Consider the following 121896-nt stretch of genomic DNA (forward strand, 5'->3'; position numbering starts at 1 on the left):
GTAAGGCTTGGGAATCACCTAACTGGAATGCATAGGAGCAATCACTCGAAGAAGAAAAGACGGTTACTCACCGTAGTAACTGTTGTTCTTCGAGATGTGTTGCTCCTATCCATTCCAGACCCGCCCTCCTTCCCCACTGTCGGAGTAGCCGGCAAGAAGGAACTGAGGAGCAGACGGGCCGGCTGGGGTATATATTTAGCGCCATAGCGGCGCCACTCCAGGGGGCGCCCAGCCGGCCCGCCGGAGTTGCTAGGGTAAAAAAGTTCCGAGATGCCGTGCACGCGCGGCGCGCACACCTAACTGGAATGGATAGGAGCAACACATCTCGAAGAACAACAGTTACTACAGGTGAGTAACCGTCTTTTAGTCCTCCCCCAAATTATCTCCCTCCAAGTCAGCAAAGCATTAGATTGTAAGGTCTTCAGAGCAGGGACTGTCTTCCTGTGTTTTTGTACAGGACCTAGTACAATGGGCCTCTGATCCTGATTGGGGCCTGTGGGTTCTAATTCAGTACAGATAATAATAATAATGAATAATGTTCAACAGCATGAGCTGAAGTGTTGGTCGTTGTCTAACAGAGTCCCGGAGTCCTGAGCAAAGGCTGCAGGTGGAGTTTAATAGATTATACTGCGTGTCCAGATCGGGAATATGTGTGAGCAGCTTGGCTGAGGCTGTTCAGGTCTAGCCAAATCCAGGACAGGACCAGACCACAAGCAATTAAGGGACTGCAGAGCCAACACCGCTGCGATTTGTTACACTACACTGATGCCTATAAAAGGTAAAAAAGGATGCTGGACTTAACCTGCTAAGAGACATTGGTGCCTGCCTATACCCTGACAAGGGGAGGACTTTTGTTTGGGACAAACCCCTGGACAAAGAAGAATGCTTTGCTTTGTGGGCTGGTAAGGGAGAGCCCACCCTGTGACTCTGGCCCTCAGTAGGTGCCTTCTTTTAAAGGTGTCAAGTCAGCATCTGATTTTGCATCTGCAGTTAATTGTGGGTGCAATATTTGAGGCTGTTTTAAAAACATGCTTGTCTCTGCCTGCTGCCCTCATGATGGTCATGACAGCAATGGGGAAAGCAAAGAATCCCTCTCCAGAAATAACTCTCAAATCCTCACTTGCCAGAATCCCAGCTCTATTTGCTCTACTTTCTGGCTTCACAAATGTAATAATCCAAGGGGTTCAGCCCTTGAAGATGGGTGCAGTGTAACAAACCATGGTTTGTAAAGCAACAGGCTTATTGCTAGCCCTTCCTACAAATCAAATTTAAGTAAATCAGATTAAATCAGAGGACTGCTGCCTGATGTGATTTACAACTAATTATTTTTAAACAAAGGCAGAGGTTACAGTGTACAGTCCCCCCCCCTTTTTTTAGGGGTAGGAGAGGAGAAGAGATGCTGTACAATGGCTCAAAAGTATTACTATTTATACCAGCCTATAAATACACTGAGTGCATTAAATGCATTGTAATCTGCACACGCCACCAAAGCTTTGCTCAAGAGGTTTATTATGTCACCAGAATTCCTAGATTTTTTTTTTTTTTTAAGACTAAGGCCTTGTCTACACTGGCAAGTTTCTGCGCAGTAAAGCAGCTTTCTGCAGTGTAACTTCCGAGGTGTACACACTGCCAAGCCACTTAGTGCACAGACACTGCGCAGTTGCAGCACTATTTAAAAAACAAAACAAAAAAACCCACCTGGATGAGAGGCGTACAGCTTTCTGCATCGGGGCTACAGTGCCACAGTGCCAGTGTAGACAACCTGGTCAATTACAGTGCTACAACTGGCCTCCGGGAGATGTCCCACCCCACAATGCCTGTTCTCACCTTTCTGGTCATCAGTTCGAACTCTACTGCCCTGCCCTCAGGTGACCAACCGTCATCCCCGCCCCTTAAATTCCTTGGGAATTTTGAAAGGCCCCTTCCTGTTTGCTCAGTGACGCGTGCAGTGGTCTCAGCTTATCTTTCCAGGTGACCATGCCTCCTCCATGCACCAGGTGATCCCCTGCTTGGAGCAATGCTGAGCTGCTGGACCTCTTCAGCATTTGGGGAGAGGAGGCTGTCCAGTCCCAGCTGTGCTCCAGCCGTAGGAATTATGATACCTCTGGACAGATTTCACGATGCATGACAGAAAGGGGCCATGACAGGGAGACACTTCAGTGCAGGGTCAAAGTGAAGGAGCTGCGGAATGCCTACCACAAGGCACAGGAGGCAAATCGCCGCTCCAGTGCTGCGCCCACAAGCTGCTGGCTCTACAAAGAGCTGGACGCAATACTCAGTGGCAACCCCACCTCCACTGTGAAGGCCACTGTGGATACTTTAGTGGCTCGCATGCCAGTCGAGAGTGGACCAAGCCAGCAGGAGGAAATCTAGGATGAGGATGTGGAGGGGAAGGAGGGACCCAGAGGCAGAGGATGACTTGAAGGTCAGAGATGCATGCAGCCAGGAGCTCTTCTCTGCCCCGGAGGAGGCTAGCCAGTCACAGCGATTGGAGCTTGGCGAAGTGCAAACAGGAGAGGAGGCCCCAGTAAGTAGCTTTGATTTTTGGGAATCGCTGAAGTGAGTTCTTGGGGGTCAGGAGGGTTGTAGAAAGCAGGCTCGTGTCTGTACGATATGCGTACCACCACATGCCTAGTCTGAGCTGTGGAACAGGGTGTTGTTTGACTCCCTCACTTCATGGGAATCTGCCTCAGAGATCTCCACAAAACTCTCATGGAGATACTGGGCAATCTGCTGCTGCAGGTTCTTTGGCAGAGCTGCTTTGTTTCTTGCCCCATTAAGGGTAACTTTCCCGCACCACTGTGCTGTCAGTGGGAGTGTTTGGAGGGGGCGGAGGGAGTGGCATTGCTGCACACGGGTGAGCCGCATAAGGGCCAAAGAAGAAGCCGTAGTCATGGAGAAGACCCTTCCTTGAGTCCCTGCTCACCCTCAGCAGCAAGATATCTTCCATAATGAACATAGCTTGTGGAAAATGTGGGGACAATAATGATTATAAGGGCATCCCTGTAGTGCTGGCTCTCCCCAAGAGCCATGTGCCCAGTGTACAGTATGGTCCTCAACACTGATTTCCCCTGCCCCTGTGGTTACTCACCATTTTGGGGGTCTTGTGGCTTGTGTGCTTGCCTGGGGTCAGCCAGTTAGTGACAGGTATGTGAATAGTGGCTGTGTTTTTAAATCACTGAATCAGTGGTCCGTGTGTTTCAAACAATACTGCTTCTGTAAAGTGTTCCATTTTGGCTTCACAGATATGACCTTGGGAGCCTAACTTCCCTCTTTGTTATCAATGGCTGAATGGCTGCACAGAATTAGAAAGTGGCCACGAAGAACTAAAGAGAACTTTCTGTGTGATATCATGATGCACTCCATGGCCAAAAAACAAAAATTGAAGGAGTGGCGGGACAGCAAGAAGAGGGAGCGAAAGTAGAACGTGGCGTGCCAGAATGAAGCCATGGAGCGGCTCTTAAATGTTATGGAGCGCCAACTGGACACGGTCCAGGCACTACTAGCACTGCAAACTGAGCAGCTTTGTGCCTGTCCTCCCCTGCAGCCAATGTCGCAAACCTCTTTTCCATGCATCCCCCAGACACCATCAACAAACTCTTACCTACCTCCTTGCTCCAGTCTGTACCTGCTGAATTCCACTCCCTGCCCCATCACAGTCCAGCCCTGCAGACTCGCAGTACCCACTGCACTCAACACCTGTTCCTCTGCAGTTTAGCTCTGCTGAAGTACACTACCCACTGCACTGTACTCCAAAGGACAAGGTTGCACATGATACCCGGACATACACAAATCTTTAACTGTCCTGGGACCCCACCTTCTCCTCAGACCCTCCCTTCCTCTCCTCCCGCCCCCCGCTGCTGATGTGTTTTTTTGTTTTTTCTCTCTCCTCCGGTTGTTGTTTTTTCAATAAAAGAATTGTTTTGCTTTGAAAGCACTCTTTATTCCATTAATTTAAAGCAAACAGAGCCCTTCAAAGCAACCGGCAATTTTCTTAAACCTTCATAGTGCATCATCTGCACCAATCACAGTCACCTCCTAGCATTACAAGCACTGCAAGGCCGAGCATAGCAACACATATAGTGGCTTTCAGCTTCAAATTGCTGCCTCAAGGCATCCCTGATCCTTATGGCCCCATGCTGCGCCCCTCTAATAGCCCTGGTCTCTGTCTGTTCAAATTCAGCCTCCAGGTCCTGAGTCTCAGCAGTCCAGCCCTCAGTGAATCTTTCACCCTTCCCTTCCCAAATATTATGGAGCATACAGCATGCGGCTATAAGCATAGGAATATTGTCATTGGTCAGGTCCAGTCTCCCATATAGGCAGTGCCAGCGGGCCTTTAAATGGCCAAAAGCACACTAAACAGTCATTCTGCACTTGCTCAGCATGTTGAACCGCTCCTTGCTGCTGTCAAGGTTCCCCGTGTCTGGCTTCATAAGCCACGGTATTAAGGGGTAGGCAGGGTCTCCCAGTATCACAATGGGCATTTCGACTTCCTCTCCAATGATCTTCTGGTCTGGGAAGAAAGTACCTGCTTGCAGCTTCCTGAACAGGCCGGTGTTCTGAAAGATGCATGCATCATGCACCTTTCCAAACCAGCCTGTGTTAATGTCCGTGAAATGCCCACAGTGATCCACAAGCTCCTGAAGAACCATAGAGAAATACCCCTGGTGATTAATGTACTCAGTGGCTAGGTGGTCTGGTGCCAGAATGGAATATGTATGTCATCTAACGCCCCTCCGCAGTTAGGGAAGCCCATTTGTGCAAAGCCATCCACAATGCCATGCACGTTGCCTAGTGTCATGGTCTTTTGGAGCATGATGCGATTAATGGCCCTGCACACTTCCGTCAACATGAGTCCAACAGTCGACTTTCCCACTCCGAACGAGCGACCGATCGGTAGCAGTCTGGCATAGCTTGCTTCCACAGTGCAATCACCACATGCTTCTCCAATGACAGGGCAGCTCTCATTCTTGTTTCCTTGTGCTGTAAGGCTGGGGCGAGCTCATCACTTTTCCTCATCCAAAAGTACTGCAGCCCCTGCTCGTCATCCCAGACATGCATGATGATGTGATCCTGCCACTCAGTGCTTGTTTCCCAAGCCCAAAAGCAGCGTTCCACTGTGGGCAGCACCTCCGTGAATGCCACAAGCAATCTCGTGTCATAGCTACTATGCGTGGCAAGATCAATGTTGCACTCCTCTTGCCTTTGTAGTTTAAGGAATAACTCCACTGCCACTCGTGACATATTAGTGAGAGCAAGCAGCATATTAGACAACAGTGAGGGATCCATTCCTGCAGCCTGAAGAGGCAGAGCGCGCAGTACACAAACCGTTGAAAGATGGCACCAAATGCGGACAGAAACACAGGGACTTCTGGGGTGCGAAGCAATGCACATGGGGCATAGGGACAGGAGTCAGGATGCCCAGCGACCCCCTCCGCCTTCCCACAACTCTTAGCAGCAAAAGAGGAAGAGATACGCTATGGAATAGCTGCCCAGAATACACTGCTCTGAATACCACTGCAAGTGTGAACATGCTATTGCACAGGCAACTGTCAGTGTGAACACACAACAGTGGTTTCCCATCAGCGCTCTCTAAGCGGCGATGTAACTGTCGGCAATGAGTGTTATTTCACACATGTCTGTTTATTAAGTGACATCTGACTTGTGCACATGAAGGTAGGGTGACCAGACAGCAAATGTGAAAAATCGGGACAGGGGCTAGGGGGGTAATAGGAGCCTATATAAGAAAAAAATCCCAAAAAGGGGACTGTCCCTATAAAATCGGGACATCTGGTCACCTTACATGAAGGTGTGACACTTTAAGAGTCTGGCATGATTACACAATAGTGAATTATAACAGCTTATTGTGTTCTGTGATAAAAAGGAGATAATTTACACTTGCACCTGCCTGCTGTTTTAAAAACTCCTTATTTAATGATTTCAATAAAAAGTAAGGGTTAGAAGTGGTTGCAGTGATCAGCAGACCAACTTGAGAAAGGAGAAGCATGTCTCTCATTGTGAATTTACTCTAGTAGTCAGCCCAGTTTGATTTTCAGCAACTCTGAAGACTTTAGTTTCTGTTTGTTTGGTAGTATGTTGATGTAATTTGTTTGAAGGGGGTTGGCAATTCCTCTCCTCTTGCAGGCAGAATCAAAAATTTAAGATTGAGAGTTTTACTCAGATTATTTTTTAAAGTAGCTAAATCCAATATACCTTGTAGCACTTTGGCCTCTAGTTCCTTTTATTCTTTTTCTGCTTTGCCCTGCCTTCTCTGTTTTTCTGCCTTGTGCTCTGTTTGTGTCTCTCTTTCTCTTTCCTTTTCCTTGTATACATAAGGGGAATTCTGTGGGGGAACAGTCTCTTAGGGCAGGTCTACACTACGTGGTTAAGTTGACCTAAGTTACGCAACTCCAGCTACGTGAATAATGTAGCTGGAGTCGACGTACCTTAGATCGACTTACTGTAGTGTTTACTCTGTGCTGGGTCGACGAGAACATAAAAACATAAGAACGGCCATACTGGGTCAGACCAAGGTCCATCTAGCCCAGTATCCTGTCTTCCGACAGTGGCCAATGCCAGGTTCCCCAGAGGGAAAACTCTCCCATTGACTTACCTTATGCTTCTCGTTCTGGTGGAGTACCGGAATTGATGGGAGAGCGATCGGCGGTTGATTTAGTGAAGACCCACTAAATTGACCCCCGGTGGATCGATCGCTGCAGCGTCGATCCACCAGTAAGTGGAAACAAGCCCTAGTGTAGTTAAATTGCTGGAGCCCTGTCCTATTTTTACTGCATTAATTAAACCTGTCTTCCAGCAGTTTAATATGGTGCTAAAAATGCCAGCAGCCACCAGAGTATCCATCACCATTGAATCTCTATTTCCTTCTCCCCTCTTTTTCTTTCTCACCAAAGCACCAACAACAAATGGGAAAATGAAAGCATATTGCTCTTCTGGATCTGCCCAGGCTGCACGCTAGTGTTTTCCCTATGGCAGTGCCAAAAATAACTCCAAAATTCACAATTAATTGGTGAATAACACAAAACATTTTGAAATAGTTGGACTTAATTATTTACCTGGGAGGAGCAGGTTCAATGCATTTGCACACATAACTATGGGTTTCCTTGATGTATTGCCTTTTATGCCATTCTTCACTTTCTTTACATTGTTTGTTCTACAGAGCAAACAAATGAGGCATTCCTCACATTCCTTTTGAAAGAGTAGAAAGCTGTTCTGTCAAATCTCTGGCACTGAGCAAGTGACACCCACAATTTGAACTCTCACACACTGATTTCAAATAAAAACCCTGTGGACTGGTAGTGAGATCAGTCTAATCTACCTTGGTATTTACATGTGGTATCTGACTTCTCTGAAAAAAATCAGAAAAAAACAAGATGATTTTTCATTTCTTTTGTGCAAAAGCATGTAATATGGAAACTATTTAGAAAGGGAGATGGAGACTTTTAGATTTGATGGTCCTGGTATGAATCCAACCCAATTTGGTAGCGATACCAGTCTGTGACTCTTTCGTGGTTTATGTGAAATGAGTTTGACTGCCTCAGTCCATTCCCAGGGGACAGCGGTCCATATCAGAAAAACTGACACTAATTGAGACCCTTGTTGGTCTTTCCCAGCAGAGATGCTAAGGAGGTCAAGATGGAACTACCATCTAACACTTTTAAAGCTGATCCCTGCATTATAGCTAGAAGCACATCGGTGGGACTATTTGGGGAAATCTTGCACTATGGTTGCCATGCTGTATATGTTTTCTGAATAAATGTAGGATGCCAATTTCCTGGGTTGTCAGTCTGGCACTGAATATTAAATTTGCATACAAAATGGAAAAAAATCATCCAGATGATGCTTTTTTTTTTCCCCACCACTATAAAATGGAAATAAATGGTCTGCATGCTCAAAATGGACTAAGATTAGCTTGTAAACCTGATTATGGTTTTCTGGAGTGAAATACTGATCCAATTGTGTGAATAGGAATTTTGCAAATTACTTCAGCAGGGCCAAGATTTCACCCTTGATGTATTAGTATTTGTATTACTCATGACTTGTTTGAAAGCCAACCTAGCTGCTGTATTTTGTTGTTTTCTAAAACGTTTCTTGTGTGCTAAACTTAATCTAGTCGGTGTTAGATCAGCAATCATTACAATTATTTGATCTACTCAATCTATCAGCCGTTTCCATATGCAGTTTCTTCAGATATATTCAGGGCCTGCATTTTTTTTTTTAAAACACTGGATACATGTAAAAACAAATTATATTTCTGGTTCCAGACCGATGTGTCTTGAGGTGTTTGTAACAAAGCAGGAAACATTTCAGGTATTTATTTAATATTTTGTAGGCTAGTTAACTGTTAGCAGCGTACAAAATCCTAAAATGTCAGGGCACATTTAGAAAAAATCATTAGATAATTGCAAACTTAGAAATCAGACAAATTGAACTTGTGAGATTTAGCAGTTGATCTAACGTGGGAAATAATACATTAGATTTTAAAAAGACTTTCAATATTCTTACTATCAAATAAGAATTATTCAAGATTTTAGAAAAGGGGAAAGAAAAAAAGACAATATTGGATTCAGCCCCCTCCCAAAAATATATTTTCCATTTTCCAACTTTTATAATTATTAATAACATATTAACAAGTTCTAATGTTAAATAGTTATTTTCCTAATCAAGTCATACACAGTTATGTAGAGTCCAAGAATGGGATAAGGAAACCCAAGAAACAAGATCTTTGAGACTGAGTTATCTCAGTAAAGCTCTGTAGCCATCCCACTCTCAAAGGCATGAAGGAATGAAGTTTGTAGTAACAGATGGAGTATTGTTTGTATGTTTGCCTCCGCTAACCCTCTTGACCTTAGAATTAGCCTTTTTTTAAATGGGTTGAAAACCTTATTTTAGAAAGTCTTCAGCACAGCACATTGGTTTGTTTTTATGCTATAATAATTTTAGTTTGTAACGTGCATAAAAATTGTTATAACATTTTCTTTTTTAATTGCTTAAACAATATATTTTGAAGAATGTAATGTAAGAAAATGTATACAGTCTTCACACAATCTTGCTCTTAAAAGAAACAAAGCATCTCAGAGAAGGAAGCTTAGACCTCTCTGGCCAACTCTATGGTTAAGTCAGGTAAATTCAGCTGGCCAAATTAATTCGTCTCTTTATTCACACACTATAGTTTGAACTATAATATCTGAATGAAGATGCAAATTAACATTACTGTACTTGATTCTGCAAATCCTTACACCTATAAATAGTCCCTGCAGTTCAGTGGGACTAGTCACAAGTATAAAGTTACTCACCTGCTGGATTATGTTAAATAGCAGTTCTCAACCAGGGGGCTGTAAGTAGGTTTCAGGGTTCCACCAAGCAGGGCCAGTGTTAGACTTGCTGGGGCCTAGGGCAGAAAGCCATGTCATACAGGGCTGAAGCCCGGGGCCCCAAGCTCTGTCGCCTGGGACTGAAGCCGAAGCCTGAGCAACTTAGCTTTGCAGAGCCCCCTGTGGCTTGAGGCCCAGGCAATTGCCCTGCTTACTACTCCCTAATGCCGGCTCTGGATTTTATATGTAGAAAAACAGTTGTTGTGGCACAGCTGGCCGTGGCGTTTTTATAACATATTGGGAGGGCGGGGGCGGGGGTGGGGGAGGCTCAAGGAAAAAGGTTGAGAAACTCTGTGTTAGAATACTATTATGTACCTTCTAAAATACTTTTATTAGATACTTCTCTAAATTATATATTACATTGCGATAATAGCAGTATAAATTAGTACCACCAGGAAAAAGTTCTACTCGTCCTGTCCTGTATGAGGGCTGATTCCACGTACACTTAAATAAGTGCATAACTTTATACAAGTGAGTCCCCTGGTGTCCGTAGACTGTTTGCCAGCAGGGGCGGCTCTAGGCATTTTGCCGCTCCAAGCACGGCAGGCAGGCTGCCTTCGGTGGCTTGCTTGCGGACGGTCTGCTGGTCCCGCGGCTTCGCATGCCTGCGGGAAGTCTGCCGAAGCCGCGGGACCAGCGGACCCTCCGCAGGCAAGCCGCCAAGGCAGCCTGCCTGCTGCCCTCGTGGCGCCGGCAGAGCGCCCCCCATGGCTTGCCGCCCCTGTTGGCGCTTGGCGTGCTGGGGCCAGGAGCCGCCCCTGTTGGCCAGAAGCTGGGAATGGGTGACAGGGTATGGATCACTTGATGATTACCTGTTCTGTTCATTCCCTCTAGGGCACCTGGCATTGGCCAGTTGGAAGAGAGGATACTGAACTAGATGGACCTTTGGTCTGACCCAGAATAGCCATCCTTATGTTCTTATGAGTAATAAAGTTAAGCATGTTGCAAAAGTGTTAGCAAGGTTGGGGCCTAAGTGAGCCTTATTATAGACTGCGTGCAACATGCAGCTACTATTTATTTATTATTTTGTTATGTTTAAGGTATTGGCTAGTGTAGTATGACAAGATTTGTTATAAAGCAGTGTTTGCATGTGCTGAGGTACACAGGAAGACAAGGTTTTGCCTAACTGGGGCATGATCCTGCAAAAAGCTATGAACGTAACTTTCCTCAGATGAATAGTTCCACCCGTGTAAGTGTTTGAAAGACCAGGCCCTTGTGACAAGAGCTGTGATTACACTCTTTCCACTTTCTGACAATATCAAATGGTGTAGTGACAATGCTCCTTTCTATGGACAAGGTTTCAGACACTGAAGAGCAGTCAGACTCCATCACCTATTAAAAGTAGAGATAGAGTGGAAAAAATACAATTTCAAAGCAACATTAGTGTTTGTACAAACTTCTGTTTATGGGATTTTACTGTCTATATTTACAGAACCCTTCATTTTAATCATCCAATCAATAATCCATCAGATTCTTCCCCTCCCCCCGGTGTGTAACCCCACATTCAGCTTGTTTTGTTTTGCTGGTAGGGTGGGAAAGTTTATCCCGTTTCTTAATGGGCAGGAAACTTTGAAGGGTACAGTACTCCCGTTGCCTCTTGCCTCATGTTGTTGCTGCAGCAAGGAGCAGCAGAAGAGGTGTTCTGGATTGGTGTCCCAGAGCCTCGGGGTCAGATACTAGAGTCAGGAAGGGAGAGGGGGAGGGATCAGGGAGTGATGATGTCAGCCAGGAACGAGAGGGAGGGGGAGAGCGAGTGTTCCGGGTCAGGAAGAGGAATGAAAGGAGGGAGAGAAGAGCAGAGCGCCCAGGGACCCGTGCTAACGAGATACAAGTGATTGCAGAGCAGGGTCCCCACAGGAGGCCATAAGAAGGGCTTCCCCCGCTGCTCCTGCTCCTTGGGCTTTCTGGGACTGGTCTAGGGGGAAGAGTTTCCTCCTTCTCCCGCAGCGTGTTGGATGCTGGTTCCTGTTGCGGTCTTGCTGCCTCTGCTGGGACTCGCAGTGGGAAGAGGAGGAGCAGGCGGGAGGAAGCTTTGGAGCCCGTAGTGGGCTGCTGGCGACGGGGCCGCTTTGGAACCCGGCGGGGGTTGCTAGGAGGGAGGGGGGGCGGACGCTTTGGAACCAGGCGCCGGCGGGGGGTGCTAGGGGGGGCTCGCAGCCCGGCGCGGCTGCTGAGGAAGGAGCGTCGGAGCCGGCCGGGCTGCTGGGTGCGCTCCCAGTCCCGCTCTTGGCGCGGCCGGCAGTAGCCGGGGAAGGCGGCGGCGGCGGCGGCGGCAGGGAGAGGCGATCCTGCCAGCCCTGCAGCGGCCGGACCCCTCGTGGGCGGCGCTGGCTGCTGCTATGTTTCATTGCATCCCCCTGTGGCGGTGCAACCGTCATGTGGAGTCCATCGATAAGCGGCACTGCTCGCTGCTCTCGGTGCCCGAGGAGATCTACCGCTACAGCCGCAGCCTGGAGGAGCTCCTGCTGGACGCCAATCAGCTCCGCGAGCTGCCCAAGGTGAGCGGGGGGGCTCGGGGAGCAAGGCAAGGTCCAGGGATTAAATTGCCCAGCCGGGCTCATCTGCCTGGGCTGGGGCTCCTCCCCCTCCATTGTTACAGCCTGCTCCAGTCTGGGGTTACGGGTGCCGGCTTTGTGGCGTGGCTGTAGCCGCCTCCCCGTGAGGGGCTGCACCAGGTGAGCAGCCCCGGCCGGAGCCCGGGGGCCGGATAACCTCCCTCGGCACCTGCTGAGGCTGAGCGGGGAGAAGTGCTCGTGCTCATGTCTCCATGAGCTGTCACAAGCCAGGCTCCCGGGAGGTGTTTGGGAAGGGGCGTGGGTGGGGGGCGGCAGCTCAAGAAAGGCCAGTTAACCCCCCCCCCTCCTCCCAAGGCTGTGCCCAGGGCCAGCTCCTCTGAAAATCTGCCGCTCCATCCACTCGAGAGCCAGCTGCCTGCTGGAACAAGCAAGCCGTAAGGCAGAAGCGGATGTACTGGACTCCACCTTGAATCCAAAGCCACTCGCACAGCGGGTGTTTCAAGTACAGCGTGTCCCCCCCCAAGGCTTGCAGCAGCTTGCGAGCCATGCGGCTCGGTGGTGGTGGGTGGGTTCCCCTCCCTCCTCACATTAGCGCGATCCACCTGAAACAGTGCAGCGCCTCCCCTACCAGCCCCCCAAGGAGAAACCGCTCGGGGTGGGGAAAGAAGGGTAGCTGCTGCTGCTGCCTTAGCTTGGTGTTCACCCTCGTAGAGTATTTGCTGAGGCTGTTAGTACTAATGACCCAATAAACGTGTTTAACCTCTGGTGTGACTTGGTGCAGTTCACCAATTAAACAAGAACAAACTTGTGATAGCAATGTTTGCCTAGCGAGGGTGTCATCTAAAAAACAAACAACTCCCTTCCCCCTCCATTAAAAATAAAAACGCAAAAGATCATAAGATCCGTTCAACTTTCTTTGGCCTAGAAGAGGAAAGCTTGTCAGAATTAATATAGTCTTAAGTCAACAGCACTGTCTGCAATCAACTATTATTTGTCTAATTAAAGGGACACAATAAAGTTTTATTTTTTAAAAGTTAATTACTATTACTGATAGCACCCTAGATAATTGCAAGTGGAGGGGAAATTAAAAAAATGGATTAGTTTACACCACCAGTGTTTGTTTACTTCTGGTACTTTTCTCAGGTCTGCAGTAAATAAACCAATCAGTTTGGATCTCTGGCTTTCATTCACATTCTGTCACAAATGTCTAAAGGGGCACTCCATTTCAGATCTTGTTAGTGTCAGAACATGAGTTACGTGATTTTCAGATACTACATGCTAATATTGTGGGTTTAAATAACACTCTACTCTATCTAAAAAGAAGTGACAGATCCAAATAAACAAAAGGAGTAACTTGATTTATACTTGAATTACTAAAAGCAGCAGAGAGTCCTGTGGCACCTTATAGACTAACAGACGTATTGGAGCCTGAGCTTTCGTGGGTGAATACCCACTTCGTTGGATGGATGTCTGTGTACACTACAATGTAAACAGACTGCATTTTACAGCTATGAGGAGGTTAGGTGTTACATGTAAAACACTCTTAAATGAGTTGTCACTGTCCATTTATGTTTAAGCCAACTATCTTCGTTTAAGCTTTTTAAACCAATAGCAATATTTTTATTGATGTTGGTTCTAAATTCTGGGCCTAGGCTTGCTTGATAATGCCCATTTAATGTATTATAATGCAATTGGATTATCAAACTATATACTGATTTTGGTAACACTAGTAGCAGAAGAAAATCATAATGTCGGAGTAGTTTTTAGTGTTTCACCATGGCTCAGAGTGGTGTGGCCTTTAAGAAAGAATATTTCAAACTCCTAGTGGTGTGGAAGTAGTACAGTACTTGCTGTGGGAGAACTGGGGGGATTAAAGGCCTGAAGCTTGCTGATGTGAATGTCAATGACAACATCTATTCACATCTGCCTTTGTGCTGCAGAGTTATAAGTACACTTTAGCATATTAAAAAAACCTGGCTAGATACAATCTGTAGGGCTGACAAATTATCTTTTTTTCCCATGATGATGATGATCTTTCCTTTCTTGTATTCTGCTTCTGGAAACTGAATATGCTTGATTCTTATTTTGTTGCACTATAGATTTGCTCTTCCTGTTGGTATGAACTCTGCTAGGTCATCAATGTTCTGCTTTATTTACAGAAAGCATTCACCAGAACTTTCTGTGTAGTACTTTGCTGGCATAGTTTGTCATGTTTGACAACATTTCCTGTACAACTTCTAACAAATTAAAACTTGCTACTAATCTGTTGTGAAACATTAGGTGTTGCTACCATGAGTGTCACAGGAGCATTTTTGTTCAGAGTAATTTAAATGAGTAACTGTAAAAAACCTTTGTGAAAGGTTTAAGGATGGGAAGAGGATTAGCCAGTTGGTAAATTGTGGGTGTGTTTAGTTGTTTGTGGGTGATGGTGTGCTGCTGCCTTTTTTTTTTTTTTTTTTTTAGCATTCTCAGATGCAAACTTTGGATCCTAGTGAATTGCAGTGGTGAAAATCTAACACTGGAAATGAAACATGCTTAACTGGAAACTGAATTTAATAGGTGGCTGAACTTCGGTTAACTCAGAATTCAGTTAAAACAGCCTATGTAGCTGAACAGAAACGGATAAACCAGAAAGGTGGAACTTTCAGAGGTGTCCAGTATTATTTTTCTGGAATCAGAGGAGTATAATTCATTCTCTGAAAAATAAATGATTTTTTTTAAAACAAGTTTTGTTACAGGAGCTATGATTGTTTTTTGACTCTTTTGTAATAAGAGTAATTATGAAATGGTAAGGCGTGACTTTGCATAGTGAAACTAGAAGAAGTGTTTCTAACTGAAGGGAATGCCTTATTGGTCCAAGTATCATCTTTTGAAATAATTAGACTCCCTGGAACAACAGGTTTGAATCTTGGCATGCCTGACTCAACTCTCCATCCTTATGAGGTAGATAAATCTAGTTCCACACAACTCAAGCTTTCAGGTATGCAGTGTTTGTTGTAGCTGTGTCGATCCCAGGATATTAGAAGGACAAGATGGCTGAGGTAATATCTTTTATTGGACCAACTTCTGATGGTGAGAGAGGCAAGCTTTTGAGCTCAGAAGAGCTCTGTTTAGCACGAAAACATGTCTCTCTCACCAACAGAAGTTGGTCCAACAAAACTTTACCTCACTCACCTTGCTTTTTGGATAGGACCTCTCTTAAAGTGTCATCTGCTGTGTGTGGACTGAACACCTTATGACTCTTTGTCAGAGTATGGCTATCTGACCAAAATTTTCTCCCTCTCAACTCCTTCCTTGTGCATTGTACTGTGCTCTCATTGCTTACTGTAACTGCTGTTACTCTGCCTCAGAATGGGCCTTATTTCAGGGATGCAGTGAGAGTGCATGATCGGGTAGTAGATCCTATTGAGACCTAAGGCTCTGTATAAATGTAAAATCGCTCGGTGCTATAAATGATAGAGGCAGAATGATCCATGCACTTCTTGCAATCGTAACTTCTTCTTTCCTGAACAGTATTGTTGATGTCTGTCAGGTGATTGATACAATATTTTTTCTGTCTGTTCCCTATGAGATCTTTTGCATTCAGCCTGCTTAATGATGGCGTATAAATCCTTCTCTACTCAGTATATTGGGAGTCCCCCAGGTATAGAAAATAGCTGATGAATAAGAACAGGTGTGCTGGGGTTGCAATACAGCAAGAATCAGAGTTAAAAATAAATCTTGGTAGGTAAAAAGATGTACTTGAGAAAGGTTGCAATCTTGTCTGAAGTTTGTGCATGGGTTTTTAGAAGTACTGTATGTGTGTCCAATTCATACAGTTTATGGAAACTGTCTGTCATGATATCTATCCTTATGCTGCTTGGCTTATCAGAAGCATATAAACACATTTTATTAGACTGCCTTTTGTAGTGTCCTATAGACTTTTTTTTTCCATTGTTCTACTGTGTGTCATTAACAACTTCTGATAAATGGACTCAGCTAGGGGTAGTGTCTGAATAGATATAAGAAATAACAACAACAACGAAGTGTGTTTTATTGTGCTCTTCTAATCTGTTGAGATCAGAGACCACGTCTCTAAAACTTTCATTACAGCAAATGTTTTTACGGTTGTGCTGTTTGGAATAAAACTGCCTTGGAAGGGTAATGTAAGAACTTAAGAGTGTGTGTGTGTGTGTGTGTGTGTATGTATGTATGTATGTATGTATGTATATATATATATATATATATATATGTATATATATTAGTGGAACTTTACATCGCACACAAGATGCTGTAGTCATCACTTTATATTAAGAGAAGAGCAAGGCACAAATTTTGCAAAGAATTGGTAAAGGGTCATGTTGTAACCATCTCTATGCAGAAGATGTTATTGAAATTATTGGTGAAGTCTGTTTATGAACTGATGGGACAATATGGACCTAAATAGTCACAAATCTTATTTTTATATTGTGCCCTAAACACATTACAATATTTTTATAAACAAATTCTCATTTTAACACACAAAACAAACAACTCTTAAACAAGGCTCCCAAAGACCTGAATTCAGCAAAACCCTCCTTAGTCCACAGTTTGAAACTCCTCTTGCTCAGTTCTTGCGTTCACTATGCCTGCCCAGGAAAAGCTGTGGGAAGTAAGGGGGTCTTGCGACATGCCTTAAAGTTCATTATGTGAAATGTGCAAGTGAAATCATTGCAGACCACAGCATGAACTGATGCTGTGACTTACTCTGCAACAACAACACACAAACATTTATGTCCTGGTTAAAATGTCTGAACTTGGGATTGGTTAAAGGGATTTCTTAAGGCAGTTCTCAAGGAACTAAGTAAATGACATACTTGACAGAAATGTTTTTGATTGTGCTGCTCAGAGTTGTAGAGGTTGTCAGTAGAGTAAGAAGTTACACTTCTGTAGACAGAATCGTCATGCCACCTGCTACTTCCTTATTAGAGGGCAAAGTCTGCACCTTAGCTTTTGAGGCCTTTTGCTGCCATGCATTAGAGCTGATGTAATTCTGTTGTGCTGAAGGACTGACTGTGGAGAGGCTACGAAGAGGGCCTTAAGAAGCAATATAGTCCAGTGGCTATAACACTGGACTGGATGTCCAGCAGTTTTGAGTGAGTGCTATTCCTAGCTCTGCCACGGACCTGTTGTGTGGCTCTGGGCAAGTAATTTCCTGTCTCTCTGTTTACCATCCCACGCATTGCCAGTCCTGTCTGTTTAAATATTCAGTTCTGTGGGACACATTTTGCACGTTACTGTGCTTGTCCAGTGCCTGGAACGATGGGGCCCTGATCTTGGAGCCTGTAGGTGTTTCTGTAACATTGCTATTGATAGTACAGGCGGGAGGGAAGCAGTGTGTAGGGAGTGAGATGTAGCCATAGGCTCATATAAATACGTGGACTCACTGGCCAAAATCTCGGTGTCATGCACTGCTACGGTCTAGAGGCTGTGCTGAAAGGCTGGTCCATGCTTTGGCTGAAGGTTGGTGGAATAATTACACACTCACCGTATACAAACTTTTTGTCATTTTGCTTCCAGCAAGGATGAGAATTTGGCCTCTGTAAGCTTTGCTCTAAGGCGACAGTCACTTTTGTAATCTGCTTAAGTGAAATCACAGTAGGACATTCTTAATTTGAAATGTGTCCACACAGAGACTTACATAGAAATAACAAAAGATGTGAATTAAACTAGATTTTAGTTAATTCAGCTCCAGTTTGTGCGTAGACAAGCTCTGAATGTGTTGCAAGGATTTCTATAGAAAATCATAGACTACGGGGCACACTGTCTCTCTCTCTGTCCTACAGCCCATCATGCTGCATTTCCCCTGCAAAACACCCACCTATTCCTGAGTCAGAGCAGTGTCAGGTGGTGAATGCTAGGAATATAAATCAGTGGTGGCAACTTGATGGTTGGTCGTGGTAGCCTTCCATTACTCCACTGAAATTATTTAAAACACAAAAGTAGTCATGGAATTTATTCCCCAATGGTCACTAGCTTATTTATAGGTTCTTTGTTTCTAACATGCACTCTACTGTATGTTCTGGTAATTGGTCGCCTAAGAAATCCTTATAGTGTTTTATAGCATCTGATCTTGATTGGAGAAGACTTTCTTGAGAACCAGCTGAACAGCATAACTTCCCTGTGTGTAAACGAAGATATCTGCTCTTTGTTCACCCAGTCCTTACGTAGTTCAATCTCCCATAACTCATAGGGTTAAGATTAAAAAGAAAAAGTTGATTTGGTTGATCAAAATCTAAGAGTTAAGAAAAAGAATTTAAAGTCCTCACCGAGTTCCTCTTTTTAACATACAGTATTTGACTGACTATATTTATTTTTGACTGAAAAAGGACACTGCATGGCCACAACAGTGTTCTTAGTCACTTACAACCTTTTCTTTATAAACCAGGTTTCATTAAATGTATCCCTTCTTTCCTCACCTACTGGAGGGAGTGGAAATAGTTCTTTATTCTTTCAACTTAATTTAGAATTAGCTATCACTTGCTGTGGTAAAGAAACTAACCCTCACTGAAGAGGAGGGGCTTTTTAGAATTATTTTCATTTTTTTTCCTTAAATTCCTTTCACTCCAAATCTGAAGATGCTAATGGAATAAGAGACAAATTGAGTAAGCCCTGAAAGCTTTTCTGAAAGGAAGCAAATACACATGCTGTGTGATTCACTTCATAAACATATTTATGTTCCTCAAACATGAAAAGGCACACACCAAAAGTTAAAAGCTTTCAAGTTTGAACAGAAGTCTCCAGTCAACTAATGAGTTGCATTTCCCAATTTTGTGTATTGGCCCTTAACTACCGATACAAATTTTTATGAACTTGTTTACTTTCCAGCACTTGACCTATTACAAAGTTTCATTCAAACCAGTCTGAATGTTTAAGAACACATCCTATCAGTGCTGAACTGGTTGGACAGAAGTGCAGGTCCTTCAGAATTTTAGCAAATTTTCAGTTCAGCAGTCACGTCTTGTCATTTTACTTCCAACATTTAATGCAATGAACTGTGACACAAATGCTTCTGTATAGATTTGGGGTAGAAAACTGGGTCGTCTTTTCTAGCTTTTAAAACTGAAGGAATGAATAGAGGATTACATTTCAGCTTTTCTTCCTGTTTTGCAGACAACCTGTGACCTTTGTATTTGGGATCAGTTATGTTGGCAAGTAACGGAAAGATTCCATAACTTCTCTGTGTGGCTTTTCAGTTTTTATCCTTGTGATGTTCCAATTTTTCATTAGATCAAGAGAGTTTTCCACAGAGACTGGCACAGGCCTTGTTTACACAGAAAATTAGAGTGGCTTAAACCAATGCAAACCTGTGTGTGGATACTCTTCATTCATTTTAGAGTGGCTTATTTCAGTTTAGCCTGTTGAGAGCAGGTTTAAGCTAAATCGAAATAGCCACTCCTAAAATGAAATGTGTATCCGCATAGGTGTGTGCATTACATTAAGTTCGCACCTTTAGTTAAACTGGTGCAATTCTTTGTGTAAACAAATTCAAAGTGGTGTGTGTTCTCCCTTAGTAATCTGTAAAGTCCCACTGAAATGTTTTGTAACTTCTATAGTATATTTAGTACCTCTTTGTAGAGTCCCTTTAAACTGAATGAGTAACTTTTTTTCTTTCCTCCCCCAAAACTCGTGGGTGAACTAAAAACCCCAAACATTCAAATTTCTTGGATCAAATTGAACATTTGCTACAAAATGATTTTTTTTCTTTTAGTTTTGACTTGGTTTTAGACATTTTTACCTTCTTTCTTTTTTAAATTTAAGCTAAATTTAAAAATACTTTGGAATTTCATTTAGAAACCATAATTTATTTCATTTTGAAAGTGTCAACACATTTTGAAACATGTTTTTGGAAAAATGTTTTCTCTTTTGTTTGTGTTGAATTTGGTGAATGGTTTTTGCCAAATATATGAATAGATTTTTGCCAACCCAAAATTGTATTTTTTGGCGAAATAAACTATTTGTCTGAAAAATTTCACCCAGCTCTAGACTCTGTATTTATAAAGTATGTGGCATGTCTTGATCAAAATCCTCCTCATTCAGGATAAAGTGCTATGAAAACTCTTTAAACATAGGTCTTTCCTTCTCTTTAGAATATGAGACACTTGTATACTATTTAGTTATATGGAAGATGAAGCTTAGCTTCTCCCCTTATGTTATGCATTATAATTATCCTCAGTTATGATGACATATATCTAAATAGAATTTTTTTAAATTCGTAGAAAAAATGTGCGGCATTTGAAGTTGTCATATGTGGGGAGGAGAGGAGAGAGATCCAGTGGAACATAGTCCAACATGCTACTGATGGGATTATAGAAACAATTGTGACTAGCAGTGTGGTGATGGCATATACAAGGGTTTAAGGTTAAACTATAACACAAATTACATTTCTCTCAGTAGTGTTTAATGATTCTTGCTGTAAATACTGTTCTAGAACTAGCACCTGGAAACATTCATGTCAAATGCAATTTTAAATTTACTTGTATTTCAGGCTAGAAATATAGATTATACAACAAATTTCAATACATTCTGTGCATTCCCTTACACAAAATTCAAGTAGCATGCATATGCTCTGTGAAGATAATTGAACTGAAAAAATGTTGTTGTTGTGACCTAACTAAAGTTATATATGATACTAAATTTATATTTTATAAATGTCTCCACTCACTCTCCCTCCCTTTTTAAAGTCTGTAATACACACTTGCACTGACAGTTTAAAATAAATGATGCCTTGCAGAGAAATTGTACTGTGTTATTATGTTAACATAATAGTGTAAGTATACAAGAACACTGTGTGCTGATTGCTCCAAATTGCAGTAGGTTACTAGTGCACAATGTTAATTTAAAATGTTGTTTTGTCCTTTTGCTGGTTGAGGCATTAAGAAAATAATTTTGTATTTTTAGTGGATTTATAAACAAACAAATCCCGAAACTGCCAACGAAAGAAGAAAACAAGTTCAGCATAAGTGAATGTTTAGATAGCTTCTGCAGAGCCTGTAAATTCCCTGTTGGTGCCTCTGCGAATGTGGCAGAATACAAATGCTTTCAAAAATCTGGATTTCCTTTGAGGTCCTCTTGATTTAATATTTCTTTCCCTTTTATTTTAATTTGGGAGCCCCCTGCCTACGGTCCTGTAGAGAGGCAGTTGCAGTGGCATTTATCTCGGATGGAGGAAGAAAGAGGGCACATGTCTCAAAACACAGTGTTCATTATGTTTTACTGTAAAACATGGATTGCTTTAGCAGATTGGTGCATGCTACAAATTCATTAGTGAGAAGAGGGGCTGTCTTGCCCTGCTTAAGGTGGGGTAGGGCAGTTTAATTGCAGTCTCAGCAGCACCAGTTGTAATACTTGATCACTGGCCTCCCCTGCAGCAGCTAAAATAAAATTGTTGCTCCCCCCCCACTGTGATCCGATGTCTGTGGCACCAGATGCGCTTTAATCTTTATTTCTGCTGCTTAGTCCACATAAAGGAAAAAGTAAATCCTTGCCTACAGGAAAACAAAACGAAGCAACCTTTTCAACGTGTTGCGTTACAGAGAGGGCATGTGAGCAGAGCTGCAGCAGCATGCGAACTTTTAAGCCTGGATAACCCCTGGTGCTTTTTTTCTCTGTTTTTGCAAAAGTGAGCTGTAGCAGCATAGTCCTGGACTCAAAACTGTCCAGTTACTGATTGTGGGTCAGGGATGGCACGCCTTTTGAGCACAGCTGCCAAAAACTAAATTGGTGGTGGTGGAGTGCCAAACTTAGTGAGGCTTCAGTTATCCCATTCATTCTCTTTCTTCATTGGCCTCTTCTTTTTTTTTTTCCTCCCTCTCTGCCTTGCTGATTTTGTATCTCAGACTTCAGCGCATCCGTTGGAGAGAAGAGGGGGACATGCTGCATTTCTTATGTGTCTTGTCAAGCACGTCATTTAGCGTGCATACCAGTAGAATTTGAATCATGAACTGTAGGTCTGTGTTTTCTCTTGCCCTGAAATTTGGCTCTTCTCCTTCCCTTCCTTTTAGTGTGAGTTGCACATGTATATGAAGCTTAAGGAAAAGATAGAATGCACTGCATGCTGTCGAGAAGCATGACATTCTTTCATGCATTATTCAATGTCTTAAAATTATGCAATGACTCCCAAAAGATGAAAGCACTACTCTAACTCAGCCGTAAAATTTTGGGGTGGATGTTTGGAAACAATCCTTACCCACGCTCTCCCCCCCCCCCCATCCCTCTACCTGGACCGATGCCCTCTCCAAAAGAAACCACTAGCAGGCTCCTTTTCACTGTGATAAATATTGTCAGATGACTCTCTTTTTTTTTTGTGGGGCATCCACAGACTTGATTCATTGTACAAAAAGGCAACTGGTTCTTTTGGCCATCCGCTGATTTCTGCTGCAGAAATGAGGTCATCTGATTATGATGAGGTCCAGTAGTTGTTGGGGTTTTGTATCTCATAGCAGTAGTAGGTAGAGGCCTCAGCTAGATCAAGGCCCTGTTTTGCTAGGCAAACAGTTAAATGACAGTCCATGCCCCCAAAAAGTTACCGTACTATTTTTTTTTTGGTCCAGAATAAATTGAGGGGAGCAGTGTTTGTCAGAGCCTGTTCTGTTCTGCACACTTACTATCCCAGTAAGTAGTGAGAATGCAGGATTTGCTCACTTGCTGATGGTGAGGCCACTGGGTAGCTGAAAGATCCTGGCTTCAGTTATGTAATAGTAACTGGCTTTCTGTTATACACAAAGCTGCTGCTGACTATCCTACAGTTCGTGAGACTCCAACTGAATTTTTTTCATACTTATACCTGTCTGTTAAGCTTCATAGTTATTTCAAATGCATAACTTCCTCCAGATGTTTATACCATGGTTAAAGAGACAGTTGCCTGTCTTCTGGTATTCTCTTGAGCTGTCATTTCTCACTGTTCCCACATAGTCCTGCTCAGAGGTCATTGTCTGGGATCAGTGGAGACTATAAACTCTTAGAGGCTTCATTGCAACAGTTAACTTGAGGTAGTACACTCAAGTTTCTCCACTTGAGCAAGCCTAGTTTTATTGAAAGCTGCCATACTGCAAAACAGCATTCATAATGCACAGTGATTGGATTAGCAGCGCAGTGACTGGGTTAACTGGTGGTGACTTATAACAATGAACTCCTGCATCTCCACTGCATACAAGCTCCAGCCAGCCCTCTGCCTCACACCCCCTCCAACAGACCAGCTAGTTTGAGTTCTAAGTACCACTTGAGCTGGAGACTCTTGTGTGTCTGGATGGGAGTCAAATTATGGGGGCAAAACTTTAGATGTGACTCAGATGGCAACAATTGCTGTTCAATATTAGCAGTATCTCTTACATGTTAATTTAGGTTCTTCCGAAGTTTGGTTGTCTTTCCAGTGTTAACTTTTTTTTTTAAATTTAAACTTAATATAAGCCATCTAGCTATACTTATTCAGATTTACCACCAGATGGTCTACAGAGTTGATTGAAAAGTCTTCTTCAAGACAGAAATAATCTTGGAGCTTGTTTCTTGGGAAACAGTGAAGTCCCATGGTAGTTTAAGAGATGAGGCCTTATCCTTTTCATAGAGGATGCTGGTAATCTATCGGTGGGTGACTACTTTACTGCTTTAGGCCCAACTGCACTCTATGTAGGGAAGGTCAGCCTCTTATCTTTGGTTGTGACGCATCCTACATCCATGAATGCTGGCTTGAGGCTTTCTTGCCTTCCTTTTATTTTGCTCCTGAGATATATATATTGATTGGCTGGAGATTTCCTCCTCCTGGACATATCTTGGAAAAGTGGAGAATTGCCAGGTGTCATTCAGTTGTTCTTTCAGCCGTGCAGATACACAGGTAGTCTGTAAACTGACTTTTAAGAAGAACGAGTCTAACTTTCAGACTGTTGATCCATTTTTATCTGAACTTGAAGAGACTTTTTTCAACAGAATTTAAATTATGCATTAGGCTTTTTACTGGCCTTCAGGGGTTTGGCAGTCTTTTTGCTGTAAAAGTTCTTTTAACGTTTTTCAGTTTAGTTTCTGCTCTTGGAATAAGCTCCAAAACTAGTTTAAAATCCGAGGTTAGGTTGGACATGGTAAGTGCAGTTGGCACAGCTCCCCACACTTTTAGAACTTAAAATTCAAGAATAACTACTCTATCGAGGATTACTAGTTAATATTCATTTTCTTACTAGGACAAATAAGCACTTGAAATGACACTATCTTTGTATATTCTACAGATGAAATTATGCTTTTAGCAAAGCTAATCAATGGCATAGATTGCTTAGTATATTAATATCTACACAAAGAACCAGTCTCACTGTCTGCCATATTTTTAAATGTATGCAGTCCTCTTTGACTTAAAATTGGAGGCCAGTAATCTTGAAAAACATATACCATTTATTAAAACTATATTTAGATGGACTCTCCAGCCCATAATATATGTAGGCTTATAAAGTTAGTCTGAATTTCTGCATGTAGTGTAATTTGTAACTGTATGTGCAGTGTTCTGAAAGAGTCCATGCTGATAATTGTTTTCTTCTGTGAAAATTGTGTCTTAAGGTAAAGATTTATTTAATTAAACTTTACATTTGAGCTGACTGCTGGCATGACATCACTTGTGATGCCAGCAGTAGAGGATTCCAGTGTCGAATAAAAAAAATCGGAAGTAAACCCACTGTAACAGTTATTTCCCTCTTCTGATTATTTTAACATTCTTACCCCAAGGGAGTTCTTTGCCACTGCGCATGCGCAGAATGTATGTCCCCCACAGATTTCTTTGCTTCCCCATAGAAAAATGACTTTCTGACGGAGAAGCAAAGGGAAGCCGTAAGAGCGGTCATATGACCCTCCTCAGCAGTATGTTTCAGGTGCCCAGGGCAGCCAGCAGAGAAGTAAATTACTGTGGAGCAGGGGGCAGGACTGGAGAAGACGTGGCTGTTGGCTCCTATCCTGCACCGGGCTCACCTGCTAGTCCCAGCTGGGCTAGGAAGGACGGGACTTCGTCTTCCCCTACATGGCATCTGGGGCCACGTCAGACACACCACCAGATTTCACTCCTAGCTGTAGGAACCTCTGCAAACTCTCTTCTCTCTCCCCCTCCTCCCCCCATCCCCTTGTGCTTCCTGCACCCATCGCTTCTCAGCTGCAGGGGGAGGGATCACTGTACAGGGAGCTGCTCCTGCATCCACCAAACCCCTGTGCATCCAGACCCCTTCGTACCCAGACCCTCCCGCCGAGCCTCATCCTCTCGTACCCAGAACCCCCCCGACGAGCCCCACTCTCCTTGCATCTGGACCACCCTGACAAGCCACCCGCACCTGTATTCCCACCCTATTGAATCCCAACTATCTATGCTCCCCACACCAAGACACCCTCCTCCCCACTGATCCTCAGCCTCTTTCACCTGGACCACCCTGCAGAGTTCCATTATCATTGCACCCAGAACCCCCCAATAAGTGCCTGTGCATCCAGATCCTGCAATGAGTTGCCCTCACCCAGATTGCCCTACACAGAGCCCTCTCAACCCACACCTGGACACCCCCCCCCAAGCTCCTCGACACTTGGATCCTGCGTTGTTGAGCCTATCTGCCCATATCTGGTGCACCTGGCACAGAGAGGCAGGGCCCTGGGGTGTTTCTGGGGCAGGCCTGGCTCTTGTTCTGTGTCAGGGTTGGGTGCAGCCTCTCCGCTGAGTCCATGTCCGGGGGGGAGCCGCACAGTGATCTCCCATCTCTGTGCAGCCAGTGGCCTGTGCTCCCAAATGCCATGCTGGAACCTCCATATTTATTTGACAAATAAAATTTACAGTATTTTGCAGACTTTTAAAATATTGTGTGCGGAATTTTTAATTTTTTGGTGCAGAATGCCCTTAGGAGTAAATCATTCTGCAGTTTGATTTCCATCATCCACATTCAAAGTGATGCTTGCTCTTTCACACTTTATCCCTTCAATGATATGTTAAAACTGTGCTGCATATCACTGTTTGTTTGGAAGAGGATTTATATCTTTATTCCTCCCCCCCCCCAGCTTCAGCCCCATGGCAAGCTGATGCAATGTTCTTAGTTACAACTGCAAAAAATGTAAACTATGTTAGATGTTTTACCATCCTAGTACAAAGGTGCTCATACGGGTTATACAAAATGTTCATAGCATAGATATGGTATGACAAACATGCATTTAAAGGTATCTGTAATCTCAAAGATTGTGAGATAATTTGAACAAATGCCTTTCCTTTTAGCTGTCTCTTCAGAGAGTTCACCAAAACTTCCTTTGGCTTCTGCCCGTTTGCCCAGAGAAAAATTTGTGGTGTGACAATGAGTTTCAAATCCTCCTTTTTCTGGGGCAGCACAAGAGAAGAATAAAATAGTTTGAAAGAAAATGATTCTAATCAGTGTCCTTATAATTACAGAAACATGAACTGCAAATAGAAGATTACTCAGAACCTGAAGGCTTTTCTCGTTTTAGTGGCTTTCATACTTTGGTGTTAAAAATTGTTGCCTAAAATTAAGCTTCTAAATAAGTGGCCTGAAAATAAGTGTGGGTTTATGAGCGTAACTAAAGGCCCCCATTTAAAAAAAATTCTTGTTCAAATTGTTGCTCAATTTACTGTACATGAGGCTTTTTATTCTCAATCTTTTCTTCCTAAATCTGTAACTCCTAAATGCCTATTTTTCCTTTTTAAAGCTGTAGCTGCCTTAAGACAGGGAAAGTTTGACCTCTGTTCAGTTATTCTGTGCCTTGATACTTTAATTATAGGCACTATATGAAATAGTAAGTAAAATAAAAGTTCCAGTGACTTTCAGATATCCCCAGCAATATGTTTATTTTTTGGATTTGAAATTCCAGGCTTTATTATCTGAAAAAAAGTTGACACCAGAGCTATGTTACGTATAAAATTCTTAAGAGGCTGTTTGAAAATAAACTTTTTAACTGCTTTCCTCCCCTCCTCCCCCCTTCAAATGAGGCTTAAGTTTTCATCAGATACAACACTGAGCTTGCAACTTGTTCATAGCCTCTTCATGGCAACTTACTGTGGATATAACTGGTGGCGTTTCTTGAAAATCAGGCCCTAATGACCTTTCTGAGCTGCATGCTGCTAGTGGTGGCCTTCCTGAAGGAAGATGTTGCTTGTGATGTTAAGCATTTTGGTCAATCTGCTGAGTCAAAGGGAGATTATAAACTGACTTTCACATGGCTTCAGTGTGGTTGTATCATTGAAAAGAACACTTAAAGCAGCCAGCTTCAAGAGTGTTCTTTAGCCTTCCATTATCTATGTTTTGTTACTAGCTCTTGCTTTCATCTGCTCCTTATTGTTGTTCAGGCAAGGGATTGAAATATTCAAGCAGGATTCTAGTGCATTAATGCTCTGTTTTCTTGCAAGAAGGGAGCAGTCAAAGAAATCCAGCTGTGTGTGTCGGGGGGGGGGAGGGGGGGGCAAGTTGCCCAGCAGAGAAGTTGAAGTTTCATCAATCCTTGTTAGAAACTGACTTTATTTATTTGTTGGTTTGCTTGTTTCCAGGTTCAAGAGGACCAATTATAATGTTTGCCATGAAAGATGTCATTAAGGAGGGAATGTTTGGTGTATAATTTTTTTTGTCATGAACATAAGGATAAAAATTGATTTACAAGGTCTTAAGGTGTGGACTGTAGCTAGTCAGTGTCACAAGTGATCCTCCCCCCTTCCTTTGCAGCAAAATGAACAGTATTAGCATTGAGCTTTGAAGTGTTCCTCCTAATATAAATCCCTACAACACAATGCTGAGCAAAATGGATAATGTTCCCTTTCTTTTTTTTTAAACTGAGAATTCTTTCACTAAAGAAGCTGTATTTAAAAAGTGTTGCCAAAACACATGCAAAGAAGTTGGATCTACAGTCAAAACCATGCTGTTGCAGCATATTGTGAATACTGGGTAGACACTGTGGTCTGGCCCCCATTCAAATATCAAGAAATTATTATGTTGCACTTAGGTTCCTACCAGAGAGCTTTGTGAATAGAGTCAGACCATTATGGTAATTTAGTAATGAGCCAGGTCTATCACATTACATGTAGCAAATATTTAAAGCAATATGCTCTCTTGATGAGTGTAATGTGCACGTGTGTATAGATATATAGATATTTTAACTAGTAAATACTGCTATTTTGGCCACTAACAAACAGTTGGCAGAAGTAGGGGTAGCTCATAGACTACCTTAAGGCTTCAGTGAGCATTGACACTGTAGCTCTTGCTTAACTATAAATAGGCATTATCTGAAATTGGAATAGAATCCACTAAAATTGGAACTGAAAAATGATTTAGGCCTGTATAAAAATGGTTACACCAACTTTAAAACTGTTTTTTTCACATTTTTATAGTTTATCATGTATCTAAATATTGGTGTTGCATCTTCGACTGGTGCGTAAAATGGAAATATAGTTTTTAGAGAATTTTAAATGTATGAAATTTAGTTCACTTTGGGAATAGTAACCTGGCTAAATATCTTGTTCCAGTTTAACTGGTCATATTTGGTCCTTATACGTTTTTATATGGTGTTTGCAATATATATAATAAACACTGTGTGGATGAGGCGTTCTCAAATGTTCCTAGTGTGCACTATATATTAATAGCGTCTTGTGAACCATCTCCTCTTCCATATGTAATTGTGTGCGCCATATCCCTTCCCATTTGCTGTAAAATCTCCCCATAACATGTAACTTGATACCTTGGAGTCAAGTGATATCAATATAGTTTTTGTTTTAGTCCTTCATTGTTGCACAGTTGTATTTCAAGGGAGTTCCGGATGTTTCTTGGCTTCCCATTGAGTAATAAAAGGTCAGTTTTATTAGTGATGAGTCTAGTATTGTCAACCTTGAGGGTTAAAAAAATCATATGTCAGCCCTCCCTAAAAATTAGATTAAAAAAAATAAAAATTGGGGCTTTTTTATTTGCCATCTATGGGTGTGTTTATTTTTTATTTTTATTTTTCTATTTTTTATCCTTTAGAAAACACTTGGTCCATGTTTTCACTGCAGCCATTAGGGCTAGAAAATCTTCTAAATGAAAGCTGAGATTCTTGTGTAATCACTTGAGTCCAGGAGCTGGGGCTTAAATAAAAACAACCCCCTCCAAATCTAAATATCAGAAGACTTGCAATAAAATTTTGAGTTGGCAACACTGTTTTTTCTTTTGTAACGCCTTCTTCTGAAAAGCAGTTTTCAAAGTAGAAAATTGTAATATCCAAGTCCATAGCTATCACAAGATAGTCGTAGAGATGATGTTTTATTGACTTGTGTGAGTGAGCACAATATTTTCCTACAGTATTAAAACTATGGGAATGGAACTTGCAGGCTTTTGGGAGTAGCGAGTTCTCTTTGTGCTCTAACCATCATAATTGGGATGTGTATATCTGTGTATGCGAATAGCTTTTATAATTAATATTATACTTTGTGAGATCAGAATAATGCTGACTCTGAGATGTTCTCTGAGAGAGTTGCTGAATAAAATAATACCAAAATAGTATTTATCTAGAAGTGTAGTCAGCAAACTATTGCTTAAAAGCAAGCCTCTGAGTAGCAATTAGTAACTGTCTAGCCATTATGAATGTGTTGTGATTCATAATAGCTAGAATTTTATACATGTTGTGAAAGCTACACTAAACTTTATTTTTCAAAAAAGAGTCCTGCAAAGTCTACTCACCTTTCATAGCAAGGTCAGTACAAATACCTAGATGGAAAGTGTTTTCTGTAGTTCTGAAAAGAATCTGACCTCTTTTTAAGTTACTTCTGTTCTTGCTTTTTGTCAGACTTAGTTGAATAAGATGATTTGTGAGGCAGTCCCTGGGATTTTAGATGTTTATATCAACCAGTGCTGCTGTCCCTCCAAGAAACTTGACACATGTGAACTTAAACAAGTTGCAAATGCATTATGTGAATAATAATTAATATGGGATTTTCTTTTTCAGCCCTTTTTCCAGCTTGTAAAATTACGGAAACTTGGACTCAGTGATAATGAAATTCAGCGGCTCCCTCCAGAAATAGCAAACTTTATGCAGCTGGTGGAACTTGATTTGTCTCGAAATGGTAAGCTAGAGTATTCATAGACTTGTTTGGTTCTGCCCTATTTACTGTACACAGGAGAACCTCAGAGTTACAAATACCTCAGGAATAGAGGTTGTTCAGAACTCTGAAATGTTCGTAACTCTGAACAAAACGTTAGTTCTTTCAAAAGTTTACAACTGAACTTTGATTTAATACAGCTTTGAAACTTTACTATGCAGACCATTTTACTGCTTTTAACCATTTTAAGGTAAATGATACAAGTACAGAAACAGTTTCCTTACCTTGTCAAATCTTTTTTTAAAACTTTCCATTTGTTTTGGTTTTTTAAGTAGTTTACATTTAACACAGTACTGTACTTGGCTTTGTGGTGTTGCTTTTTCCCCCCCGTTTCTGCTGCTGCCTGATTGTGTACTTCCAGGTCCAAATGAAGTGTGTGGTTGACCAGTCAGTTTGTAACTCTGGTGTTTGTAACTCTGAGGTTCTACACTGTACTGTGATTCTCAATATGTTACTGGGGTCTTTGTATGGCTCCAAAGCCTCTAAATACCCTGCAGAATGTGCTCCTAGATAATGCACAGTTTTCTGGAGTGCTAGACTGAGTGTGTTATGCTTCAGTGCTAAGGGGAGCCAGCAGTAGAACTATACCATTAGAGTACTGTTCTTTTTTCTACCCACTCCTTTCTGAAAGGTTAAATACCGTTGGCTGAAGGAATACTTTATTTATTTATTTTATTTTTTATCTCCTGTCTTCCTCTGTGTGTGTCTGTTTGGTAAGGTTTTCAAGCACAGTTTATAAATATACACCTAGAAGGCAGAGACCAAAATGAAAGATGTGAGAGAGAGCCCATCGATGTACAAAGACTATGCCCTGGTTAGATGTCCATTCCATTCCTCATCCTCTTCCGTGTGTGTCCCCCTAATCTTTTGTTGTTGTTCCTCGCTGCAAGTAAAAAGCGTACCGTTTGTTGTTGAGTTCTTGCGCTTGCTTCAACTGCTGTTCCTGCTTTTCTAAGCAGTGACAGTGAAATTGGTGTGACTTGTCAGCTTTGTAGCCTGGTGATCCCTTGGTAAGCATGGGAGATGTTTAGGGCCCCCTCTCAGCAGCTTGCTCCCCGGATGGATTAGGAGCAGCAAATCAGTGTTTAGGACTGGAGCATGGTCTCTTGTTGCCTGGGCCAGCAAATATCAGGAACACTGCAGAAGCAACACACCAGTCCCCTGGGCAGAGGGGTCACGCTCAGTGATACGCTTCTGGTTTAGTGAAGGAACAAGAGCCAGTTAAGTGCAGAGGCAGTCATGTATATCCTTTTATGTCTGGAGTGTTGCTTCAGTGTATACTCATGAAAATTGCCATGTATGGGGGGGACGGGGACAAAAATGTACCTGAATAGAAGGAGAAGGAACACTGAAGAGCTAGAGAAGGAAGTGAAGTAAAACTGTAAGGGAAATTTGTATTTTGTTTCCATTTGTAGAGTCACTCAACCTTTCCTCTTCTTCTCCCCCTCTTCCCCCCCCCCCCATACCTGCCTAAACTTTGAATCCTCATGTGAAGGTATCAGGTGATTACAGTCTCACCTAACCCCTCCTCTGGACATTCAGTAATGAAATGCAGCCACTTCTGACCCCTGTTCCCATAAGAATTACTGCAAGACTTCCACTGTACTGCATCATTTCATGCATATTCACAAAGCTTTGTAGGAAAGAGGCGCTGTGATTGAGCAGGAATTATCTGGGAACCCGAAAGAATGCATTCAGTTGGTTAAGAAATTGCATTGTAAAAATGGTGTATATGTCTGTGTGTTAATGCCATTGGCTTTATGTACAGCGTTTGGCTGTGTAGGTCTGCCAAGAGATGGCAGCCTTTAATTCCAAAGGAAACAGTACTTTGGCTCAACTCTGTTTTTTCCCTGCAAATGAATAACTGACTGCAGAAAAACTGATGAAGCAGAGCCATTGAACATTAAGCAGCCTGATTTTCACTTGGAAGTTGGCATGAGAGTTCAACTCTAACAAGAATGGATAGTGTGAATGAATGTTTGTGTGCGGAGGGGGGCTGGTTATAAAATACTTCCTTGTGCAATAACTTGTGAAGTGATGACTTGGACTAAAGTAGGTTGCAGGAAGCAATTTCTCTTGTACATCCAAGGTCCAGTCTTAATCACCCATTTTATTGTGCTATTTTCTTGTCTTCCAAGTTCATTACCTGAAATGACTGGCTTAACTTTCTTCAGTTTAATACAGTGCATGTAACTGCTTACAACTTAGTTGCTTTTGTCAATCTAAAAAAACCTTGTGTAAGGATTCTCACAATATTCTAAATATCAGAGTGTTCTGTGAGGTTCCTAGTTCTGTTCTTCAGAACAGCTTTACTTAGGAGAGAATCTCAACATGCCTAAGGTTCCTCCTACCCAGTGACTCTGTTAATCAGTCTTTGCTATTTATGTACTCAGCAAAAACTACAATCGTGTGTTTCTTTCAGATGTAGAAAAACAGCTCTGCTTGTGAAAACATGACCTGCTGCATGTATAGGGAAGTGTGGTGATGACATCTTAACTCTGGGCACAAGAGATCATTGTTCTGTTCTTGTCCTAGATATTTGCTTAGCACCCTAATGGCTTTCATTTCTGACCATCCTACTTCCTTCAGAGATGGAATACTAATACCAGTTCATTAAATTACAGTTACCACCGCCGACCGTTGTACCGGACTATTTCCCACAGATAAAATGGGATACTCTGAATGTTCTATCACAGGATGAGGTGGAGGAGAAGTTACTGAATGAACAGAATGCTTCCATCCTTCTCCTATCATAGAACTAATGTTTCTTCCTTTCTCCCCACCCTTCAAATGATAAGCTGAGGGCAACTTTACATATCAGAAATGTAGACTACAGAACTGCATTGCAAATCGAAAAAGGTGTGTAAAGAGCCAGTGGCATCCCCAGCAGCAACAAATATAACTTGCAAAATATTTTAAATTCCAATATATAAGTGAATTGCTACATGCAAGCAACACTTCATCATGCTGTCAGCAGCGTGAGTCTGTCTCTTATGTTGGCACGAAGGGAGGAATGCTACTCAGTGGAAGCTTTGTCAGGGATGGTGAAGATCCATTCCCTGCTGCCTTTGCTCCTTGCTCTTTATTACTCCGTAGAAGTCCCAGCCCTCCTGTGCTTGCCACCCAAGTACCCGATCTCCTAACTCAATATACATTGTACTAGGATTTCTGGGACTGAGGGACATCTTATGTTCCCCATGGAGGTAGCAGCAGCTGAGAAGGAGGAATAATAATAAACTCCAACAAAGGACACATTTAGTACTTCAGAAAAGATGTCTGTGCAAACGTAATCATTGTACATGTGGGTTATCCCTGCATATGAGACTGGAAATTTACACGCGGAATTAAGCTAACGTACAGTGGACTGAGTTTACTTCTGAATGAGAGCATCCACACAGGAGTCTAAGGATATGCCTATACTCAAACAGCTACAGCTGCACCACTGTAACGCTTCAGTGGGAACAATCTCATCTCCAACAGGAAGGATTCTCCTGTTAGCCTAGGTAATCCACATCCCCGAGAGAGTTGATGGAAGAATTCTTCCATTGACCTAGTGCCGACTGCATCAGAGGTTGGGTGGTCTTAGTTACATCTCTCAGGAGTGTGGATTTTTCACACCCTTGAGAGACGTCGCTATGCCAATATAAGTTCCCATTATAGACTGTCCCTAATGTGCTTTAAGTAATACACTTTAAATTCACACCTTTAATTCATTTGGTTTAATTTCTTTGTAGACAAGCCTTTAGGATTCTTGAGTTTGACTGACAAAAAGTTGCTCTTCCTGGTGTGGGCAGGGATTCCTGCTTGTTTAATTGACGCAGGAATCACTTCTCTTCGGTACCAATGTTTCTCCAGCATGTTTGGCACCATGTCAGCCCATTTCATCTTTGGCCCCTTCATATTCCAGCGAGGAGGAAGATGAGGAGGAGGGTGCCTTCTGCTGTGAGGAGGATGGCACCGCCTATGCCATTCCCCACTCAGTGGGCCTACTGGGATCCCTAGGGACTATATAGGAGACAGTACCCCAGGCCCCCAGGACCCTACAAGGAGAGGATTAGATTTCCCCCACCATCCTCAATGACTGCACCATTGAAGAAGGCTTTGAAGAACAGGAGGTGACCCTGGAACAGGACACGACACTAGCAGCTAACATTTCTTCTTCTTCTTCCCAGACAAGGCCATAATGCCACCGCCATCCACATTTCCAAGAGCTCTTTAAGAGAATCACTGATTCCCTAGAGATCCCTCTAGAGGAGGTCCCAGAGTTCCAACACAAATTACTGGACAGTTTCCAAGCATTCTCTTCATCGAAAATTGCGCTTCTGATAAACAACACACTCATGGAGTCGGCTAAAAACATGGCAGACCCCGGCTATGATACTTCCCACTTCCAAGAGAGTGGATAAAAAGTACTGTCACCTCAAAGGAAATGGACTTTTTATTTTCTCACCCCACATCAGATTCCTTAGTGGTTGATGCCATCAACCAATGAGGCAGGCAGCACCAATCCAGATCCACTTTGAATGATGACGAGTAAAAACAGTTAGAACTCTTTGGCCGCAAGGCCTATTCATCAGCCACTCTTCGATTTCAGATCGCCAGTTATGCTACTCTAATGGCAAAATATGTCCACACGAACTATTCCAAACTCTCAGATTTTATTGACATAATTCCATAAGACTAAAGAGATCAATTTAAAGCCATCATTTCAGAGGGCCAACTCCCAGCTAAACCATCTTTAGATGCGGCTGACCCGGCGGCAGACTCCACAGCCACTGTCCTAGTTATGCATCAAGTTTCGTGGCTTCACTTGTCTGGCTTCCCAAAAGAAATACTATCTATAACAGGTACCATCACAACACAGAGGGAAAAGCGTTTTCTGGATTAAGAAGTAGTGGGAGTAAAAACAGTGGATGGAGGTCTATTCTATACCTCAGAAAACTCAGCAAATTCATCTACTGGTTCACAATGGTCACATTAGCAACAATAATATCAGCATTGGAACAAGGGGACTGGTTTTCAGCCCTTGACCTACAAGATGCTTATTTTCACGTAAGCATACATCCTGCACACAGGAGGTTCCTCAGGTTTACTCTGGGGACAGAATATTATCAATACAAAGTTCTGCCTTTTGGCCTTTTGACAACAGTGTGAGGTTTTTCTCCCCCACCCCCCAAATTCTTGCGGTAGTGGCAGAGCACCTCCATAAGCAGGGAGTGACAATATTTCTCTATATGGACAATTGCCTTCTAAAAGCACCCACAGAGCGGCAAATGCTATAGACATTCTGCACAGGATAATCGCCCTCTTCTTGTGGCTGGGATTCCAAGTAAACATTGACACCCATGCAGAAACTGGACTTCAGCGGGGCCTATCTTGAAGCTCTAGAGGCCAAAGCGTCCCTACCACCAACCAGATTAGTTACCATAGTCGGTCTGATCTTCACAGTACTGAATAGCCCACAGATATCAGTGCAGACCTATCTCCAACTATTAGGTCATGTGGCAGCAACCACATCCATAGTATGACACACATGACTTCACATGCTCTGCATTCAGGGTTGGCTAAGAACTGTCTACATTCCATACAAACACGGCCTGAACAGGCACCTCACTGTGCTGCTCAAAGTCAAAGACTCTCTACACTTTTGGACTCAACCCCACAACACGTGTGTGGGTGTCCCTTTCATGCAGACTCCACCCTCAATGCTTCTCACAACAAATGCCTCCTTGATGCGGGGCCCACCTACAACATCACACAATTCAGGGAAGACGGTCTCCCTCTGAGACACCATTACACACAAACCTCTTGGAATAGCGCAGTCTGCAACATGTGCTTGCACTTCCTGCCCTTGATCAGGAACAAAACCAACATTGCTTGCATGTTTTATATAAACTGACAGGGGAGCAAGATCACGCTTCCTGTGCAGTGAAGCCAGAAAACTATGGAACTGATGTATCCGCTACAGTGTCAACGTCTGCCTCGTATCTCTCCGGATGTCAAAACACCACAGCAGATACAAAGAGGAGGGAATTCTCTCAGGACCATGAGTGGGAGCTAAACAACACAGTTCTGCAGAGCATATTCAAACACTGGGGTCACCCATTCATAGACCTCTTCATGACATCCCAGAATTACAAATGCCTGCAATTCTGCTCAAGAGCAGGGCTGGGGTTCTGATCCCTGGGCAATGCCATTCTTCTCAAATGGGATGTGCCTCTGCTATACGTGTTTTCCCCCATCCCCCTGCTATCAAGGATAATACACAAAATTAAGAGGCGACAAAGCCAAAGTCATATTGATAGTCCCCCCAGACAAATTTGGTACTCGTACCTTTTGAGGATGGCGGTATGTGCACCATGCACTCTTCCACTTCTGCCGAATCATCTATCGCAAGATGCTGGACAGGTTTATCACCCAAACCTGGAGAGGCTTCGCCTGAGAGCATGGCTCCTACATGGTTCCATCACGACGAACTGACCTGCTTGGAATAGCTGAAAGACATATTGTTGAACAGTAGAAGGATAACCCACACGCAGTACTTCATAAATGGAGGAGATTCTCCATCTGGTGCAAAAATAAACTATCCCGAGCCATTACCGGCCCCCTTACCAATGATTTTAGAATACAGGCCAGAGTTCTTTAGTTGCAGCATATCCCTTAGCTCGCTCACAGTCCATCTTGCAGCTATTACAGCCTTTCATCACAAGGTAGACCCTCACCAGGAAAAGCAGCATAAAGACCATAAGCTTTATGAGAGAGCTGTATTTTCCCTTCCTATCACCAAATGCTTTCTTAGGGATATCAGAAACGTCTACCCTGAAATATGAGTATCTGCCCCACCTTGGGACTTGAACTTGGTAATACACTGCCTTACTGGGGCCCCATTTGAACCATTAGCAACATGCTAACACATCTGTCAATTAAGGTGGCATTCTTAGTCACTATCACGTCTGCCTGACAAGTGGGAGAATTAGGGGTCCTCTTGGCACACCCACCATATGCCATCTTTTTCAAGGATAAGGTCACCCTAAAACCTCATCCTAAATTTTTACCCAACCAATCCATCTTTCCTCATTTTCCCCTAAACCTCATGGGAGCAAATGGGACTCAATATTTCACACTCTGGACATCATATGTGCACTCACATGCTACTTTGAGAGAACCAAGACCTACTGAAAGTCACTGAAACTTGTTATTTCAACTTCGGAACGATCTGAAGGTTTTTCCTTTTCCAAGCAGACTGTCTGAATGGATTTATGGATGCAGTCACCTTTGCTACCAACAGGAGGATATACAACCCTCAACAAGGATCCGAACCCATTTCACCAGGTCCTTATCAACAATGTAGCCTTTCTCAACAATGTACCAATCATGGACATCCGTAAAGTGGCCACCTGGGCATCCGCATACGTGGTCAGAAAACACTATGCAATAGATCTGAGTTCAAGTTTGGGCGAATTGGTAGGACTTGGTGTATTATCATCAGTTACCTATGCAACTCCAAAGCCCCTTCCATCGATGGAGGGGCACTGCTCGACAGTCATCTGAAGTGGAGCACCCACAGGGACACTCTTCAAAGAAGAAGAGAAGATTTCTCACCCTGTACAGTAACTGAGGTTCTTCGCAATGATGTTCCTGTAGATGCTACACTACCTGCCCTCTTCCCCTCTACTTCAGAGTTCAATTTCCGGACTGTATGGTAGAGAAGGAACTGAGAGGGGTCTGTTGTGTGGTGCTAGATCAGGGGTCGGCAACTGGTGGCTCGCGGCTCGCCAGGGTAAGCACCCTGGCGGGCTGGCCCGGTTTGTTTATCTGCCGCGTCGGCAAGTTCGGCCGATCGCGGCTCCCACTGGCCGCGGTTCGCGGCCCTAGGCCAATGCGGGAGGCAGGAAGCCGCGGCCAGAACATCCCTCGGCTCGCGCCGCTTCCTGCCTCCCGCATTGGCCTGGGACCGCGAACCGCGGCCAGTGGGAGCCGCTATCGGCCGAACTTGCCGACGTGGCAGATAAACAAACCGGGCCAGCCCGCCAGGGTGCTTACCCTGGCGAGCTGCGAGCCACCGGTTGCCGACCCCTGTGCTAGATCAATGGCTCTCAAACTTTTTTACTGGTGACCCCTTTCACATAGCAAGCCTCTGAGTGCGACCCACCCCCCCTTATAAATTAAAAACACCTTTTTATGTATATTTAACCCATTATAAATCCTGGAGGCAAAGCAGGGTTTGGGGTGGAGCTTGATAGCTCGTGACCCCCTGAGGGGTCCCGACCCCCAGTTTGAGAACCCCTGTGCTAGATAGATGCTGACAATGGCACGAGATGGGGAGAGCACATGCATGACCCAGATGAGCACTGCTACTGAAATTCTCCGATCAAAGGTGCAGGGATGTACAATCACCTGAAGTGGAGTACCCACAGTGACACCAATTTGAAGAACCTCAGTTACTTCACAGGGTGAGTAACCTTCTCTTATTATTCTCTCCATTCACTGTTTTATTACTGCCAAGTATTAGAATGACCTGTTAATTGTGTGTATTTTTAAATGGCTTTTTGTCTAAAAATGGAATCTGAAGTCTATTCTGGACTTTATTTGCAGATGGCCTCACAAAAAGGTGAACAGGAAAGCATTTGAGTAGTAGTGCTTTCTTAAATATTTAGGTATATTGTTAAGGGAAACCCATTGCTACATATTTAGTTTCTCTCAAACACTCTTGTGCTAATACTGAATATAAGACAGTGAATTTCCCTATTAGAAAAAGTCTTAGTTTGACATCCTCAGCAGGTGCAGGCCCTACAACCTTTTAATGTCACTGTTTGTTTGCCAGTATAGAAGCATGAGGTGGTTTCTTTTTCTACATTGCTTTACTTTTCCCCCAACCCTCCTGGCGCCAGGGACGGGGGAGAAGACTTGAGTAAACTGTTTAAGCAGCATTAACTTAAATTATGTCTGAGGTAGCGTAAATATGCAAGTAATAATTATCCCATTGTAAGGCTGTGTGTGAATGGGGATTTTACAAAAATCATTCCCACCAGTGCCATCCCCAGTCATCTGTAAAATTTCTTAGTGTAAACAAGGCTGTAAGGAGGTACCAAGGAGGAATGAGTGAGTCAGGGATGTGACTGTCAAAGAACAAATAAGATGTGGTAGGCTGATTTCCTAGCAGATCTATGAATATTTTAAAGGTTATTAGGAAACACTTACAGCCTTGTTCCCCTTCCCTCCATCCCTGCTCACTTGAAAGTTGATTTGCTTTGTCAGAAAGGGCCACAGAACAAACATCTTTTTGATAGTTTGTATTTCAATTAGTTTCCCATCTGATGTTTCTCAGATGTTATTTCCCAGTCTACAGTGCGGACTAAATAGTGCTTTTTAATGGTTTTTAAGACCTTGTCTACACTACAAGTTTTGTTGACAAAAGTCAGCTTTCATGCACAAAACAGTGGAAGTGTACGTACTGCAATGCTCCTCTGCCAACAAAATTTTCCTGCTTTGCTGACAAAATAAAACCACCTCAATGAGAGGCATAGAGCTTTATGTGGCAAAGTTATATTGACTTAGGGTATGGCTACACTTGCAAATTTGCAGCGCTGCAGCAGGGTGTGAAAAAACACCCTCTGCAGCGCTGCAAATTGCGGCGCTACAAAGCGCCAGTGTAGTCAAAGCCCCAGCGCTGGGAGCGCGGCTCCCAGCGCTGTCCGTTATTCCCCACAGGGAGCTGGAGTACGGACAGCGCTGGGAGAGCTCTCTCCCAGCGCTGGGGCTTTGACTACACTTAGCGCTTCAAAGCGCTGCCGCGGGAGCGCTGCCGCGGCAGCGCTTTGAAGCGCTAATGTAGCCATAGCCAAAGTGTCAGTGTCGACACTGTGCTTGGTTATGTTGCTATACTTGGCCTCCAGGAGGTGTCCCACAATGGCCATCCTGACCGCTCTGGTCAGCAGTTTGAACTCCACTGCCCTGCACCCAGATACACAGGCATCCACCCCTCTCCCTTTAAAGGCCTGGGAATTTTTGAAATTCCACTTCCTGTTTCCTCGGTGGGAGCAGCTCACATCGCATTTTCCCAGCTCTTCATGGTGGCTCCATGCAGCAAACGCTCTCCCACTTGGCGCACACCTGAGTTGTTGGATCTGTTGGCACTGTGGGGAGAGGAGGCTGTGCAGTCCCAGCTCCGCTCCAGCCATAGGAACTTCTATACCTATGGTCAGATTTCTCCTGGCATGTTGGATAAGGGCTACAAACGGGACATGCATCAGTGCCATGTGAAGATAAAGGAGCTGAGGCAGGCCTACCGGAAGGCAAGGGAGGCAAAAGTTGCTCTGATGCTGCGCCAAAGACCCGCCACTTCTATAAGGAGCTGGACGCTATCCTTGGTGGCAACCCCACCTCCACTGCCGAGAAACCAGTGGATACTCTGGTGGGAGTGGACAGTGGACTTAACTGGGTGGACGAAGTTGTGGACGAGGCGGTTGGTTGAGTTGGAGGGCAATGTGGAACGCACGGCTGGGTCGTCTGGTGGGTGTGGTGAGTTAGGACTTCTTTTCCACTCTGGAGGGGTCTAGTCAGTTCCAGCAGTCTGTCTCTTGTGCTCATGATGCAGGAGAGGAGAGCCCTCTTAAATGATATTTTTGAGTTGATGCTGATCAGAGCAAGGAGGACATGTTCAGAGAGGTGCTCCAATCCTCAGAGGTTTGAAAAAAAGAGAACGCAGGGAGTGGAGAGAGACCCTGAAGGAAAAATTTAAAATAGAAAGGCAGGACAGAAAGGAGAGTGAGGAGCGCATTGTAAAGGGCCAGCAGTGGATGAGAAACGTGATGGAGGAGCAAACAGAGATGTTGAAGTCCCTAATCACGCTCCAGGCAGAATACGTGTGCCCCCTCCCCCGGCTGATACAGAACTGCTTTCCCCAAACTCCTCCCGCACATACCTTGCAACTTCCCGGAACGTCTTGGTACCCCGTTCGCTCCACTCCTTTGGACAGTTTCCAAAATGAGAGCTGGACTTACACACAGCTATAAGAGTCTATGTGCCCTGCATTCTTATCTCCCATCCCACCAAGTCTTTTGTTTGTGTTGTTAATTGGTATTTAATAAAAACAAACTCTCAAAAAGATAAGCAATCTTATAATCTCGTACACGTGGTGGTTGCTCATGGTAGTAATACCATGAGCAGTTTGATTATTTGCTGACTGTAAATCCCAGTCAGGAATCATCACAATTTTCATGCAAGGTGGCAAGTTAACAAAGCATGGCAGAATGCTATGCAGAAAAACACATTACTGGTGCTCATTGTCAAAATGTTGCCTCAAAGCCTCCTTGACTTGAATAGCCGCCTATTATGTCCCCCATAATAGCCATGTATCTGGCTGGTCAAATTCAGCAGTCGGGCGATCCACCTCTGTGCTCCACCCTGGGGGAAACTTTTCACCCTTAGCCTCACAAATATGAAGCATGCAGCAGGCCGCTATGACCACAGGAATATTTTTCTGATTTAGGCCTAATCTGTCATTAAGGTAGCACCAGTGCACTTTTAATCTGCCAAAGGCATATTGGGTGGTCATTCTGCACCTGCTCAACCTATTGCTGAAGCACTCCTTGCTGCTGTCCAGGTTTCCCATGTAAGGCTTCATGAGCCATGGGAGTAAGGGGTACACTGGGCCTCCTAGGATCACTATGGGCATTTCAACATCCCCTACTGGAATCTTATGGTGTGGAAACAAAGTTCCTGGTTGGAGCATTGTGTAAACATGCACAAGCAATGTAACTATACTGGTTTTTGCTAGTCAATGCCAGTGTTCCTGAAGATGTCATGCACCTTCCCAGACCATCCCATGTTGATGTCTGTGAAATGCCCACCGTGATCCACAACCGCCTGCAATACCATAGGGAAGTACCCCTTTCTATTGATGTACTCTGTCACAAGATGGTCCAGGGCCAAAATTGGAATATGCATGCCATCTGTCGCCCTGCTGCGGTTTGGGAATCCCATTGCTGCAAAGCCATCCACTTTTTCACACTTATTGCCAAGAGTCACAGTCCTTTGTAGCAGGATGCAATTAATGGTCCTGCACACTTGTTTTACTGCAGCCCCAATGGTTGACTTCCCGACTCCAAACTGATTCATGTCCGACCAGTAGTAATCTGGAGCTGCCAGCTTCCACACAGCGATCGCCACGTGCTTCTCCACTGAGAGGGCAGCTCTCATTTTGATGCCCTCATGCTGCAGTTCTGGGGTGAGTTCTGCACACAGTTCCAGGCAGGTGCTTATCATCCCAGGCCTGCATAACAATGAAGTCTGACCACTCAGTGCTTGTTTCCAAACCCCAAAGCAATGGTCCACTGTGTTCAGCTGCTCCGTGAATGCCAAAAGTAATCTGGTGGTGTTTGTTTCTATGGCACACAGCAGGTCAGGCAACTCTGATTCCTGTTCAGATTAGGAGCTCATGATATCCTGCATGGCCATCCGCAATGTGTTCATAACAGTGACCACAACAGTAGATAGCAGTACGGTATCCATCCTTTCAGACAGAGATGGTGGGCGCACAGTAAAGATGGAGCTGTTGAAAAATGCTACGAAATGCAGTTGGAAGCCCATAGAATGCTGAGACAGAAAAAAACTGCATCATGGGACATAGAGCCCACACTTGTGATGCACTGCAATCCATTCTGCCTTCCCACAAGTCCTAGCTGCAGAAGGTGTTGAGTAGCACAATACCCACAGTGCACTGCTCTCTGTTGGTGCTAGAGCACCAACTGGATGTGCTCTGCTGACTGAAGGAGCATTGTGTGAACACGCACAAGCGATGTAATTATACTGCTTTTTGATAGTCAATGCAAGTTAAACTGACAAGCTCTGTAGTGTAGACAAGGCCGAACTCTCTGTCAAATGTGACAATTTTTTAAAGGGAACAGCAAAGATATATCCAGGCCAAACTCAAGTCTTGCTGCAGATCATGAGAACTCTTCACAGAATTCCTGACACTGCCAATATATTTTTTTGACCAATCTTCCTAGGGAAAGTAATATCACTCTCTGTACTAATATGCTTTTTTGGTGTGTAAATACACTAAACTCAAGTGTGGTTTTAGTGGCTTTAAGTATGTGACTATCAGTCTTTAAATTAGATATTTACTTGGTACTCAAGATTGGATATCTTCTTTGAGCCAACATTTAGACGAAGGAATTATGGAAGAAGAAATGCATATTATGTCTAGTTTTAGCTCTGAATTCTGGTAGTGTTCTGTTCTTCCCAGGACTCTGCAGAATTCCTTATTCATTTGCCGCCCAAAAGGGAAAAAAAAAATCGCTGTACAAATGATTAGTGGGTCAGAGGGTATGTCCACTAGAGACTAAGTGAATTGGATATGCACTGCTTATTTGTATTATACAAATACCCCTAGAAATGAAAGACAAGAATGAATTACAGTACTTTGCCTAGTCAGTATGCAAGACTAGTAAAGATGGAAATGTAAGTTTTTGTTAGTGATTGGGAGGGAAAAGATCATCTTCAAGACAGCGAGGTCTTGCAGTGGAATTATATAATTAGGGAAGTTAAATAAGGGAGTGGATTTCCAACACAGAATTTGGCTAAAGGATTTTTTTATATCTCTGTGTTGGACAAGATGGCCCAAAAATTAGCTTCTTATCTTATTTAAGGGTAAAGCCTATAGCTGTATTTCATCTGTGTACTACCGCAAAATCATCTTAGTCTTCCTAAATCCTTCAGTTTTGGATACAGATGAATAGGGCCATACTACTTTGTCATTTCAGAAACTGACACTATTTCACTCCTACCCATCTCAGGATCCAAGACAAAAAATATTCCTATCAAAAAGCTCTCCATGGACTTGTTCAACTCCTACTTTGTCATCACCTCTGTTTATTCATTCCATTTGCCTTTTACCTCCTGCCTCTTTAGTATGCCTCAATACACTTGGGCTTCTCAGTGTAATTTACCTGGAACTCCTCAAGGACACACTTTCTTTTCCATCTCACCTTTGAACTCTTCCATCCGTTTCATGTTAGCCTATAATTGATCACCTCTACTTACCTATTCTTCCCTGACATTACTGATTGCTTAAATTCATCACTAACTAGTCTGCAAGACGAGTTTTTTGCTTTTCAATTTCACCCCTTCTTCCTTGTCTGTAGCATCCCTTGTTCTGCCTGTGTAACCCACATGCTTTATAAAGTAGTATCTTGCTGACTTTTTTTGAAGCCCAAAAAAGGAAGAAAAGCAATGGGGAGGGGGAATGGATTTGCATCAGCCATTTGCATCTCTGGTTCACCTGTGTGCGCAGCGGAGTAGGGAACATGATTATAAGTTCCAGAAGAAAGGCATGGCAATAATTGTAAGCTCTTTGGAGCAGGGACTGTCTTTGTTCTGTATTAGTACAGCACCTAGCACAATAGATTCCTGGTCCTTGACTAGGGATCCTAGGCAGTGGTACCAATTGAGGGGAAGTGGCGAATGCCCTTCTGCCCCCAGGTTTTTGCACTTTTTAAGTATTGGTCCCATGCTAAATCAGTACAGCTGCTGCCAGAGCCAACCGGAGCATCACTTTGGCTGCTTGCCTACAACACCACTGAAATTTGACCCAGCTGCCCCTTTTTACAGTTGGAGGGGCATCTGAGCCAAATATCAGTGAATGGCATTGAAACCTGGCACATGAGGTTGCATCATCACTCAAATTTGGCCCTGCAGCCCTATCATCCAGATGGAGGGGTGGCTGGGCCTAAAAGTGTTGGGAGTCAGTTCCTGTACAGCGGAGCACAGGGGAGTCTGCTGAGAACTCTACTCCTGGCAGCACTGGCTCAATGAAGCAAGTGGGTAAGAGAGATGAGAGACTGAGGCTCCCTGGCTGAGGGAGACCTGCTGCCCCAGTCTGGGGGAGGAGGTTGGGACAAGTAGGACCAGAGCGGGGTCCTTTCTGCATAGTTGGCGGGGACTGGAATTTCCCCCCCTTCCAAATATCTGAATTGATGCCTCTGCTTGTAGGCACTTACCTTAGAGCTTAGTCCATCCCGTGCTTTGCTGCACGTTGGGCTATCCACATTTGCCATCTTTGACTATCAACTACCTTTCTCTCCAGATCTTCCCATTTCATGTTGGGGTACTTGATGTCATTCAGAGCTGTTTGTTTCCATGTTATTCACGCTCTTCCTCTTTCTTCTTGCATTTTCTGGCTTCCATTCAAGGGCAGTGTTCTCTTTCCATTCTCAGCACATGTCCCAGCCACTGATGTCGTCTTTTGTAGATTATTTGTGAGGGTGCTTTGTCCAGTAATTTTTCTGACTTCTTCATTCATCTTCCTATCTCTGTATGTTATTCCCAATGTTCTTCTCAAACACTTGAGTAAATGCATTCAGCTTTTGCGTATCTTTCTTGGTAAGTTGCCATGTCTCACTGCTATATGTTGTGATGGTGATAATAGTTGCTTTCTACACATTCAGTTTTGACTTGAGGCAGATGTCTTTGAGTTGCCAGATGTTTTTGAGTCTTCCAAATGTAGCGTTTTCCTTCTCAATTCTTCTTTCCTCCGAACTGGTACCATCTTGGCTGATGGTACTTCCAAGATACTGTGACAAAGTTCCTCCTATACCTTGGTGGGTCCTGTGCTTATAGGCGGATTTTCTCGCCTCACAGATTCACCCTGTGGGTCGGGAAAGAGCCCAGAGACCTTCCCCTCCGGTAGAAGCCACCAGGTCAATTCCTCCTGTGTTTGATCAGGAGTTGGGAGGTTTAGGGGGGGAAACCCAGGCCCTCCCTCTACTCCGGGTTCCAACCCAGGGCCCCGTGGACTGCAGCTGTCTAGAGTGCTTCCTGGAAAAGTTGCGTGACAGCTACAACTCCCTGGGCTACTTCCCCATGGCCTCCTCCCAACACCACCTTTGTCCTCACCACCGGACCTTCCTCCTGATGTCTGATAACGCTTGTACTTCTCAGTCCTCCAGCAGTATGCCTGCTCACTCTCAGCTTCTTGCATGCCTCTTGCTCCCAGTTCCTCGCACACACTTCGTCTCCTCTGGCTCCCTCTGGTCTGACTGGATTGAGCCCTTTTATAGCATCAGAGGGGCCTTAATTAGAGTCAGGTGCTTAACAGCCTCACCTGACTCTTAGCAGGTTAATTGGAGTCAGGTGTTCTTATTAGCCTGGAGCAGCCCCTGCTCTGGTCACTCAGGGAACAGAAAACTTCTTATCCAGTGGCCAGTATATCTCCCTTCTACTACTTTGCTGTTCCCAACTGGCCTGGGTCTATCACAATATGTAAAATTGTTCACCTTCTCCAATTTCTCATCTTCAATTTTGGTTTCTGTCCCTGTAGTCCCCATTAACATGACTTCACACTTCTTTGCATTGTATGTCAAACCTATCTTCTCCATTACTTCTACTTGGTTTGTGCATTTTTGTAGTCTGTTGGCATTTTCGTTGATAAGAGCGATGTCGTCAACAAAGTCTAGATCAAATAGCTTTGAATTGTTCCATTTAGGCCATATGTATCACTATCACATTGTTTTAATCCATAGTTGATGACTAGCATAAACAAAAAAGGAGATAGGATGCACGCCTCCCTTACACCTGTCTTGATGCTGAATGGCTCACTCAATCCATTTTTCATTTTAAAGCAGCATCTTGAGTTGGCATAGAATGCCTTCATAATGTTGGTTAATTTTGTTGGAATTCCATATTGTTCAACAATTTCCCACATTGTTTTTGTTTACGCTATCAAATTCCTTTTGAAAGTCCACCAAACTGATGGCAAGATTGCCTTGGAATTCAATTGTGTTCTCAATAATTCGTCTCCGGGTGAAAGTAGCGTCTGTGTACGATCTCCCTTGTCTAAATCCAGATTGTTGTTCACGTAGGATGGTATCCACCTTTCCTTTCATTCTGTTCAGGAGGGCTACTGCTAATAGTTTTCCTGTGACAGATAGAAGTTATTCCCCTCCAATTTAAGCAATTGTTTAGATCACCTTTCTTTGGTGAGCCTAAGTCTCATTTTCTTTGGTAACTTGATTATGATACCGAGGGTCCATCTGTATTTTGTTGCATAGCGAACAGATGACTGATTCCATGTCTTCGCCTCCATATTTAAGCATCTCAGGATGAATGCAGTCCAAACCAGGTGTGTGACAAGTCCTCTGCCCACCCCTCTTTCTGGGGCCCACTGGTTGCCCCAATAAAGCTCAGAGTGGCTTCTAGTTATGCAGCACCCGTGGCTTTATTTACACAATGTTCTCCCAGCACCAGTGTTATGCTATATACAGAGTTTGCAGGCCTGATAATCTCCTCTCCTAAACAGCGTCTGCCCTTAGCCTGGAAACTGACCTTCCCCTGGCCATTCCCCCCTCTTCTGGCTGCCAGCCAGCCTTTATAGCCCTTGAATCCTCAGGCTCGCAGGTGCAGCCAATTCTAAAGGCAAGGCACCAGGCTTCTCCCCAGCCCCAATCTATTTCCCCTGATTGGGGCTGGCTGAGCAGGGGCTTATTAGGTGAATTTGCACCAGCACCCTTCTACAAGGTGCCTTGTTGTTTTTCAGCTTCTGCAATCCTGTTTTTACTACTTTGATTTTTACCTCAGGCACATCTATATCTAGGTCTAATGGTTTGTCACTGTTAAATTTCAGTCTTGTAATTGGTTCTGGTTGGTTTAGCTCTTCTTCGAAGTGTTCCACCCATCTATTTTCTTGTTCCTCCTGTGTTTTCAAAATTTCTCCTTGTTTCCCTTTCACTGGGACATGTCTGAATTTTGATACATATCCTGTTAACTGTTTCAGGATCGTGTAGATTGTTCTTGTATCATTTCTTTCTCCTGCTTCTTCAGCTTCACTAGCCTTACTTTCTATTCAGTTTCGCTTATCTTTTTTGCATTGTTTCTTTACTGTTTGTCAAGGTTCCTATAGGTCTGTTTTGTTTCTTCAGTCGCATGTTGTAGTATTGGAGCCTTTTGTTTTCTTCTTTTGTCTATAATTTTCCATGTTTCTTCTGACATCCACTGTTTATTGCTTCCTCTCTTTCTACCAATTATCTTTTCAGCTGCCTCTAACATAGCTGTTTTGAAAAGATCCCAGTATTTTTCCACTTCGTTTTCTTTAAGATCTTTAAGAGCCTCAAACCTGTTCTTGACCTCTATCTCGTACTCTCTTCATAGCCTGCAATCTTGTAGTTTCTGTGCATTGAATAATCTGAATCTGTGTTGTTTCTTTTTGAGTGCTTTAAACTTCAATTTGATGTTGCTTTCAGCAAGTAGTGATCATTCCCCATATCTGGTCCTCTAAATATTCTTGTGTCTAACACTGATGTTTTCCACCTCTGACTAACACAGATGTAGTGTATCTCATTTTGCGTGTGGCCATCTGGAGAAATCCATGTTTTTTGTGTATGTTGGAAGAAAGAATTGCAGATGCTAAGCTTGCATTTTGCGCCAAAGACAATAAGTCTTGTGCCATTGTCTGTCATTGTTCCAGTTGTATGTGGCCGATGACTGTTTGTTTCCCAACCTTTTCTTTCATTTCCAATCCGGGCATTTAAATCTCCTGTAATCAGGACATATCCTGTTAACTGACAAGATCGTGGTTTGGTAGTTCTTTCATTACATCATTCAATTCTGTATAGAATCTCTCTTTATCCTCTTCATCCGCATCGTTGTTTGGAGTGTATGCCTGGACTATGGTGCACTTAATGTGCCGAGAGTGGAATCTAGCTGCCAGTAGCTTATCTGATATTGGCTGCCAATTATAAGTGATTTTTTTTTTTTGTAGCACTAGTCATGATGATCCCTACACCTCTCTCATGTTTGGTTCCACCTGAATATAACCTTGTTTTTTCTCCAGATGTTGTCGTACCTTGATCTTTCCACCTAAATCATGGAGGGAAATATTACACAGATAGGAGCTATAGGGAGCCCTACCAAATTCACTGTCCATTTTGGTCAATTTCACACTCATAAGATTTTTAAAATTGTCACTTTCATGGTTTCAGATATTTACATCTGAAATTCCCTGGGGTTATAACCAGGGGGTCCCGACCCAAAAGAGGGTTGTGGGGACAGTGATCGCAAGGCTATTGTAGCAGGGTCACAGTATTGCCATCCTTACTTCTGAGCTGCTGCTGCTGACAGAGGCACTACCTTTAGAGCTGGGCAGCGCAGATGTGGGGGTGTGTATCAATTGGGGAGGGCAGGGCCAGCCTTATGGGTGGGCAACTGTGCAGGGCCCTGTAGTTGGGGGGCGCTGTGCCCCCCCCAGCCAGCTCATGGCCCCTTTAGCCCCTAAGCTCTGGGCGCAGGGCTGGGTGCAAGGGTGCTGGAACCTTTGTGAAAGTGAGGGGGCCACCAATGCTGGAACCAGGGGTGGCAGGGACCATGCCCTCCACTTTTTAACATGGGCATAGTTTGCGGGGGCAGAGGGAGGCATTGCTCCCCCAAACTGCAAGCCTTTGGGCAGGCACAAAGTGGTGCTGACAGCGGCTGTACTTCGTGGTAGCGTTGGCCCTGGAACTGCAAACCTCAGGCAGGCGCAGAGTGACGCCCAGCTCCTCTGCCACCAAGAGAGCAAGAGGGGACCTGGCATGAGTAAGAGAAGGAAGGAGGCCTCAGACTAGGCATAGCCAATCCCCAGATGCAGCCACAAGGGGGCGCCCCAGCAGTGACTAAACCCTGTTACAAAGTCACATTTGGCTAACAGTTATCCACTTTAAATAGGGACTCTGTCTGGGTAAAGAGCTCAGAGACTGAACTTAGTAAGAAGAAGGCGTGTAACTGCCTGTTTAACTTGCTGCTCTTCTGTGGAAAAGAGTGCCTTATACAAATCTAGGGAATGAATATCTTACATGCAGATATGTCAAAATCTGCAATACTTAGCTACAGGCAAAGTTCTCTGTCTCACTATGCAAGTTGAGCAGACCAAGTCAACTATTCAGAGACCTGAATGCGTCTCTCTACAAAGATAGACTGACCAGATTGAAGTGTTTGGCTATGGACTGCAGTTTTCATTCTAATTTGGAAGAACCCAGGCGATGTTGCGTTTTGCAGTCTGTGCTTGGTGTTTACTAAAATCTGATGGTATTCCACCTGCGCAAAGCGTGTCTTTGAACATTTTACTGCAGCATGCCACACAGAACTGAACTGAGCAGAGTACAAACAAAATAGATACAGGATCCCCTGTCAGTGTTGCCAGCAGCTGGTAATCCAGAGGCAAGTGGAGGATGGGCTGCACAGGGAGAAAGTTATGAAAACTGAAGCGTTCTCTCCTCTCCAGTTCTCCCCCACCCCGTCACTGTCTAAATTTAAAACTGGCAGTTAGACCTTCCCAAAGGGATACAATATTGTTCCATAGATAAATCTCAGAGGAGCCAAGGCAGAGCTTTAGAACCACTTTAGAAATGTTGAGTAAAATTGCCAAATATTAGCAAATATCAGCTGACAAGATTAACCAGCCGATCACAGTACTCCATTTCTGATTTGGGCTAGAAAATTGATCCAGAGACTGAAAACACCTACAGAAGTTTAAAAAAAATCCAACAACCCACCCTCACCTTTACAGGGGAGCATGGAGCATTTCCAATATCTTGGTAAGTGAACAGGGAAAGGAAACCCAGCTGTGGGAAACTTCGGAGTGATTGTAGGCACTAAGGCATCGCACCACTGAATGGAATGACTCCTGAATACCTTTAAAAAAAATCTGAGCCTAAGTCTCATTTTCAAAAGTGATTTAGGGCATGTCTACAATACAAACTTTTGCTGACACTAGTTACGTTGACATAAAGCAGCCGCAGTTAGTATATCGCTTGTGCGTATTCATGCATGGCTCCTTGCGTCAGTGCTGCTCATGCTGCTTGTGTTGATGCACAGTGCAGTGCATTATGGCTAGATATCCCATTTTATTCTGTGTAGAAGTGAGTGGCTTAGTTTTAAGTGGTTCCAGAACAAGGTTGTTTTCACCATATGGTGAAAACCTACTAGGGGGAAAAAAAAGTAAAATAGTGCTAAACTGAACATGAGATACATAGAGGTTTTTGGTTAAAACCTTGAAGGAAGTATTGCTTGTGTTATACAATGCAGGGAATTCTGTAGTCAGACTTTTTTCTCCCAAGGTCATTTGTACATGAAATATAGCAAGCTTGCTAAATTGTCAGCCATAAGCATAATTTTTTTCTTAAACAAGGGTAATAAATTACCAGAGAGCAACCCTGCCTGGAAAAAGTATATCCCCCTACAGACATGACTGCTGCGCTTGATTTTATCTACTTGTGTGCTGGCACAACTTTCACTTGCTGTCAGCGTCGCTGCATTGTCATACGTCATAGAGCTTATGAGTGCTTTATAGCCTTACTATTTAGCAGTGCTTGCACATAGTCTGTGTATGCCAGAACATCTGGAGCAGCACGTGTAAATGCAGAGCATTCATCAATGTGCAGCGTTAGAAAAAATCCTGGATATTTAAGCAGGATTTGAGTCCGTTATCCAGCAACAGTGAAAAGTATCTTACCTGGTTAGCTTTAGTATTGGCACGGATGTACTGTTTAAATATCAGCTATGAAACCTAATAGTGAGCAGAAATGGAAGACACTGCATAGCCCACTGAAATTTAACACCATCTCAGGGACCTCAGTATTTTATACTGGTCATTGTCATTTCTTCCATTATGGTTATTTCTTCGATTTATAATTATCAATCCAGGATGATTCTTGATAGGTACCGTGTTTCATCCTGGACCTTATTTCATATTTTTCCCTGCTCACCTATACCCTGTAATTTTCTTTAACTGTTAAATAAAAGGAGCTCAGAAATATTGTTTAAATCCTCTGCTTTAAATTGACCTTCAGTGTTCAGATATTGCAGCTCGCTTGATAATCCTTTCCTGATGTCATCATGTAATGAAGAAAAATGAAGTTGTCAGCCTTAATTGATTTTTTTATCTACTTTTATGATAGTGTGACTCAAGTGAATATCGAATTCATGTTTTTGTAGGGGTGTGTGTGGAAGAAGGTGTAGTTGAAAGGAGAGAAGAGACACTTTATGAGTAAGCCTCCTTTTCCCTCACTTACCCAAACATCCTCAGTATTTGTTTCCACTTATTGAAGGCATTTCTGCTTCTGTAGTGAAATCATAATCCTTGGGTTTTACATGGGTCTGAAATAGGAGAAAATGGGCCAGGAAAGCATGTTCTTTTAATCTATGAATTATACATGATCTAAACAGGCTGTCTGCACTTCTTTATAATCGGAAATTTTGCATACTAAGAAAACTGAGGGGTTTTGTGTCAATTTAAAAATCAGTCTTTGGCCTTAATTTTACTTACTTGTGTTACAAATGACACTTAAGATAGCTGAAAGATTCAATGAAAAATATTTTCAGTATACTTGTTTGTTCCGTTTTTGTGTGGGTCTTTTATACAGAAGTAGAAGAGAATTTCTTTAAAATGTGGTTATAAAACCACAAAGTGGCATGGTAATTTAGGGGCATGATTAATTCCTGAAATTATTTCTTAGGTTTTTTTGAGTGGATTTCAAGATTGTTTCTGTTATATGTTGTGACAAAGTCAGGCCGGACGGCTGCAGAGGGTCTGGGAAAACAGGTATATTAGCCCTAGACTGCTAAAGGCCCTTTTTCCTACAAGCGGGGAAGGGGTTACTTCTGGTCAATTAGGGTCACCTGAGTCCAATTAAGGGCTGCCTAAAACCTGTTACAACCGCTCCCTGGGGGCAGGACAAACTGCTGCAAAGCTGGCAGCAGCAGGAAGATACACTTCTCCAGTGTGTGAGACTGCGCTCCTCCCCATAGGGGAGACACCCAAACCCAGTGCCTGTTTAGGGGAAGGACTGACACTCCGGGGCCAGTGACAGGGCAACACTTCTGCCAGTGAGGGGGGGCCAGGGAAAGGTATTCCCCTTTTGTTTTAGTGTGTTATAGACTTGTTTCCCTTTGTTTGGCAGAGGAGCACTCTTCAGGCCTACTCCGAGGCCTACCGGGAAGGCTCTGAGAAACAACCCCGAAGAGGGAAGATATACACTCCAGAGTGGGGCTGATTTACCCCAGGCCCTGTCCCTGCCAGAGGAGGGAGCGCTAAGTCTGGCGAGGCAGAAGGGGTGCCTTGCCACAATGTCCTGTTTCTATATGCCTTCTCCAAAGCTATCCAGACTAGATTGAAAATAGTTCCTCCTTTTGATTTTGGAGAAGAGGGAAATATAGGTACTAACTGTGTTTGGGCTGCACCGAGACAGGATTCTAGGTGCTCACTAGTTTTTAAACTGTTGTGCCTATCACTGTAGCATTTGTCTTGAGATAGATATTATAGTGTCGACAGTGTGCTTTGGTGTTATACAAAGAGAAAATGAGGTCCCTGCTTTGAGGAGCTAAAATCTAATGCTAACCGAAATATAGTTCAGACATGTCAAAATAAAGCCCAAACGCTTGAGGAAGTGCAGGGGCAAATACGGTTGTTCTCTCCCCATCGATTGGACAACTGTCTGGTAAGGGGGCAGTGTGACGAAGTGGGAATGTTCTTAATGTTTTCTCTGAATGCTGTGTGAGTGCTGCACTTTCCCCTATGCACTTCTTAAGTATCTAGGTGGTGGGATAAGGCGGTGTGATTGTTGCAGAGCCTTAGAGGGCCGGGGAGTGATGCTGTCTGCACAGAGAATGGCCGACATCCTGTCTCCTGGCAACTGATGGCCTGGGCCCCTCCCCTGCAAGGTGCCAACTGAAGGTGTTGGAGAACAAAGAGATCAGGTGACCTCCTGGCCAGGGAAAGAGACAAAGCCCAGAGGAGATGGGGCTGGAGAGTTTCAGTTTGGCGCTGGCTGGGGACGTGGAGTGAGTGCAGACCTGGGTGTCTGTCTCACTGCCCCCCAAAATGGACCCGGCTGAGGGGTCTTGTTCTCTATATCTACAAGCTCTATTTTAGACCGTGTTCCTGTTGTCTAATAAACCTCTGTTTTACTGGAGTCACGTCTGACTGCAAAGTTAGGGTGCAGGACCCTCTGGCTTCCCCAGTACCCCACCTGGGTGGACTCGCTGTGGGAAGCGCATGAAGGGGCAGAGAATGCTGAATGCTCCAAGGTGAGACCCAGGAAGGTGAAGCTATATGAGCTTCTTGCCCTGAAGACAATCTGCTCACAGAGAGGAGACTTCACCAGAGTCCTGAATGGCTTCGTAGGGAGCAGTTCCAGAGCATTGCCCAGGGACTCCGTGACAGGCAGAAAGGAGTGAACTATGGGCAGACCCATGGGTCAACCATCCTGTATGCTGGCCAGGAAAAAGGACTATGCTATAGCAAAGGGCTATGGCAAATTACGTGGGAACTACAACAGGCACTGTGTGGCTAACTCTGAATGCCAACTGGTGCCTTCTTTCTACCCCTGTACTGTGCCCAGTTTAGTCCTTTATGAACAATATTCAAATGGGGGAATGAGATGAAAGCTGTCTAATTCAAAAGTCAAACTTGGCACTTGTATTTCTGTGCAGGGATGGGTAGAGTCTTGCATTTCCCTTTGTACAGGGCATCTTAACATGGCGAATTGTAAACTTGTGGGCTACAAACCTTGCCATTCCTGTGATAGGTGAATTTAACTGAAGGTGGACACAGCAGATGCCTCTTCTGTCTAGGAGAGCTCCATAGACTGCAGTGGTCTCCAAACTGGTAGGGGGCGACATGGAGGAACGTTCGGGGGAGGGGGAGTGTGGCGGGGCCCTGGACAGCCTTCATGGGGCACGAGGAGGGAGTGCCAGCCTACTCCTGGCCTCAGCTGTGGCTCCGCTCTCAGCTGCTGGCCCCTGGTTCCTGGCCTGGTTGTGGCTTCGGCCCCAGCCTCAGTCCCCTTACCCCTGTCTGTGCATCCCCCACCTCCTGGGAGCCACAGCCCTGCTCCTGGCCCCAGCTCCTGACTGCGGCTCCTGGGAGTGGGAGGGCGGACGGAGACACAATGTGAAAAGTTGGGGGACCACTGATATACTGGATAAATTCTCAATGTGCTGGTAGTTCTCTTTGAGGATGCACAAGGGATCCATGTGTCCTGCAAATCTATTAAGGTCTTTTCATACCCTGAGGAAACAGGTATCAGAACCCAGCTACCAGGCAAACAGACTTCTTTATGTGCCTACTCTAACAGATACAACACCTAAAACCAGCATAGAGAAGACTGCAGAGAGAAAAGATCCAGTGCTGACAGCAACACTGGCACAAAAAACATTGTACCAGGCGTCAGTACCAGAGCTGTCAGTGTTTTGCTTCAGGCCCAGAGCAAGACTTCCCCAAACACAGAAGCAGATATTCTAGATTGAGCTCAGGGCCTACCCACCCATGACAGACTGCATAAGGCCTCAGGAGAGAACCACTGAGCCTCATGTGTGACATTGAGGGCTAGTGACAAAAAACAGCTTGTGGCATAGAGAAAAAAATTATCCAGTGCCAACCCTGGTATTGGTGGCACAACCTTTGGCATTGATGCCTACAGCTGAACAAAGGCCACCTGATGATGTGCCCCCAGAAGAACCAGGCATGTCCTCAGTACAGTCCTTGTACAGAGAGCTCTGTAAGCCCCGGCACTGCTTCTATAGATTTACTCCTTCACTAGAGCACATCACTAGAATCCTCTCCTCTGAGATCTATGGGTGACACCACTGAAAGACCACTTGGCAGACCCTACAGGGTTCAGCCACCGTCACATCAGGATTGACATTGAACTGGCCAATATCAGATGAGCCAGCCACATCCATAGGACATGCCACTGTGGCCCTATTGAACATATTGGGGTCCAACCTCCATGTGCTTCTAAGAGCCAATGTCTACCACACTCCAGAAGGAGAAAGAGATCACTGACACCAGGGCAGGGGGAGAGGAGGGAACCAGGAAGGAGGAGACCTTGGACCAGCGCAACACCTCCACTGTACTTTTACCACCTAAGGACTTTTCATCCTTGTCAGCTGATGGAAGTAGTAGCCTCAGTGCTGGCTTACTTCAGGAATTCCTTATGAGAGTTGTAGAGACTCTAGAAATAGATACATCTGTCATACAAGAAAAAAAAATCAACAGTTGTTCAACATATTGACAACTTCTGTCCTGGTTAGGATTGCCATCCATATAAATGAGGGATAGACCCTGCTATGGGTGGCAAAATATCAAGCCCTTTTGGCCAACTATGATTCTTTGACCTGGGTAGAGCAATGTCCTCTTTATCAAAGTTCCCACCATAGAACAGGGAAAAGCTCAAAGAAATAATCATAGATGACCAATTGCTGGCCAGATGGGCCTACAGGTGGGCAATGGCTGTATTTGTGGCCACAGCGGTGACTGTGTGCAGAGTGTCATGGCTTCAAGGACTGGGCATTAGCAGGGACGCATATAAGCCACAATCGAGGACCTGTCATTTGAAGCCATGGAACCATTTAGTGAGCAGACAGACAATGTCTTGCGCTCCTTTAAAAAGACTCTAATTCCACTTGGAGATCCACATCTCAGCCCTGTCTTGCAAGCCATACAGTCATCAACCCCAGATGAGAGAGTGCCATTTTAACACATCAGACAACCTGAGTACCGTGGCCCTGTTGAACCCAGGTTTCTTCTTGGTGCCAGCCTTCCTTTCCCCCTGCATCTTTGGGTCATCAGCAAATGTTGACAGGATTTTTGGGAGCCACAACAGAGCCAGCCCAGAGGGCATAATCTTTTCCCTGGGCATGATCTGTGGTAACATCAGATGGGTGCTAGAGATGATTGGCCATGGCTAGTCCATCCAGTTCCACTTTTAACCCTCTAGTCCCCCCCTTCCTTGGCCCTCTTAAGGGACATTTCTTACAAGAGACTGTTTCAAGCAGAAGTGGTCTCATTGCTTTGTCTAAGACCCATAGAGGAGATTCCACAAGAGTTCAGGGGAAGAGGCTTCTAGTCCCAGTATTTCCTTCTTATGAAGAAGAAAGGAGGTCTTCGTCCTGTACTATAGCTGAAGAAACTCAATGAATGTGTATGCTGCCTCAGGATGGTAAATCTTGCTTCCATCCTTTCATTTCTTCAAGCTCATGATTTGGTTTATGGCTCTCAACTGCAGGATGCATACTTCCCTATAGTGAAATCCACAGGAAGTACCTCACAGTTAGTGTGACCAAACCATTGCCAATAAAGGGTATTGTCCTTCAAACTCTCAGCAACACAGTTTTTCACAAGATGCCTGGCAGTGGTCACAGCACATTTAAGGAGAAAGGAAATCCACATTTATTCATATCTACATGAATGGCTGATCAGAGGCAGATCCCGGGAGGAAACTGCAGCAGCTCAGCAGTGTGTTCCTCTCCCTGTTCTCCCAACTAGTACTCTGGGTAAACTATAAGAAATCATGCCATCATAGTCCTATGATGGCATAGGAGCCCTGATTGATTGATTGTCTCTTGACCAGAGTCTTCCTCTCAGAGGTCAAGTTCCATTTTCTCCAGTGGATGACAGACCACCTTCAGTCAAATCTGTTTGCTGTGCATACGTGTCTGGAGCTTCTAGGCCACATGTTGGCTTATCTGATTTCATTTGCAGCCCTTGCAGCTGAGGTCTGTGTACACCCTGTCCAGACATCACATGAGCAAGAGTCATGCTCCTGTCCCAAATTCAATGAGAACTCGCTTGGTGGCTGGATTCAGAGGACATGAAAGGGGGTTCTCTTGTGCCCCCTTCCTGACAACACTAGTGAGAGACTCCTCAAGGATAGGATGGGGTACCCACCTAAATCATCCGCAGATGCAAATAACTTGATCTCAAGACAACTTGAAAATGCATATGGAAGTCCTGGAGCTCAGTACCATCTGGTTGGCTTGTATAGTGGTCCTGCCTGTTTTGCAGAAATCCACTATGCAGATCTTGACAAACAAGATGTAATGAACTGGGAAATATCTGTGTTTTTTTTATAAATCTGGTGCATGCCTCTGTTTCTTCATGATGGGTTACTTGCTATAGACTGAGATCAAAAGGGGTTGTTATTGCAACCAAGCAGGAAAGGTAAAACAGGCCTATATAAGGTGCATCCCAACAATCAAGCGTAATAGCCAGGTTTAAAACTGTGAAGAGGCGACTCCTTGGCCCCAACTTGTTGACATAACTGGTTTGCCAAGGCTGAGAGAGAGAGACAGACATCAAAGGGAACACTAAGGGCACGGCTGCCCTAGGGAGATTACAGCGGCACCAATGCAAACTCTCTGTGTAGCCGCCCTAAGCTAGGGTGACCAAACAGCAAGTGTGAAAAATCCAGATGGGGATGAGTGATAATAGGAGCCTAAATAAGAAAAAGACCCCAAAAAGGGGACTGTCCCTATAAAATCAGGACATCTGGTCACTGTACTCTAAGCCGATGGAAGAATGCTCTTCCGCCAGCTTAACTACTCCAGCCCCTGCGAACAGCAGAAGCTGTATCTTCGGGAGAAGCTCTCCCACCGACATAGCGCTGTCCCTACCGGTGCTTATGTTGAAGTAACTTTTGTTACTGACCTCTGACCGACACAAGTTATGCTGACACAAGCTGTGGTGTAGATACAGGGTAAATTGATTAGGACCCTGGGCCTAGGAAAAAAAAAAAAAGGAGTGGGTTTGGGTGAGCCAAGGACGGTTGCCCAGGGAGTGTTTGTTAAAGTTGACATGTTACAGAGGGAACACACAGACAGTGCCTGCTGCAAGCAGGATGGTCTGTTTCTCTCAGAATGCCTGGGGAGAATGCTAGCCGCAGGGGAACTTTGAAAAGCTGGCAAGGAAAAATTAAGGTGACCGTAAGATCCAAACGCATAGGACACTTACTGTTTATATTCTTTGCCCTGTATGCTCTGCATCTTTGGGGGAATGAATATAATGCATTGTTTTTGTTCTGTAGGGATGCTGTTTTTTGAGTCACTGGAATGTTTAATCAGTTTGCTGTTCACAGGTCCCCATAAGGAAAGGGCTCACAAGTACAAATGCAGTTGGACCTGTAGCATTCCCACTTTTGGAAAATGGGTACTGCAGGCCAGAGATCAAGTGTATGTCACTGCTGCAAACAAAGGTGTGACTTTTTTTTTTTTTTTAAATCTAGCTAGTGCAGCTTAAAACAGCAGTGAAGATTCAGCAGTGTGGGCTTTAAGCGCTCACCCAAAACCCTGAGTATGTACTTGTGAGGCTAGCTCACACTGGGGTCTGTGCTGCCACATCTGGACTGCTATTTTTAGCCATGTTAGCTAGCTTAAAGCTAGTGTGGCTATGTCTACATGAGCTGCAATCACACCTTCGATTGCAGTGTATACATCCCTCCAGTCTGAGTGATTGGCCCATGGCCCAGAGTAAGATGCAGAAAGTTAGGCCTGTCTCTTAAGTGGGGTGCACTTAAGGGGGAGACCATTTGCCCTGTAATTGTGACACAGCACTTCCCTGATGCACTACGTAAACAAGGAAGGAGGCTTTCGGTCATCCCTTCTCTATCAGGAAACGATCAGGATGTGGAAATGGTGCCATTATTGCAGAGTAATCCCATTTGCTCTGTACCTTCTAGGAGCCAGCAGTGACCTGGAAGACTTCTTAAACGGACATGTAGTAACCAGTCTTGACTGGTTTCTGCAGAATCCATCATGGACCTGATATTTCACCAATACTGCACTTGAAATACGCTGGACTGGCATTTGATTTGTTGAAGTTCACCTTGCAGCAGTATCGGTGTTGCTCTCTGATACAGTCATTCTCTTTTCTCATCTGATATCAGAATTCTCAATGGCCTCCTACCTACGTACCTGCCTGCTAGAAATACTACTCCGGTGTGGCATCTCAACATTGTCCTCCTAAAGCTCATAGAGCCTATTTCAAGCTGCCCTTGAATTGTTCGATTCATCATCTTACACTCAAGACAGTTTTTCTAGTTGCTATTGCTTCCAGCATGGAGGGTCAGCAAGCTACGAGCCCTTATGACTGGATCTCTTCAGGGGCAAGAAGGTACGAAGCTAACACCTTCAGCTCCACCCTGAAGTGGTCTTGAAATTTCACCTAAATCAGTCTATTAACTTACTACTTGGCTTTCTAAAACCACACGCGATGCCAGGGGAGAAGCTGCTTACTTTGGAAGTTTCAAGAGCCTTGCTTTATTATCTTGACAGGGCTGAGCATTTTAGATTATCGCCCCACTTCTGTGGCTATATCTGGCCTGTCAAAGGGCCAAGCTATGCTTTTGTAAAAGATATACTCTAGGACTTCTTTCGGTGAAGTTCTATGGCCTGAGTTGTACAGCAGGTCAGAGTAGTTCATCACAATGGTGCCATCTGGCCTTGGAATCTGTGAACCACAGGGAGTCTCTAAGATCACAGTGTCTTTCCATCTGTTGTCAATTAGCTTTGAGCCTCTCTCCGAATGTCAAGTCGCACTCCACCAGGGCTCAGGCATTAACAGAAATACCAGTATAGCTTCTATCAAGGTAAGTAAATAGATGTAGCTACATGAGCGGTGTCCACACTGCTGCACACACTGCTTTAAGCTACTTTGCCTTTGAAGCTGTGTCCACACTGTACAGTGCTATGTTGATCAAAGCATGTTGCACTGTGAGTAGACATCTCAGGACACTAAGTGCTACTTCTAGGTAACTTTCACAGCGGGATATTTCCTGGATGTGCAAAGAATCGAGATTATTGCTCAGATTCCTGTGATCTCAGTCATCTTTTAGTGCTCATTTGCCTCTCACTGACAGCAGTTTAAAAATGAAAGAAATGCAGCTGAACACTTTGATCCTTTATATATATTATTTATATCAGTAGGATGATCTTGTCTTGTAGGTGTGCTTGTAAGGTGTAAATTGGTGTGCTTTTTGTAGTTGTGTGAGGAAGCAAAGGAGGTTACCAGGGAAACACTCCTACATAATCTCCTCATTGAGCATCTAAACTTAGTTGAGCGCTGCTTCTGCAGATGGTCTTGCTTGCTCTTACTTCAATTCTGCACTTGGAGGTCATTCAAAGTAAACATTTTCCCACAGGCTTCACAATATAATTGTGGGAAAGCTTATTTGTAGGGGAGGGAGGAAGTCCTGCTATACCTAAATCAGATTTCTAGAGTTGAAACTCTAAAGTTAATGGATCAGATTGGAACACACTTTCCAAATTCATTTTTTAAACTAAATATACATCCCACCACACACACACAATAGGCTCTACAGTCCTGCTGGCCAGTAAAGTCCAGGGGACTATTTGTGTGAGTAATAGTATCGGATCACTGCCTGACTACATTTCCTGTGTGCTTAGAATTGGAGGAATATATTTAACAAACTTAAACAGGGGATATGGTCTGGGAAAAATGTGAGGAGGATGGAAGGGAACTGAAAAGAAAATCTATAACTGGGAAATTGCTATTACTTTTTTGAGATTTACCTTGGTTTCTTCTGACTGGAGAGAATTTAGATATATAGTTCTAGTATACTTTATGCTTGTTTTTAATGCGTAATATTCCTGTGAAGGTTCTGGAGGAATTGAGAAAGTAGAGAACTACCTTTTCGTTGTTGTCGTCGTCATTGGTTTGACCAATATGAGACCAAAACACAAAATAAATCAAAACCTGGTAGATTTAAAACACTAGTTCAAACTAATTACATTATTGTCCCTGGCAAACTCCTCTAACCAGAGCTTCCCATTTCATTGTCCTTGGTATGAGTGTTTTGCCTCTTGTTAAAATGGTTGAACTAAGTGTTCCAAGGATGAAGCTGTGGTATCTACATTTTAAGATAAGTTTAATAGAAGTAACAAAGAATTAGGGTTGCTCTAGAGATAAACATTCTGAAAGTGCTTTCTACTACCTAGTCTATCTAAACAATTTATAGATGAAAGGGGGGCTCTTCTTCAAAAGAGGATGCTTGAAAGGAAGTGACGTATGTACAAAGGTTTAATTGCCGTTAATACTTAAACTTGCTGTTTTCCTCTATGCTTATCTCTATCCAAGTATTAGTATAAATTTTATTCCTTTCAAAGTAAATGATGGGATCACAAATCTGAAACTTTTAAAGCAAATACATCCTATTAGTGTGGGCATTATTCTTCTTGGAATTTGATGCAAGAACTTAAGGGTCCTTAACACAGGTTGCTCATGAAAATAGCATTGAAGCATGAAACCTGGCAGGCAACTTTTTAAAGCTCTACTCACCTACTGTACAGTATTTGAAACTTCATGTTTATGTACAAATATCTGATTATCTTCATTTGTATCAAACCAGACCTCTGACTTGTCTACTCTTACCACCATTTTCACATCTGCTTAGTGAAGGTGCTACCTCCTCAACTGGCAGTAGCTGTCTACACTGGGGTTAGGTCAGTATAACTGTGTTGCTCAGGGATGTGGATTTTCCACACCCTTGAGTGATGTAGTTATGCTGACATAAATTCCTAATGTAGACCAAGCCTGAGTAACAGTATTTTGCATTTATTTTGAGACCCAGATTCAAGAGAGTACTACTAGAAGGAAGTGGTTTCCAAACTTTTTTTCTGGTGACCTAGTTGAAGAAAATTGTTGATGCCTGCGACACAACGGAGCTGGGGATGAGGTGTTTGGGGTGTGGGAGGGGATCATGGCTGGGGCAGAGGGTTGGGGTGAGGGCTGCAGGGTGGGGCCGGGAATGAGGGGTTCAGGGTGTGGGAGGGGGCTCTGGGCTGGGGCAGGGGGTCGGGGTGCGGCAGGGGGTCAGGGCTGGGGGTGCAGGTTCTGGGGTGAGGCTGTGGATGAGTGCAGGAGGGGGCTCTGGGGAGGCTCAGGGCTGGGCTGGGCAGGGGGTTGGGGTGCGGGAGGGGGTCAGGGCTCTGGGCTGGGGATGCAGGTTCTGGGGTATGGCCGGAAATGAGGGTTTTGGGGTGCAGGATGGGGGCTCTGGGTTTGGGGAGGCTCAGGGCTGCAACAAGGGATTGAGGTATGGGCTTATCTTCAGCAGCTCCTGGTCAGCAGTGCAGCCGGGGTGCAGAGGCAGGCTTCCTGCCTCTCCTGGCACCACTGTGCCCCGGAAGCAGCTAGCAGCAGGTCTGACTCCTAGGTGGAGGCGTGCAAGCGGTTCTGTGCAGCTCTTGCCTATAGGCACACCCTCTCCCCCCCCACCAGCTCCCATTGGCTGGTTCCTGGCCAGTGGGAGCGTGGAGCCAGTGCTTGGGGTGGGGGCAGCACGCAAAGCCCTGTGACTACCCCTCCCCCCCGCCTAGGAGACAGATCTGCTGCTGGCCATTTCTGGGTTGCAGCACGGTGTTGGAATAAGTAGGGACTAGAGCGCTGACCTGAACAGGTGCTGACCAGAGCCGCCGCCGCGACCCAGTCCCTTCCATTCCATGACCCAGTTCCGGGTCGTGACCCACAGTTTGAAAGCCACTGCTGTAAGGTGTGAGGTTTTAGTGTAGTAGGAGGGGATGGTACTGTGTACATTTGGGCAGAGATATTTACTCTTTTCTATTCCACCCTCACACCCTGCCAACACACCCTCTAAAAAAGTGCCTGGCTTTATGTTGACCCAAATTGCCAGGGGGCTGGATTAGATGGATTAATCTAGAACTATGTCCTTAAAGTGGCTGAATTTGGCTTTTGCTAAACCGAGGGATTGAATTCCAGAGAATCTTCTGCCAACTGACAGACAGTCCTCATTAGGACAAATGAGCATTCCAGGTTCTTTGAGCGGGGCATGTGAGATAAACAGTCTCTAAAATGTCTGGGTCCCAATTAATTTTGGGCTCTCTAAATGTTAACTAACACCTCGAATTGTATTTGGAAATATCGGTAACTTTTTTTAAAAAAAATAGTCTTGCATTTAAAAAAAGTCACAACACACACCAAGATAATTTCCTTGATTTGAAATGACCAGATACATTATGTAATGCTGTGACCATTTCCAAATAAAAGGTCTTCTACAGCACAATTGTTAACAGTGCATTTGTTTGTTTCTGCAGAAATTCCTGAAATTCCAGAAAGCATCTCCTTTTGCAAAGCACTACAAGTAGCAGACTTCAGTGGGAACCCACTGACCAGGTAACACTCTCCCTTATGCTAAGTGCTTTCCAGGCCAGCACTACAACCTTATTTAACTTGCTCAGTTCTTAAAGCAAATATAGTATGTGTCTGAGTCACGCAGGGTCTATTTTTTCCACAGGGTGGTAGCCAGAGATCAGAGTTACAGGGACAAGTGCACCCTTTCTTCCCAGGGGCTTGACGATTACAGGCTACTCAGAACAAATGTGAATGTAGTCAGTGCTTAAGAACGCAAATCCAAATGATAAAAAGCCCAGGAATTTTTCAAGCAGGGCCAGCAGTATAAACCAGCAAAGCTATGGTGCTGTATTTTCCACTGTCATCTGTTTCTTCCATCTCTAGCCTTTGTCTATATGTGGGATTTAGCAGTCAGTGACCAGCAAACCAGTGTAGCTGCATTGGCATAGTTTGACTGTTTAAAATTGCGGTTAACTCAACAGGTGCAAATAATGGCTCTCCTTGCATATGCTTGAGGCTTGCACCCGTGCTGTGTCCCTATCCACTGAATTAGGGCTAATCCAACATACTTATACAGTGCCATGTGGCCAAACTGTATTCCATCTGGTGGTGGCTGCTGCTTCTCTAATATTCATATTCCCCCTCTCTGTGCAATTGCATGGTTGCAGTGAAAGCAGTTCATAGTGGCAGTGGTCATCTCAAGCTGCTCCCTCCTGTCTTGGCCTAGGAAAGAGTAATAGTTGATGGTAGGTCTTCCTCTCATGTTCTATACAGCAACAAATAAATCGTAAATGATCATTTTAAGAAAGTGTCCTTTTAGATGTTGCTTGATTGGCTCAGTTTGGCAGGATTCACTTGATTGCTGTGACTCTGATTCAGCCTAACGAATTAGTGTTATTTCCCCCACCCCCACCACTCCACATAGCAAAGGAGTGGGCTAACAGGCTCTTGGGAAATCAAGGTGATTGATAGATAAATCAAATAGGGGCAAATGAATGATAGGGACTCTGTGCAGGAGCAGCTAGGAGAAGCGGGGCTCAGCTCAGCCTTCAAGTTCTGAGTTTCTACCAGGTGCTGCAGCGGCTGCTATATCTTCCTTTAGAATCATAGAAGATTAGGCTTGAAAGAGACCTCAGGAGGTCATCTAGTCCAATCCCCTGCTCAAAGCAGGACCAACACCAACTAAATCATCCTTTGCCCTGGCTGGTTACATCTAGCAAGAAGCGGGTAAAAGGAAAGCCTCTAATGCATTGTAACTGATTCTAGAGGTTTAGAAATAGGGAGGGAATCCGCATAAGTGATCCTTCCCTGATGGAACAGAGTAGCATGTTTGTCATGTAGAAAGGTCACCAATCCAACATTGCATAGACATAGGGCCTTCTGTCAGTAGCCATCCCTCTTCCTAGCCTGGAATATTTAGGCTAGTGTTGTCTAATATGATGGGACTATAACATAGCCTAGGCCATAGCATTCTCTAACTAAGTAATAGTTATGTCATGTCCACGCTAGCAGTAAAAGCGTTGTTAAAACGTGGATGCCACAACTGTGTTATGGCTTGTTACACTTGTGCCGTTAGGCCCTGTGCTGCTCATTCTAGCAAATAATTAGTTTTCTGATTCTTCTATATTTGATGTAACAATGTTTAAAAGGGTTGGATTACTCATAGGCTGAATCTTTCCCTATTCCCTAAACTGTAGAGAAAGTCACAAGGTGTTAGAAAATAGCAATAAGCTTCTAATTGCTGGGGTTTAAAATGAGGAGCAACATACAGCACACTTCTCGATGAAGGAAAACAATTGTATTGTATTGGGGGCAGGGAGCCACTTAAAATGATTTACTGAAAATAAATATGTACTGGTCTTTGTCTAATATATATTATATTTCATTCAAAACAACTACATGAAAAGAACTGTAAGGTTTCAAAATCCAGGGTTCAAAAGCTGGAAAATGTCACAATTAAGGTTGCTTCGTACAATTTTAATTCTGTCTCCTTGTGCATACACATTATGACAACCATCAGTTATATCACATACTACTTTTCCACAGAACCCCTACCTCTTTCAGTGCACCGGACGGATGGTGCTCACGGAATGAGCAGCTGTTCAATATTTTGCTTTCTTCTCATTGTTCAACATGTGGCCTCAAGTCTTATTTACTGCACAATGTTGAAGTCCTGCTCTGAAGACAAAATTACTAACTTCCTTGTGGGCTTTAGTATGGTGATCATCACTATAGAATCTAAGTGCTTTAGATAGATAGATAGTTATGAATTTACCTTCACAAAACCCTGGTGAGGTGGTGGTATTTTCCGTAGATTACAGAAGGCAAATGCGACACCGAGGGACTAAAGTAAAAACTGTCTCCTTAGCTTAGATGCCCAAATTGAGATGCCTTGGAATTGGTCACAGCTCTTATTGATGTCAGTTACAGCTATGAGTGCTCAGCACTTTTGCATATTAGATTCCAAGGTATCAAACTGGGTATCCAGAAGCTGAAGAACACACAACCAAAATGTTCACGTTTGGCCACTGAGTTCTTTGCTGAGCATCACATAGGAACTCTGGCAGAGGCAGGGGTAGAATCCAGTTCTCCTGAGCAGTGTTCAGTTGCCTTAACCACGAGATCACCCTCTGTCTTCTTGCAATTCCCTGCCTCATTAACTACTCACCTTCCAACTTCTGCAACAAATGAGAGAGAGGTCCTACAAACAACAGCCTCTTTCACTGTACAGTCCTGATTAATCCCTAGAGCACAGTTCATCCTGTGCACTGAATGAGGAAGGGAATGTGGAAAATATAGTATGTGATTATATAATTAGAGACTGTATCCTAATGTGTACACAAAAGGGGTCAAGTTAAGGTTGCATAGGCAATCGTCTAACTTTTGAATGCTTGACTGTTGGTAGCTTTCTAGGTGTAAAAAACAAACAAGGAGAAATTCAGTCACATGGAACCATATTGACACTCACATGGGTCATTAGCAAGGTTGCAACATTTTAGATCCATTGCACAGACTTTGGAATCTTGGGTTTCAATGTGGATTTTTGCGGAGAGTGTGTTCTAGTGGTCACACATCTTTCTGCCCTGTCTCCTTCCGTCTAGCCAGTCCTGGTCTACTCCTTTCATCCCCTCTCAGGTCAGATTTTAGTCCGCTCTGCATTCAAGTCAAGTGGCTTCTTCCATAGTACTGCTTGGGATCCAGCAAGCAGGAGCATTAAGAGAACAGGAAAAAGTTTCCTTGCATTTCTGGTCTGATGCCATAACAGCGTAGGAGGCTGGAGCAGCAATTACAGGGAAAGTTCTGCTCAGCCCCCACAGCCAGGGGCTGAGCATACTCAGCACATAGGGAATCTTTGGAGGATCATAGAAGATTAGGGTTGCAAGAGACCTCAAGAGGTCATCTAGTCCAGTCCCCTGCTCAAAGCAGGACCTACCCCAACTAAATCAGGATTTAACTGCCAAACTTAACAATTCTCTACTGAATGTGTGTGAACTGAGATTTTGCAAATTTGTTTTCAAGAGAACAAAAAAAAAATATATGTCCCTGACATAAAGACAACCCCTGTACTGCATTGAAGTCCCTGCTCCTAAGCATGGGTGCTGATTCTTCTCAAAACTGTTGAATAACTTGTTTAACATGGCAAAAAATGTGTTTTTTCCCTAATCTTGTTTTTGAAAATGGCTGAACCATTTTTGCTGAAACTTTTTGAAAATATTCAGCTTGAGCAATATACCTGGCATGAAAAATTTCAGTCCAAAGGGTTAGTTTGGCAAAGTTAGAAGCAACTGAAAACAATGTCTTATAACGGAAGTGTTGGGTAACCTTATGCAGTGTTAATAGCTCCATCTATCTAATATAGTAGCATGAACATTTGTGCAATCTGTTCACGCAGATTTGTGTATCCCAGTAATCGCCTCCTTCCGTGTAGTAAATGCCAGTCAAAGATCTTTCCAACCGATGACCTTCTACTGTTCCAATTAGTTGCCTCCTTGCTGAGGCTCCTGATGAACGTCATTAAATACTCAAGCAAGAAACAATGCCTTGCAGAATAGGCATTCTTGGTTCCTGTGGTGTATCTTCTACTCTGCAGTTGTCCCAGGGTCAGGGGCATGCACAAGGCGAGACAAGCAGAGGCATGCTGCTTCTCCCGCCCCCAAATAATCTGCGGGGGCACAGAATTCCTCTGACTGCAGGGCTGAGGTGGGGACACAGAATTTGTCTGGCCCCGGGGGCCAGAAGCCCCTCCAAAAACAGTCAAATTTAAATTCCCACGCATGCCTCTGTCCAGTGTTTACTTAACCACTCAAACTCCATCATAGTATTATCTAATGCTTTTTCTGGGTCAATTTTTTCTTGTGTTCTATTTGTATTTCCAGTATTTATAACACTAGCCAATGTAGTAATCTTCAGTTTTAAAAGTTGCTGTCAACCCATTTTTTTCTATCAGATTTTTATTTATTTAGATTTATACAGAAAAAAGGCCTATCTCAGGCTAGGCATTTTGACTAGCTTTTAAAAAAGGTAAATTCTACCAGATAAATAAGCCTGCAGTATAATTGCAGCCTTCCAACAATTAGAAACCAAAAAAATCAATTGACATTTGAAAATGCACCGATGTCCCCAGTCCTCTGAATCTGTGGAAAGAACTGGTTCTTGCTGCATGCCCTAAAGATAGTTCATGTTATCAAATCTTATCTGATCACTAGGCCAAAAGGTCTCTCCCTGTTCCACATTAGGTCACCTTTTCCTTAGCATGATCCATCTCTCACACAGCTGGGATCAAGCCCCCTGGTATTTAGCAATATAAGATGGCTAGGATGGCTACGCAATGTGTTCCAGGCTCTAGATGTCTTTAACAAATAGTTAAAAATACAAAAATGGCTGCTGCATAACCTAATATTGAAACAGGTGGCATGAAAAAGTAAGCCAAATTTCTCATGCTTCCCAAACAATAACTCTTCCCTCACAGTATATGCTGCTTCGACAGCTTTTGAATATATCTTTTGTGGTGTTCTTCTTATATGAGATATGCGTTGCCTTTATACATACAAACAAGTAGAAAATTAAACCCATTAGGTTTACTTTTAACTTTTCTTTTTCTAGTGCCTTTCTCCTTGTCTTAGTACTATTGTTTTCATTTTTATAGAAGAGCCACCTCATATCCTTTCCCACCAAATATATATGATCTGACTATGTCAATATGAATAGTTATTGTAGTACAAGTGCTTGATTTATCTGAATTAATATTTCCATAGGTTGCCTGAAAGCTTTCCTGAATTACAGAATCTAACGTGTCTTTCTGTAAATGACATCTCACTGCAGGCACTACCTGAAAACATTGGGAAGTAAGTTGTTTTTGTTGTTGTTGGTTTATTTTTTTTCTTCAATCAAGATATATTTAATTTGTTTTCACTGACTTAAAGGTATATGCAAAAATGTAAAGATTACATTTACAAGTATATTACACAAATTAGTAATTGTCAGGGTATTTCATTTTCTTAGTCTGTTTAAAAACCTTCTTTTGTGTTCCTGTTGGTCACTCACTGAGGTGACTGTACTGAACTTGGGCTGTATGTGCATATGTCTAGTCTTTGGGAGGTATAAATCTGGGGAGTTGGGAGAAGCTGGATAGACTAAAGGATGAAAGACTAAAAGGATGTTACCAGTTTTTGTTACCTATGATTCTTCATCATGCTGAGAGCCATAGATCTATTAGAATGGAGACTTGAGCCTTGTTGCAGCTCACAGAGAGACCCAGACCTGGCAGCAGGAGAATGCCTCACCCGTGGAGTTCTATGTGCTTCCGCCGTGGCTGGTGGCTCTGACAGATCCCCCTGCCACAGAGCTTTTCTGAGGGGAAACTGCAAACTTCTGTTTCAATTTTCCGACCACTAATCTGGCTTAGTCTTTGTCCTGTTCCCAGCAGTGTCCCAGTGCTACATTTGCCTTTTGGAGAGACTTCCCCTCAGCTTTTCCTCCCTCTTCCCCTGCTGTCTTGCACCAAGAACTAATTATCACTCCTCCCCCTAAAAAAAACAAAAAAAACTGTATGCCACTGCCATCTTTGATTAGTCTAGTGTTCTCATATTCTCTGGGTCTCACTCACATTCTAATTTCGTTCTGTATGCCGGGCACTAGTTATGGGAAAAATAATAGAATTACAGCTAAAGCACCGTTTGCTGGCATTTCAGTGTTGTAAAGGCTAGGAAGTAATGTCAGCTCAGGGCAGAGAGAGTGTGACTGACACACACACACACACACACACACACACACACACACACACACTTTTCTCCCTAGGCCAGTAGATATGTGACTGCTGCAGAAATGATCAATAGTGATCCTTCACCCGATTAACAAATGGATTACAGATCAAGATTTTAGTGACTTTCAACTCTACTACAAGCTGAGCAGAGCAGCAGAATATTAAAATGCAGGAATATCATAGAGACTGAGGAAGAAATACCAACAGGAGAGGAGGACTTGGAGCTTTCCCCCACTCAGCCTGGGATCTCATGATAATATAGTATACAAAGTGCAAGCTTCCTAATTCTTTTGGCAAAAAATCAAGAAGAAAAATGGTCTTTCTAAATGGTCTGAGTTAAACACAGAAGACAATAGAAACAGTGCCAAAGTTCTGAAGTTCCATAAATTTACTCTATTTTGCTTCCTTCGAAAAGTAGTGAGGCTAAGATTTTCAAAAGGTGACCAGTGATTTTGGGGAGCCAGAATGAGATGCTTCATAGGGGTCTGATTTTCTGAAAGTATTGAGCACCTACCCACTGATAATCAGACCACTCCTTAGATGTCAAGCCCTGAATTGGTGAATGCAGATATGAGAATTTTTTTTTCCCAAAAGGGTCCACCCTTAGTGAGCTAGGCAAAGAAATCCTTATGTCAGATCAGCAAAGAGTCCTGTGGCACCTTATAGACTAACAGACGTATTGGAGCATGAGTCAGATGCATGTAGTGGAAATTTCCAGAGGCAGGTATAAATATGCAAGCAAGAGTGAGTCAGGCTAGAGATAATGAGGTTAGTTCAATCAGGGAGGATGAGGCCCTCTTCTAGCAGTTGAGGTGTGAACACCAAGGGAGGAGAAACCTGCTTTTGTAGTTGGCTGGCCATTCACAGTCTTTGTTTAATCCTGAAACCCATTACATGCATCCGACAAAGTGTGTATTTACCCACGAAAGCTTATGCTCCAGTACGTCTGTTAGTCTATAAGGTGCCACAGGACTCTTTGCTGCTTTTACAGATCCAGACTAACACGGCTACTCCTCTGATACTTATGACAGATGTTAGCTGGAATTAGTGGAGAGGGCTCTTCCCAATTCTATCCAGAAAAATAGGCCCTAGAACGAAAGCATAGCATCCACTGGCTGGAACACAGTAATTTGAGGTCTCAGTGTACTCTTCTTCCCATTGATACCAGACTTGTTCTGGTCGTGACAATCTCTATCTGATGGATTTCCATAAGTAAAGTAGAACAGTATGGTAAAGTAAAATATAAAGTTCTCAGCGTGGTCGAGAAAAAAGGATTTTTGTACAAGCCTTGACACTGAATGCTTCCGTAGAGCAGCTTCCCTGGTTCCACCCCAAGGCTATAGAGCAACAACCTAGGAAGCTCATTCTGGTCCTTCCAGCACTTTACATTATTGAAGGCCTATACCAGGTTATATTATATTCACTAATATATATATAATTCACTATTCCCATTAAAGTAGATTTCCTCATAACTATAATCTCCAATCAGGTAAGTTTAGGAATGATCATCTCTGTCAAAGTTGTTTCAAGTGGAAAGGATGTCAGGGCTGGGGCATTCACCTGCTACTAGTGACTAAGAGGTCTGATTCTGCCCCAAAGCTGCAAGCAGGCTGAAGTAGTTATTGTAACAGATCTGTGGACCTTACTATTCAAAGAAAGAAAACATTCAGGTAAGCACAGATATATTTTTCTTCTTCTTACAAGTAACACTTTTTTATGACTACTAGAATTGAAAGATTAGTGGGGATAAGGATTTGTCTCTATTGACAAGTCTTGTGTACTTAAAATATTCCACAAGACATAAGACTTTTGAGAAACTTTTGAGACATGCTTTCCAGGGCAGATGGAAAGCTAAATGTCCTTCGATATCCTGTCAGAAAGATGAAGTCACAAAACAATTTTGATTTTTAGAATTACTTTGTAACTTGTAGGCTTAAAATGGCCATAATCTTGGGTCAAGTTGTATTGATATCTGTGGACTGAAAGACTTTACAGGGGCAATGGAAATGTTTCAGAAATGCATACCAAATGTTAGTCTTATTACTTTTCACTGCTGGCTTCATGAACAGATTTGTGGCTAAAAAATTTGGTGTACAGCAGATTGATGAAAGATGGGAAAGGGTGCACTTTTTTACTGACATAAACTTGCAGTCTGAGACATCTGATGGCTTCACATGGAATAAAAGTAGTTCTACATGTTGTATGGAACAAAGCAGAAGAAGAGTTCAGTTAATGGACTGTACCTTAAAATGCAAACATGTTAAAGTGCAGTGATACAGAAGCAACAAATGAGATAGCGAGGCTTAACTCATACTGATACAGAAAGTGGAATTTTTTTTACTTGTACTGCTAGATATACTCAGTTAATGCTATGGGCTCTCTGTCTGACCCTGTTTGCTAAACTCCGATAAGTTTTTAGCTTTAGAAATCTTTGCACTTTTGATTAGGTGAGGCTGTGTGTGTTGCAGACTTCTCTCCATTAAATAGCAAAACTGAATGTTCATGAATCTGAAAGTGTTTACACCGTATTTCATGAGCACTATTATAGCAATTTAAAACTTTTAATGAATACAGTGACCTCTGATTTTAGATCTATCAACTTGTGTGTAAGTCAAATGTTTGTCTTGTGTTAACTTAGTATTAAAAGTTCCATATTTAAATAAAATACTGAATTTTGTTGAGCTATTCTGTTAATGGAGGCAGTGGAAAAGCAAACTGGAAAATAAACTGAATGGAATAGCTTTTGAAAATAGATGAAACTCTTACCTCATCTTATAAATTGTCTTAGCATTTACCCCTATTTCAGTAATGTTCCTGAGTAAACTGTAGAAAATCCAAAATCTCATATGTTGATCCATATATTTTTAAGCACTCTAATTCTTCTTCCCAGCAATGCTTTTGAAGATTCCACAGTGGAGTCCAGTAGCTCTGAGTATCTTTGTTGGGTCCCATTCACTGCTGAAGTTGGTCACCCTCTCTCTTAAAATGTGTTTGTGTATAAAATTAGATTTCAACAGTAGCTTAGACTCATCAGCTCTTTTCTTCACGATCCAGTAATCTTTGGAATGGGGGGAAATTCATGGGAGGGGAAGATTACTGGAGGGTTGTACCTAAAGATTGGGAGAGCCAAGGCTAAGCTGAGAAGGGTGGAATCTGATCCTTATCTAAATCTGAATAGTCAAGAGTGACTGAACCTTCAGACCAGTTTGTGTATTGCTAATTAAAATATTTTGGCTAAATTAGTCTTCTAAAGAATCTGCATTAAATGGCCAAGCTTCACTGACTGATGCGATATCTGAGTCATTACCAATTATCTTTGAAAAATCATGGAAGATGGGAGAGATTCCAGGCGACTGGAAAAGGGCAAATATAGTGCCAATCTACAAAAAGGGAAATAAGGATAACCCGGGGAATTACAGACCAGTCATCTTAACTTCTGTACCTGGAAAGATAATGGAGCAAATAATCAATCAATTTGCAAACATCTAGATAAGATAATAAGGTGATAAGTAACAGCATGGATTTGTCAAGAACAAATCATGTCAAACTACCTGATTAGCTTTCTTTTGACAGGGTAACAAGCCTTGTGGATAGAGGGGAGAAGTGGTAGACATGGTATATCTTTAGTAAAGTTTTTGATACTGTCTCCCATGACCTTCTCATAAACAAACTAGGGAAATGCAACCTAGACAGAGCTACTATATGGTGGGTGCAAAACTGGTAAGAAAACCATTCCCAGAGAGTCGTTATCAATGCTTCACAGCCCTGGTCTACACTGTGGGGTTAGGTCGAATTTAGCTGTGTTAGGTCGATTTTAATATGAATGCGTCCACACAACCAACCCCATTCTGTCGACTTAAAGGGCTCTTAAAATCGACTTCTGTACTCCTCCCTGGCAAGGGGAGTAGCGCTAAAATTGACCTTTCTGGGTCGAATTTGGGATAGTGTGGATGCAAATCGATGGTATTGGCCTCCGGGAGCTATCCCAGAGTGCTCTATTGTTACCGCTATGGACAGCACTTTGAACTCTGATGCACTAACCAGGTACACAGGAAAAGCTTCAGGAACTTTTGCATTTAATTTCCTGTTTGGTCAGCGTGACGAACTCAGCAGCACAGGTAACCACGCAGTCCCCCCAGAATTGTAGAGCGTAGAATGTTTCTACGCTCCCCCCCATCATCTCTGCCCCTGAGGTTATCACAGATTAGAAGGTGAGAAAAATGCACTTGTGATGACATGTTTTCCAAGCTCATGCAGTCCACCCGCACTGATAGGGCACATCTTAATTCAGTGGCAGAGGCCAGGAAAGAATTAAGTGAGTGCGAAGAGCGGAGGCAGGACATGATGCTGAGGCTAATGGGGGAGCAAACGGACATGATGAAGTGTCTGTTGGAGCTGCAGGGAATCCAGCAAGAGCACAGACCCCTGCTGCATCCACTGTATAACCACCTACCCTCCTCCCCATGTTCCATAGCCTCCTCACCCAGATGCCCAACAACACGGGGGGGGGGAGGGGAGGCTCCGAGAACCCAGCCACTCCACTCCAGAGGATGGCCAAAGCAACAGAAGGCTGTCATGTACATTGGCCAAACCAGACAGTCTCTACGCAAAAGAATAAATGGACACACATCTGACAACGGGAATCATAACATTAAAAAACCAGTAGGAGAACACTTCAACCTCTCTGGTCACTCAGTAACAGACTTAAAGGTGGCAATTTTGCAACAGAAAAGCTTAAAAAACAGACTCCAATGAGAAACTGCTGAACTTGAATTAATATGCAAACTAGATACCATCAATTTAGGCTTGAATAGAGACTAGGAATGGCTGAACCATTACACACCATTGAATCTATTTCCCCATGTTAAGTATCCTCACACCTGAAATAGGCCATCTTGATTATCACTATAATTTTTTTTCTCCTGCTGATAATAGCTCATCTTAATTAGCCTCTTAGGGTGGTAGGGCAACTCCCACCTTTTCATGGTTGTGTGTGTGTGTGTGTATCCTTACTATATGTTTCATTCTATGCATCCGACGAAGTGGGCTGTAGCCCACGAAAGCTTATGCTCAAATAAATTTGTGTTTAAAGTGCCACAAGTACTTCTGTTCTTTTTGCGGATACAGACTAACATGGCTGCTACTCTGAAACCTTCTAAAGTGTGTAGCTCATGCATCAGAAAGTAACAAGTGTGATCGAGAAGTGAGATCAAGTTACCTGACAAAAATTAAAAAAAATAAATAAAAAAAAATTGTGGCTCACACTCTTAATTTGTGCTTCCTGCTTTCACATTCTCTTACTACACCTCTACCCCGATATAATGCGACCTGATATAACATGAATTCGGATATAACATGGTAAAGCAGCGCTCTGGGGGGCGGGGCTGCGCACTCCAGTGGATCAAAGCAAATTCGGTATAACGCGGTTTCACCTATAACATTAAGATTTTTTTTTTAGCTCCCAAGGACAGTGTTATATCGGGGTAGAAGTGTAATGTCATTATTGGCACACTGTCTTATTTGACAGTTGTCAGAAATTAACCTGCAACAAAGGATATTTTCCAGACATCAGTTAGGAAAGTGATAGGGAAGAACACAAATTTTCCAATACATTCCAAGAATGTATTGAGGACGAACTTTTTGTTTCAGCAAGTGGGGGAAGTATCCAGGGGGACAGCAATTTTAACTTGATTCTGACCTACAGGGAGGAGTTATTAGCAAATGTGAAGGTGGAAGACCGTTTGGGTGTAAGTGATCATGAAACAATAGATTTCATGATTATAAGGAAATGAGAGAATGAAAGCAGCAGAATAAGAACAATGGATTCAAAAAGGCAGACTTTAACGAACTCAGAAAACTCATAGGTAAGGTCCCGGGAAGAAAAACTAAGGGAGGGGGAAAAAGAGTTCAAGAGAGCTGGCGGTTTATAAAAGAGACAGTTTACAGTTGTGTCTTTAATACTATCTTGAGGTGAAGGAAAGATAGGAAAAACAGTAAGAGGGCCAATATGACTCCATCAGGAGCTCTTTAATTACCTGAAAATCAAAAAGGAATCCTACAAAAAGGTGGAAAAATGATGAATGGCTACAGAGTAGAACAAAAATATAACACATGCATGTAGGGACAAAATCAAAAAAAACTAAGGCACAAAATTGAGTTCCATCTAGCAAAGGACATGAAAGAATAAGAAGAGGTTTCTTTAAATAAATCAGGAGCAAGAAAAAGATGAGGCAAAGTGTAGGTCCTCTATTTAGCAATAATTGATGCCATAAAGAAGGCTCTTTATAAAGAAGGCTCAGATGATTTAGTTGGGTTTGGTCCTGCTTTGAGCAGGGGGTTGGACTAGATGACCTCCTGAGGTCCCTTCCAACCCTGAGATTCTATGATTCTATGTTTAATATCTATTTTGCTTCTGTCTTCACTAAAAAAGTTAATGATCATGTATTTAACACAATTAATATTAACAACAAGGGGAAAGGAACACAAGCCAAAACAGGGAAAGAACAGGTTAAAGAATATTTAAATAAGTTGAATATATTTAAGTCTGCAGTGCCTGCCTGATGTAATTCATTCTAGAGAATTTAAGGAACTAGCTGAAACAATCTTAAAGCATTAGCAATTATTTTTGTGAACTCATGGAGGACTGGAGAAGGGTGAACATAGTACCTGTCTTTAAAAAGTGAAACAAAGAGGATCTGTGGAGCTATAGACCAATCAGCATAACTTCGTTACCTGGAAAGGTACTGGAACAAATTATTAATTAATTTGTAAACATCTAGAGGTTAATAGGTTTATATAGAATAGCCAGCATAGATTTGTCTAGAACAAAACATGCCAAACCAACACAATTTCCTTCTTTGAGAGGGTTACTGGCCTAGTGGATTGCGGGGAAGAGTAGACATGATATATTCTGATTTTAGTAAGGCTTTTGATACAGTCCCATATGACATTCTCATAAGCAAAGTAGGGAAATGTGGTTTAGATGAAATTTCTATAAGGTAGATGCACAACTGGTTAAAAGAGCATATTCAAAATAATAATCAATGGTTCACTCTCAAACTAGGAACATGTATCTAGTAGGGTCCCACATGGGTCAGTCCTGGGTCTGATATTAATTGATATTTTCATTAATGACTTGGGTAATGGAGTGAAGAGTGTACTTATAAAACTATGGATGACACCAGGCTGGGAGGGGTTGCAAGCATTTTGAAGAACAGGATTAGAATTCAAAACGACTGTGACAAATTGGAGAACTGGTCTGAATTCAACAGGATGAAATTCAGTAAAGGTAAGTGCAAAGTACTATATCTAGGAAGGACAAATCAAATGCACAACTACAAAATGGGGAATAACTGGCTAGATGGTAGTATTGCTGAAAAGGATCTGAGGATTATGTTGGATCACAAGTTTGAATATGGGTCAACAATGTAATGCAGTTGCAAAAAAGGCTACTATTCTGGAATGTATTAACAGGAGTATTGTAGGTAAGATGAGGGAGATAATTATCCCACTCTACTTAGCAGTGTTGATTGAAACTGTCCCCTATTCTGGGCACCACACTTCAGGATTTTGTCCAAAAAAGTGGGATAATTGGAGAAAGTCCAGCCGAGAGTAACAAAAATGATAAAAGGTGGAAAACCTGAACTCTGAGGGAAGGTTAAAAAAAACAAACAAACACAAACAAACAAACATGGAAATGTAGTCTTGAGAAAAGATTGGGGGATGGGGGGGACTTGATAAGCCTTCATATTGTTAAGGGGTGTTAAAATAGGACAGTGATCACTTGTTCTCCATGTCCACTGAAGGCAGTACAAGAAGTAGTGGGCTTAATGTGCAGCAAGGAGATTTAGATTAGATATTAGGAAGAAAGGGTAGTTAAGCACTGGAATAGGCTTCCAAGGAAAGCTGTGGAATCCCCACTGTGACTGGTTCTCCCCAGGGTACCACCAGGAACTAGGGTACCCCTGAGCCCCCCTGACCCACTAGCCTGGGCTCCCTTTTACACTGTACTGCTGTGACAAGCTGCAAATCCTTCTCTCTAGCCTGCACTTTCACCAGCATACATACAGGTAGGGACATACCCAGCTGCAGTTACATGCAGGCAGGCTCTTTAACCAGCCCCTGCCTGGGAAGGCTTCAGCTAGGGCATGTCCCAGCTCCTTAGGCACGCACCCCCTCTGGAGTGTAAACCCAAAATTATACCGTCTGGCGCTGCACAGCCTAAGTGCCTAAAATTCGCCCCCTCCCTCAATGTGGAGAGCAGTAGGCAACAGCTTTCTGCCCCTCAGTTATGATTTCCACGCACTGGTTTAGATCAAGCAAAAACAAACTTACTAACTACAAAAGATAGTTTTTAAGTGATTAGAAGGGATAGCAAATGCGAACTAAGCTTGATATACTAAATAGATTGGATATGTATAGCAGATTCTCACCCTAAGTGATGATACAAGCAGGCTGCAAATTCTTAAGGGGCAAGCTGCACTTTGTTTACAGTTTGGAATCCCCAGGTGTTCAATTCACAGGCTAAAAATCCCTTTAGCCTGGGTCCAGCACTTCCCCCAGTTCAGTCTTTGTTCCTCAGGTGTTTCCAGGAGTCTTCCAGGGTGGGGAGTCACTCCCCTGCCTTATATAACTTTTGCATATGGGAGGAACCCTTTGTTTGTTTTAAAGCTTGGATCTCGTGCTAGTTAGTGGAAAAATACTGGCATCCCAAGATGGAGTCCAGCACCAGGTGACCTGGTTACGTGTCCCTGTAGAGTCACAGCAGCCATCCCCCACTGGCTGGAGCCTTCACAGGTAGGCTCACCAGGTGGGAGATAAGCTTCTCCGAAGGCCTATTGCTTCTTCCTAATGGCTCATTAACCTGAATGGGCCCTTCCCAGCCAGCCATGTAGACTGAGAGCATTTTGCCTAGTGAGTGTTGCCCAGTAATAGCTACATGTGAAAGATACATAGTCAATAATCATAACATACAGAAATGATACATGCATACAAATAGGATACTCGTATTCAGCAAATCATAACCTTTCCAGTGACACCTCAGATGTCTTACTGCATAATATACATCATAATTGAGGTATAATTATATCACTTGATCTGAGCTCAAAGAGCCGATACTAATATCATTATGAAGAATATGGGGTGCAGTGTCACACCCATCATTGGAGGTTTTTAAGAACAGGCCAGACAATCACTTGTAAGGGATGTTCTAGGTGTACTTGGTCCTGCCACAGCAGAGGGGGCCAGACTTGATGACCTCTCAAGGTGCCTTCCATCCCTACATTTCTATGATTAATATTTACCAAGCCTGGGATAATTTAGTTGGGATTGGTCCTGCTTTGAGCAGGGGTTTGGACTAGATGACTTCCTGAGGTCTCTTCCAACCCTAACCTTCTGTAATTCTAGGCCAGGGGTAGGCAACCTATGGCACGTGTGCCGAAGGCAGTACACGAGCTGATTTTCAGTGGCACTCACACTGGCCACAGATCCGGGGGGGCTCTGCATTTTAATTTAATTTTAAAGGAAGGTTTCTTAAACATTTTAAAAACCTTATTTACTTTACATACAACAATAGTTTAGTTATATATTATAGACTTATAGAAAGAGACCTTCTAAAAACGTTAATATATTACTGGCACGCAAAACCTTAAATTAAAGTGAATAAATGAAAACTCGGCACACCACTTCTGAAAGGCTGCTGACCCCTGTTCTAGGCCATTTCTTATCTTGTTCCCTCTCTTTCCCTCAAAAATTATACATTGAACACTAAGAAAAGAAAATAGTATTTAAATTGGACATATAAGGACAATCCCTACCCTCAGCTTATTTGGCCTCCAAAAAGAAAAAAAATTCCCCACAGATTATTAAAGTGATCTTTAAACATATTGGTTAGTAGATACACCAACTCCTTTAAAACTAATACCACATCAAAACTGACCAGTGTAATTCTAGTTGCCTCACTTCACGGTTTTGTTTTGTTTTGTTTTTTAATAGCCACATGTATGTTTGGAAAGGTGGCAGAGCCTTTATTTTTCTTAATTTACAATGTTTATATTCATAATGGGGAAATCCTATTGTCTTCATTAGTAATCTTTGTAGATTTTGACCATCTTAAAGAATTATGTCCCTGCTACTATTGAATCCTATAGGATGCTTCCAAAAACCTATAGAATAGTGTTAAATTCTGTCGGCATTATAACCTAGTTAAATTTTATAGGACTCTTCATTAAGAAGAGTGAAAAAGAGTAACTAATTTAGTCATAGAATGAGTTTTACTTACACTTATGTTCATTGTTACGCATGTTGTAATACATATTTACCCAATTGAAGGCCCCCAAAATGGGCACCTAATCAAAACCCCACTAAAAAAAAAAATCTCTGCTTAAACACGGCTTTACGAAACAGTCTCCATGGAAAATGAAATTAATTTAAATTCTATATCATTTGCAGTGTACCACATAATAGATATGAATCAATTCATTTTATGACCATTTAAAGTTCAGTCTGAAATGCAACTTTCCATAATTACATATGATGACATTAAGCACTAGTTGCAACTGCAAATAAACATATAGTATTTGACCTTTTGAAGGAAAACCATGGTAGGAAAGTACATCAGTGGATATAACAGTATAATTTGTGAGCTGTATGGTCATAGAACTTCTGTGAAATGCCTGGAATGTAATCCTTTAGAATGCTACTTTTAATTGATTTGTAAAGGAAATCTGATTACACCAAAAAGCAAAACTGCCTAGGAGCCCAGTTCTTCAAACACTTCAGTAAATGCTAAGCGTGTGGCATTTACAAAATAAGGCTTTTAAGTAGTAACTGATCAGTACATGCAGGTGAATGAAGACAGACACAGGGATAGATTCAAGTGACAGGTTGTGGTTTTAATTTTAACACTGGGTTGAAGCACTATAGCCTTATCCACCCCAGACTCTCCTGTGCTAGGCATTTAACTGAGTCAAGTGCAGAGTTACAAAGTTCCTATCCTATAACCAGTAGCTCATGCATACAAATAGCATAATCATATTCAGCAAATCATAATCTTTCCATAGACACCTTACTTGACATACTTTGTACAAGATTTGTTGCAGTTATAAAAGTGGTAGCAACGCTGTTCTACATGGTCATATTTTAATCAGATAATGTGACACCCTTCTTAGCCTGCTTCTCGAACTCCAATCACTTCTGATTCTTTTGACCTCCTTCACCTCAAGGGCCTAAGGTACCAAAGAGGTAACTTGGTCTGTGAAGGCTTCAGATCTCCCCTTCTCCGAGAGGCCCAAGGTCTAACAGCAAAATCCTGGGTCTCTGTTACTTCTGGGAGCTGGCCCTTTTAGCCTTTATCCGCAAAGGCCACTGGGGGCTCCACCTATGAGCTCCATCCCTATTCCCACTATCTGGTACCTGTTTCCTGCCTAATCCAATCTAATGTCCTGAAGCCAAATGCCAGCCCTGGCATCCAAAAAGCGCACTCCATCCATAAAAATCTCAAGCCGCTTGTTCCCAATGTCCCATTGGGTGATCTCTGAGTCACCTGCAACCGGAAAGATTCTGGCAGTCTCAAGTTCACATTCTTTGGGGCCCTACCTACCAGGTTAGATCGACTGCTCCCTGCCAAACTCGTGTCATGAACATTTCCGACTAAACCAATCTTACGTTTGGCCATGATGCTTAATTCATCCCACGTCCCCCTGAATCCTAACTCTCAAATTTATTCCCCTGCAAGATTCATGATTTTCACCAAGGTCAATATCCAGGACACTAGGTGATTGTAATTGGCCCATCAGTGAGTACCAGAGGAGGCATGAGCTGATCTCGCATATCCCTCCTGCTGAACCAATGAATGCAGCAACACAGCTGCCGTTTTGCAGGCCCAGTGCATAATGGAGTGCCTGCAAATCCTGAGGTCAGCCTTGTCTTTGCGTGCCCCAGTATACTATCCATAGGGTGAACGTAGATCCAGTTTCCAGCAGTCTATTGCCTGGACCCCCAGGAGTCAAACCATTTAATGTTGCAGATGTCACTGCCCAAACTTGAAGGAATGTGTGCCAAAGTTCGCTGAGTTGAGATGTAAGTAAGCTCTAATGCCTTCGTTACCTCAGCAAACTTGTATCTGGTCAGGTAGCCACCATCCTTGTGCACAAATAGTGGGTCTGGCTCCTGGTTTCATGTGTCTAGAAAGGCTTTGACAGCTTTTACTGACATACTAGTTCAGCCAAGCATTCTCTTAGCTGTGTTATGGCCCCTTTTCTTGTTTCATCAGTTCTGGAATGCCTCCGTTTCAAGGGCATCCATCATTCCTTGATTAACCAGCACATTTGCTCGCTCTAATGCATGCCTGGACCTGCTGACTGTGACCCCGTCCACATTCTCTACCATCGCTTACCACTGTTTTATGTGGTATTTATTTATTTGGTATTGAGGAATACCAAACTGAACACAATTGAGAGTCTACATTGTGGTACATGGAGGAGCCTTGAGAGGAGAATAAATGGTAGATAATCCTGCACTCTCCTTCAAGTGTCTTACGCACCGCATCCAGGATGTGAATCTGTCAGTCGGGCACTAGTAAACTCAAAAAGGGGCCAGCTACCTGCTTAGCCACTAGCTTCACCTGAATTTTTTTCCTGAACTATTTGCTCAAATCCTTTAACAGACTTCAGGTTTTCTACCCACACATGAAATCTTGCTGCCTCATATGGGATTGTAAAACCTGGCCAAAATTCATTCCATATATAAGCCTCAACTGTCTTGTTAGGATAACATAAGAAGGTAGTAACACCTCTAAATAATTGGGGCTGGGGCTTTTACCAGAACTGCCCTCCCTCCCACTGATCCTGTTGGAGTACTGTCCCCCTGCTAACAGCCTCTCTTTCTGACATATCGGGCATTTTCTTTGCCCCATAGCAAATGAGGGCACCGTGCTGACTTCCACATTTCTTATATCAATGTTTGTATTTGCAGTAGGAACAAAAATGCACAGCAGAACTTAGACCTGACGTCTGCTTTTGAAGCTTGTGGTTTTGATACTGGTAATCCACTGTCTGTATAAACATGCTGGCCTGCATGGCATGGTTGTTCTTACCCCATGGGAGATTTGGCTCCTCTGCTGCCTAAGTCTGAACTTCATTGTATCTTAATCATGCCTCACCCCCATTCGTGGCATGTGTTCTGGATATGACATCCAAATATTATGAAAATTGGGATGCTTGGCTCAGTTTGTTTTGCAGATTGTGTGTGTGTGTGTGTGTGTGTGTGTGTAGGCTGCAATCCAATTCTCTACTGTTCTAGCCATCTTGAGCTTGCCCGGTTTGTCATCGTCTTTCCCGCCCTCCCCACCTGTTTCCTCAATTTGGCTTTCACTGAAGAGAAGGGTGAACGTGCCCACATGCTCTCCTTTCCAGTTTTTTTTCTATAATATCCTTTGACAAATGGGCCCCAAGGGGTTGATCAGTTCCTACATATGATCACCTGGCATCAATGCTTATGTCCCCTATGAGCCCCTCTGTAGAAAGGGGTGGAGAGGGGGCAAAGCCTTGTTAGATGTACTGTCCCCTAGTGTTGGAGCATCTCAGTTCACTATACCCTTTTGTAGGTACCTGGCTCTGCCAAGCAGGGATGTGCTGGGACAAGTTGTCTCCCTAGCCTTTTGGCAATGAGGTGCCAATGATTTTGCCAACTTGTTCCGCACTGCATGGGGCTGGTTTTCTGCTGCCCTGGCCCTGAAGGGGGGACAGGTATGCAGCTATCTCTGAGGTGTTGGAGGAAGGCTTGCTGCCAGCCCCCCTCCCACCTCTGTGAAGGGATTCTGCAAGTCCAGCCCCTGCAGCACGAGGGTCTTGGCTGGACTAACTACAAGCTACTGCAAAGAGGGTCTAACACGATTACGCTTTGACAATTGTCTTCCCCCAACTTTAGCTTCTGTGTCTGAGACCAGTGTTCCTAGAAGAAGGGACCCTGGGTCACACCTTCCAGCCACGAGCCATGCTTGTGGGAATCTACTTCTGCTGCAGGGTATAGGACCCCAGCAGGTATCTCGGCTTCAATCCACCTGCATCCTTCTGTCGTCTTTTCCCACAAGTCAGGGTGTGGGTTCTGCCTTCGAGTTCCTTGCTTCTTGCAGCTGTGCACTGCCCAGTACTCCTCATCCAGGAAGAAGGGACCCAGCCCTGGTCCGCTTCCCTATTAGAAATTGAGAGGCTGTTCCTTCCTGGGGGAAGGGTGTGACCTCAGGTCTCTGTTCCCTCACAGCGCTGCACAAAGGAGTTGCTGCCCACCTTGACTGTCACTGCTCTTAAAAGCTTCAGGATGCCTGGGCTACCCCGTCTCCTCAGGCTTGGAGGGACTTACTCCTGCCACGGGCTGCTGCTGCAACTTTTCTCCCCTCCCTCTCTTCCCAAAGAGAGAGCCAAAGACTCCAGTTGTAGAGAATGTAACAAACCCCGTGGTAATTTGTTGCAGTAGCTTTCAGCAGTTCCCAAACTATGGGGTGGGCTTCCCAAGGGAGGCGCGATAACATGTCAAGGAAGGCATGAGCTGTGTGTGGCTTTTAGAGCTCCGGCTGTCAGCCCCAGGCAGCTGGGGCTTGTGTACAAGGGCCGTGCACACCGAGGAGGTGGGGGATGGGATAAGGGGACAGCTGCAGTCCCATTGCCTGGCCTCGGGCTCTCCTTTCCCGCCCTCCCTCAATACCTCACCGGGAGGTGGCAGAAGGACCCCAGCTGTCCGCCCTGGGGTGGCAGCAGCAGCACAGAGGTGTGGGTGGCAATGGGGTGCTAAATTTGCTAAATTCACATTGCCGCCCTTACTTCTGTGCTGCTGCTGTCGCAGCGCTGCCTTCAGAGCTGGGCAGCAGTATATGTACTTGTGGGGCAGAAAGGCATGTAAGTGACTACAGACACATGGTGGGGGGGGGGAGAGAGGGGAGAAATAAGTTTGAGAACCACTGCAGTAGTTAAATTACTCTGTTTAAAAAGTTACTTTAGATTTTAAACTTGTATGTACACTGTTAATCCTAGTCAAGGTACCAGCATCTCATCGTTGTGGATACGTGATCCACCAGTTTCTTGTATTGATTCAGAAGAAAAATCTTTATTAGCAAATATTCTCACGGGTGGGTTTTTATACCCATTCAACTTCATTTATCCTCATTCTAGTAATAAATTCTCCAATGTTGGATATAATCAATGTTAGAAATGTTTTAAATTTAGTTTTTGTTTGAATTCAGATTTGACTGAAGAATAGGACAGTGATTGCATTTCTCTTTGCAGTAGTAGCTACAAATATTTTATTTTTTTTACTTCACTTTGTCCAAAAACAAAATTAAACCTTTAGCACTCAAGTAAGGCAGGGCATATTATGTTGTAGAGAACTGCTTAGTTACAGTATCTGGTTTTTATTTTTATTTTTTCCTGGGACGCTAGAAGATTAAAACCGATTATAGCATTGGGATAATGTCTGACTCCTTGTGTTCCATTTAGTCATAAATAAAACCCTGAAAAATCTGAATGTTACTATGGTGATATTAGTAAAAGCCTGTGTTATGGAGTAAGCAAACGGCTTAGAAACATGCTGTCACTTATGATAATGAGCATGCCATAGTTGTCAAGTTGTGTATAGCCAGAGATGAGTTTAGTTGCTGGTGCTGTAACTTGTTACAGCCCACATGTCAAAATCTAAAAGCCAATAAGTAAAATTACTTTCATAAAATGACAAAAAAAACCCTACATTCACTTTTTGGTAACTCTATACCACTGACCCTTTTTATCAAAGTGAAAATGTGGGGTGTTACTTCCTGCGTTGATTGCTTCCTTTCTTGATTTGTTTTTTAACCAAAAAAAAAGTCTAATTTTTTAAATTTCTCTCTTTAGTCTATCAGGCAATCATGTGAAATGAAGTGTGAGGGGATTTAAAAGAAGAAATTATTGGGGGATGACTTCCATTGGAGATCACTGGAATACACTGTATAAAAACTTCCTTTTTCCTTAGTTACTGAAATTATTAAAGAAAATATCTTAAGATGGCTTCAAAAATTACTATTTATCTTTTAGCCTTTTTAACCTGGCTTCCTTGGAACTAAGAGAGAATCTGCTGACATACTTACCTGAGTAAGTTCCATTGCATGTGTGTCTGTGGTCGTGTGTGCTCTAATATATGCCCATCCTGAAAAAAAAAAAAAAAAAAAGTCTGAAGTTAGTATTTTCTCTGGCCCTCATTTAATTTGTGGATGAATACAAGGTGTTTTCAGTCTCTGCATAATGAATGAAGAGTTATGGGCTGTACCTCTCCTTTAATAAATAGCAAGTTGCCTCAGGAACTTTGTTCATCACTGGTTAGGAACAGGAGTCTGAAGGCTGTGTGCAAATCAGTTCTACCTGTGTAATAATTCAGTGTAATAGAAATGTGCAGAATATACTGAATAGCTAAATACTCTAAACTAATGCCAAATTATTAAAGAGGTGGAAGCTTGAATCATTTCATGACCAAAATTAATTATTACGCAAATGAAGGTAGATCTCATGTTCAAAACTTTTAACATTCACCATGTGAGCTGTATTAAATCTGTGTGGAGCTTTACATTTTTTTTTAAAAAGTATAAATAAGCACTTACTTGAGAGGTTGAGTAATTTAGAGAAACTTTGCAAACCTGGAAATGAGAGCCTCTGACATCCCCTGACAACATCTAATTAGAAATTCAACCTCACTCCCTATTCCTTCTGTGAAAGAAAGAAAGGTCCTAGGATTTCTTTTGGGGTGCTGTGTCTGCACCAGGTACAGGGAGTCAAGTCTTTTTTTTGTGTCCGCCCCTGCTTGGACATCTGACTGTTTTTGAACTCCTTACTCCCTTTTGGCTATTGGAAGAGGAAGATTTTTCCATTCTTTCTTCCCAGTACCCCAGAGTCTCCTCACTGCTGAGGGACTAAGGGAGTAAAGAGTCTCTTCTCTTGGCTTCCTAGCTGCTACTATCAGGGGATAGGTGTCTCTGATACTCTGCTCCTGTGTCGTCCTCTTTTTAGTCTTCCTGTCTTGCAGATATATCCAGTAGTCCCCCAGTTGCTGCTGTTTGTAACTCTCATGAGCCTCAAGGTGCTTCAAACGCCACAATGAACTGTAGAGTATGAATAGATAGTTTTTTCATGCAGCATCAGAGTAAAACTTGTTTATAAATGGACAGTCTAAGGGCAGGTCTACACTAAGGGCGGGGGTCGAACTAGGGTACGCAAGTTCAGCTACGTGAATAGCGTAGCTGAACTCGAAGTACCCTAGTTCGAACTACTTACCCATCCAGACACCGCGGAATCGAAGTCTGCGGCTCCAAGGTCGACTCCGCCACCGCCGTTTGCGGTGGTGGAGTACCAGAGTTGACCGGAGCGCGCGGGGAGTTCGAACTATCGCGTCCAGATTAGACGCGATAGTTCGAACTCCGAGAAGTCGAACTCACCATGTCTACCCGGCAGGTAAGTGTAGACTAGCCCTTACTGCTGCTCAGAGTTCTGAATAGCAGTAGTGAAACTGACCAGTCTTGTCTTCATGCTGCTGCAGCTTGGGGAAGGGTAAGCAGAAGCTCCAGAGGAGGGGTCTGTTCTGAAGTGTGTCAGGAAAGCTCCGTTGTTTGTTCACATTCAGAAGGCTTCTTTTAAAGCCATAAGTGCTCAAATTCATTTTTTTTTTAAATTCAAGCTGAAATTCTGCACAAGCTGATGAGTTAAGACATTTATTCATCAGGGAAAAAAATCTTTATTTGCTCTTGGTAAGTAGGCAGATGAGGGACTTGTCAAATCTTGCTTTATAAACCACATGCTTTATAAACCATTTAATATGATCAATGTAAGGTAGTGTAAGAAGTTTTCATCCCGCTGTAAATTGGTTTGGATCCATTTTGTGGAGGTTTTCAACTTATTCTAAATTATGTGGTATTGACCATGGTTAAGACTGGTGATTAGCAGAATGAGCAATGATCTGATCAATTATAGTGCATTTTATGCTTCAGAGGCACAACATTATACTGACAAACCCAGTACTCTTCAGTATCATGTTAATGTACATAATCTATGCCCAATAAAATCCTTTTCTAGAAGAACATATGGTTATACAGTGGAAAGAGCTTATTCAAGTACCTAGGGGTTCTGATGGTCTCGTCTAATGGGGTTCTCTCTTTGCTTACAGATCACTCACCCACCTGCAGAGACTAGAAGAACTTGATTTAGGAAACAATGAACTTTATAACTTGGTAAGAAATTATCAGTGGAATATGGCATTGTTATTGGTGTTTAATGTGGAACTAAAATATCCAGAACAGAAATTTCCCAAACTGGAAGCGGTGACACTTCTGGAACATTTCTGTACATATAAATGAATAATTGGCAGTGACATGCTGCCATCATGTTACCTATTTCTTGTGATCATCATACAGTACAAAACAATAAATTCAGCTAATGTACCTTGATACTTTTATGTCCCTATCCTATCTATTACTGTAGTTATTAAAATGATGTGATATTCAATCTGGTATTTCACCATACGTTATTAATTTGCGGTAGAATTATTTTTCTGCAAAAAAGGAAAGATCCCCACAGATCTTTCTCTGCAGAAACAAAGCAAGGGTCACAGATTGTTTTCTCTGTTCCTCAATTGTGCCCCAGTACTTACCTTTTGTCATTTCAAGATTGAACTGAGGTTTAATTTGGGTGTTAAAATATGAAATACAGCTCTTGTGCAGAAACAAAAATGCTTACACTTCGCTCTTTTTAAAGCATATTTTAGTGATTAGACTAAAACCTTAAATTATATTAATGTTACAATTATGATTCCACAAACAACTCTAATTACGCAGTTGTGGTATACTGTGTTCTCCCATATATTCTTATGGCATTCAAATATGACAGTAATACACAATATTATGTGTGTATATATGGGGGTGGGAAGGGGCTGGGTTAGAGTTGTTTTGGGAGCTATGACTTGGAGTTTAATTTTTTAGGTAAGTAAAACAAGAAAGAGGACCCTGTATGGTCACTTGAATATACATTTTTTCTGTCTAATGGGTTGTAATCGCTAGCCTACTACCTGTCTCTCCTCTGCATGTAAGGGTGTTAAAAACTGTCTGAGAATGTGGAGTCCCCTTTGTTAGTCTAACATAGTCTTAGTCAAATACATAAATCACCTGTTGGATACTTACCAAAATATGTAATGAATACAGATAACTTATGGTCATACTTGGTTACATTTTCTAAATCAGATCAAGCATTACAACCTAGTATTCAAATCAGTGTGTTAGGTCGCCTGGGCAACAAGTTTTTCTTCTGTTGCATGCATTGCTTGTTTCTGAATTACCCTAACTACCTTTTGCTCTTTTGTTTTATTTACATTTTGCAGCCAGAAACAATTGGTGCACTTTTCAGTCTTAAAGATCTCTGGCTGGATGGAAACCAGTTAGCTGAAATACCTCAGGTAAGGTAGAGTTCTCATGAAAAAAGTATGTGTGAAGAAAAAATTATTTGCGGCTAAGCTACAAATATCAAACTTGCTTTTCTGGGGGGGATATATTTTTAAACTTTGAAGTTTATAAGCTTTTTTGAAAAGTTAAGCGAGTATCTTTAGGATTTCTGCCTTTCAGCTTTAGAAGGTTGGGCATGATGCCTTTGTCATATGCACCAGAAACGGCTGATAGGCTTTATCTGATGAATGACAGGACATTTTCCCCCTTCCAGAAATTGGTTATTCTCAGTCTGTAATGTTCATGGCCCAGGGATCGGGAGACCAGTATTCAGTTCAACTGACTCTCACTCTTCACACTTGTCAAAATGCAAGTAATCAAAGTTGTGTGTGAACTGTCCTCTTTTGTAGCTTTCTTCTGCTGTTTAAAATACAGTGTAAAGAGGAAATAGGATAATAAAATTCCCTCCATAAATAGAATTTTGAGACCCCAGTCCTGCAACTGGATCCATGCAAGCAAATACCGCATTGACTTCAGTTACAGGATGAGGGGCCTTAACAGCTAAGGTATTTCTGTCATCTAGTAAGCTTCCCTGTCCTTAGTGCATTGAGAACAGCTCTTTTTTAAGATTCAAGCCAAAAAATCAGGCCATTTCACTGGTATTCTATATGTTGAGTCCACTGTGGGTGGTGTGGAAATCTTGCATGCTGAAAATCAATGCAAAAACAATGGTGAGTGCAAGTGAGCTTAGTGTATGCCTTTTTCTGTCATTAAGACTAGCTACAGTAAGTACTTGTAAGAGGCTCCAATTAGACTCTGCCGTATCAGGTTTTCTGTGGACATCTGAAGTTTTTTAGCAATAATTAGTGGGTTTTGTTAATGTCCAATGGAAAAATCCTAAGAAAAAGCTTTTTATGAGCAACTTACTTTATGTAATTCGTTGTTCAAATATTAGAAAATAGCAAAGATTTTCCTATCTAACATTATCAGTCTTCAGATTTTCAGTGATCTTGTTGCTACTCTGTAGACGTTTATATATGAAATATTACGGTTGCTGTTCTATTTTTTATCTTTATTTTCAGCTGTGTTGGTACAGCAGTGCTGAATGTTTTGATGATTAAAGTCAGCTATGACAGAATGTGTGTAGGAGTATACTCACAGTGAGGGTGTACTGAAAAATATAAAAATAAGAGGTGTCAATTTTTTCCAATCAGATCTTTAGATAAACTATATCATTGTCAAAACTAAGAAATTGGTATAATTTTATAGCTTTATAAGCTTGCTAGTGCAGCACTTCTTATTTGTATTTCTCCATTTGTTGCAAAGGAGAGAAAAAGTTATGAAATCCCTAGATGTTGATAGTTACTGTATGTTGAAATATCAGCCAAGAGGGACGATCATAATTTGCCTTGAGTTAATTGAGAGAGACAGACTTTGTATGTGGGATTTGAGTTCTGTAACTCTGAGAAACAACTACATTGAGTTTTTCCTCAAGAAAAAGACTGTTTTGGCTTACGTTTAATTTATACTGCTTGCTTGTGGTTCCTATTATGTACGCAGTGTTTGAGATGGAAACATTTTGTCTAAATTATCTAGCCTGTGCTAGTTAATATTTTTATCATAAGAAGTTGCTGCTGTTGTTGTTTTGTAATATCACCCAAAATGAAAATGGTCATCTTCCAGCATTTAGAAAAGAGGTCCTCCTCCTTAGTTCCTCTTGGAATTTAAGTGTGTAGGAAACTTTGACTTGGTGTTGCAAGTTTGGACATGACTTGGGATTTTTTTTGGTTTTGTTTTGTTAAATGTGATGTAGGAAATAGGAAATATGAAAAACCTACTATGTCTGGATGTGTCTGAAAATAAATTGGAAAGACTTCCTGAAGAGATCAGTGGTCTGACTTCCTTAACAGATTTGCTCGTTTCTCAGAATTTACTTGAGGTGCTACCTGATGGTATTGGTAAGTAGTATAAAGTAAACATAATAATAGACAACTACTGGAACTGGTCTAAATAGCAAGCGCATGTGTCCTGAATTTCTTTTGCAATTTCTGCTTATGTAAGAGATGAGCCTATTCCAATTTTTTTAAAGTCTAATTATACACACAGTCCTGCTAATTTTGCACTTTGAATATTTTTATTTCTACTATGGAATTGATGCCTCACCATTTAGGCTGCCTAAATTTATTATTAATTTGCTGAGCAGCGTATGAGACAGTACATCATATGTGATCCATTACCATCGGAACTAGAGGGGTTCAGTCTCATAGTTAGGGCAACTGCCCCGTGCTCCCTCTGCATGGGGTCCACCAATGGTGTTTTGAGGCTGCACAGTTTCCTGCCTACGCTGTGATATCCCCAGAAAGCCAGACTACCTAAACAGGCCGGGATCTTTCTCTTCAAGTGCTATAAACAGCTGTAATTGCCAGCAGTCACAAGTTACCACACAGCCCTTTCTAAGCAAGCACATTTATTCATAACATGAAAACATTACAGAGAACACATCTAAAAAACAAAAGTTCCTTATACGCTTGCCAACAGCTTTCCAGAGATCACCCATCAGTAATATGGGACCTCAGTAGGCCCAAATCCTTCCACTCATCCAGGGAAGGATTGGGCTCCCCTTGGATCTGTCTGTTGGCTGGAATGGATCAGTCTGAGTGAAACACACACTCATACCCCTACCTCTACCTCTACCTGCAGGAGCTTTGGTCATCCTCCTCCCCATGAATTGAAGGATACATAAACTTAATACCGTAAGATCTCCCAAAGATACTGCAGGAACTTGCTCTAACTGTCTCAGTCCAGTGTATAAGTTGATTCATTGGAGGTTCTATAATCTGTAAATTCTATTTTGTAGCACATCACATGTAAAATTATTTAGTAAATTTAGTAAAATGCATTGACCATAGTTCTTTAAATACAACAATGTGTAGTTTTTAAACCACAGCAGCTCCACCACTGGCTGCCTTTTGCATCTGAGGGGAGGAGGAGAGTAACTCTGGCAGTTACATTATCTTCTTCCCTGTTGGGTTGTTAGAGCCCTTTGAAGAACAGGAACGGAGCTTGACCGATGCTGCCGAGCCTAGCACAGCCACTCGGGGCAGCTCAGGAGAGGGTAGAAGGAAGAAAACGTAACTTGGCACCCAGTGATGACTCACAGGTTCTCTGTCTTGAGGACAGGTTAGAGCAGCCTGGGGAATGCTCAAACTTTCATCAGCTGGCAGAGGTTTCCATCGTACACAGCACAAAGGGAACAGAACAGGACAGAGTCTGTCCTGTAGTATCAGTTGTGGCTCACTGACCTTTTTAAAAGTAATGTTTGGCTCTCAGCTGAAAAGGTTAGACAACCCTGACCTGGAGGAAGACATGGTCCTTTCCCCAAGAAGCAGAGTGGTACTTAATGCTTATACTAGCTATCTGTGTCCTTAGCTACAATGATTCCGGTATAGAGCGCTTAGACGGTGACAGGGCTTGAACTCCTCTCTCAGAATGACTTTCTTTGAATTCTGACCTTATCAGTTACTGCATCTATCTTTGTTGACCAGGCCAGTATGAGAATAACTACTCTTTCTACAGCACCTAATGGATTTGACCATGGTCTGATTTGGGGCTTTGGGGTATGCTACCTCAAACTACTACTAACTTCTAGTTTGTATTGCTAGTACAAACTAACAGTAGTAATAGTCTGGAGTTTGTGTGGTCATTTTTGTGAGCTTTTTATTTATTTATTTATTTTTTTTTTTTTTAAAGTAGAATGCAAAAAATAAATAGTTCCTATTTGGTGCCACTTGTAGCCATTGAGGCTGATGTGCAGAGTTCAGGCTACAAGTCATGTACTGATAACAGCAGATGGGGTTGCTGGAACTAACCCTCTGTGCCTTTGGTCTTAGCCCTCTTCAGTAAATATGCAGACAGGATATTAAACTGCAGCGTTTACCAGTGTAACCTCCTTGGGATCCTTTATAGTATGATTTCGGTTATCTGCTAAAATCACTAAGGATATTTTAGGTGAGGCAAATGCTTGAAAATTTTACGGTAACTGTCTCATAAGAGCACACAGTTGAAGGACACAAAGCAAAAAGGGAAATCACGCAAAGTCTTCTATAGTCATAGGGAATTCATTATATAATGAAGGATCTGATAACCTAATGTTTGTGATTATAATTGTATTTTGTACAAAACTAGCATATTTGTATAGTAGTACATCACATCATGGACCTGCCTATTCTAACTAAATGCAGTATGTTTTGATCACAGAAAATTAAATGAGATTCAGTTTTCATAAGTACTACATTGTTTTTAGTATCCGTATCTGTCTAATGAATACAGGTTACTAGAGGCTTAGAATTTCAAACACTTTTGTATGCTTATCAGGAAATATTGTATGGCTTGATTTCCTCCTCCCCAGTCATATTTGGATGGTGAAACATTTAACTCATGATTATCCCACACTCTCCCCGTGTAAAAGGACTTTCCATTTCTTAACGCATGGATGTGGTATACTATTACCCCTCTGTCAAACTTCAGACTCACAAAATATAATTGAAAACACTTTTTGTCCCAAGCAAACCTTTCAGTTATTGGAATTTAAAGGCATTTATTATTGGGAGCATTTGCTCTCAAGTTCACCCCACAACTAACTTTTTTTTCCTTTTCACATAGATTTATGGAATCAGTATTTGAGGAGGACGGTATATGATTTTGAGCTTCTCTTCCACCAATAACAATCCTACATTTAAAATTTATTTATGGATATTTTATTATCATTGTCTAGAAGAACTATAGTGTGTTGGCAATTCAGCACCTAAAATCAAAGTGGAAATGAGCATTACATATTCAATAAACTGGAAAATTCCCCTGTTTGGCTTACATTTGTGATGTCTAATTCCAAGTGAGCTTTCATTGGCCATATCTGACACTTACCCTATTTTTGCAATTGAACTTTACTGTAGAAAACTCTTGTCGAATACACCAAAATTTTCCAACAGAAGAAAAGTTGCACTGTATTTTGTATGATTTTAAATTTTCAAACTGTAGGTTATGTGCAGTTTCATGCTCCCCATTGTCTGCTGTTGAAAATGCTTAGAGTTCCTTACTTTATTTTTTTTTTTTGCTCTTACTGTTTGTGTTCAATCCCCATTAGCAATGCAATCCAAAGCATTAAATGTTTTCTGAATTATAGAATATTTAGTATTGATGTAGCTTTACAAAACTAGTTAAGGTTATCTGAGGAAACAATGCATTGTAGCATTTGGTTTTACAAAAAATTGTAATGCAATGACAAAATCTAACGTTTTTAAAATGTTCTCTTCAATTTTTTTTAAAAATATTTAGATATTCAGATGTATTGTAGATGTGCTGGAATAATATAAGTTCAGCAACATGAATGTGTTAATCTTAAAGGGAACATCTGATGCGGATATAGTTGAAGCCAACCACCAAACTTAATGATTCTCCTCTATTTATAGGAAATTTGAAGAAGCTCTCTATCTTGAAGGTTGATCAGAACAAACTTGTTCACTTGACAGAAGCAATAGGAGACTGTGAAAGCCTTACTGAACTAGTTCTAACAGAAAACCAGCTGCTGGTGAGTATGGTCTTCACTGCTCAAATAGCTGGCAGTAATTAGGCCTGCTGCTATGCACCGATTCATTTTGATTGTAATGCCTTTATTTTATTTCTCCTCCTATTATAGTTACTGCTAAGTACAATACAGTGGAGTTTGCATTAAGTAAATGCATGGTTGTTACAACTGTCGTGGTATTGTTTCCATATAGAATATATTCTGTATATTTAAATGACAATACATTCAAGAGGAACTTGCCATAATATAAAATTGGTAAATCGAAGTTCTCATTTTTAAATAACTGTTTTTCTGCGAGTGATTATATGAGAGAATGGCATTGTGGAGTTACAGGTTTGTCTTATTGACTCTTATGGAAGGTATGCTCTGTTTACAAGTATAAAGATTTTCTTCCCCTAATGGCAAGACCTGTAGACTCAACTTTTGAGCGAAAAATCAATTTAGATTGTTTTGAATATGTGAATCAATATCAACAACAAACCCCCCCAGACAATTGTTCATGTTGCACAGGTGTAACTAAAGGCAGAACTTGGCTCTGCAGTTAGAGTTTAGTTCACAGTTCTATTGATGCAAAAAGCAGAGTGGAACCCTGATCAGTTTTAGCTATTTTGGCTCTGCAATAGTAATGAGTAAAAACTTATTTATCAAAGTCAACAGATGTGACTATCCTCGGTCTTTTTACTCTGTTCTTGACCATGGTATGAACTGTAAGCACCAATGACTGAGCAACAATGCTGAGTAACAAGGTGCCATTTTTACATGGCCCATATTTTGAAGTAGAGCTTCACTTTAACTTGTGATTTGCTAACTTAATCTAAAAACATATACTAGGGCTGTCACTCACAGTTAACTCACACAATTAACTTAAAAAAATTAATTGCAGTTTTAATCATGCTGTTAAACAATAGAACACCAATTGAAATTTATTAAATATTTTGGATATTTTTCTACATTTTAATATATATTGTAGTCTGTGTTGTAACTGAAATCAAAGTGTATATTATTTTTTATTACAAATATTTGCACTGTAAAAATGATATACAAAAGAAATAGTATTTTTCAGTTCACCTCCTACAAGTACTGCAGTGCAATCTCTTTATCCTGAAAGTGCAACTTACAAATGTAGATTTTTTTTTGTTACATAACTGTACTCAGAAACAAAACACTCACTCTTACTTCTTACTAATTGCTCAGACAAACAAGTATTTTTTACATTTACAGGAGATGATGCTGCCCTCTTCTTATTTACAGTGTCACCAGAAAGTGAGAATAGGCAGTTGAATGACACTTTAGTAGCTGGCATTACAAGGTATTTACGTGCCAGATACGCTAAACATTCGTGTGCCCTTCATGCTTCGGCCACCAGTCTAGAGGACATGCTTCCATGCTGATGCCGCTTGTTAAAAAAAATAATGCATTAATTAAATTTGTGACTGAACTCCTTGGGAGAGAATTGTATGTCCCCTGCTCTGTTTTACCAGCATTCTGCCATATTTTTCATGGTTACAGCAGTCTCGGATGATGACACAGCACTTGTTGTTGTTCATTTTAAGAACACTTTCACTGCAGATTTCACAGAACACAAAGAAGGTACCAATGTGAGATTTCTAAAGACAGCAACAGCACTCAACCCAGGGTTTAAGAATCTGAAGTGCCTTCCAAAATCTGAGAGGGACAAGGTCTGGAGCATGCTTTCAGAAGTCTTAAAAAAGCAGCACTCCAATACAGAAACTAGAGAATCCGAACTACCAAAAAAAGAAAATCAACCTTCTGGCAGTGGCATCTGACTCAGATGATGAAAATGAACACGCTTTGGATTGTTATCAAGCAGAATCTGTCATCAGCATGGACGCATGTCCTCTGGAATGGTGGTTGCAGCATGAAGGACGTCCGAATCTTTAGCGCATCTGGCATGTAAATATCTTGTGACGCCGGCTACAACAGTGCCATCTAAACACCTGTTTTCACTTTCAGGTGACATTGTAAACAAGATGCAGGCAGCATTATCTCCTGCAAATGTATACAAACTTGTTTGTCTTCGTGATTGGCTGACCAAGAAGTAGGACTGAGTGGACTTGCAGGGTCTAAAATTTTACATTGTTTTATTTTTTAATGCAGGTTTTTGTACATAATTCTACATTTGTAAGTTCAACTTTCATGGTAAAGAGATTGCATTATAGTACTTGTATGAGGTGAATTGAAAAATACTATTTCTTTTGTTTTTCAGTGCAAATACATGTAATCAAAAATAAATATAAAGTGAGCACCGTACACTTTGTATTCTGTGTTGTAATTGAAATCAATATATTTGAAAACATAGAAAACATCCAAAAATATTTAAATAAAGGGTATTCTATTATTGTTTAACAGTGTGATTAATCGACCTTAATTTTTTTAATCTCTTCACAACCCTATTATAGACATCTTTTACTTGAGTTAGAAGAGTTTATTGAACTGCAAGGAATAACCTGAGTAGTTTAGTAATAGGGGCTTGCTTCCCTGCCTGCAACTTTTTGGATAGGTGAAATGATCAGTATTCTTTTAGATAATAACAAGAATTATTTATCTGCTGTGTGTAGGATAGGAGAAGGAAATTTGGTTTTGCCACAACAAGCTCAACTGAGCAAGTGTAATCCAGAAGGAGATAGCACGGGAGCCTGTATAAATACAAGAAATAACCTAATGTCTTTGTCCATGTCACAGTGTCCCAAATGAGAATTCATACTGAGTCTCAGAAAGGGGAAGTAGATGATATTTGAAAGTGGCAGCCAGAACTTATACTGTATCTAGCTAAACAGATTCCCCAGTCTTTTACCTCTAACCACCGAAGGTTCTGACTTGACATGAAGGGAAGATTTATTCACATACATGTTCATTTTAAAGTCTTTCATGATTAATAAGAAAATTGGAGAGCCTGTTGTGTAGGAAGCTTTTACTTTGGGTTTGTCTACACATGAACATTCCATTGGAATAAGATAGAGTGTGATTTTAAAATGAATTAACTGTTCCTGATTTAATTTGGTGTGCTGATGCTCTTATTTCAGAGTGGAGCATCCACACATGAATTTAAATTGGGAATAGCTCCCTGTGTAGACAAAGCTCCCCTTTGATGCCAACTACTGCTGTGCATATCTTGATAAATAATAGTGGAGTCAAATTGCAGGCCCCACTGCTGTGTGGTTGCTCTTTGTGTTACTCCCTGCTGTGTTAATCAGTTGTTTCAGCCAGTCATTTAATGCTACACGTATTGAATGAAAATAAAATCTGAGGTTTAGAGTATGTCTACACTGTGAAGTTGTCGACTAAACTTTTGTTTTTCATGGGTACTTAAAGTCCCCCCATGAAAGACAAAAGTTTTTGCCAATGCAAGTGGCAGTGTGAACACGGCTTTGTCAGCAGGAGCGCTCTCCTCCCAACAAAGTTAAAGCAGTTCGCGGGGCTGGAAGTATTTTGTTGGCAAAAGTGCCGACAGAGTGTGTGTACATGTGCTGACTTTTAGCAACAAGGCTGCGTCGACACAGCCTTGTTGCTAAAAGCTGCGTGGTGTAAATAAGCCCTTAGTTATAGTGGGAACTTTTTTGTTTTTCTGCTTCTTCAAAACTGCCTTCAAAAGGACACTTAAATAATATATCTTTTACTTTGTGAATATGGTCATTTTAGTACAAAGCTAACATAAGGAGTGCAGTTTGGTTAGAAGCTGAAACAAGCAACGGGCCAATTCTGCCCTCAGTTACAACCCTGGAACTCCACTGAAATCAGTGGAGTTGCACAGTTGTGACTATGAATAGAATTAGTCGCTTATATGTAAACTCTCCTAGATCCTATTCAAAGTGAGGTAAAGTTTTTGTTTTGACACGGTGATCATAGAAAGCTTGTTCATGTGTCACTTTCTGTTGAAACAGAAATTGCCGAAGAGCATTGGAAAACTAAAGAAGCTGAACAATTTGAATGCCGACAGAAACAAATTAATGTCTTTGCCCAAAGAGGTATGTCATGTGCACTTAACTATTATGATTATAGATAGTCCGTTACAAATAAAAATTGTGAATATAGCTGCTCGTAGGAAGTAGTAAGCAGCTTTTGTTCTATGTGAATTACTAGAAAATATTCCTACCTAACAGGCTATGACCAAGGCTCTATCTATTGGATTGCAGAGGCCTTGACAAAAGTAGAAGTGGTTTGATTGCTAGTGAGTGGCCGGTATAATGGAACAAGAGGTCCAAGACCTAAATAGTTTCTTATAAACTGATATCTGATTGTACATGTCAGACCCAGCACTACCTGAAGACAGGTTTTTAAGGTCTGGTTATAACTCAGTGCACTTGAACCAATGTGTAATTTTTTCTGTAGGCAGAATGACGATACCACAAGAAATCCTGATCTTTAAAGTTGTGGCTGGAAAGCACATGAGTGGTGGATACGAGAGAAGAAATTATTTGGGGTGCTGCAATTTTGGGATCTTTGTTTTATGAAAGTCTCTACAGGCTAATTGTGTCATTAAACAGCCAGTGATCTGTGTAATACTCAGTTTAGCAATAGCCTAGTTTTATAGCTGTGATCACTGGGGCTTCTTGCTCATCTTAAGCAGTGTATGAAGCAACACAAAGGTAGACTAGGATTAAATGTAATGGTGGTCTGAGAAGTTGGTCTAATTCATCAGTAAAACCTGGAAAATTTGGTATTTCTGGGTTAGGCAAGGGAGTACAATAGGGAGAGCCAGTGTGATGTCACCGAAGCATGGGACAGAGAGTTAAGAGGCCTGGATTCTAATGCCATCTGTGCTACTGATTCAGTGTGTTAATTCCCCCCCACACCCCCACCGCTATGTAATTTAACGCTGCCTTCTGCCTCAGTTTCCCTATCTGTAGATAGTTGACCAAGCAAACCAAGATGCTACACTCAACTCGGAATGCATGTCTGTTTGTAACATAACTTTGGAACGCTGCATCTGATCAGTTCCAAAAATGTCAGGGAATGTTCTAGGTATCAATGGGCAGAACCCTTTTGTTTGTTTTTTGTTTGGTTTTTTGGTGCAAATTAGACTATTAGAAAAGCCTGATTCAGAGGAAAATCAGAGCGCTCAGATTGTCTGCTGCTGCAGGCAGAGCAATCTCTTTGCTGCCCCCTGCTGCTGCCTACCATATCAGAGGTAACAGCTAAGCTTGCTGCAGGGGGATTGTACTCCGAACTACCAGAAATAAGAGCCTTACAGGGAGAGTTTATTAGGGGAAGAAGGGAGGGGAGGAGTAGGGACTGGGTGAGGGGAAGAACAATCTGGATTGAGGGCCTGGGAAGCAGCCAGGGTGGGACTGTGGTGGTGATGGAAGCAGAGACCTGGAGTGGATGAGGAAGTTGGAGCAGGGGGAGAAGTTGGGGGGAGGGGGCAGGCAGGGATCCTGAGGTAAGTGAGGGAGGGGAAGTGAATTTGATGATGGGGAGGCAAATCAGGGACCCACAAGATGGGAGTAGTGGTGATGAGGGAAGCCAGGGACCTGGGGTGGGAGGGAAACTGAGCCACATGGATGTGGAGTCAAGAGAAACAGAGATGGTGTGTGGAAGAGGGGGGACCACAGACCCTGGATTGGGGTGAGACAATGCTAGACCTGGCTAGGGGGAATGAGGGAGCCACACATAGACCTGGGCATAGTGGGAAATGCCATCAGGGAGGTCAAGGAGGGAAGGGATGAATGTCATGGGTAGGCCATACTGTGTCCCTGCCTGGGAGGAGAATGGGGCATACACAGCCCCCTGGCAGTGGCAGATGGGATGGGAGTGGAAGGAGTTGCAGGGAGTCCTTGAAATAGACCGGGATGGGAAGGTGGCATGCAGGGAACAAGGGTGGGGATGGAGGAAGGAAGTGAGATCTTGGGGTGCACAGTGCATTCAGCCTACAGAGGCTACAAAATGTGTAACCCCTTAATAGTCACCTTTACAAAACAGTGTGCATTTGATTAGCGTTTTTATCTAAAGATTTCAGAGATTTTTGTGTGTGTTGTTTTAGTGCTCACTATAATCAGAATGATAAGCTTTAATCTTATATCTGTGTCTTCACCACTAACAAAATGCTCTGGAACGTTAATGTACGTAAGTGCATTTGCTTCGTTCATGTTTTGCTAGCTCTTCAGGAAATGCCGTCTGTTACTTTCTGTCACAGATTGCTATTATAGCCTTTCACCTCAAAGTCAGTGGTTTGAATTCAGAGTTGGTAATGGTAGCAAATGGAAAATAAGTTATACTCTTGTATCCATGTGGTAGCCTCTGCATTTGCTTCACTTGCTTTCATAAATAACATGTCACAGAAACCACCACCTAACTTCTGTGATTTAGCATCTGTGGCTGTCTCAGTTCTTTGTGCTTAGACAGACCAACATGAAAACCTTTTTGGATTCCGCTCTCCCACAGAAAGACTTATGGAACACTAGTGTGGTCATGTGGAGAAGCTTGCTGTGCTGCTCATGCTATATGTGCTTGGTAACAAACAGTTCAGTTCCCTTAGTGTAGTACCCATCTTAACCACAAACACTAGCTTTATGCAAAACTTAAGTGTTTTTTCTTATTTGTGGCACAAATTCATGATGTAAAAGTGTGGTGGGGGACAAGGGGAGGGAAGTGAGGAGGGAATGAATGGAGATTCCTATGCTCTACAATTCTAAAAGAAAAAAGTAGTCTGAACAGCCTAGTAGGTGGTATGGCATATGCAGTTTGTGGCCATGCAAACCACCCAGGCTCAGGAGTGGCTTCAGGGATACTGATAAAGTTGATTGTGACTCCAATGATGAATCTTATCATGGAGGAGATTCGCTTGGTCTTTTGCTGGAAGATTCAGCATCCACTTCCCTGCTGAACAAAACAATGTTGTTACAAATATTGAAGACCTTTTCATTCACGCATGTGGGTAAGAGGAGGGAAGTATCCTGCTTGTGACTACTTAGTAGTGAGATTGTACATTACCACTTTCCCATTCTCATCTCAAGCTGATTTTGATACAGAGGAGGTCTGAATGTTCACTTCAAAAACTGCCATTGGTGACTTGTTCCCTCTGTGTATTGAACTCAAGATGGCTGTTGGGATGGCATCGGGAAGATGGTGGTCTCTGACCTCTAAATGTCAATAGTCACGTGTGAGCTGCTAAACGCACGTGTTCTTCCCTCATCCCTTCCCGTCCCCTTAGAATTTCTCCCTGAAGCAGAGAGATAACTTACACCTGTGATGTCAGAAATTGTATGTCTGTTCTAATGAAATATATTGCTCTGACAGTACTATGAATTGTAGTTTTTTAAACTTTTATTTTAGGCATGGGGTTTGGGTAAACCTGTCAAACAAGTATTTATGTACTTACACACTTGTAAAACCAGTCTTTCCCTACTATAGTAAGGTGACATTGACACCTTATTACATAATTCAATACACGGTTCAAGATTATTCTGAACCTTTAGCATAATAATTCTGTAGATGTTTTCTGGTTCAAAGGTTCTTCTGAACCTGATGGCAATTCAGAATGTGAAAATGTTAACGATTGAATGGCTGCCAGATACTCAAGTCATTTGACAAGTCATGTATTCATGTATTCTGTATTTTGAAGATGATTCTGCTGTCATTGAAGCTAGTGGCAAAATTCTGACTTGAGGAAGAGCTGAATGTGTTTAAACTTGTCCATTATCGCAAATGGTTTATTCCTTTAAACTTGAAAGACCTGCTTGGTGACTTCCTCTAATCCTAAATCCCATGCTGCGGTTAGAACATGAGTGAAACTAGTATGCTGAACCACTTGTTTAGGATACTTTAAAGTATCCTAAATTGTGTAATTATGTGCTCATTAATGAGCCTGCATCATGTGCAGAAATCTGACACCGAGAACTATCTTCCATAATAAATTCAAATTTTTGTTGTTGGAATGATTGTCTATCTGACTGAAAATACCCGTTTTGCAAAATCAATATTTTTCCTGGGAAAACTTCAGTTTTGACTTTGAGGGGAGAAATCAAAATGATAGTTTACCTGTTGCCCACTTTGAAGGCTCTTGTCAGTTTCTCTTTCTGCCTTCTCCCAGCCAGCCAGCTGCTGTAGAAGCTGAGCATTGGGCTCTCTGTCTCCTACTGCTGTGAGGGGAAGTGGGAGGCTGAGTGTGCTGGAATCTCAGGCAGCCAGGCTGGAAGGCTCATGTCAGTTTCACTGGGAAGCTGGAAAATTCTGTTCAGTCTCCCTAAATAGTGTGTTTTTTTAAATCCCTTCCCTTGAAATATTTATCAGTTTTAACTTTTCCACTCCAGTTTGGGATTAACATTTGTTCCAAAAACATGAATCTTTTTGTGGGAAGAGATTCCTATTTTCCAGACAACTATAATAATAACTAACCAAGTAAAACCTCTGGTGTGAATCTGTGGATTTGTTTGGGTAGCAGTTATGTGTGTTTACTTTAAGGCCTTTAGTTTTACATCATTCAGTTTCAATAGTTTCTTTATTTCGTAAACTAGAATTGTAGAGTTTAACCCTTCAACCGCAGCCACCTGGAATTCATGAGACTGGCAAGAGGTAAACTGAATTTGAGGGAAGCTGAGGCCAGGGCAGCACCATGTCAGAATCTGCAATTGGAGTCAAGTCATGTAGAGGAAGCCCACCTTTTCCTCTTGCACTGTTCTTCAGCCCACTACCCTTTCCCAGCCATGGCAGCACTAGAGTCCATGCTGCCCTTAGATGTCTGCCCCTGGTGTACTGTCTCTCAGGAGGAGAGTCTCAGCATGCAGCATGATACCATTGAGTCAGTATTTGCAGAATTCCTGCATTATATCTTTAGTCTTGGGGCAGGGAAACGAACTGCTTCATATGCATTCTCCCACTCTTGCCCTGTCCATTTCTTCCCACATGGATACCTTGAGGGGAGAGGAGGAAATAAAGTGTCAGAATGGAAGGATGGGGGGGAAAGCTGCTTTGAAACGCTTCTCTGCCATAGTTTTCTCCACCAATTTTCTCCTCACCACACTGTGCAGCAGGAATGTAGAGCTACTGAAACAGATGAGCCTCTTTCACATATTGAGGTTTTTCATAATCCACCGAGACCTTCAGTCACAGCTCTATTAATGTTAATCAGGCAACTTCTTGAACCTTAAATGTATTTTCTTCTTGTTATCAGAGGGACTCTTGTGCTTGGGCTGGGGTTCAAGACAAACCCTGACTTACTTCTGTGTGTTTAAGTCAAATTTCTGGTTGTGTCACTCTAAATAGATGTGTGTAAAAATTTGAAATGTTCTGAATATCTAAATATAGCTGTGATCTTTCCTACTAAAATAATAATTTTGTGATGTTCAAAATGATTTTTTTAAATGAGAAAAACCAGTTTTTGAGAGTAATACAAATACTTGGAACACATTAGGGGAAAAACATAACAGACAAGTAACTAATTCTATAGTTAATGTAATGAGTAATCAATAAAAGATATGATAACATTAACAGTTAAATTATAGTTTTCTTACACTGATGAACTATATTAAATCTTGAAGTGCAATAGGATTGTCTCCATTTGGTTAGTGGTTCAAGCAGCTACCAGTTTTCCTTGATTCCTTTAAAAGATTCAGTAGATACTGCAGCACCACCTCAAAGAGTTTACAGTCCCTTAGAGGCAATACACTTCAAGCAAAGTGACAAAGGTACTAAGAGTTACGACATGTTCCATCTCTTTTTAAATTGTGCCAACTGATACGACTATAATTTACTCCTGCTGTATTGTTCATAAGAAAAGAAGTGAGCCTCCAGGACTTATTTAAATGAGGAGAGGGTAATGGCTTTGCAGACCAGTTCAAGAAGAGCATTCCAAGTTGCGGGGGAGGAGAAGAAGCAGACAAATGGAGGCTTGAGGTTTGCAAAATTTGCAGAGGAGTAGCACAAAAAAGATTAAGTAAATGAACAAGGAAGAGTGAGTGATGCAGGGCCTTAAAGTGAGTGATGCAGGGCCTTAAAGGATAAAATCAGAGTCCATGATGCAATAGGGAAGCCACTGGAGACATGAAAAGTCAAAAGAGGAAGTGGTGTGGCTGTACATGGCATGGATTGTTAGTGGGTGAAATGGTTGTCAAGTAAGTGAGAGGCTGCAAGAATCAAGACTGGAAATGATCAGGGCATGGGTGAGAGAACGTTCTTGTGGAGGAAGACACGGCAAAACATGGACATATGTTGAGAGTGAGATAAAAGTTGTAGATAATCCCCAAGTTGTGAGATGAAGGATGGTGGTATTGACTGACTGGGAAAGGAGGAAGAGTGGGAGAATTTTGTGGGAAAAGATAGAGCTCTGCTTTAATCATGTTAAGCTTTTAATAAATGGTGAAATATCTGGTAGAAGATGTTGGGCAGACATGGAAAGATCAGTGGTGGGCCGAGATGAATTATCAGCATAGAGATGAGAGCTGAAACCATGGAAGTAGAAAGAATCACCCCTGGCTGAGGTTTAAAGGTCATCCACAGTGAGATAAAGGAAGAATAGTTACTGCTGGAAGACCAGTCAGATTTCGGAAAACCAAAAAAGCCAAGTGAAGAGTTTCCATGTTATCCAATGCAGTGTATTTTCTGGAACACTTGCATTTTAATGTACATAACGAGCGTGCATTATTTGTATGTCATTTTTTTTCTAAATCCTAAACACTTAATTTTCTTACAATTATCAGATGTAGGCTGCAGAGCTATCAATCTTAAGGCTCTGGTATCTTATTTTAAACATATGTAATTCAACCTTAAAAATTGGTATCTTTCCAGCTGGGTTGATTTTATTTTGTTTTTTGTTTTTAATTTTTAAAGGGAAACAGACAAGCGATATAAGGTGGCTGTTATGCAAGTCTGTTGACCTAGAAACTTGTTTTTATAGTACTAACATATATTTTCTTATGTTATGTTTAGTTGTGTGTAGGATATACACAACCAGTTTTAAAGTATCAGCATTTTCCATGGTGTATAGTTTAGTAAAGACAGTTTTTAAAAAAAAATGTCCTTGCTTTAAGCGGCCCCAATTCAACAGAGTACTGAAGTGTGCACTTTCCTCAGATGCGTAGTCCCATTAAAATCAGTTAAGTCCATGTTTAAAGTTAAGTATGTGCTTAAACACTTTGTGGAATGAGGGCCGAACTGTTGTATATTTAGCATATATGTAATGGTTTAAATATGTGTTTGAAATTGTACATAATAGATGTTGCCAAACCAACAAAAGCCTGGCCTGAGTCCCTGGCTCTTCGTCAATTAATGACGGGCAGCCAAGTAAAGTACAGTGTTCTGGTATTGCATTACTTCATAGTGGGCACAGTGGCATATTTTTCTTTCGGTATGCTATTTAGTACATGCAGTCTGCCTCAACGGCTTTGTGTTTTGGTCCTGGAGTCTTCCTACAATGCTGGGTGGATGCATTCTTTTCTTGACATAGTAGCAAATACTTATCTTCCAAATGACTCATTCATCCTGTCATACAGTCTTCCCCTAACGTTAATTGCTCAATATACACTGTCTCCCCCATGGAAGAACATAGTTTCATAAACAGCTTCCAGTATTTTGTCTGTGTAATTTTTTCTTATGAAATACAAATGGTCTGGACTTGTGAGTTAAATCATGACTCTTATTAGACCATGTTCTGATGAATGGTTCATGATAAAGTAATTGAAGGCAGCAGCAACCACGTGAATTTTGGCAGTCTTTAGGGGAGATGGGATTTATGTTTTGTCTCCATTTTTAGCATAGTGCGGTCCATTCAGTACAGATGATGAAGAATAAATCAAATGAATGTCTCTTGTGTTTTCTTAATTGTTAGCTGCTTGGAAAATTGAGTCAGGTAAACTTGTAACCTTTTAAATATTATTCAGTCCACAGTTGCTCTATTACCTCTCATTTAACTGCTTTAAATGCATGATGACTCAAACCAGCTGGCTCCACTGCACATTTTTCATTGTCAAAGTATAGAAATTTCCAGCTTACTGGGGTATCCCAACAGGGCTGCATGGCTTTTTCTGTTTGTCTGGCAAAATTGTTCAGATCCTCATGCTCCCAAGATTGAATTACTTAAACTTCATTCATAGAAAAACAACCACTTTGTGTATGGTGAGTCATCACTTGCCAGCTCATCTAACATTCACTAACTGTAGCTGTTGTCCTCACAGCTCCTCATATTAGACGCACCAATTAGACACTGAATAGATTTGGTTTTTTTTTCTAAATGGCACCTTATATGTTGTGAATTTGTCAAGACAACTTAATTAAGAATTTGAGTGAGTGGTCACTTGATGCTGCAAAGAGGTGGTGAAATAAAGTAATTAGCAGAAGAATTGTAATTTTAAAACTTTTGCTTATGCTTTAAATGCCAATTTCTAGTATAGTTAAATACTGCATTCTTCCATGAAAATATATGTAAACGTAGATGAAGGCGAAGGATGTTTGTTTTATTTGTTTTTGGATAGGGTTTTTTAATCCAATATGTTAAACCCTTTTGTTTACCAAGAAGAAAGGAAATAGTGGGTAAAATGCATATGATCAGAACATTAAAACGAAATTTTAGATGGCTCTTTTATTATTGTCTAGCTTTGGCCAAGGTAGAACTTGCTCTGATAGCTAGTTGGTACTAACACAAAATCTTTGAGTGTGGATCCTCAAATTACTTAAGAGCTTTGAATGTTGTTTGTAATGCAAGAACCATATTATTGCTTACAAAGGAGCCTACTCTTTTAGCAAGAGAGTGGGGTTGTTGGTGGTGCTGACTACAGAAAATACTTCATATTGAAGAGAAAGGGGAGGCATCCTGGATAATATAAATTATATATTGTTAGTGTGAGAGAGAAAAAATTAATTAAATAATAAAATATTATTAAACTACTTAATTTGTGTGTGTGTGTGTGTATATGTGTAGGAGTCTTACTTTTTAGACTAGAATCCACATCAATTGCTTTTACTAATGCAGTCAGGTTTTATATCAACTTGAGCTGGAAGTTTCAAAAGGCTTCTGATATTTTGGTCAAATACATGGATTAAGGGGAAAGAAATGTACTTTAAAGTAAGAGGGATTTTTGTTCATTTTTTAAAAGGATACGAAATTAGCAATACTGGTTTGTGAACATATAGAAGATTAGCAACCCCGAGGTAAGTAAGGTTCTCATCTGAAGGAAAACAACCAGTCAGTTGCATAAAGAAGCTTTCTGCTGCGTTAATTCAGTACTCTTGTTATCAGTAGTTGCCATCCAGAGCAAAGGTCACTGAAGCTGGATTTTACCAATTTAATGCTATTTTTAACTATGCATTTTATGTGAAAATGTATTTTACATCAAAGTCAGGGTGTAGAAACGTGTATCTGTGATGAACAGAGAATACATTACCCATGTGGAATGCTGTGGATGAGGTTAACTTAGTTGGCAGGGTGGAGGGAGGTAGATGATCACATCTGGAAAAAGGCTGGAGGCAGAGGATATTAGAGTAGATTAGGCAGCTTGTATGGGAAAGAGGGGTTGAGTTTTGGAAACGTCTAATAAAACAGTGGTGTCACTGTTTGAGCTATACCAAAGACATTTGTAAGACGTTCATTACTTTGTCTCACACTGTTGCTAGTTGCTGACTCTAGTGACCGCAATCTCAACAAATGTTAAGAGCTGACTGATTTAGTTAACATTTTATATTGCCCAGAGCTCTGTTATGCTTGGGATGAGGTACAAAAACAATCCAAGAATGTTAACATTGAAATACAAGGTTAGAAAAGGTTGAGGGATAAAAACTAACACTTGCTGGGAGAAGCATACAGGTGACCTGTGCAGCTGAGATAATTGGTCGTGGGGCTGAAGGCAGGAACAGGTGAGGCTGAATCTTGACCTCTTTGGTTCTGAATAATGAAATTTATAGTTTTACAAGCTTATTGTTCATAAAAGTACTAAAAGAGACTGGCTAGAGATCTCTTCTTATCTCATTAATATTGTCTCATTAATTTGCAGTCTGTGACTTGAAGCCATTATAATTTGAATGTGCTGTGACATCTTGTGCGAGCTATGCGACATGCCTTTCTTACAATACGGTTCTGCAACAAAAATAGTTTTCCTCTCTTTTTAATATAGATTGGGGGGTGCTGCAGTCTTAATGTCTTTTCTGTGCGTGACAACAGATTATCTCGAATTCCCTCTGAGATTTCACAAGCCACTGAACTGCATGTCCTGGATGTAGCTGGAAACAGGTGAGAGATTTTTATAGTGTCCTGTTGCTGTACTGGTTTTGTTTCATACTACGTCAAGACATGTAGATTAGATGTCTTAGAATGAAGCAGCAAAAAAAAGCTTACACTCCAATTTCACTAGTCCCAATACTTTGAAATTGGCAATATGTTCCTGCCCTCTGGCCAAATGTAGTTCCAAACCCTGCCAATACTGAGCACACGTATGTGTATCAAAGCTACCTTTGTGACAAATGCAAATAAAAATATAGGATTTCAATCATGACTTTCAGGTTTTCTTCAGCCAGAAACAGAAAAGTCTCCTAACTTTTTCACTTTATGTACTTCTGACTTTAAATTAGAACAAAGAGATCTTGGCGTCAGGTGAAGTCTGGTGAATTGATGCATTAATGCCAGCTGATCCTTCAGAATGGGGAGTTTAACAATCAAGTTAATCATATAAATGTTAAGACAACAGAAGTTACATTTTTATCTGAATAAAAGCTTGGCTTACTGATCTCATGTTATGCAGTGGTGTTTTGGGTTCATTTATTTGTTGTTTGTATTGTTGCACAAATAAAGGCCCCATTGTGGTCACACACACACACACACACACACACACACACACACACACACACACACACACACACACACACACACACACACACACACACACACACACACACACACACACACACACACACACCAACCATTCCCTGCTCCAGATTAAGTAGAACAGGCCAGGATACAAGGTATAAAATGAGATGGTTAGCCAGTTCATTGAGTCATCTCTATTTTTACTTGAAATCAAACCATATGCACGTGTGCAACTGGTTCACCGCCTAGTTGGGCAGGCTGATTTATTAAGTCTCTTAGAAACTGGCCTGAAATTTCAGACTTTCCATTTCTTTTTAAATTAGGCTGATACATCTTCCTCTGTCGCTGACTTCCTTAAAGCTGAAGGCTTTGTGGTTGTCTGATAACCAGTCCCAACCTTTGCTGATGTTCCAGACTGACACAGATCCTGAAACAGGAGAGAAAATTTTAACCTGTGTGTTACTTCCTCAAATGCCTTCTGAACCCAGTTGCGAAGGTATAGTATACTTTGAAAATAATTTCCACATACAGCAGAACTGTCATCTTAAAAATCTACTGTTTCGTGTCTTTATCCCACAGCATTGTGCAAAAAGCTTTAGTTTATCATTTTTTGTTAAAGTAAAAATAAAAATCAGTTAATCATTGGTAACAGATAACATTTTAGTTGTTCACCATTAAAGAGCTTCTCTTCTACCATTCACTACTCACTGTCTCAAAAGATTTTAACTCCAGTGGGTAAATTGGTAAGTAAATTGACTTACCTCCCCTCTACATCCGTGTTATAAGCATGAATTTATTTAATTAAAATACAAAGTAAGCAAGCATAATAATCTTGTTACCCCTAAAAATCCATGAGAGCTCAGTAGTGGAGCCCATGTGTACGAAGTGGATATCTGTTTTTCAAACTTGTATATGTGGCAATGGAACAGAGTTGTAAGGCTGAAAGTTGAAAAGCTCTGAGTCTTGACTCAAAAGATCAAGGTGAGTTAATAGCAGATGTAAAAAATAGGCATTATCATCCCTAGAATGTCACCTTCCTGTCAAAAAGGGGGCAAAAGCCTTTCTCTCAAATGTAAATATTGTGCCGTAACTTCGTATTACAGTTTTAAAAGAATAAGTGAGGGATTGGTGGGGTCAGTTAAATTACGAACTCTCTTTTGCTTTGTTCTCTCATGTGTAGCTAGTTCCTTAAGGGCTCAGATATGATTGCTCTTTATAAATATATCAGAGGGATAAATATTAGTGAGGGAGAGGAATTATTTAAGCTTAGTACCAATGTGGACACAAGAACAAATATATATACACTGGACACTAGGAAGTTTAGACTTGAAATTAGACGAAGGTTTCTAACCATTAGAGGAGTGAAGTTCTGGAACAGCCTTCCAAGGGGAGTAGTGGGGGCAAAAGACATATCTGGCTTCAAGACTAAGCTTGATAAGTTTTATAGAGGGGATGGTATGATGGGCTAGCCTAATTTTGGCAATTAATTGATCTTTGATTATTAGCAGGTAAATATGCCCAAAGGCCTGTGATGGGATGTTAGATGGGGTGGGATCTGAGTTACTACAGAGAATTCTTTCCTGGGTGCTGTCTGGTGCGTCTTGCCCACATGCTCAGGGTTTAACTGATCGCCATATTTGGGGTCAGGAAGGAATTTTCCTCCAGGGCAGATTGGCAGAGGCCCTGGAGGTTTTTCGCCTTCCTCTGCAGCATGAGGCATGGGTCACTTGCTGAAGGATTCTCTGCACCTTGAGGTATTTAAACCACGATTTGAGGACTTCAATAACTTAGACATAGGTTAGGGGTTTGTTACAGGAGTGGGTGCGTGAGATTCTGTGGCCTGCATTGTGCAGGAGGTCAGACTAGATGATCATAATGGTCCCTTCTGACCTTAAGTCTATGAATCTTTAGAGTCCTTTGCATCGGTTGCTGGGTTGCCACTTTTGTGATAACCCAATATCTGAAGGTTCAGATATACCCACAAAGGTACCAGCTGTTTATTGGTACTCAGATACTGTGGTGATTGGGGACACACGAGAAGCTCAGTGTTGTCAGTTCTCACCATTTTATTGTGATTCTCTATATTTGGTGTCTGTCTTAAAGGCCAGCGCCAAGAGGCACATGGATTTCATGAGAATCTATTTAATTTAAAAACAAAAACAAAAAACCTCAACCCTTTAGTGCCCATAGTTGCAGAGACAAAGATTGAAAATGCGAATTCTAAAATGTCAAAAACCAGAAGACAAATAAAGCATCAAGATCTTATTTGTTTGGCTTAAAAATCATGATTTTTAAAAAAATCTCGTTATGATTTTTGAGAGCCTGGCTGATTTTTGTAAACTTGGGGGTGGCAAGAGTGGAACCTAGATAGGCTGATCAGAGAAGAGGGGGTCACTGATAGGTGGCAGCCAAGACCACAGTCCTTACATAAATAAAATAAGTGGAGTGGGTCCAACTTCTTGGATTACCAGCCACTGTCTCATACACTTGTTTAACATGACATCATGTCAGCCAATGACAGACGGTTGATAAATATTGTGCTGTTGCCTATTGATTAGGTACAAACCTTCTGGCACATTTCGTAGTCAGACAGATTGTTAATCCAAAGCTGTAGAGTGTACGTGTTTGGTTAAAACTGTATATTCCTTTGTGATGAAGGCAGTTCTTCCATTATCAAGCAATCTTTCTCTTCTGTCAAAAATAAAATTGCTTGCCTAAGTGAGTGGTCAGTAGAATTTTTGCATGGGATACGTAGGAAATAATTAGGTCTTCTAATATTCAGTTTTAGCTGATAACACCTCCAGTACAAAAAAATGAAATTGGTATTTATTCAATAAATACTGGAAAAATGCCAGAAGTGGTTACTTGTATTTAAGGGCTTGTCTACATGGAATACTAATGCAAACAAGGATGTGATGTCTAAAATTCACTAACATGTTGCACATTAATTGGCCTGTACAGAGGTGGTTGTGTGCACTAAAGGTTCCCTAGTGCATTTTAATGTTGTGCTGTTTGAAACAGTGCAAAGTTAAAGTGCACTAGGTAACATTACCAAGAGATTACTCTTTACAGTAGGATACATTGTAACATGTAACGTTATTAGTAATGTATAATATATACAAAGAGCCCCAAAACCCACCCAATTTTTGGACATCTATATAAAAGTTAAAAATTTCTAAAAACAAACCCTGCAAAATGAAATGAATTAAACCCCAAAGTCCTCGTAATATATGTTAACTTGTTCTTTCTTGAGAAGGGTCAGCTTTGTTTGTTTCCATTATAATAGATAACCTGCCCCGATGTGGTGCGTTTGAGAGCTTGGTAAATGAAATGTCAGATGAAACCTGGAATGAGCGTGCAGTAAACAGAATCAGTTCAATCCGCTTTTTAGAAGATGAAAAAGATGAAGAGGATAATGAAATGGTACGTTTCTCAAACATACGCTATTACACATGTAGTAACTAAAATGCAAAAGAGTAAAAAGTGTTTGAACTGTCTATATCTTGCCTTAAACATTCCAAGTTTTTAACAGTAGTAGCAGATTTTCTATGTTTATAGCAAAGCTGTTAAATATTGGTTTTATAGTGGTTTAAAAAGGCTTTTTAAATTTGGTATTGTTTATCTGCTTAAATCAAATACAACTTTCAGTTCTGCTAAAACAAGACTCTCTTACTGTGAAAATGTTAGTCTGTTTTTTCTTTATTTCTTTAGGATGGTTCCTTCCAGTTTTCCAAAAGCAGGATAGGAGTAGGGTCGTCTTCTGCTCTGTGGAAGGTGTAAGCCTTGACCCTATGTCCTTTAGGCAGTAACTGCGGGTTATTACACTCTGACATGGGTCCACACTGAGTTTTCTACCCCTCCCCCCGCATCATGTTTGTCTTTCCCCCATTTTCATTACCCCTCCTTCATCTCATGACTATAGGTATTGATACCAACTTAGTGTCCATAATCAGGTGGCATGTGGCACATTGGTGCATGCTGTTTCCCACCCAAATGAAGAAGGGCTATTGGGAGCATCTGTCACTGTACTTATGAGACCTCCATAAAATGGTCATTTCATACTCCCTGGAAATCAAAAATTTGAGGTGGTCTTTGAAATAAAGGCTTCTCCTGTAATGGCTTTGCTTCACTAACAGCAGCTACATGTAAAGATTGAGACTTTTAGAGCCAAATTTTCTGCAGACCTCTCAGTGTCCCCCCGAACTTGCTGATTGTACCAATTTTGCATGCAGATTTTCAGAGGCATGCTGAAGTCTTAGCCTTCAGCCTAATTTGAAGTGAGCCTCAAACACACACATCTAAAAAAATCTCCAAACATGGGGATTTTCAGATCTGTACTTTAACTCAAGAGCATCTTAATTATAACACGCCAGACGTGCTAGCAGTATGGCTTCATTCTGAAGAGTGACTTTGAAACAGACAGTATTTTTTAACAATCACTTGCATATCAGATATGCTCATTTTACAAGTATACAGATGTGTTTTTCCTTACTACCAGCCCTGTAAACTGTACTAGGGATCTGACAAGGAAGAGTCTGTCCTTCTCAGAACCAAGAGTAAAGGGTTTAGCAGATCAGATTAGTCCCTCTGACATCTGTGCCAACTGTGAGTGCCTCCTATTGGTTTCCAGAGGTGTAGCTGATGGAAATTTAGTAAGGAACTTTTGGGACTGCACAAGGGGGAATATAATCTAGTTTACTTTCCTTCAGTTGTGTCATTTGTGCAGGGCTAACTGGAGTAAAAAGTAGTAAAACTAAATTTGGTCACTGAAGGCAGCAGGTGACTGGGGCAGCACACAGCAGAACTGAATTTTGAATAAGGTGTCACTTTTCATAATTGAACCACATAAAGTTGTGAAATAAGAACCTTTAAACTTTTAAAACTTCCACCTCTTATTATTGATCCACTTGTAATGAATTGGGAACAGCAGGCACTTCGAAACACTATTAAAAATTCAAGTGCAGGACATTACTTGAGGATTTACAGACTGCCCTGAAGCAATCCACTTTTGATATTGGGGGGGAAAAAATCATTTTGTGATCTAGTCAAAAGTGTTTTATTCAGCTAGTCATTAATTTCCATGTATGCCCATTATAGTTCACTAGTGCTACTGTAATAATGTAAATAGTACACACACCACTTCTTTTGAAAATTACATACATCTGCACTTGCACACACATTCATGCTGTTATACTTAGTGTGGTATAGATTTTTTAAAAAGAAAATTAAAAGCTAATTCACTGGTTATCCAAATTATGCAAGCAGATTATCTTTCCGTTTAGCTTTTGTCAACTTTCCATGCACATATGCCAACATAAGGACATATCCTTCTCTAGTAGATGGTACAGAATTACCGAAAATAAACTATTGGAATGTTCCTTCTCTTTCCCTCCAAATTCCCAGTGTCTGTTTGGCAAAACATAATCTAATCCATGTCTTGATGATGGAAGGAGAGTAGAACATCACACAAACATTTACTTGGCAATATAGAGACACACCACAGAGAGGTGCTGTAGGATTTTTCAAAAGCATCTGTTTTGTTTGGTTAGTGGAATTAATTCCTAAATCACTTAGGCAGTTTTGAAAATCCCATATAGTTCTTTCATGGACTCTTCCCCTTCCCCCCCGCCCCCCCCCCCACAATTGGGAACTGTTTTTTCAACTTCTGTTGATGGAGATTTTCAAATTAACAGGTCAGATTAGGAAAATTCTGTGCGCAGAGTCTATTCTCCCCCCCACCCTCAAAAAAAGACCTCTTTCACTGACTACATCAACAAGCAGCTATGAAATTAACATAATGATTTTTTAAAATCATGTTATAGCTAATATTTAGTATTAAATGCTAAAACCTTGAAAGTGTGTGTGTTTCAAAAAGACAAAAGCAAAACCGTTTACTCCACTGTTTGTTTTTAGAGAACACTTCTAAGGCGAGCCACTCCACATCCTGGAGAGTTAAAGAACATGAAAAAGACAGTGGAGAATTTACGGAATGATATGAATGCTGCTAAAGGACTGGATTCAAACAAAAACGAGGTCAATAATGCCATTGACAGAGTGACCACTTCTGTGTAGAGTTTCATCTCCAGGTTTTACCTCCTGTGTCTTCCCCTGCTGTTGAAATGTTCCTGTCGTCTTCTGGGACGTCATTCAGCCCCCTTTGTTTTTAACCAGAACCTGATTCATCATCTCCTTGTATGTGGAAGGTGCTGATCACTGGAAGAAAGTGCCTTATCTCAGCCAGGCATTGAACCAATAATCTCCAAATCAATATTGTACTTTTAATAGTTTCGTTTGTTTTTAATAAATAGAGTACACTGCTGTATAGGTAGTGCCATATTTTTGTCTTACATGTGGGGAAATACGATTTTTCCTAAATGCTGGGGTATATTCTTCCCAGTTGCTAGATATGCTGGTGAGAAATATAGTTTTATGTGGAAAATGGATAAATTTTTACTCTTTGGCAGCTCAGATGGTGTAAATTTTAAAATTTTGTATAGGAGTTTCATAACAAAATGGTGTATTTCATTTTTAAAAAGAAATTTATCTTAATCGGTACATATTTTAGTATTTGTGGAAGAGAACGTGAGTTTCATGGACAGTTGTATTCATTTGTTGTTTGTATTACCCACTTGTGCCTTAATGTGTTTTGTATGTCAGACTAGTCTTAAAAGAAAACAGAATCCTTGGGCAGAGCAAGATTAAAACAATGGTGCCTGTTTGGAAGTGTTCATTTCAAGCAGTAATTAACTTTTGGGGTATTTTACAAAAAAAGGAAAACTGATGTTTATATCACAGGATTCAAATTTGTGAAGCACAACTGTTTATTTTATTGTATGCTGAGTTGAGATTAAATGACCAGACTGCTACTGTTTATTACACAATGCACTCACACTTTAACTTAATCATAAGGAAACCTCTTGTTTTGGATGCAGTGATGGATTGCAGTCAATAGAAACTCATGCTCTCCCTTTTAAAGTTGAATGTGCCAGTTGTAAAATAAACAGAACAAAATGCACACTAGACTTTCAGAAGCACAGTATGAAACTAGTTTTATGTATGACACAAGAAGAGTGATATTCTTTTAAAGTGCTTTGCAGGTTTTATATCTATATATAAAACCACAATAAAATAAAAATCTGAAAGCTTCAGTAGCTTTTTATTGTATCATTAAAATTGATATGATAAATATTAGAATTGATTTTATCTGTACATTTTATTGTGCTACATCTTAAATTTAGTGAACACTGGCTTTATTAAATTAAGTAAACTCTGTTAAACTGAATGTAATACTGTGGAAAGTACCAGTTTTAACATACTTTGGAGAAAGTCGTCTCTCAAACACAGTGCATGTACAACATGAACAGTTGCACGTAAGGTTTCTCACATTGCCACTGTCAGTGTTCCTGGACTGTGGCATACAGATGAGACCAATTGTCTCCATATATATTAAATTCTTGAAACCTCTGTTGAGACTTGAAACAATGTTGTCAGTTTTGATTGTATCTGCATTGTGTGTCTGTGTCCACTAGGAACTGGGCCAAGACTGCTAACTTATCCCATGTAGACAACTGAATAGCCTTTAGGTTCAGAACAAAGGTTTAATATACCTAATGAATTCAGATGCAAGTCGATAACTGAAATGAACAGACTCAAATTGGATCAAAATAAATGTGTTACTTCTTTAAGTAAGTCCCTCAGCACATAATCATTTGAAACTAAACCTTCTTGTAAACATTTGAATGTTTGAAAGGAAGACTTGAGAAACTTACAACGAGGAAATTCTTTGTCCAGTTTATATAGCTAGGAAGAATATTTTGAATGCCAAAGAAACTGGCAATTTTCCTCTAGCAGGCACAGAAAGGGGAGTGGGGGTGGCAGGCAGAAACAATAATAGAATTTTTCAAGTAGATGCAGCTGTGTATTCTACTTAGGTGTGTGCACATCCAGTGGACTGGCACCAAAGAACTTTGCCCAGCAGTACCTGTAGGGGAGGTGCTCACAGCCCTATCCCTTCCCCTAGCCATACAAGGGCAGCACTGCCCTGACCCTCTCACTCCCTGCTTTCAGTGGCTTCAGTTGGAACTCTGTGTAGTGTTTTTCGCCTTGTACTTTTGGTCTCAGTTTCTGAGAGAATTTTTTTTCTTGTATATAGTAGTACATTAGGTTAAATTTAGTATGGTATTAGAGTAGCTGGCTGTCCTGTGTGATGCCCTCACCAGGGTTCCAGCATTGTCCATCATGTGGGGGGGGGACCATCCCCCACAGTGATTCTCACACAAGGTGCTTGTGTCTCGGTGAAAGACATGTTTGCAGATGGAGCACAACTCTTTCGTCATTGAGAGAGGACTTAGGTGGTAAGACACTTGCAGCTGAAGCAGCACCTGCTGCAGCAGGCCATGAGAATGGAGGCCCTCGTGTGATTGGCAGTCGCCTTCAAGTGATGTCACTGCACTTTGGCTTGGCCATTTCCCCAAAGAGAAAGGGGTCGTTCTCCCTCTTCTGGTTCAACGAGGAAGAGGTGACATAAAACAAATAAGGACCACTCAGGCAGACTCCACCTCATTTTCTAAGAGGAGTGCTGACTGGCACCATACTCCGTCCGGCACACGGGATGGAGCAGTCCATCCCGCTGTTCCCTGATACCACTCCATGATAGGGAAAGAGCCTGTACCATCCACTCTGGTTCTGGCCATGAGGTGCCTGAGTCCAATACCAATGACATTGTCACCAGCGCTGACTGTCTCCACTCTGATGACATATCAGGCAGCATCAGACCTGTTTTGCCTCTCAATCCTGGACACACCACTGGTTCAGGAGTTCTCTGGTGCCATGGCTTCTACCGTCTCATCCTATGTTGTGCCATTGTCACCTTCTGGTTGCATCACAGGGCTGCTGGGTTCATCAGCACCACAGCTTGCACTGCCCGGGCCTCAGACAGGAGAGTAGAGGCTGATGCAGGGCCCAGCACCGAAGGTCCTATTGATGCTGGTGCATTCTTTGGCAGATCCTTTTGAGTCCAGTACTGCCCTTAGCCTTGGTACTGGCGCCTCTCCCAGAATCAGATGGGAGCGTGTTTCATTTGGTACCACTGGTGCCAATCCCCCCATTCCTCTTCAGCACTGATGCTGCCCCATATTGGGCATCAGAAGAGTCTGACCATTTGTTTGCTCCATTGGGGCGGACTCCCTCATTGTCCCCAGAGAATCTCCAAGACTTCTCCGGATCAACAGATAGGCAGCAGAGAGAAACTTTGGCTCACCATTGGTACTGAGATTTGACATCTGTCTCACAGTCAGGGCATGGGCTTTTGGCCTGGTGCCTATTGGCCACCAATGGCTTATCTGTATGGCCAGTGGCCTTCTTGGAGTCTTTGGGACATTGCTTGGTCTATGAGGTCCTACTCCTTGACTTGCTCCAAAATGAGATCACTGATAGTGGCTCCTGCTCCCAAACCATGTCAGCTGCAAGTGACTGCTGAGCCCTTTCACCCTGGACTTGTGGGGCTCTTCCCACTGGATCCTGTGGTGCAAGAATAGGATCCATCATTTGTGCACCAAACCACCTCCTCATCCTACCTGGACAACTCTACTGTGCCAGAATTTTCCTCTTCCTTTGTGCCAGAGGACTTTAAGTCATATTGGGACCTCCAGAGGAGTATGGCTAATACCTTGGGTATCCAGGAAGATTCCTACAGGAGAATTACTCATAAGCTGCTGAATAGCCTCTAATCATCAGCTCCAGGGAGAGTAACCCTCTCAATAAATGAGGCTCCTTTTGGAGTCTGCAAAGGCCTTCTGGAATTATCCAGCTTCATTGCCTCCTGCACTAAAGCGTTTGGAGAAGCGATACTTTTTTTTCCCCATAAAAGGTTTTGAGGGTTTCTACTCCCACCTGGCCCCTAACTCTCTGGTGGTAACTGCAGCAAATGGCAGGGCACAACAGGGAAGATATAAGTCCACGCCTAAGGATGAAGAACTGAAAAGGATGGACTTGATGGAAAGGAAGATTTATCCCTCCTGTTCTCCAAGTGCACATCACAGACTAGCAGGCGTTGCTCTCTACATATGATTTTGTCAATTGGGCGGTCATGTTTAAGATCTCAGACAAGTTGCCAGAACCTTCCACAAAAGAGTTTAATGTCTTAGCCAGAATTATGGCTATGATGGGTTGGATCACAGAAACCCCCTGTGAGCTGCCACCTGATATGCCAAGACTACCTCTGCTCCTGTTTTCCCTGCCAGCTCAGGACCTGTCTTGCTGAGCCAGACGCTCCCGTCTGCTCCAACAAAGACCCAGAGTCTGAATTACTTGCCCCAAAGCTGCAGGTTTACCTGAAAACAGCTCACAGATGTGTGCTTGTCTTTAGCACTCAGAGGCCCAACTCCCAATGGGGTCTAAACCCAAATAAATCCGTTTTACCCTGTATAAAGCTTATGCAGGGTAAACTCATAAATTGTTCACCCTCCATAACACTGATAGAGAGAGATACACAGTTGTTTGCTCCCCCAGGTATTAATATATACTCTGAGTTAATAAGTAAAAAGTGATTTTATTAAATACACAAAGTAGGATTTAAGTGGTTCCAAGTAGTAACAGACAGAACAAAGTAAGTCACCAAGCAAAATAAAATAAAATGTGCAAATCTGTCTAATCAAACTGAATACAGATAACATCCTCACCAGTTCCAGAATGCTCCCTTTTACAGACTAATCTCCTTTTAGCCTGGGTCCAGCAATCACTCATACCCCCTGTAGTTACTGTCCTTTGTTCCAGTTTCCTTCAAATATCCTGGGGGCTGAGAGGCTCCTTTAGCCAGCTGAAGACAAAATGGAGGGGTCTCTCTTGGGTTTAAATAGACTTTCTCTTCTGGGTGGAGACCCGCCTCCTCACTCCTATGCAAATCCAGCTCGGAGATGGAATTCTGGAGTCACCTGGGCAAGTCACATGTCCATACATGACTCGGTCTTTACAGGCAGAAGCCATTGTGCACATGGTATCTTATGTCTCCAGGAAGACTTCTTATGTGCATTGGAGAATTCCAAGATGCATTGTTCCCCAAGTGCTGCCTGACCAGGTACTTAACCTTGCAAATTCCTTCCTAAAGAAGCTGACCAAATGCCTCACAAAGCTTATTAGAAATCAAGCAAGTATACAGCCAATATTCTTAACCTCGAGTACAAAATGATATATGTGCACAAATAGGATGAATAGATATAGTAGACCATAACCTTTACAGAGATATGTTACATTGCACCGGCAGCACAAAACCTATTCCAGTTACGTCATACTCCCATAAAGCCTTATGGGAGCTACCGTCACAATGGCATTGGCTGTGACCATGAGGAGGACCTCATGGCTGCAGAATTTGGTCATTTACACCCAGTGTTCAGCAGACCCTGGCGGGGATTTACCGTTTGATGCCTGGGTTTTGTTTTTAGAGAAAACTGACAAAATCTTGCACTCTTGAAAAGCTACTTTGTTCTTTAGGAGCGTATACTCCAGCTTTGGAGAGACGCCACTATAGCAGTCAGCAACAGCAGCAATACCACCTGCAGATTTTTTATTTTATTTATTTATTTAGGGACAGTCCTACCTTCCTGTAAGGCAGCAGAACTATTCCTGGAAGGGCCACAGATCGCAGAGAAGAAGATCTTCTGGTTCTGGGCTAACCAGCCAGCTCTCCCTGTCCCTCCATCCCCCGGTATCCAGCAACTGCCCATTTTGACTTGTGTGTCCAGGACTGAGCCATTGGACTGAACCATTCTTCTCCATCCCCTCTGTTCAGGGACATGTTGCCTTGTTTTTATGGTGTTTGGGAATTGATTACCATGGACAACTGGGTCCTAAGCACTGTCATATCCAGTTATTCCAGATAGTTCCTCTCCATCCGTCCTCTCCACCCCATCCATCTTCAGGGATCTGTCTTACATGAAACTGCTCCTTTAGCA

General features: G+C 42.2%; 1 protein-coding gene across 1 annotated transcript; it reads left to right on the forward strand.

The window, feature by feature from the left end:
- The first annotated feature begins 11547 nt into the window (after positions 1 to 11547).
- Positions 11548 to 117600, forward strand: LRRC1 (leucine rich repeat containing 1). The gene is made up of 14 exons (XM_045011548.1): positions 11548 to 11890; positions 29843 to 29960; positions 63876 to 63954; positions 69168 to 69257; positions 86233 to 86289; positions 88349 to 88412; positions 89555 to 89629; positions 91429 to 91573; positions 95084 to 95202; positions 99102 to 99185; positions 109260 to 109375; positions 110272 to 110444; positions 113235 to 113371; positions 115862 to 117600. Exons 1-14 carry the CDS (start codon positions 11732 to 11734, stop codon positions 116018 to 116020), a joined length of 1575 nt encoding a protein of 524 aa, XP_044867483.1. The 5' UTR covers positions 11548 to 11731; the 3' UTR covers positions 116021 to 117600.
- The last annotated feature ends 4296 nt before the right edge of the window (positions 117601 to 121896 follow it).

Source organism: Mauremys mutica, chromosome 3 (genome assembly GCF_020497125.1).
Source record: "Mauremys mutica isolate MM-2020 ecotype Southern chromosome 3, ASM2049712v1, whole genome shotgun sequence".
Classification (NCBI taxonomy): domain Eukaryota; kingdom Metazoa; phylum Chordata; order Testudines; family Geoemydidae; genus Mauremys; species Mauremys mutica.

Bases quoted from the DNA above. Each gene is read 5' to 3' on its own strand.
- LRRC1 (XM_045011548.1), top strand. From the start codon at position 11,732: ATGTTTCATTGCATCCCCCTGTGGCGGTGCAACCGTCATGTGGAGTCC. The intron at 63,955-69,167 runs GTAACACTCTCC...ATATTTCCATAG, and splicing joins AGTGGGAACCCACTGACCAG to GTTGCCTGAAAGCTTTCCTG. The intron at 113,372-115,861 runs GTACGTTTCTCA...GTTTGTTTTTAG, and splicing joins ATGAAGAGGATAATGAAATG to AGAACACTTCTAAGGCGAGC.